Source organism: Brachionichthys hirsutus, unplaced genomic scaffold (assembly GCF_040956055.1).
Source record: "Brachionichthys hirsutus isolate HB-005 unplaced genomic scaffold, CSIRO-AGI_Bhir_v1 contig_473, whole genome shotgun sequence".
Lineage (NCBI taxonomy): Eukaryota > Metazoa > Chordata > Actinopteri > Lophiiformes > Brachionichthyidae > Brachionichthys > Brachionichthys hirsutus.
The window spans coordinates 1,038-145,216 of record NW_027180443.1 but is presented as its reverse complement, the minus strand read 5'-3'; the positions used below and the strand labels follow the sequence as shown (position 1 = coordinate 145,216).

At 42.1% G+C, this 144,179-nt stretch overlaps 4 protein-coding genes across 4 annotated transcripts; 2 read left to right on the top strand and 2 right to left on the bottom strand.

Annotated features, from left to right (window-relative positions):
- Positions 1-39,911: 39,911 nt before the first annotated feature.
- LOC137914948 (thyrotropin-releasing hormone receptor-like) lies at positions 39,912-43,886 on the bottom strand (the record flags this gene model as incomplete). The annotated part of the gene is made up of 2 exons (XM_068758434.1): positions 43,077-43,886; positions 39,912-40,330 (listed from the first exon to the last, which is right to left on the bottom strand). Coding segments are annotated over exons 1-2 (1,229 nt in total), but the record flags the coding sequence as incomplete, so codon positions are not given.
- Positions 43,887-53,911: 10,025 nt separating this feature from the next.
- LOC137914951 (transmembrane protein 74-like) lies at positions 53,912-54,763 on the top strand. Its single transcript, XM_068758438.1, has one exon. It carries the CDS (start codon positions 53,912-53,914, stop codon positions 54,761-54,763), a length of 852 nt encoding a protein of 283 aa, XP_068614539.1.
- A 39,813-nt stretch (positions 54,764-94,576) lies between these two features.
- Positions 94,577-115,830, bottom strand: LOC137914950 (ER membrane protein complex subunit 2). The gene is made up of 11 exons (XM_068758437.1): positions 115,776-115,830; positions 113,301-113,414; positions 112,437-112,501; positions 111,830-111,915; positions 110,193-110,250; positions 106,115-106,200; positions 105,579-105,638; positions 101,768-101,849; positions 101,459-101,569; positions 99,699-99,803; positions 94,577-95,073 (listed from the first exon to the last, which is right to left on the bottom strand). Exons 1-11 carry the CDS (start codon positions 115,813-115,815, stop codon positions 94,987-94,989), a joined length of 894 nt encoding a protein of 297 aa, XP_068614538.1. The 5' UTR covers positions 115,816-115,830; the 3' UTR covers positions 94,577-94,986.
- A 4,726-nt stretch (positions 115,831-120,556) lies between these two features.
- Positions 120,557-143,435, top strand: LOC137914949 (eukaryotic translation initiation factor 3 subunit E). Its single transcript, XM_068758436.1, has 13 exons — positions 120,557-120,649; positions 121,593-121,710; positions 121,914-122,031; positions 123,589-123,631; positions 124,370-124,474; positions 129,228-129,353; positions 129,672-129,796; positions 132,585-132,711; positions 133,390-133,491; positions 137,076-137,185; positions 141,743-141,845; positions 142,076-142,210; positions 143,274-143,435. Exons 1-13 carry the CDS (start codon positions 120,560-120,562, stop codon positions 143,307-143,309), a joined length of 1,338 nt encoding a protein of 445 aa, XP_068614537.1. The 5' UTR covers positions 120,557-120,559; the 3' UTR covers positions 143,310-143,435.
- The last annotated feature ends 744 nt before the right edge of the window (positions 143,436-144,179 follow it).

Below are 144,179 nucleotides of genomic sequence, written 5' to 3'. Positions count from 1 at the left end.
TAATTCTCCAGATAGTTGTAAGTTATAGGCCTCAAAATAAAATAAAACAAAGTCCAACTGTGGCTTTCACCAAGGAAGAGAAGCACGTATTTGAACAGCTGCTCTAGTTGCTTCTCGGCAGAACACTGATCATGGATATGAGATAACAGATGAGTTCTAGCATATAGAAAGTCGACACCTCCCAAAAGGGGGGATGAAAAGAAGATTGGAGCTTGATCATGTGAAATCAAGAGTGACAAAATTATTTTACAACCGATTGCTTTGGGAGAGCTCGGTTACGAGGGAATGTTCGGATACACAGATCTGTATGTTTAAATGAGAAGCGCCATTAGGGTGTCTGCTTAGAACAGTCACCTCTCCGAAAAGCTTTAATGGCCGCGGCCGGGCTTTCATGTGAATAATGCTGTTTATATTAGGCCTCAGCTCCTACATTAGTGTCGTTCAAACTTCTACACCCTTGCAGCCATTTGACATTTCGAAATACTTCACAGGGTTCTTACGTAGAGTCTATTATCAGGGGCCATGCACCAATGGAAAGTGTGTGTGTGTCTAGGTGTGTGTGAGTGTGTCTGAAATGCTGGAGTGCAGGAGTCATTTAAAGGCTTCATTTAAGAATGGAAAGTATGCAGCCATTTCTGCAGGCTGACCGCGGCAGGTCTCACCTGCACCATATATGCCCAGTTACAGTCACAGTCAGATCCTGTTGAGTAAAGCAAACACTGCCCCCTACAGGTCTGAGTCTGTCTCTGCAACTCAGTGTTCAGGACAGATGAGGTGGAAAAAAGATTATTTATTTTTCCCAACAAGGAGTTTTAACGAGAATGAAACAAGTCATGCTTAATAGAAATATCATAATTTAATCACTTGTTTAACTGTTTGACGAACAAACATGGTTGTTATTTCAGTGTTTCTGTTTCAGCCTCACAAACAGATCCTCATCACAGCTTTGTGTTGTCCCTCCAACAAATCTGTTTCCTTTTCAATCCTCGTTTGTAGTTTCCTCTAACTGTTTTCAGATGAACAACCATCTTCTTTGAGTTGAACACGCACGAGAGAGAGCGAGTCTTCCATCACGGTTTCCTTCCCAGAGTTTCTGATCACAGATACGAGTGTCCTGATTCCCAACTTTCAACCCTAAACCTAATCTGTAACAGAATCAAAAGGGGCCCTTTGTGTTGAGTTATTACAGAACAAATCATGATGCACATAAGCAGAACGTTTTCAGGGCTTCCTGGTCAGGTGTTGGACTCGCAAACTCACATTTGGAGGTAGAGGACTAGCAGCAGCAGCAGCGACAGAGGCCAGAGAAACACCTCACTGAGAACACAGATGAAGAGCTGAGGGCTGAGCAGCGGAACAACACGTGCAGGGCGTTAAAAAAAAGCCCATCACAGTCAATCAGACGTCAGCTGCTAGTCAGGGAGGAAAAGAAGGGAAACTTTACCCCAGCTCTGGCCCTCCCGAGTTGGCCTGCCGTGTGCAGCGTGGGGGAAAATCCAGTGGATGTCACATACATCTTGAGTTTTATGAATGCTTTGATAGCGCCCCTAAAGACACTCCCATGACCAGGTGGAGGGTATTTATACAAGCATGTCAAGACAAGCAAAAAAAATGAGGGGGAAAGGATATATGCTGATCCCCTTTGCTCACAGAGGAAAAATCTTGTGGTTATTCTAATTACAACTGGAAATAATTATCTGAATGTGGAGTCTGGGAAGCAGGTCACATGAATGCTCCCTGCACTGATCACCAGGTGTGAAGGGTGGATGGTTGCGAGGGAAGCACGGCTGCCCAATGGGAGAACTGTGACATATGTGTGTGTGTGTGTGTGTGTTCAAGTCTTTTTTGATTGAAAGCAAATTATAAAACATCAAATTACAAAATTACAAAAGCATTTATTCCCTTGAGAAATCACATTTTGGGCATTACCTCTATCGGCTGTGATAACATTTCTCACTCAAAAGTACAATTAAGACTACAATTCTGTCAGAGTGAGAAAATAAAAGTCAGGATTTGATGGAAATAGCTCAGACTTAACCCATTTGTAAAGACGTAACTGTTATTTGCAAATGTTGTGTAGCAAAGTGACAAAATAAAAATAGCATGTTGATAAAAAATAAATACCCCTCAAGGACAAAAAGCAAAACACGTTAGACCTGATAGAAATGTTCTTTCAAAAATCTTCAGTTGTCCTTTGTTGGAGTTTGTTCACATTGTATGAGCTCGTTTGTATTATGCCTCATCACACTTCCATTTGTGGCGATGTCATGTTCATAAGTCTCATCAGTGTTTTTATGCCTTTTCCTTATTTGTTATGATATAATCATTAGCAACTTTACACAATAGCCTAGCCTGCTGACTCTTACATCATGTAACTTATTTTTAAAGGAAGCTTGCAAATTTGGAAACCTCTGTTCTGGAAACAACAATCAACAGCAATAATACCAATTTTGAAGAATAATAGCAACGCAGTCGGTCGTAGAGTTTGAGACAACGTCTGCCGTGAACTGCAGGCTGAAGTCTGTGATTAAGTTATTCGGCGTTACTTCCTCTCACCACACAGCAGAGTGTGGATCTTGTTTTTTCTTTTTTTGCATACGTGCATGCACGTTTCAGCCAACGCTAAAGTGTACCTTGTGGTGAGACAAAAAAAAAAAAAAAACAGCTGCCAGTCCAAGAGACATTTTCAAATGTGCCTTACATCAAAATTAAAATGCACCCAACTATGCAAGCCAGTGCCCATTAGAGCGCCATTGCTGAGAGTTTATTGCTTTCAACACTGCAAACGAATTCCACGCATTGTAGTAGTCACTGAGAATTAGGATCTGTTCAACACCGTTTGGGTTTCATTCAGCTCTGCTGTATCCAGTATTACTGCACATGCAATGCCTTCAGGTCTGTAATTGTGTCTGTGCTACATAAAGAAGGCGAAAGGAGTTATGATCTGTGATGGCGCTCTCTGATGTGGCCACAGTTCAGTGAACTGAAGCCCATCAGATATATAATTCATATAGAAATTAGCACCGCTACTCAGATGATGAGAATAAGACGGAATCGTTCTGAACTTCCGTCACGTGCAAGCAAGGAACACATGTTAAAGGCCTTCCATTAATGCATAAAATGTGGAGTATTGACAGCTTCAAGTGTTATCTGAGAGGTGGGGGGGAATGGGGGCTGAACAGGGATGAAAAGATCTCATGAAATCTGAACTTTTTCTTTCTTTATCCTCTGTGAAATAACACAGACCCAATCGCTCTGTTTATAGGCTATGCTGTTTTGAGGAGCTCATCGGAGAGCAGTGAAACCAGCCTTTTAAATCCCAGCTGTGGATGCAGATTGCACATTAGCACCGCTGCTTGCGTAGCGTGTTTGTGTTTATATATATATATATATATACACATTGCACAATTTGCCCACGTGTCTGCTCATCTACAGTATTGCTGTAACATTTTGATACTCCCTGGCTTTGTAACGCGGTAATTATGCAGAGAAAGTACCGATGTGCCAGGTCTCGGTTTAATGAATCCCACCTGTAGCACATTTGCACATTCATTCCTCTCCACGGAGGAATCCTGTTGCCAAAGCAAAGCTTGAGGCAAGTGGAAGTGTGTGGCTCTGCTGAGTTACAAACCTCAATAGTGTGCCTAAGATGGCCGTCGATTTCGTAAACCCATTTAGACCCTGTTAACTTCTCAGGACGTGTGCATGAAGTCCATACTTGATGTTGCCGTCCGGAAACAGGAGGGAAGGAAGACGAGATCGAGGTCTACAGAATACCTTGATCCTGAAACCCTGTGGCATGTGAAAGGGATTTCACATGAGGACATTGAATGATTTATTTTACAGCTAATCTCTCCACAAACTGTATACATCATCAATACTCAATAATCAATGCGACTGTCTTAAATGATTAGACAGTGTTGGCTTGTATCCATCGGCTTTTTCGATGAAAAAAATATCAATGAAGTAGATGTCTCAAAATCCTGAAAGGCCAAGTGTATCAAATATGATACGTTTGGCTATAAATGGTTTAAGTCATTTATGCAGGCTGTTGAGTTCTGACGAGCGATTTCCGGTTTTTAGATCAGAGATCAAGGAAGGACAACACAAATTAAAACAGCTAGCGCACATCATTCTGTGGGCCGCTAGCCGTTAATGGTTTCATTTTATAATGGCTGTAATTCTAGAAGACCTTAATGGCTCAATATTTAGATAACTACTCAAGTACTGCTCAAAAGTACAATACATAGGTACTTGTATTCCCATTTATTGCTGTTTTGTACTTTTACTGCATGACCTTTTTGAGGTAAATGTTGAAATTTTCCGACAGCTTTGATGATGAAGTATCACATGGTAGTACTTGGCACCAGCTGTGATATTATGCAGCTTTAGTGAACATTAAAGATGACGAATACTTAATTTTTGTTCCTCTCTAGTCGTCACTTGGAGCCGAGTCGCTCACGGCTGCTGCAGGTCTGTGCTGTTGTTGCTCATTTCAGTAATGTTGCTCCCAGTTGGTGGTCTCAGCAATGAGCAGCGGGAGGGGGGGGGGGGGGCACTTTGAATGGCATGCCAGAGATCTTTAGCTGCGCTCCTCCAGGGCCTTTTTCATTGAGTCACCCTGAGCTCATAATTGTGTGACTAAAGCGATTGTTCTCGTTGTTGAAGCTATTCTCTGCGTCTATAGCCTTTATCCCCTTCCCTCGGGTGGCACTCAGGTGATCAACCCAAACTTTCAGGTGGGGATAAGGTGAGCTCAAAGAAGGTGGTGAGAAAAAAACCCTCTTTCTTTCATATTGTTATTCATGATTGTACTCTTGCTGTTATATCTACGGATATAACTGAAGATGAAACTAGAAAATTAAATAACTAGCTCAAGTGAACTGGATGTTGGTCACTATTGTTCATAAAGCAGTTCTAAAAGTTCACAGTATGCAATTCTGGATAATAAATACAAGCCTAAGATAATGAAACTGCACACAGTCGACTAATTTGGGGACACACTAATGCCACACAGCACCCCCTCCTCAAAATAAGTGTGATGTCATAAGAGCATGATGTAATGGATTTGAGTGGTTGTTCCACTGTGAGTCCTCAACAGTGTCTGCAGAGCATGCATATCAGCTTTAATTCCTCATTTTGAACATTTCACAAGCCCAAAGAGTGTTAGAGGGTGGAGGAGCTCAAGTGGAGCATATATGTAAGAACAATTGACACCCAAAGAGACCCTGAGACTTGCAAATGGAAAATAAGATCTGCTGGGGCCATGGGTTTGTTTTCACCTGAAGCAGTCATTTATCTTGGCCAGAGCCCAATGCTAAACCACTGTGTATGTTTCTATGGTCTCAGTGGGTTTGTGTGTTGCACCACAGCCACTTAAAGTTGTGTGGGGAGCTGCAGATTTCAGTTTTAATCGAGGACTTGTGAAACCGCAGCATTTCCTTGTGCTTGAAAAGTGCTTGGCGTCTCATTTCGTCAGCTCCGACGCAGCACGAAGACGAGTTTAGGACGTGTGTTCGTTTGATTTTACTGTGGAGAGAAGCTTTGTTGATGAGCATGTTTTTATCTGCAGTAGCGGCAGGCCGTGGCTCTGAGCAGAAACACGGACTTCAGCGGTGAATAGTGATCAACTCACCATCCACTTCAGTAGAACTCAGGCAGACTGTGTTTCACATTGTACACGATTATATTTGTTCTAAAGGTTGGGCTTTCATCAATATGGTTAACTCTAAGTCTGTCACAACAATTATTGGTTTGTTATACAGTGTGTGAATTTAAACACAGTCAGTGATATCGGCCGACACAACCTTAACTTTTAAAGTACCCGTTCAGAAGTATTTGTCTCACTATGTCTCTGTGCCGAGTCAATATTTATTGCTAGCAAACGTTTTGATAACATTTCCTGTGATTTAGTTGTTTTAAAAGGGTTAATTTACAATATTATTTTCTGATGATGATAGCTAGGATTCAACAAGTTTGATGTGTAGCTAAATAATTTTCACGTTATCATTACTAATGCAAATATTGCACAAGATAACATTGTATTTTTTTTAGGAGCACAGTGTGTCATTACGCTGCCCCTAAGTGGCCAAAATATAAAATAAAAATAATAAAATTAGGCTCGATAGCCGGGTTAATGGTTCTGGCCTATTTTGTTAAGAATAAGAAAAAGACAATTTCTCTTTTCTATTGTCATAAACACAGTTAAGTCTGGTAAAACAAGCACTTAATTTTAACAACCACCAAGTTGTTTGTGTGTCTGTGCTTCACACAACCTCACACAATAGACTCTACAATGTGAAGACAGATTAGCTCAAACTTCCTCACAAGATGTTCCTCGACATCAGCAAAAAACAAAGTCCTCAAAACGGGGATTTACAGCCTCCTTCCAGTCGACAGCTCCCATGGGAGCTTTCCTGAACGAATCCCAGACTGCTATCTCGCTGACCTGCCGTGCCACCAGCTACTTCAACCTGGAGCGTTACACGCACTCGCTGTACAGCCACATCCTGGCAATAAATCACCGGGCAGAGTGAATGTCCCTGGGATGCTTGTTCAGTTGCCAAATGATTGTTTGCAAGTCCAAGCAAGGTCCAAAACCTTATCAGTGTTAAACACATCATTGTGTTATCAGAGATAAAGCAGAGATAAAAGCCGTCGCTTCAGTCTCAGGACAGATTATTAGAGGCAATATTTTAAATAATGAAACACATAAAAGGTGCAGGATTGCTAAGGGCCGCTAAGGGACCGCTAAGGGGACGACTTTCCATCTTGTATCTCTGATCCCTGACCTACATCAGCTCCAGCAGCTTTACATGTGTACATTTGCTACATTAGCAGACAACATTAAAAAAATAAATGAAAATAATTGAAATAAAGGGAAACTTCTCAAGGCTCACATTTTCTCTTCTTAGCGGGGATTTGGGTTGGAAATGGTGAAAAAATATTATCGCAGCCAGTTCAACCGAGGAGCAGCTTGCTTGCTGCAATTACCACAAAAGTTTTGATCTGCCAATCTCTGTCCACACCTGACTTCATACCAACAGGGCAAATATATGGCCTCTTTGAGACCACGAGATGGGGGGGCGGGGGTTCCTCTCAGATCAAGTTCGGCTTTGTGATGCAGTCTGAATCATTCAGTGTATTTTGACATGCAAATCTGGCCCGGAGCAAGCTTTCAGCTGACTCCTTCAGAGACTTGGGTGGGCTCCAGAAAATACCTCTCTTAATTTGACATGACCTGATTTGGAGGATTTCAGTGTTATTACTGCTCTTGGCTGTGTGGACTCACATGCGAGGCGTGAGGTTGAGGGAGGTCTTCCCTGAGATGTTATGAGAGCTGATGTGAGACAACAGTGTGGACCACGCCTGCGGCAAGAGAGAGGAAGAGGAAGACCGAGAGCAGGAAAGAGAGAGCACGAGGAGGTAAATGACGCCAGTGCCAGAAAAGAGTGAAAAGGAGAAACAAAACAGGGAATGTAGTTTCCGCCCTGTGAAGGCCCAATCTGGAGGGTATGAGTTTTCCAGAAGTGTCCTTTCAGCATTAGCTAGATGTCTTCTCTCTGTCTTCCGCTGGCCCTCTAAACCCATATTACTGTTGTTGTGTTGGAACTCCCACAGTTTTGACAGCTGGGCTTGGAGTGCTGTGACGGCAGTCTGGAGGGAAGGGTGTGTATGTCTGGCCGTGTGTCTGGTGTGTAGTGTCTATAAGTATTGTTTGTGTGTGTAGTTTAAGACCTTATGATCAGTATATGTGTGTAAGCAATAAAAAATAATGCATCTGATTATTCAGTGCCGTAAATGCAGCTCTGTGTGCTCTGTCACGTTGGAGGCCGTTTGACATGTATAGTTACAACCAGTCATGGAGAGATGAGAGTCGACCTTGAGGCTCTGACAGGTTGTCTGAAGAGGTGAAGCCTGCAGCCATAACCTTCAGTGCATTGGTTGCATGAGGAAACTCCATGGGTTTTGGCCACAGCAGTGCTTTGGAACCATCAGCATGCTAACATGCATGCTCACAATGACAATAAGCTGGTTCCCCTAAATCTCTCCCTTAAGCCTGCTCCTCATGTTAGCTCAACGTGTTTGCTATTTGCTATTTAACATGCTAAACAGCAAAATGTGATGTTTACATTAGGCAAACTGTTTTTAGCATAATGTATTTTTCCACCTATATATTTACATGACACTTGGCAGAACAGGGAACAATCTAATCTGCTTTGTTTTCTGTATCAATGCAATATGCAAGGTTTTTATAATTAATTATTATTCATTTATTTTCTCCCACATCAACTACCTGACAGGTTTTGATAAACCCCTGTCGAAGCTTTGGGCATGGAGTGAGACTGAATTAGATTTTTGATTGCATTGGGGGAAAGGGGCGGATTCAGGAATTAGAAAATTGCAAGACCTTTTTGAACATTTTTGTCAATCATTCATGAACTACTATAAGGAATAATGTACCACGAAACTGGGAGGAGGGGATGGATGCGTCATGCGCACCACAGAATAATCCCTCTGACTTCAGATTAGATCAGGAATCAGGGGTGGATTCATTTATTCATTCATTTTCTTCCGCTTTTGTGGGTCACTGGAGTTGCTGGCGCCTATCCCAGCTTGCTGTGTGCGAGATGCAGGGTATCCCTCGGACGTGTCGCCACACAGAGACAGCCAACCATTCACGCACACACTCCCACACTATGGACTATTTAGATTAGCTAATTCACCTAAATTGCATGTTTTTGGCGGTGGGAGTAAACCAGAGAACCTGTATGTTTTTTGTTGTTGTTGTTTTAACCCTTATATCATTTTTATGGAATGCATATTTTATTTTATTTGAATTAGGGATTTTTTTTAAAGTTTCCATACAGGCCTGTAGTTTAATTTTAATTGTACAACCTTGTGTTATTAAATAATTAAAACATGTACAGTGCAACCTGATGATGCATCCAAAAGTTGTTCCAGTTCCTCGTGAATGTCCAAATCCTAATCAATCCTGTAGACTAAATGTATGAACAACGAATTAGAAACCCATTTAAGTTTGATGAGCATCATGACATCAAAACTTCCCAGGAAATGAAAGAATAAATTGAGATATTCTAGTCCGGTACGATGGTCTGATTGACCATCAGAACTGTCTCTATAGCTCTGTGGCAAGAAGACGTGCTTCATATCTCTGCAGTAGTTTAATAAATACACGTGATAAACGTATGTGTGTATTTGAGTATCTGGATTCACGGCTTTGTTCTCATTCATGTTTAACAAGATTTCCACAAACCTTATTTGGCCAACTTCTCAATCCGGTTCCTTACAAGAAAAACCTGTGCAACGATCCCGTGTACTTATCGTGTTACAGCTGGTATACATTTTGAACTGACTGATGTAGCGGAGGGAGCAGAGCTTGCGAATAAAGAAGGAATGTGTAGTGGGTGCTAGGCAGCTGGAATCTTAGCCCCGCTGGGTCGCAGGGAGCAAAGCTCGGCCAGCCACATGAGCCTCAGCTGATTTACACCAACCGGTGCAGACGCACACATCGCCCCAACCTGCTCGCCCGCACCACATTGTACAACCGCAGGACCAAAACAGGATGTGCCTATGTGAACAAAGATGGTCACGGTGATGATTATCAGAAAGTGCACAGCGAAACGGGGAAGGTTTTAAACAGTTTCAGTGAGCTGCACCTGCTTCAAAAGAAATGTTATATAGCTATCACAAGGGACGACGTATTTCCTTTAAAACTGTTGAACAAAATGCATTTAGCGCTCAGCTCAGAACAAACAAGGAAATGGCATTAGTTTCAACAAAGCTTAAGGTACTGACACAACGTCGATTAGCATCACACTAGCCAGCTGTATTACAGTCATTTCATGGCAAGCATTCAGATATCAGACTTATCGGTCTGCCCGTAGCACGTCTCATCATAAAACCCGTATATATTGAAGGGTCACAGAGCATTTATAGCTGGTACTTCACTCCCATTTGCTCTCCAAACAAGGACCTTATCAGCTGATGAGTGGAATGCAGGAAAACCTGAAGGAAGAATGACCTGCACCTTCACTTCCTCATCGCTTCTTAGACGGGGTTGCATAACTATCCTGCGGGTTTCAGGAGCCGTCGGCGAAGGAACGCTCACTTTGTTTTGTATACGTTCTAAGTGTGAGGGACGTCCTCAGGACCACGCTGACCTGCAGTGTCCATGTTTTTGGGTGCCTTTCCCATTTGTTTCTGGGTCAGACCAAACATGTGGTGAATTGCTCTCACGTGCTCGAATGAGGAACATTTTTTCTTTCCACCCCCCAAGCTTGTCTAAGAAGCTCATAAAAGTGCAGGGCTTCCTGTGGGCATTTAATGACACGGCACATATTGTCATCAACAGAGTGACATAAACCCTCCCTGACAGGCCAGCTAAAGTACATGCATCTTACATATCCACGTTTTATGACCACAGGTCAAGTTCAAAAATGTTTTAATGCATCAGTAAATGATCATGAAAAGAAAAACATTTGGAGAAAAATGTGGCAATTAGATTTTATGTTGCAACTGTGGAGGCGGTCTGCATCAGTATGACCATTATGACTTTGTGCTCTGTGTGCTGTAGACTCTTCTCTGTCACCCATTCTATGACGCCCTCAACTGGTATTATTTTGAAGTTCATGCTCTGCAAACCTGCAACCTCTGCCAACAATCATTCTGAGATAGCAACACAAGTAAAATAAATAATAAAATGTCTTCATTATTTAGCACTACATCAAAAAAGAAAAAACAAACAGAAACAGAAAAACAAACAACTTAACCAGAACATGAAATTCTTCTAGCATGTGAGTCACAAATCAAAAACTACCGGGTTCTTGATCAGCTGAAAGCGATTAACCCATAAAAGCATAAAGGTCAACATTCTGACATTGGTTTCTGACGTCTCCTTCTCCTTGAAGAATATTTAATACTATTTCCTGCTCATAATTAATGGAAACTATATTATTTTACTTAAAGCAATAAAATAGTCCATTAAAATGCCCTAACTGGGACAATATGAGCAGGCATACTAAAAGTGAACACTTAAAAATGAGGGGAAAAATTAGGAAAAAAATAAAGTAGATCATTAGAGAGAAGGATGTGTTCACGACACTATGTATTAGGTTATTAATGGTTGCTAAGATACCGACATCCTCTCCCCCCTGTTTCTTTGTCCGAGCCTCCTGTGATTTAGGGTACTATATAAGCCCTGCTGGCCCCGCCCCGGTCCGTTTCTGCTGGCTGTTATTGTGGTGGAGTGTAGGCCACAGTGTTTGGCTGCTCCAGCTGAGAGGAGAGCGCCCACTGGGCTTTTCCCATGATGGTGGGAGCCTCTCTGCCTCGGCCCGGTCAGCAGGCTCTCCCCTTCTCTTAGGGCCTCCAAGCTTCCACCTACCCCCCCCCCCCCCCCTTCCTCCTTGAGGTTCCCCCGAGTCATGATCTGCCCCGTAAATTAGTACTGGGAGAAAAATAGGTTCTGTAAGATGAAACTGGGTTTCTGTGTGTATCAGCACACGACTCAGGGGAGACAAGAGAGAAGAAGCAGGCAGTAAATCCATCGGAGTCCACTGATAGCGCCTGTTTGCACAGCCACTGCCGCTTCCTTTGATCAAATGACTGGGGGAGCGGGGGGTCGTGTGGCGCTGCCGAAGGTCAGCTATATATTACACTCCTAAAAGTGATTACTGAAATTCTTAAGTGAAACCATTCTGCTGCCAGGGTGTGCTCTAATCCCCTGCAGCGTTGTCTGGGCCAGGGCCGGGGCCAGGGCCGGGGCCTCTCTGTGGATCTCTGCGCCCAGCACTCCTTCCCTCTTCCCCACTTGTGTTTTCTATCATGAGAGAAGGCCTAAAAAGAGCCCCCTACATGGAAACATAACCTATCCAGTTGCAATATCAACTGCTGGGGCTTGCTGGAGAGAGAGCGAGAGAGAGAGAAGTGTGTGTGTGTGTGTGGGGGGGGGGGGGGGGGGGTCTAGTGTCAAGAAACAGAAATATGCACACACTTCAAAGGCTAGGAAAGCAAATTAAGGGTTAGGCACTGGACATGACAGTAAGTGGCCTTTACATCAGAAACAGGGTAAACAATGTCTGGATTGTGTTTCACCGCTTTCCTCTGTGTTGTTCCGAGACCCCCCCGAATCTCCATCTGCACACTGGCTGTGCTGTAGGTAGGGGCACTAAAACCGCTCAATGACACTGAGCAAATCATTTTCATCAATTCAGCTATAATGAAATGTTTCGTATCAGTGGCACCAATATGGGCACGGCTGGAAAATGCGACACAAAGCTTTGCAGAACGAATGGTTACGACTGTGCAATGTCATACAATTTGTTACAAGCACGTATAAGACAGATGCTTTGAAGCATCACACACAAACAAGCTTCAGGAAAGAACTTTGTGTGTGTGTGGAGAGAGAGAGAGAGAGAGAGAGAGAGAGAGCATAGGACGTCTCTACTGCTGCAGCATCACAGTTGAGGTTGAGCCAGCCAACATGACCTAAACAAGAATTATGTGAAGTCATGCTCTATGAACCTTTATACACATTTGCTGGTCATTACCTAAGATTGCTTTGTGTTAACTTTGGCAACGTGGCTCTTGGCTCTGGTACTGAAAAAGGGGTGATGTATTTCCTCGTATTTATTATTTGCACGATGCTACTGAGAAGTTAAGGAATGGGAAAAAGAAGAGAATGTGAGTGGCTTGCCTACGACTGGAGCCAGGACGCCAGGAATAACAGAATGAAACTTGCTCCTCAGCCTCATTAGTGTGTCGAACAGTTCCCAGGAGACACAACAGAGTGTAAATACATTTAAAACTCTTTAAACTGCAGGATCATGGAGGCCAACTTCTCTCTATTTCTGTCTTTTCCCTTTAAAATGAGAATGTGAACTGCATCAAGTGCTGCAGGCTTCAAAAGCGCTGCGACCCCATGTTGCATGTCTCATAAATTCTGGAGAGGGGATTCAAAGAAAAATTTATCGAGCATGGCATTCACACATGTTGACAGTAAAGAGGGCAAACGGCACACCGGGTCTTGGGAATTTGTAGGAGCATTTGGCCTCTTTTTATTTGCTTTGAAACACCCCTTTTTTGACCCTTTTTCTCCTTACGAAATGTCCTTGCCCTTTCCCTTTTGAAAGGGCGATAGGAAAATCTATACAAGACGCAAAAGCCCACAGCAGCGTCCGATAAATTAGAGATGTCAAATATACCAACATGTAGATTTATCTATCAGTGTAACATAACCAGGACTTCAGATGCAATATTTCAGAGACACTTTTCTTGAACCATAACCCCCCCGAAGCAGGTGCAGTTATCCCAAATATGGCGATGTGCGCTAACGTGTTCACTTCCCAGCTTTTATTTCCAGCGTGCACTTCCTTTTCTTTAGTAGTCTGTGCAACATAGGAGGCGTTTATGGTCTTTGGATATGGCCAGTCTCACTGGAGAGATGGAGGACTGCAGGGCACCTATGAGATTCAGCACAAGGCACCACACTTCTGGCTCCATTGCCTGTTGACACAGCTGCTGTCACGCTAAGAATGATGCGATTCCTGGGGTGGTGAACATATCTGCGCTCACTTAACCTGCACACACAAAAAGCATGTGGAGACACACATCAAATGTTTGCCTTTTCCTTTCAAGCGCCATTAAGAGCTGCTCAGACACAGCTTGATGTTGACTTTGGTGAAATAAGGCATTCTCTCGCTTTGTTGCTGCTCGACGTACGGCGGTTCATTCAGAGGCTTCCTCACAGGATGCTACAAAGTGTATGCTTCCTCCCCATCAGCTGCTGCTGGGATCACTGAAAACCGGCCTTTTTACGTTCATTTAAATCTCCTGCCGGCCACATCCAAAATGTTTCCTTTTTATAACTTCTGGTTATTGTGCAGCACCTCAGCAAAGCTGTGCAGGTCCCGAGTGATGGAGAAAAGCTAAGCTGTGCAGAGTGAGAAAGTAAATAAATATCTGTATGATAACAGATTGCATCACTGGTAATTCTATCCAGTGCCGGCCTGTGGTGTGGTGCAATGTACTCGACCCCTCCCTTAATGTATGGAGGCCCAGGGAGATCTGCTGATAACGTGGGGATTGATGCAGGCCATTAAACGAACATGTGTGCTGGACTTGTGGGGTGCGTTACATTTGGCCTCCACAGCAGCGCTCTATATCAGCTTGTTGTCACCTGGGCTGACGTCGCCAGCAGGTCCTTCGGCCAGGAGAACACGCTCCGTCTGCAACAGGCGACTGCCGTGAACTCCCTCACCACACACCAATGCTGACTGTGGTGAAGAATCACAAAGAGCAAAAAAAAAAACGAAGAATCAACTGGACGTGTTCAAGTTCGATTTGGCATCAAACATCTTTTGCAGGATCGGCGTATAGCAGAGAGGTCCTGGCGTATCTTTTTTTCTGCATCATCACTGTGAGAGCAGCTCAGCCCTTGTGACCTCCTCTGGAACACTTTGCACGTTTCACATGCTTCACATTGACAACCTTGCAACAATTGGGAAACCGTTTTCAGCTAAGGCGTGTTGAGAACGTTGTTATTCTGGGATTTAAAAGCTGCACCGGGCTCCTCATTATATAGGGCCGTGGTTCTTTGGACTTAAGTCCATTTAATAGAAGCACAATATTAATTCAAAACCTGAGCCCATGATTCATGCCACTACAGTTAATAACAGCTTTTTTCTTTTTTCCTATTTCAGTTGGTCCGGTTCCATCTGTGAAGGACAAGATGTAAAGCCTCCTAGTGTATTCATAGCTGGGCTAACACTCGGCACACACAGCTCACTCCTCATTTCGATGTGAAGTGCAATGGAAAAACAGTCGGACCATTTGATAAACTGCCCTGGGAACACATTATTTAGTTCATTTTATACTTAATCACTAACAGTCTACTAGTGCAGCTGGTGAGAAAATATCAAAAGGGCCCAGACTGTTGGCCAGGTTTACACCTATGCTACTGGGGATAATGCTGGTCCAATTATGGTTTCACACCACGAGGAGACTTCTTGAGGATCCATACTCCACAAACACAATGACCTTCGCTTTAACCACAGTTATGATTATTACACAGAACACTTTAGAAAGTCAGCGGCTATTAATGATGCTTCAAGTATTTACGTCAAGCCTTACATTACAGTAAGAATCAATATCCTGTTACACCCCCCCCCCCACAGACACAAAAAAGAATAACATAACAATTTAAAAATGGTTTAATTTACTCCATCATTACAGCTATTTATATTTTCAAAGATGCTATTGTTGCTATTGCGTATTGTGACAATTGTTGTCCACTCATGGGCATGAATTTAAGCACTTGATTGGAGCAGCACATCTCATACACAAAGTAAATATGCATGTTTAAGAGGAGGGCAGTGTGTTACTGAACGTTCACGATACAGAAAGGAAACGCTGTTTAAAAAGGGGTCCGATATTCACTGTCATGAAAAAATGTCTTCTGGATCTCATCCAGAATGAGATCAGGAATAAATATATATTTTTTACATTAAACATTAAACTCCATTAGTCAGGGTTGCTATGGTGACTCTTGCTGCAGGTTGATTTCTGCCCTGCACAGCTGCGGAGGCATCGTTGAACTGAACGAGACGCACCTGTTACACATCTCACCTAATCAGCTCCTGCCTCTTTGGACCTGAATCTCTGGACAGTTCTCTGGCAGAACATCCTCTCTGTTTCCTCAGGACTTTCGGGTTCTCCCGTTCTATGTTGTATTATTCCTTAGTTCTATATTTAACACCTGAGAAGACAGAACCATTTGAAATTTTCACAACAAAACTGTTTTTGTTTTTGGACACTTTCAATAATATCTTTCTTATCTTCACAAAGGAGGTTCTGTTTTTGCTGCCTTTACCAAGATACTGTGGAATTACCGGTAGTAGTGGACAAACGGATATGTTGTATCTTCAAAAGCTCCAGAAGAACCTGCCATTACGGAAAGTGTGCATTTTGTGAATAAATTCTTAACTAATAATGATATCAATGTGAATCCATTGCTAAAGGTTTGTTTTTATGGTTAAGGAATCTAAAAAAATAGATCAAATAAATGTCTGGCCATTATTTTTCTGTGAATCACAACATAGAGCAGGGTGTCAAACTCATTTTCTCCAAGGGCCACATTAGCATTATGTTTGCACTCCAAAGGCAAAATGTAAACAGACACAGTAAAAAATGTAACTTAATGTAATTGAATGTAAAATAAATGTAACTGCTCCTTAACATGCTGTCAAATAACTATTTATTATTTTATTTAACTCTTTAGTCGCCACGGTATTTGCAATAAAATATTCAGTTTTGATGTCACTTTTTTAAAAGGTTGTAACTTAAGAGATAAAGCCATACTGTAAATGAGAAAAATCATAAGAATGAACCAAAGTTTGTGATGGGAATAAAGTAACATCTAATAATGTGGAAAGGTTCCATTCAAATGCAATCATCACGCAGGAACAAAGATAATTGAAACAAAATCAAAGCAAAACCAAAAAGCCACCACCTTGTCTTGTCATGGACATGCGCAAACCAAAAAAAAAACAGCCGAAGTGGGCAAGATAAAGACCATTCCCAGTGCTGATCCTGAAATCACTATGGAGCTGTCCAGGGCTGAAATTCACCTTCAGGTTCAGCTCTCGCGGGCCACAAAAAATGACTTGGAAAGCCACATTTGGCCCTTGGGCCTTGAGTTTGACACATATGATATAGGGGGATTGAGGTGCTTGGCGGAGGTCTGCGCTCTCTGAGTGCTTTTCCAGTTATACTAATGACATCAAGTCATAAAAATAAAGATTTGCATGTGACATGTGATCTTTGTCTTCGCTAAATCAATAATGCATGGAGCCATTTAAATGTCATTCACATTGTTTATGTGTTGTGTTACATCATGTGTTAGGAACATTTATTTTTGATAGCATCCACAGAGAAGGCATGTTCAAAGGTACGAAAACAACAGGTTTCATAATAAAATATATATGAAAATGGCAACTGAATTAAAGCAACAGCAGCGGTATCTGCTCATCAAGCGAATGCAATGTGTGTTATGATATGGTGTTATATTAAAAAATAAAGAAAACGGTTTTAAAAGACTGGCACCTACTGTCCTGGGCCTGGCATGCACACTGCAGCCATATCAAGTCAGAGCAGAAAGTAAATACAGTGTAACAAACAGATTTTGCTGCAAAATATTTTCTGAGTTTCTTTTTGCACTTTCTGGAACCCACTTGATACAGTGCCAAGTTGTTAATAAAAAAAGAATACACTCTTATTCCTCCAAATATATTGTCATGTGTTCCTCTGTCCATTATTTACAGAGCCAAGGCTGTAATTGCCTCAATTCCAAATAGTCCCGTTTGCAATTCATTTTTCAAAAATGTTGCAGACTTTGTGTTTTCCCTCATCGATAAAATCAGGAGTTCTCTCGTGGATAAAAATTTAAAAGATTATCCACTAGAGCAAAAACTGTGAATTTTTTTAATGGTGCTTCAATGCTTAAATAAGCTGGTGAACTAGCCAATGTATCTGAAAACAGCTAGTTATAATGTTGGCCTCCCATTTCTTATATTTGAATTGTTTCCTGGAGCAAATGGTGGAAGCAATATAGAAGGTTTAATTTCTAATTGTTGGCAATATCAATATTTGGAATTAGATATCTGTTATCTGTAAACACGGGGAGCTGTGTGGGCAGTTGGCTTACATGATTGCCTTTAAATGTGCTTTTGCTGCTTTCATAAACTACATCTCCCACAATGCACGTCAATTATGTTGCCAATGAAGTAACGGCACCTTGCCACTAGATGGCAATGTGGCCTCATCAGTGTTTAGGTGGTGATTTTCCCAACAAATAGAATTGAAAGATGCAGTAAAACCCTGACATACGATTATAATTCGTTCCAGGACCAAGCTCGTGACTCAAATCACTCATATGTCCAATACATGTTTCCCACATAAAATAACTGAAAGCAATTGATTATTTCCGGCCATCTAAAACCCCCACAAATAAACGCTAATAACAATGGAAAAACTTTATTAATTACAATATCTAGGTTGAGATTTGCTGCAGCCCGATCATCAAATTTAATTTTGTTGTCGTACCGTACTTGTATTACGCTGGCAATGACAATAAAGTCTACCTTTTTCTCTCGGAGCTGATCAAAAATGCGACATTCGATCAAAGAAGCAAACAAAGTTTTGGTAAACTGACAAAGATGCTGAGAGTTTTTGTCATGTGCAATTAAAAACTTTGAGTCCGAACAATTTTTTCAAACTCTCAAATTTGAACAAGCATGCGTTACAATGATGAGCCAAGCTGTGACACTACCGCCACCCTGGTTCTGCTCAGTTGCTCCATTTAATTAATATGCTTTCAGACTTTTCATGAATTGCCTCTCTTTTATTTTCATAGAATGAAATGAAAGAATGAACGAGATCATAGAATAATCCTTAGTCTAAAATGATAATGTTGCTCATGTGAGCTCTGCCTGTGCCTTCAAGCCCACCATAAAAGTTTCAATTAAATTGGCTGTTTTTAAGGCTCGGCCTTCCAGCTGACAGGCCTTCCCACCCTGAGCCAGCTTGTGTCTGATGTTCTAATAACTCCGTGTATGGTACGTCACGCTGCAGATAGCACAACGGATTCTAACAAGATGCTACAGTGAAATAGATGGGTGGCAACCATCTGCTTTCACACAACAATAACCATTCCACAAATTACTGATTCCCTCTTAATGTGAAGACACATTAATGGTGAAGCGCAGAGCACTTCTAATCCGAACAATTGTCTTCCACGAGATAGTTCTAGGCAGTAATTATCTGTCCCTATGATGTGTTTTCAACAAGCGATGTCAAATAGTGCATTGAAGGAGGAAAACATCACCGCTGTGAGGACAGGAAATCACTGCTCTTTTGTCCTTCATACAATATTTGTAATTTCCTTCAAGTAATTTAGCTGATAAATTAACAACGATGCAATAATCATTATAACTCTTTCGAAACCTTGGCCCCAGAAGTATTTAAGACGTGTTAAAACTCTGAGTAGTATTTGCCATCTGCTCCTACAATTTTGCTAAAAGTAGATATGCAGCATAAGTAATTGAGTTATTGATTCATTTGAATCTCAAATGCTGGACTTCACGTTTTAGAATCCTCCTCCTCCTCCTCATGTGCGATTCACATTATAAAGACAGACTTAATTCCCCATCATTACGAAGCTGAGTTAAAAACCCAGAATTAGACTCTGAAATGAGCCACCGAACGCCAGTGAACTGTCGGCTTGAGGCCGCAGCTGCTCCTTCACCCTTCAGCAAAGTGGCGGCGAGAGTGTCCTTTACCCGAGCACGCCGGGCATCGGGGGGGGGGGGGGAGCGCGGCGTGCGATCGCTCATGCTGTCCAGTTTGTCCATGTCAGAAGTAGAGGAAAGCCTGGTGTGCTCTGAGGCTCCCTGACTTCATTAACTAGAAGGGCAGCATGGGCTTGATAAATGGCCCATTTGCTGAGAAGCGTTCATCGCTTCACTCACACAATGTAACACACACAAAGCGTGGAGTCATGAAAACACATGACTGTACACACACACACACACACACACACACGCTCACTCACCAACAGCCAACGCATGGTTTCACTCACGCTAAAATGAGGGCGGTCGGAGCAGTTTTGTCATGATGGCTGTTTCGGGGAGACGGCGGCAGCCATCATGGTGTCAGTGACGGAGGAGGAGGAGTGACTGATTGCATGTGCTACACGTTTATCATCACATTGATGAGGTTCAGCGCCAGTCATTTGTCCTGTGATGGAAAATAAGGATTGGTTAAACTGTTTTGCCACTTTGGAACGAGATGGCACTTTTGCTCCATCCAATGGACTCAGAACCCCTCGATATTAGATGCCCATCACGCCTTCCTTCTTCTCAGTACTGCATCTCTGCTTGCTGTGTTTTTTTTTTACAGACTGGGAATGTTTCCTAAGTATTCATTTACACTGGAATTTAAACACAATATTCCATGACTACATCCATAGAGATATTAGTGTATTATAACAGTTTGTGCATGCAGCCAATTACTGCTCAGCAGCAGCTAATGAGTTTGTGAGATTCTGTCAGACGGCCAGCAGACAAATATCTGACTGAATGTGCGAGAACATATTTGCGGAACAGTTTGAGGCTGGAGTCAGAAATGCTCAGACATTGATCAATGACTTTTCTGAGTGGAAATAGTGAAGAGAGTGGATATAGAATTGTTTATGGTAAATAGAATTGTTAGTTATGTGCTAAACAGCTAGGGTTAATCTCAACGCTTTCTTAAATATATATACCGGTACGTACATATTGTATGTGGCATAAATCGTTATATCCACCAAAGATAATTATTTTCCTCTCTAAACCAGGGTCCTTATTGTAGTAATCACTGTGTGTAGCATAAGCTTTAAATATATGGGTTATGTGTTCTTACATGAGCGCACAAATAGCCTTTTGGATTCAATTTGCATGTTTATCTCAGATGCAGGGAAATGTGATGGATAATTGTTTATTTCCCACAACCCGCTTCACGGATTTAGCTTCTTCACGGGAGCTGTATCCTTGCTGTTCTCGGTATATGTCAGATCGATACATGAATGGTCTCAGAACCATTTGTCCATGGAGAACTGCCTGGATGTGGTCTGTAGTGACCTCTGAGTCATCATGGGATCAGTGATATCTACGCTGAAAATGAAAAGGCTGACATCAAACAAGGGAAAGATTAAATGTGAACTCAGAGTCCAACTGTCTTGCTTTTATTTCTGGATTATTGAGTAAAAGCCTATTGACCACCTCAATATAGAATTTGGCAGTGTTAATCCCACTTAACAGTAGGTCAGAATATATTGTAGGGCTGTTTGCAAAAGCTTTTTGATTACCTTTAAAACCGTGTGGCTTCTCAGTGACTGTTGGTTAGTTGACTATTCCTGTTTCCCAGTCATGGGCCATTCTACCGACTGCCCCTGTTCCTGATATCCAGTCTGTATTGATTTTACAGCGGTCTGCCGTCATGTCTCGTGCTTTCCCGTCCCTATGTTTTGCTGTAATGTTGCAGGTCCTGTTGCGTTTCAGCCTTTGATCTCAGTGTTTTTCCAGGGTTCAGTGTCTTTACATTTGGTTATTTGAATTTTACTTATTCCCTTCACTGTTTTGTTTTTGTCTTTGTGATTTGAAGTCGGATTATCTATTGTTTGAGCCTGCCAGCCTTATGACCTTTTTTATTTGTTATTAAATCCTTGAACTGCTTGTCAAAAAAATTAACAAATTAATAGAATAATAAATTAAACAATAAGCTGTGGTGTACCTGGTGGAAATCCCACTGCACCACCTTCAACTGTAATGCTTAACAGACAGTAGTGCTTAGCACATCACCAAGATGGTGCTGCACTCCATGGATGACCTATACTCCTTATTGTGTGGAAAGAAGGCCATCAGAATTATTTAAAGCCTAATACATCTCAAGCTTGTACAAACACAATGCCAGAATATTCCTCTTTTTTTTTTGCGACTCTATCTCCAACTGACAGATTTTAAAATTATGACACTACCAATCACTCAGGTTGCCACAACAACCAAGTGGATGGAGCACCACCGGATGTCATGCAGTACATCGCATTGTGCTCCAATGAAAAAGGGGTTATTGAGTATCCATCATTATTCAGTGTCTTTAAAAAGGTTAATGCACTACCTCGCTAATAACAGCCCTCCTGCACAGCACAGGTTTTGAGCAGGTTTTTGTGTCACAAACACAAATGCTATAAATGGCTCAGCTCATTCATCGCTGCTCCCATTTTCTTATAGAATACATATTAAATATGGCTTATTGATCTTAAACTCTCATTAATTCTGTCATCATGTAGAGCAATTGATGTTCAAATTATTTTAACTCGTATTCTTAAAGGGAAGAAGAAGAAGAAAAAACAATCTGGATTATGTTTCATTTGAATCAGTAAAAGAAGAGACAAGGAAACACTGAACGATGTCATCACTGCCACACTGGGTTGTTCCTGTACCGATATGGGGTTGCTTTGAACATCTGCTCATAAACACATCATTCGAGTTCATGTTCTGTCCAATATTGTACAGAACTGTCTGTCTGCACCGCTGTCCAAGGCAAATGACCTTTTGTGGTCAATGAAGTCGATCACATCTTATAATTAAAGCAATGTGAGAAGAAAATACAAATAGAAATTAGAGCCAGTCAAGAAGACAGCATGATGATTATTACTTTCCATTTCAGAGGGGAAACCATAATCATTCAACACCGGAGCGATACCAAGTGCCTCAAGTCCTACTGCACACAGGATATTAATAAAGATTTAGCTGTTTGTAATGGATAAACTGTGTCCCGGTCTTCTAACTTAGTAAGATGAATTAGTTATTACTATAATAGCGCCTCCAGTATGCATGTCTGCAGTCATAAATCCGTATTCGAGCTGTCTTTCCTCTCCTGTCCCACTCAGAAGAGACATATTGTCCTTGCAGTATTCCCGCATGTATTGGTTGACATCCTTTCCTTTGTTCTGCCGTCTCACAGGACGACTGATAAGCAAGAGTGTGAAATTAAATTCAAGCGTACAAAAGGCACAGCAAAAATGTTACCATCAAATCCAAAAATGTGTGAATCTTCCAGCTATATAATAACATTCAACATTATCAGACACTTTTGTATTATGGATTAGTGTTGATTTTATTGAGAAAACAATTGTTGTTGTCAGGTATTGACACCTCTCGATAGAAAGATAAATTACTGATAGAACTTTTGAGAAGAGAAGCGAGTCTGCAAAATACTCAACTAAAGACAAATTACCGCTCAAAATTGCTGCTGGACTGATAGGAACATGATTCATTTTTCAAGAAATTCGCAATAAAAGGAAAGTGTTTGATGATCCAGAAATTAGGCCAAATGATGGCGGGAGATTAAAGTCTGAATGCTGATCACCAAACTTGTAAAGAGGAATTATCTGCCCTTGGATATTGAGGCCTGTCTTATTCACCAGGGTAGCCACCACTATCAGCATTTCAATGAGCTGCACCAGGTTTCAATTTACATCCAGATGATAAGAGCCAGTGCACAGTGTGAGGTACTCCTATGTAAAGCAAATACTTCAGTCTCTCCATAGTTCTATCTGCGTAACTTTGGTCCAGGTTTTGTAACAAACACACGGCATCTGACGACAGGTTGGAATATCAGTGTTAAATCTGACAGTCACTGACTCATTCATCATTCATCCTCTGGGAACAACAAATGCAAATAGTTTGCAAATCATTTAGAAATGCAAAATTAATCCAGTCAGAAGGAACGAGGCTGCTTCAATTAGACTTGTGGCGTAATCAACATGGCGGAGAACTCATCACCGCGTATTCTACGAGGCAGATTATTAACGAATCAAAGAAATGCCCTCTTGCCCTTATTTGTATCTCGTCAGCTGTAATAGATTAGATCTCCACAGCAGAAGAAAAGCACTTCCATGCTGTCAGTACCATTAAGCTCAGCAGATTGTTGATGGATTGAACTTTTAACTGATATATTGAGAGTTTGTGTGACCGTAAAGGTGGCACATCTATTGGCTGCACATCAGGAGACACCCTCATCTTTCAGGATTCATTTGATTGGGACAGCACGACTTCCATTCACTATCTCACCTTTCAGCTCTGTTTTGGTCTCCACATACTCCTCAAGGAAATATGTGGTCTCTGTTTGATGCTAAGCAGTTCAAATCATTTTATCAGAGTTGATGAACACATGAATAAAACAGAATTCAAGCTACGAGCCTTGTGCAGACACATTTTTGTATCGTTTAAATGAAAATGGTTCCTCAGTCTCCCATACCTTATTCTCTTTAAAAGGAGCTCGTTAAGATATAGGAGACGATCGTGCAAGTTTAGAAGAGATAATATCGTAACTTATTCAATAGTGCACAATTTGCTGTACATAAATCCTAACATTGAAACACTTGTGAGCCATGTTGACAATGTAATGTTGAAAAAACATATTTTGCAATAAGCTTGTTTGCAAACATTTTTAATTCAGTTACTGTTGATTTTTACTTGCTGTGGCTCAAATGCTAATCATCACTATAATGCATAATACTGAATTGACCTTTAATTTTAATATTTTATTTCATGTACCACTGGACAATTTTTTTATTTTTTTTTAACACAGCAGAGAATTGTGATTAATTATTGCAATAAATTTGGTCAATGAGTTATTAAATTACCATTAAGTGTTTGTCACTAAGGCAAGAAGAATACATAAATAATAATACATTCTCTTTGGGAGGATTTGCTAGCAGGGGCCCCCGTCCCACCCACCTAGAGACCCCCTTGAAAATTATACATTTAAAAATGACATAACAGTGAAGAACAGCAGTAAAGTAAACAAATAGAAACATACTTCAGTGTCTTTGCCTGTTATAATTTTGATTTAAGTGTCTGTTATCCATCTGAATCATCTGTTGTTGGCTTTACATCTTTCCCTTTCAGTGCTCAACGGTACCGTGTTTGGGTCAGAATTAATTAAGAATGATCGTAAAATGACTATAAAACACGTGTCTCAAAATTGAACAGCTTGTTTTCTCTGAATAATTCAGGCCGCTCTGCTGGCCTGTGTGAATTGTTTTGGATACCCTGGAGAGCGACTCTGATGTGTGTAAAAGCATTGCTTTTAGATGTCACAATTGCCCATAACACATATTAGAAAAATACATTGGTAGTGGATTAAATAGAATCAACAGCGAAGCAATGGAAGATCACCTTCTCTTCAGTTGTCAACCTAAGAAGCCGAGTTCATTGCATTCATTACTTTAATTGTATGATATTGAGAGTCATGAATCGATGATCATATTTGAGATCAAAATGTTTTGTTTTTTTATGCATACAGGGAAAGGCCGTGAACATGAATGCTGCTCGCTCAAGCTTCTGGGTAAATTCCAACACTGCACTTTGAGTATATATAAAATAGATTTGAAGCTGACTTTATATAGTGAATTCATAATAAATGTGTGGTAATGTTTGGGTATTTATATATCTGTATGCGTACATTAGCACACTGTCACACATGATTCTCTTCAGCATCTCTTTCCCAGCCGACTGACGCGTCTGCCTCCAAGTGGCCCATCTGCTCCCCGTTTACTCAGAGTTAATCGCAGCTGCTACAATGGGCTGCAAATCAGGTAAATTATTAAAGCGAGCAGACAGTTGCTGAGGCCTTGAGGCACATCTGTGTTGTGGCGAGACAAAGCTGCCTCGAAAAGTCGGGATCTGAATTATCGGCTCGAATAATGGGGTTTCCCATTAAATTGTGTTTGTGCCTCTGTCCCTTGCCTCCAATATGCCAGGAACTCCTCAAGGTCTCATTGAGCTCATCGTCTTGGGAGGATAGATATCTCAGTCTAACTGCAAGTCGGCAAGCGTGTTGACAGGGAGATTTCACTTCTGGAATCTTCGCAGCTCATCACGGTGTGTTGTCGGGTTGATTTACTGAGAACAATGCCTGAGAAGACAGAGGCACTTTTTGTTTAACCTGAGAATCATCAGCCGTTGTGAAGGTGTACTTTTAGCTCTGTGTTTACCCAGTTTTTTTTTTTTTTTTTTACCTCTACTACCCATGATCTCCTGGAGTGGAATGAGATGAAATCCAATACTAAGTTAAAGCTGCTATAGATTAGAGGCTCCAGGTTTTTCCATCTGTCCATGTCCGTGCCTTTTGTGAGGGAGGATTACAGGACATCTTTGTTAATTCGACAGGATAACATGCCTGTGCAAAGATTATCATCAACACAAGCACTGAGGTGGTGGGTGGTGCAGTTGTTAGTCCAGTACTACAGTAATCCAGCCACTTACCGTACAGCTTTACGTGTGGCTCAACATGCGAACCCCCCGCCGATGTCTCATAAACACGTCAGCCACAAATCCACTCTTAAACCAACATTTTCAAAACATGCCTGCTGGAAATTGTCTGTTGTTGCATGTGTCACGCTGACTGAGACCCATCTGGCGTGTCTACTCTGAGGAGGGTGGAGCACGTCGCAGCCACGTTGCTGTGCACCGTACGAGCAGATCCACCCACATCCTCCCTTCGTGCTGCTCGTTTCCCTCTGCTGCAGACAACAGACTCTCCTGGTCTTCCTCAGCAGCTCTTGTTTCCAGTCTTGATTTCCTGAAGAAAAGCCTCAGAAGAAGAAGAAAAGTCAGTCACCCTGCTCTTGTCATGACAATCACGACGCCATACAGGAGTGGCGTTGCAGCCTGGACTACAATCAAGGAGCATTGTGCTGACAGATGAATGCTTCTGCACATCTGCTTGTGTTTCCCAAAGCCCTTCTTCTCAGTTGCTACACTTTCAATGCTGTTAATAACCTTAAATCATGCTGTGCTATTGTTGTGTAGCTTGAGAAATCAACTTTGTGCATGTCTGGCAAACCTGAAAGCAGCAGCTGCGTGACGTCGGCAAACATAGGCCTGCTGGTAATGGAGCCGGATTAGCTGCTACACTTGTTTGTAAGATGTCATCAGTGATGGACAATTCTATTCTTATTACCTTCTGCTTACAGTGATCCCTCTGTTTACTGTACTTTTGCATTACATTACCGAAATAACTGCAGAAGTAGAACTAGCATTGTGAAATGAAAAAGAGTTGGTTCAACGCCTCTCTTTCTGGGCGCAGATCTCATCATTCCGCAGCAGTCTAATAATCACGGTAAGGAGATCAAGTGGTCTCAAACAGCAGAATATAAGTGCAGTGGGGCTGATGAGGAGATGAGCAGCAGGTGTCCAGAGCAGCACAGGTGGATGAGCTGATGACGGGTGTGGCAGGCCGTGCAGCGAGAGTCGAACAGGAGGGCGGAGCTATGTGGAGCAGGAGGCTCTGGCTGGGTTCCTGACACCTACGGGCAGTTTTAGCATGTCCAATTCACCTAAATTGCATGTTTCTGGAGGTGGAAGGAAGCCGGAGGACCCAGAAAAAACAACACATGCAGTTGGAATTGAGCCACGGACCTTCCTGCTGTGAGGCGACAGCACTACCCACTGTGCCACCATGCTGCCTGAATAGGCGATATTCATTTTATATATAATTGTAATATACATAAGGAGGGGAGAATAATACCAAATCACTGATTCAGTAATTCAGGTTATTATGCAAACAAAGAGGTGTTGCTATCAATGCCGTCCTCCTTATTTGAATAATACTAAAGAAAGCAGGGTACAGGCAGCAGGCACATTTCTGCCAACACAGTCACCCCGACCGTGACAGCTTGGACTGATGAGGGCTCATCAAGCGGCTGATGTGAGCTCCAGCCGTCTCCCCGCGCATGGCCCCATCGTCCAGTAACATTTGAATCTGTCAGACCCTATTGTGATGAGCCCACATCTTCAGGGTGAGGTGAACGATCCTGGCAGCTCCTTTACAGCAAAAAAAAAAAAGTCAAATGCCTGTTAAGTGTGTATGCTTTATTGAAAAGGACAGGACAAACAGGGGAATTACGAGCAGCTTGGTATCCACTGCTTATCTTGTCAAATGCAACTAACCAGCTTCTCGGGAAACGCTTTCCTGAAGACGCTATTTCATGCAGTAATGCCACAAGTCAGACCAAAGGTTTTCAAAGTGCCTTCACACGCTGGGCTGGGCTCTGTGTGCCCTGAACATTCTGAATTGAGAGGATCATTATTTTGATATTTTGATAAGGAATGTCTTGCTGTGAGGCGACAGTGCTACCTGCTACGCCGCCATTGTATGCTACTAACTCTGGAGGAAAACAAAACTTGTCTAGAGAACAAGGGGCGAGATCCTGAAGCGCCACAGGAGGAGAGCAGACAAACTGGCAAGGATGAGCACAGAGTTAAAAACACATGAAGTAATGAGACAATCGGGCAGGTGGAATAAATCAGAGTGAGCGGACAATCACACAGGAGGCAGGGAAGGAGCAATTAAGGACAACAAAGAAGAAGAAAACAATTTGGAACTATTAGGAAATTATCGTGGAGGGATTTTAACCCTTCAAACAGCTACAGGCAAACAAACAAAACCAGCCCCCCCCCACCACGCTTTTACTGGGTCTGAGCTGAGTCACTTTACTGCTCGCTGAATAATACAATGATACTTTTCTTGTAACATTAAAACTAATTTCGGACATTTTTTGAATGTCATTTACGTCGACAGGATGGCACAAAGGCAGAATGTTCTCCACTGTCACGTTCAAGCAACGGAATATGGGCCAGCTTAAGTTGTTTTTTACATATATATATTCTATGTTCCATCATTTTGCTAATAGACATAAAACAATATTATCATGACAGCCTATTTAACAGTTGCTGAAATATTTCAATGAGCTATGACACCGCACGTAAATTAGATTTATTACACTACATTTTCGATCAAGAGACAATAAAAAATCTCATCAAATCTAATCTTGATTCTCCCTTCCTTTTTAAATTGTTGTAAATTGAGTTCCTTCCAATATGATTGTCATTTATCATTGTCATGTTGCTATTTTTCTATGGGATAGTGATCATTTTGAGTTCTCAGTTCGACACGTTTAGCACTTTAGCCTTTTACCAAAGTGTGAATGTCAGGATGGAGAACTTTTGCAGTACCAGCGATCCTTTCTAGACAAGATTCAGCCACTGCATCGCTACTTCTCTCCCTGTCCGGCTTCCCAAGAGGAGATGCCTGTCAACTCTGAGGCGTAAATGAGGCAGTCAGCTGCGCACCAATGGCAAAATGGGAAGAAGAAAAAAAGAGCTAATGCAGTCGTTCACTACCCATCCACATTGATCTGATTAGAGTTTGCTATATGGTTTATGTTCCATCTCAGAAGGTTTCTATATAGCATCTTTATTAATATTGCAAAATAATTGCAAAGGTCCAGACCTTTAAAATCCGACGAACTGTCAGGATTGACTGATTTATTGATCGTTGTGATATGAATGGCAGTCCCTCATGTGAACAAGCGATCAATCCAATGGACATTGTGTTGAGACTATCAATTATCCAATCAGCTCCTTTTGCAGAGCTGATGCTTTCATCAAGCGTGTGCATAATATGGGACCTTTAAGCTTTCCTGAATAACTCACTTTCACAGGCACCAGTGGCTCAATGCAGTTAGGGATGTTATAAATTCAACACTTCCTGTTGCAACATAGGAAACCCAACTCTCTTGAAGCTCTAAACAGAGTTTGGTATTACAACTAACATTTCAGTCCATGTCGCATATCAATAAATGCAACAATTGTGTAGTTTTGCACTTACAATTTGTGTAGATGAAATTGCATGTTTCTTGTTGTATTTTTTTCCAAGACATCATAATGGGGAAGCTACCGCACTGTCTGATGCCGGCCACTGTCAATATAGAGACGAAATAAAGGTGCAAATCAGACAACAGCCAAAATGGGAAAAATCCTGCAAATGCTCTGTTCTGGTTTGCACTAAATCCTTCATGCACAGAGCAGGTTACACAAAACCTCACCATGCATTCCTCTCAGTAGTTTCAATGGTGCCTCAGGATAATGTGAGTTATTTTGGATTCACATGTTTCTGTTAGAAGGGTGAGACTGTCTGTGACATCTCATCCATTCCTTAGCCACCTCATGAACTGCTTTCCTCACATCATCATTTTATCTGCCCTATCACTTAGGATTAACAATGAGGAACTCCCAAGATTATGATCATACATTTCCTATTAGCAGGCAGTTTTTAGCGGCCAAGCCAGGGCTGAATCGGACCTATATGAACACCAATGCTCCATGTCAAAACCCTTGTCCTTTAAGGCTCATTAAACGCTGCTTGTGCACAGCCACCTCCAGTCAGACGAGCAGACAGGAGGGGACGGAGACAGCCATGCAGGAAGCCCCGAGTGCCGTACAGCAAGGCTCCGGACAGAGAACATTAACATAACCCTGTTCTTCATGCTGCCAAGATGCTTGATTAATGAGGACAGGCCCACTGGATGACTGAGTGAGGTACGGATAAGTGGACAAAGAGACGGAATTTAGGAGAGGCAGATTTTAGGGATGGAGGTAGAGAGAGGCGAGAGACGGCTTTGGAGATAAACCAAAAATCAATTCTCAGGCTTCGAAACAGTGATCCGACTTTCAAAGACCCTCACTTCAGAAGTTTTAATACGCTTGGCTATTCCCTTGCCCGTTTCTTCCTGTTCCCAACATCCCCATAGGTATCCTCCATCATTATTGATTCCACACAGCAACTCACATGTGAAAAGATTTCTTGATTTTAGCTAATGCAACATTCAGCTGGTCTAATTACAATGCTAATATGCAAACCTAATGCCGTTATTTGTTAATACATGTGTGTAAATGATAGCATTTAAAGAGAACATGCTAAAGGAGAGTGAGATTGGAACTGGGGAGGATATGGGACTTTCTCAAAAGCATTGACGGTTAAGTGAGTTTTAAGTACCTGTCATTTAGTTGAGACAGATTAGGAAGTTCATAGGGAATTTAAATAGCCTACTTCTTTACATTAATAGAAGCCATCGATGTGTGAAATCCATCAAGCAAAAAACTGCAGCTACAATGATAAGTCTCAAGGGTACATTGAAACAGTACAATAGCTTTACCTGCATGTCAAAAGGTCCAAGGCAAGGACCAAGGTCAGCGAGGTTCCTCGCTTCCATCAGCAGCACGACAGGACTGGGAGCTGGGAATGAAACAAGTTGTGCTTTGCACCACACAAATTGAACGCCTAACAATTATACTGCCCTTCAGGTCAGCAGAAAATGTACTCTTCTGTTAGAGCTGACTGATGACCCAACAATGCATCGGCATCTGTATAAAAGTATCATTTATAAAAGTGCATTGTTGCTGACCAATTCCGATTCACACCTTTTAGACTAGAGGATTCACATTTCCAATCACTGAACAGCCTTCTAATAGACGACGTCGTCCACAATCACAAGCATGGCCCCCACCCCCACCCCACACACACACACATTATTATTCTCATGAGGAATGCGACTGAACATTACGAACTAAGAGCGCCTTTGCAGATCGGAGCTAAATAGTCTGCAGCTTCATCCACATCAATATGACACTTTTCACATGTGAAGAACAAAATCTGGAGCAAAAGTTGAGGACACACAAGCCCTGACAAAGAACCTGCTAGAGAACGATCAGGACTGTCACTATAGAAGTGATAGATTAAAGCTGGAGAATTTACACTGACTGTGAATGAAATCACTCAGACCAGAGGAGTGTCCACTTTTCTCGATGTTATTAAATTTTATCCAGATACATTTACTAGATTTGAATGACTGGACTGTCTTACTCAGTTAGAAAGAGTATTCCCTTTCAAAATGCCACTATAATGATCATTATTACCCATAATACCACCCTAATTCGGAGCGTAATCCTGTGTTTAAAATAAAATGTATGTGTTTTGCGATTTTTCTCTTTGTTATACGAAAAGAAATTTGAACAAAATTTTGAAATCATGTAAGTACATTTTTCACTATTTCACTACAGCACTGTTGCTGCAATCCAGTGATTGACAGGAGAAGGTGGAAGCTGGAAATCCACTAGTGCATCTTGGCTGTGGTTTGTCCTTGTAGATGAGGTGTTCAGGCACTCCACCACCCCAGCTAACTTAAATTATCACCATCCATGAGTGCACGCCAGGACCATGTGCAGTAGCGGGTTACCGGGAGGAAGTGGAGGAGGATTGCGAGATAGTGTGGAAAGACAGCTATAGCTGAGACACAGGAAAAGGATAAGGACATTCTTCATATAGGATACAAAACGAGGCAGAGGAGAGGATGAATAGCCTCTTCTCTCAACTGGACTGAAAATTGTCCATGAGTGTGTGCTTGTTTTTCTTTCGTGTGGTAGCACCTTGAGCTGGCGTCTCATCCGGGGTGTACCCCACCTCTCGTCGTTGGCCAGCGGGGATAGGCTTAAGTGGCCGGGGACTAGACGATTGGGATCATCTCATCGACAAGAAAATGGATTGATGAATGGATGGATGTTTTCTGTGTCCTCATTTTCAGGGTGCTTTATTTATTTATATATATAGCTTCAATTAATCTGGCACAAATTGCTATCAGCCTCCTTGCCCCATTCCTATCGACCACTAACAGATTCCAAAAAAGGTTCCACTAATCTGAGACATCCCAGCAAGATGAAGAAATAAGATGTGATTACATGGTGCTTTTAATTCCAATGCCTTTTCAGCTTCTGTTCCTATCGCATAACTTTATTTTCATCTCTTTAGTCAGACTTTTTTCGTGTCTCACTCTACTTTATTCTCCATTGGAGTTTACAGCTATTTCCTAAGAGATTTTGCAGAAACCCTTTTTATTGATTACTCTGCCGTTTTACCACATCTGCAGGAATATAAACGTTACTTCACAGATAGACACATAAGACTTGAATTGCAAATTTGTCTTTATTGCTACATTATGTTTTAAACTAAAAGTATCTGTGCATGTAAAATAACGGCTTTTTAGATCCATTAAAGAGAAAACACAGACATGTTTAAAGCAAGTGCACTTTGAAATAAAGTAGTCATGAAGCTCTTCATCAATCATCTATAAAGGTGCACTCATTCAGTTGCAAAACAGAAATTTATTCCACTATGGTTTGTAAAGTTTGCCCTGCGATGAACTGGCGGCTTGTCCAGGGTGTCCCCTGCCTCTCGCCCATTGACTGCTGGGATTGGCTCCAGCTTGGCCCGCAACCCGATAGCGGAATAAGCGGTTAGAAAAATGGAATGGTTTGTAAAGTGTGACAATTTCAAGGGGGTTTGAAAATACTTTTGCCTTTAAAACAAACTTTGAAACAAGCACATGTTTTAAATGTTGGAGAGGAAGTAAGCAATGACTTTTATACTGTAGCGCGCTGAGTGACTAGTGGAGTACTCAGAGCAAATGTGTGTGTCAAATATTAGATTCAGCAGAATCTCACACAACAAGAGCTTCGGGATGATGAGCTGTTGATCACAGGTGACAGTGACACCGTGGAGAAGCACACCTGCAGCTGCTGTGCCCATCTGTCATAACCTTTAGCTGTAATAACGTCAGAAGAAGAACCTGACCTTTACCTCTCCTCAGCAAACAGTGCACTATATCAGGGACTATCGCTGATATGTGGCTCCTTCAAGCTAGCAAATAGCCACAAAACAATTACTCCTTGGTCATATTCACCCATTAGTCAAGAAAACATGATCTTAAAAAAAAAAGATCCACATACTACAGAAGGTAAGACATTTTGCATTATGAACCCTGACTCACATTGACATTGAGATGGCTGCAAAACAAGTTTGGGATGTTGTGTGAAACATAAATAAAACAGAATTGATTAAAATATTTTTTGGACCTATATTTAATTGAGTACAAATCCAACTCTCTTTAATATTTGCACAGATGAACTGTTGCTTTATACATAATAATAAATGATTTCCCCATCTAAGAGCTATAATATTAAATCATTCAGAGATATCCCAGCACAGACTGGAGAAAGGCAGAACCATTGCTGAATGACCGTGACCTCCTCAGGCAACACCAAAATACATACAAAAATACCATGATTGTGTTATGGATGTCTCTGCAGTACATTGGATTACCAGCATTTATGTTGCTGCACAAGTCATCACTGACTTGTGTTAAGTTCAACATTCAGCATGGCTTGTCCAGAACACAGACACCAGACGGACCTGCCCTTTAGAATGAGATCCAATACACAACAAGCATCTGAAAATACACAGGCAAATGAAAATCATAAAATACTTATGGCAAGACGAGATGTGAACTACTGCAAAATGTCATCATGCAAGCCAAGCCCATGGAAATTTGTAAATAGAGGGTTTATGGGTTTATACATTGTGGGAGACCTGAAGCCTTTGAGCAAGGCTGAAAAGCCATTAACTTAGTCACAGGCAACAAAGCCTTCAAGGTAAATATTTGTGAACTTAACTAGGCCAACATCGTATGAACAACTTCAAATATTTATATTTAAAGTTGTACATATATACTATATTTTTGCATAGCTGTGTCCCTGCTTGACAAACATAAATCACAAAGATAGAAAATTAGAACATTAAGAGAATGATTTACTTCTCCTTGATTCAGTATCTTGCGGGGCGGCGGTGGCTCAGTGGGTTGAGACTTGGGTTGGGAACTGGAGGGCCCGCTCTACCTCCAAGTGCTCAATGACAAATGAAAGTGCCTTTGAGCAAGGCAGTTACTCCCCCCCCCCCCCCCCCCCCCCCCCCCCCCCCCCCCCAAGGCAATTGGTGGTGGAGCATCCTAGCTTTGGAGTATTATCACCTAACCGTAGTGGTTAGACTTCAATGTTAGAGCACAAAATTAAATCTCTTTAGACACTTTAAATTAATTTGATGCGGAAACAAGCTCTTACAAAGTACATTTATCCTGCTTCATCTGTTGTTTAGAACAAATTGGAAGAATTTAGTAATTTATTTTCATAGTAAATTAAAAAAAAGACATCTAAGATCGAACTGCATCCCTGCAAGCAGGCCACAAATGTACTCAAGCGTGAAATGGTGAATATCGATGCAAGTGATGAATACAGAGGAAAAGCTCTCAGGGAAGGGAGAATGCCAGTTACTCAAAAAACCACTGTCCTCAAAAGAAACATCTCCCAAAAGCCACTAAAATAGCCTTGAAAAACTATACTGAATTAGAAGAGTGCACTGTGTCATTAGAGAAAAGGCAATGGCCATGCATTTATCTAGCAGCAGCAACCAGACGGTTTATATCAGAGCAGCAGGCTGCATCCGGAGTCACGAGTCATGCCAAATGAGACTGAAGCAGCCTGATTAAGGAGCGCGCAAATAATAATGGAAATAACGACCTTGAATTATCACACTCACGCCAACTAACTGATGTTTTCTCATTTATTTATTTATTTATTGATGAGAAGGACCAAGTGATTCATGGATTATTTGCAGTTTCTCCTGAAGATTGATGCATTTACATTTTTCTCAAGTGTGACGGCCAAAAAACTCAAAAATTGTCACGGGACAAATCGTTTTAATTGGGACAAGGACAAACTGGGGTTGTCTTTCGGTGCGTCAATTTTAATCATTGAGAAGATGACTGAGCAGGTGGTCAATAAATACAGAGTTTTGGGTGAGCTGACAGTTCTGCACCCGGAGCATGTCTGTTTACTGGACTGGAAGAATTACATTTTAGGATAGGAGTGTCCGAGACGGACAGGAATTTCCTGCTGAGGGCATATTGATCTTGGTTCTGCATCTCTTTAAGTACTGCAAATGTAGAGAAGAGTGCAGCTTGACTAAGTACGGATGGGTGCGTGTCATTGAATAACTCCGCCCTGCCTCTGCGGCTAAAGACATTGGAGCAAGATTAAATAAAGTTTTGTAATGAGGCAAGCTTCTCCATTTGCGATGCTGGTGGTGGGAGACAGAGTGGTTAAGTTACTGCAAGAAACTGCTTTTGAAATTCTAGCAAGTATAATGAGGATTTCAGGCTCTAAATTGGACCAATTTAAGTGACTGTTTGATCGAGAAATGTAGAGCAATGCTTTATTTGGGAAAAACCTTGTGACATTGATGGAAAATGTTCCTCCTGTATCTGTAATAATATTATTGTTCAGAATCCATTGGGATTGGCTCCTAGGCATCCTCCATTGTTTCCAGCAACATAATTAATAGCTTCTATCGGTAGTCGCACAAACCTTAGGTGCTTGGTTAATAAGCAGACAGGTATCGCTAGAAATCGGGGACAAGGCCGAGCTACACCAGACAGCTGCAGGTAATTTTAGCCAAGCATCCACCTGTGAGAAAAGTCAGCAGAAGGAGCGTGGATCCTCGATGATGATGACACAGATGTCGAGAATTCAGGCTTCACTGAGTACCAATTTACCAAGTTCACGTCTGATGAGATAAAATGATGAGATGCTACACCCTTCCTGAATGCATGTACTTGGTCATTTCTGCAACTATACATTTTAAATGAAAGCTTAAATAAAAGCATGAATAGTAGATGCAATTTGGCCCATTGGGTCTCAGTTTCTTTTTTCTTTTTTAAAGTTTGGGCACCATTGAGTTTGACCATCGAGAGGGGGCTCACGACGTTATGATGGGATTTCAGTCATGTATAAATCAATATGTAGTATGACCACATTACGAGAGAGTTAAAGGTCAACTAGCTCCGGAGTTCAACTACACAGCAAAATACATTCACATGGTAGGCCAATAATGTTGTTGCTTTTTTTATTTCACATTTTTATTTGATTTCTTCATTATACTATATGTAAATGTAAAATTCAGTGGATCTGATGTTATTTTCCAACAAGGATGTTCAAGGCATGCTATTACCAGGTGAAGTCAAAGCATGCATGTGTGCATATGTGATCACATGTCAATGTCAATACATGATGCATCACATAAAACCACAACATTTTGTTACTGCAGAAATCTTAAGGTCATTGCATATACAACGTCAACACTTGGGCCATACGGTGCACACTGAAAAGCCAAAGCGGCAAAACCAAATTAATCTGCAATACTAAAAAAGATGGTTTTACAACGCATTCCTAGATATTTGCATACCTAATATTGTAACCTGCTACTGTACAACTGAAAGAAGTACTTCTGCGTCTTTTCAACAACACGTATTGGTTACTATTGGGAAAGATATGTGGGAGGTAGAGAATTCCTCGCATGGAAACAAAGACGTTACAATTTTCCACTGGACTGCACACAGTGGATGAAAAGTCACAGCAATCAATATTTATTGCCTTTCATTATCTCCCAGCACCTTTTTACAGTTTCATAACAATGCATGGGTAAGTACTGGGACATACACTTATGTCATCTCAGGATATGATGACTCGGATATTTACCAACATAAATTGTGCAGGGCTGTCATTGAATTTGGCCTTGATGGCCTCAGAGATGAAACTGCGCCAGAGAATGTCACCATTGATGACTCACTATATAACACGGAGCCATCAATCCCCTGATTGATGCAGCTGGTGTTGTCGTATCTCATGCAGAAGGTTTTGCTTTCTGATTCATGGCGGGCTTGGGTGATTTCTACAGTAGCTGCTAGTAGAACAGCGTAGTTGAAGATCCAGGATGTAAAGGGAAAAAGGGAACGAATGCAACATCCACAGGGCACTGTGTTTATTGTCTTTGTTTATTATAGACAAAGAACATTAGATATCACAAAACAATCCATCAAACCATGAGCAAAGAAAAAAAAAGCTACCTTAAGAGAGAATTGTGCTCAAATCATGACCTCAGATGTTGTCAGATTTTATTATATTTGTCTTCACAACTCAAAAGCTTGTGTTTGTGCTGCAAACCGTGTTAGAGTGCGCAACATAAGCACGGCGATATATATCTCAATCACACCAGCACCTCAATTGTGTCTGAGATATGAACAAGCAGCTCATTCAATTAAAGTCCACAAATGCTTTACACCTTTTTATGTCTCGCCTATTCTACCTCAGACCTCGTGAGTCACCACGAATTGGTTTGAAGTGACAAAGCAAAATGTACTGCTGGAACAATGGGCTGCAACAAGCCGCTATACTTTATCAAATGCACACTGGCACACATTTGAAAACACAATGTGGAATTAGTTTCAGAAAGCACTGCACAGATCAAGCGACTTTACAGACCCCCCCCCCCCTGCCCCCACACTACTTTGTACTTTAAAACACAGGCTGCATCCTTTTACTCAGGAATCATTTCCTCTGAGTGCTCATCAATTTATACATTTAGAAGTAGCTGAAGCAAACAGTGGAGAGTTCTTTGACGAGCAAGGTGAGCTATATACATCCTGTGAATTTCACCAATTCAAGCATGGCACTTTGCTGCAGACTATAGACCGGTATACTGCCGTGGGCTGTTGGGCAGATAAATCACAGAGAAGTGCCGTACTCTGCAGTCACAGCCAAGAACGGTGAATTACTGCAGCAACGGCTATCTGGCCGAGACTGCGAGACTGAATTCCCTGCAGAAAGTACGCTTACAGTTTTAAATTGACACCACAGTTTTAAGCGAGTGTCTGTAATGCATCATCTTTATCAAAAAAAGGCCATGTTGCTTCATGTCTGTGCTTTCTCCCTGGTGGCAAGATTAAGATGTCACTGTGTTGTGTATTTGGATTCATTTGAATCTTGCCTCACAGCAAGAAGTTCCTTGGTTCAAAAACAGCAAAAACAGGAACAGCAGCAGAAATATCAGCCGTAAACACCGGTACAATTCATCATTCATTCAATCGGCTACTTTACACTTGGCTTGCAAGTGTAGTGAGTCACGAAACTAAATGACCACTGTACTCGAGTCGCTGCTGGCTACTGCACCACCCGGGCCCCGACCTCTCTGTGTGAGGGTCAATCAGAATATGAACATTGTGTGTCTCGACACGGACCTATCCAACGCAAAGAAAAAATAATTCTCCATCATAATGAAACAAATTAGATAATATAAACTGTAGGGTTTTACCAAACCCTCTTCCGGTTCTTGTTCTCCATAGTGGGTGCGTAATCAATGAGGAGAATGTGGGTTAAGATTAAGACATTTATATAATTAACAGATCAGTACAATTAGTTCAGATATCAGCGCTGAGATTCCAACACAGCTCTCGTGCCCGCGCTTCATTGGAATGAAGACGCTTCCTGCTTCGTCCTCACGTCATTCTGTCCCCTGAAGGCGGGACTTTGCCCCAGCCAATCTAAGCCCATGTTTATCTGTGTTGTGTGATGTCACTGTTGTGATGCGTTCATTTGAAATCAGTCATTACAATAACAAACTAAACGTGGTGCGCCTCTGTTGTTCTGTCGGCATGTAAACACGTTGTGGAATCCCATCTACTATGGAAATTCCCTACAAAACTTCTGTTGTCAGAAGAATAGATTATACTATGTATATTTTACCAAGGGTGACACTAATTACAATTTATTAATTAACAAAGTATATTTACATTGACAACCCTTTTTTTTTTACTACGGTCCAGTGGTGGCATTTTTAAAACCGTCAGTCGCCATAACCACTGGTGCATCTTCTAAATTTAACATGTGTAGATCAAAAGGTTTACTCGCCATCGGAAACCACTTTAGCTCTGCTGACTGCATGATGCCTTGCGAGCTGGCTAATGAAACCTTTGAATTCCGGAAAGGGTCTTTCTCCAGCACCCAGACCAAGCGACGCTGTCAGTTATTCTTCCGTATTGTATGATATAAATGAATTTTTGTGTCTGCCTTCCCCTTTCAAACCGTTGAGCAAACATCCCTTGTTTAGCCTGTGCTCCCTTACTGTATAGTTTCCACTTCCATGTGACTTATTTGGTTTAAGACGGTCCGGTTCTGTTTAGAGGGAGAAGGGAGGATGTGGATGGAAGTCAATTTGCTTCAGCCAAACAATTTGCTTAACTGTAGGATAAATACGATGACATTTACTGCTCTCCTACACCCTCTTTTCTATAATTGTTCAAGTGTATTCAAAGGTGTCTCTGCAATACCTCAGAAGGATGAGGTGCATCATGTCCTACATTAATGACTAACGCTTGCGTCTTTTCAGATAAATTAGAGCACAGGGTACGAATATCAGCCTCAAATAAATCTGATAAATCATGCAAATATGTTTGCTATGATTTATTAAATCTCCCTTCAACAATTTTAATGAAATGCCTTCGTGTCATCTCATCACAGCATCCCGTTTGGCTATAGGCAGAGAATTCTGTGAAATCAAAGAAGAAACAGAGCAAAAAATAAACTGGAAGCATGTGGGTCTGCTTTAAATGAACACGGAAACTCTGAACTATTCCACACTTGACTGAATTCATACTGCAGCTGTCAGATTTCTTTTAAGTTGGAAAGTTTGCCTTTATTTTGCCCCCCCCCCCCCCCCCCCCAGACAGAGAAGGCTCTTTGGATGCCATTTGCTTGGCACCTGGCAAGATGCTGGATGGTAAATACTGATTGGTCGGCAAGTTTAGCTCGTCGTCCATTACTGTGGTGAAGTGATCGGGGCTTTCGCCATTGGATGTGTCTTTGATGACACTGTAGGTTAGCGCCACGCTGTAAGAAGCCGGTTTCTCTTTACGCTGTGGGCTGCACTGACACAGCTTCTTGAAAGCAGTGCGGAACTTCTGGGACATGGCATTGTAGATGACCGGGTTGATGGCGCTGTTGAGGTAGACGCAGAGACGGCAGAAGAGCAGGAACCAGGCGTCCAGGTAGGCCTCGTCCAGGAAGGAGTTGACCACCACTAAGGTCCGGTAGGGCATCCAAAGGAGGGCGAAGAGGATCACCACCACAGCCAGCATCTTTGTCACCTGATGAAATTCATCATGCATCAAAAAACATGCTATAATATTAAAACAATTAAAACAATATTAAAGCATTAAACTTCACTCGGAGAGCGCAGACCTCCGCCAAGCAGCTCATTCCCCTCCTAATTGGATCTACACCATCCACATGGTGATCTGGATCATCATCAAAAGGTTCTAAATTGTTCTTGGTATCTTTATATACCAAGCATGTAAAGTTAAAGTGAATCAGAGTTGCACTAAATATCCTTTCTGTAGACTGGAAAAACTCACTGAGCATTTCCTTGCTTCATGTTAAAGCCATAAAAATGGTGAAACTGGAAACTGGGCTTTCCACACAACTGCATTCTCTCCCTGAGGTTAGAGAGCTGTTGACAAAAAATGCCTCCACACATCCTAATTGTGTAATTTGTTTTCAGCAGAAGATCAGTTTCTTGTTTGGCTGTGCTGCAAATGAAGGCAACACCTGCACTGGTGGAAAAAAACAAGAATGACATGACCTGTTCAGTTAATCCGAACTCATTAAATCAGTAAAGATCACCAGATGAAGGCTTAAAGATTAGAACTTGTGATCTGTGATTTGTGAGCAGACGTGCTCGTCATTAATTCTGTCCACTGGGTAGGGGAGTCATGTCGTTCCGTATCCAGGTGACATTCTGTGTTTTGCCATGATGACATTTCGTAGATGAAACATGGTAACGCTCAGGCTCAACTATTAATGGTGCAGCTGAGCTCAATAGCAGACTACCAAATCAAAGAGGCGTGCTAAACTCTGATTTTACGTCTTCACTGAAGCTATTTGACATATGTCTGAAACCGTCCCAGTGATTAGCATTATTGTGTCGAATTATTATGACTGGTATTCGTAACACAGACATGTAAATTCGGAGTACGGTCAGTGTTTCTCAGTGAAAAATCATATCCTGTTCAGTTACAGACTTTCGCTGCCGGCGTCATCAGTGGGCAACATGCCAAATCCGAGATCATTACCCTCGCCGAAGAGGAGGCGAGGGTATTGCAATTGGGTGCGTTTGTTTGTCTGTCTGTCTGTTTGCTTGTTTGTCTGTCCGAGCGCATAACTCAAAAACTAGTAACCCAATCGACTTGAGATTTTTACACAAGCAAGGTTCTGTCCGTGGCTCGGTCCTCCCCGAGAATGGCGTTGATCCGGATCTGGATCCAGATTCTAGACTTATTTTTACATCTGGAATTGTGCCTCTGCTGTAAACTGCCACTTTAAGAGGGAGGGACACGAATGGCATGATGGGAAAAAGAGTCCACAATGTGTCTTGTAGAGAAGCATGCTAGAGTAGGTTTGGCCCCTCTGATCCGGAAGCCCTGTTTACTGTCTCACAAGATCGAATAGTCTTTTGGAGGCGAGGGTCTGCAATTTCTGATTGTCGTTTTCTAGTTGTTCATTTGTGACCTTTAGGTGATTCACCATTGTTCTTTGTGTGCACCAATGCTAACCACCAGGTACACACTTGATTGAATGATTGTGGGTGTGTGTTCACCAAGAGACAACGACAAGTCATACTGATGGAGAAACAGCCTCTTTGAGCTGGGGCTGATTAGACTATCCAATAGGGCACGGCGCTCCCTCAGGGTACAGCACCCAGTCATATAGGAAGACTTCTCCCACTGATCTGATCTGCTTCCGAGCTGTGTGGCTGTGCCTTGAGAGGATTCTGTTTTCCACGTTGCAGGGTGTTGGAAGCGTTTGATAAGAGAATGACAACGTCAACCTGAGCAGGGTCATTCAAAGGATGGCTGGGCCTCAGGCTCTTCTGAATTAAAACAACTTTCGATATGAATCAAATTGGATCTTGACAAAAAAAAATCAATTTGTTTGCTGGATGGTTGGTTTCTGAATGTGTTTCCGTAAAACTTAATGGGAGGATGGTTTGTTTGGTGATGCGTGAATCAAATGTATTCCATGGGGGGATTATCTGTGAGCATATGCAGTTTGGGGAAGACTCAAATAAAAATAGATCCACAATATAATATTTGTTTGACTCAAATCCAGTAACTTGAATTACTTTGATTTTGGATTTGTTTGAATTAAAGGGAACTGTTGTGCCTTGGTAGAAATATACCCTAAAGATAACCCCCCCCCCCCTCCCCCAACTCATTTTAAAATGAGCTGCAAGAGTGTTTGTTGGTTTTAAAGGGATGGGGTCAGCTCAATTTCAGTGATAGAAGTGGAAAACTTTGCTGTGTTTGCACTGTTTTAGATGCAATGTGAGAATGTGTGTGGGCAGCACTTTATAGGTAACACTCAGGGTCAGCTGCAACAAAAGAGCCCGGTGCTCACGTGTAACAAGACTCCTGGAGATTTCTAATATCTCAGAAAACACCCTGAATGTTGTTTTACACTTCATTTCTCAAAGAATCTCATGAACTGATGACTTGTTTTACAATTCTAGAACAGTTCTGAACACAGTAATTCAGTTATGTATGCTCACGCTGAATCTAATGAACCCCCCAAATTTAAAATAAATGTAGAAGCCTCCTGTTTTAAAAGTCTTTTTAATCTAAGCATTTTCTCTTCATGCATTTTTTAAAAAAGCATTTTAAATAACTGCAGTGAACAAAACAAATATGTTTTCTTGAGATATAAAACTTGAACTATTAACTGAACGACTTGCACCACGACACGAGGAAAATGATTCCGTTTTTAATCAGCTCCACTACAAGCGAGACAAAACGTCTCAGGTAAAGCGCACCAACATTGGCCCCCACCTCACCTCACCTGTCTGCGGGAGGCAGCCGTGCTGCTGCTGGAGGAGCTGGCGCTGATCGTCCTCCTGCCTCCCTGACTCGTCTCCTTCCTCCACTTCTTGCTGCTGTCCTTCGGATCCGAGGGCAGAGGGTTGAGGAAAAGTATCCGCGCGATCAGCCCGTACAGGACCGTGGCCAGCAGGAGGGGCAGCGCGTAAAACACGGCGAAATCTGTGAAGTAGATGGGCAGGTAGTGGCTTCTGGACACCTTGTAGGCGCAGCTGAGACGCGCCGCGTTGTCGTAGGCCAACGTCTCGGTGTCTGACAGAAAGAGCCACATTACGCAGTACGCACAGGTGAGCGCCCACACCAGCGTGATGATTCTCTTCGCCCTGGACAAAGTGCACAGGAATTGCGCTTTGATGGGGTGGCAGATGGCGATGTAGCGCTCCACGGTGAACGCGGTGATGGAGCAGGAGGACGCGTTGATCCCCAGGTACTGGAAGTAAGTGATGCCCAAGCAGCCCGCGTAGCCGAACACCCACTGGCCGCACAGCGCGTCGGTGATGTTTGGCAGCCCGGCGGCCGTCAGGACCATCAGGTCGGCGGCGGCCAGACTCACCAGGTAACAGTTAGTGGGAGTGCGCATGTGTTTGGTGGTCAGCACCACCAGTATGACCATCGCGTTCCCCACGACCCCCACCCCGCATATGAGGCACACCAGAAACACGCTGGCCACTTTGTATTCGACTGTGTAGTCGGTCCAAACACCCAGAGTTCCATTGCCCTGCGTCGACGTGTCGTTTCCCATCGCCGTGTTATCCATGGTGAGGTTCTCCATGGCAGGAGGAGGCTTTGGCTCTGTGCGCCTTTTGCCAATCAAACGAATTCACCAAAAAAAGTCAACAATAATCCAAAGAAAAAAAGATTTCCGAAAACTTCATCTCACCCGCGTGCAGGTCCAATCCATCCAAGATGCGTCTTCTTATCGGATAAATTCATTTTCTGATACTGCAAGGCTATTAAACAAAGCTCGAATAGGTCCCGGTTTGCCAAACAAATGGAATGAAACGTCCAAGGAGCGAGAGGAGGTGTTGCATGCAGCTCCTCTCGCTGCGCCCGTCGCACAGCCCGCACACTGTCATGACTGAGAGCGTCCTGCAGAGCCGCGCCGCTCCTGGGAGCCTCACGCACTGATCTGGTGAGCTCACAGGCTCATATATGCATCAAAGCCATGTGGTGCAGAAGAGGATGTTTGAGCTGTCATCCTGCTCGTACAAAGTTAACTCTTATTAACTGGACATTTATGCGCTTCTAAACATTTAATGTTTTGCGCATGCAGGGAGAGTCAATTGTTTAGTTGCATGCATTAAATATAAGTTTGCCAACAATCAGAGCTCATTTATAACATGTAGTATATGTAGTTTGAACATTGCAGAGTTGGGGGAAGCATTACCTATATTTGATTGTCAGAAAAATACAGCAATACCTTGAGTATACGAGTATTTGAGTATAATTCGTATATGTCAAATAAAAGAAATTCCCATATAAAATAACTGGAAAAAAATGAATCAGTCCCAGTCGTCTATAAACCCTCAAATCAATGCTAATGACAATGAAAACTACATTTTTAATTGTTAGATACACACACACAAAAATGCAATAAATGATAAATAGTATTACTATAATATAAGATGTGGTTCTATTCTGAGTTTCACCTTCAAGACAGATGGTAACGCCAACAGAGGTGAGCTGTGCGCAGGAGGAGGGAGGGAGGGAGAGTTGGGCGGTACAGACACTTTATTCTGTAATTGTACTCTTACATAAATGTAGACATAATAGTTGTGCCTTTGGAAAGCTTTGTTTTCCTGATAGCATCCTTCTGTTTGAAGATTCATATCATTCTCTCACTGCGGTCTAATTAGATTTAGTTCCAAGAATTTTACTGTTAGATGTTTCATTAAAGATATAGTCATCATTACTATCACTATTGCTGTGCGTTAAACCCATTAGTGATGCATTCTGCAATAATGTTACATGTGGATGGAAATAAAGTGAAAATAAAGTCCCTGGAACCCTTTCAAACTGATTTTAAAAACCTACATAAGATTCAAACTGAGTAAAAAATGTAAAACCCAAGACTTTTTATTGTCCACGGCTGTGCCATTCTATCATCTGGCGATAATGGAGCTGTCACCATCATTTTATACACAGTCAGACTCATATATTTGTTATATGTGGAAAGTTGAATCACATTTAAACCACAAAGTACTGTAATAACATCAGCAGCATCACATTGACAGAAAGGGAGAAGATGTATGATTTATACACATTTGGGATTGATATACAAATAGAAAGAAAAAGCATTTTTAGGGTAAAGAATAATATTGAGTTATTTTTATCAATTGGCTTGAGAGTATGACCATAGTACTTATCCTTGTAATGGAGTATTTGTATGGCACTTTTCCCATTACATAAAGTCTGAATTCATTCAACCATACTCAGAGTACATTTAGCACATTGCACACACCTAGATGAAAGGTATCGTTCCATTGAGGCGAAAGACGAGAGACATTGTGTGTCAGGGATCGTGTCTATCAGTCACCACATAGCACAGGAAATTAAGGCCATAGGAGGAGATAGAATATACGCCGTGAAGCACAATAAGGTCAGCCGAGACCTCTGTTAGGGTCCTACAGGTACACCGGGATCCAGAATTCTAAAGTGATGGGAGGAGATGACAGGCATCATAAAGAAAACATTTCTTTTTAGTGCAATATTGTGATGATGTGTCATTTCATGCGGCAGCTCCAAAATGCTCACAGCATGACTTGGAGTCACAGGTGATACGGCGGCAGCCGATCTTCACTGCTTTTGCCAGAGGTTTTCGACACTGTGATTATTGAAATTGTCTGACTATCATCTGAATCGCGTGCTAAATGAACCTTGGATATTGGGTTATATACCGGTATACAGTATATATAATATCCTTCATGGACATGGAAAGGATATTAAGGTGCACAGCGTCACATTGCAGCATCACTATCTGGAGACAGAGGGGTCAGCCCCTGGGAGGTATCACAACACCCACGGGTGGCATTGGAGCAATCGTCTTCTCTCAGGGTGAACACCTGCTACATCGCTTAGGGCAGCAGATTCACCAAAACGGAGACACGTACGCTCACGATTGATCTGTAGTTTAGTCATTACCGCCGCCGTTTTTCCTGGCGATTATCTGTCCGTCTATTTGTCTGTCTGTTAGCAACATAACTCAAATATTTACAGATGAAGTTTCCAGGAAATGTTGATTATATTTTGGTGATGATCCAGACGGCATCCTGGATTCTGCAGTAAATTTGATCCTTAATATCTCGGTTGATTATTAACCGGTGTTTATGAAATTTGGCACAGTCATGTCGGGTGGGGTCCTCTATCTCACCACCAAATTGCATCCGGATTGGATCTGTATTGCGGCTATTATCAGGATTTTATTTTTAAAAGGCATACACTTGTGTTTCAGCCGACTGTGCATGTAATATTAGGGATAGAGATTTCTGACTCGCGTCGTCTTATAGCTGAGTCATAGTTAAGGAATCTGAAAATATGGATCTAAAAATTATAGGGCCATTATGTTTGGTGTAAATCACAATATAGAGAGACTGACGTCCTCGGAGGAGGTCTGAGTGCTTTTCTAGTTTACTTTCTGCCCCCCCCCCCCCCCCCCCTAGGTCAGTAAGGTCCCGCAGCCAAGAGCATAAACAATCCGGCTGAAGTTTCAGGCGGTTGTTCAACACGACTCCAGATCAGTGTGATCGTTATTCCCGGTGAAGCTGCATTCATGGGCTTGAGTGAAAAATCAAAGTCATTGGATGGAAATTGCTCTGCTCCGAGCGCGGTAGCCTCCGCGGCTGTTTGCTTTATTGTACAACCTTCCCAGGAGGCTCGGCAATAAAAGCTCAGCTTGCAGCAGGATAACTGCCTACAAGGAAGTGCTGTTGGTTCTTCAGGCTGCTTTCTGAACCATGAGCATCTTTATTGACAAACGGTAAACAGTGTCGTTTTCTTTTCTTTGGAAAGGCAGCGATGGATCGTCACAGTTTTGAGTTTCTCGCTCGGTTTGTTTAACCTCACATGTGCCCAAAGATTTAACGTCAGTGTGTTTATTCACAGTCGCCGATACATCGATTCCCTGTGTGCCTCTGATGCCTTCAGAGGAGCGCTAGATTTTAGTGTTCGGTTCAGGTGGGACACCATAACAGATCATCACTCCTGGCATCTGAGACGGGGTGAGGAGGTGAAATTCACAGGCGTGTGAGGAATTTTCTAATTGCTGTCTGGAGATGTCATGCGAGAACAGCAAGGCTACCAGGTAGAGTTGTGATTATATTAATGTGAATTACTTTGCTTGCTTTAATTCATTACTGACGTAATATCATTTCATGGCTGGTCATGAGTCTGCTGGTTACGTATCTGAAATATAAACCAGGTGGACTGAGTGCTGCTCTCATAGATCTCAATACTCCCAATAATGGGATAAGTATTCAACTTTTTGGGTTGAATAGTTACCGCCCATTCAGGCATCAAGATCAGTGAGGAAGATCGATGCTCTAATCAAGTATAATTGATTGCCTAATAACAATATAAATACACAGCAAAATGTCACTCACAAGCTCTTAAAAGTGGATTAACATTGACCTGACTAGTTAGTGACTTGTCACAGGGAATATGCTAATGACCTCCGTCGAGTAATTGTTTGTCCATCCGTTAGCAAGATAACTCAAAATGTTCTGCATAGATCTTCATGGACTTTTCATGAAATGTTTGGAATGTTACCACGAACAGTTGATTGAATTTCAGTGATGATCCAGAAGAGATCCTGGATTATGGATCACTTTGAAATATTCGGTAACATTGCAGTCAATGGAGCTTCAGAATTTGTTCCTCAATATCTCAGTGGATTATTGACCGATGTTTATGGAATCTGACACAGTCATGTAGGATGGATACCTCTATCTCACCACCGAATTTCATCCAGATCGGATCCAGAATGGTTTTTATAAAAATATTTATTCCATTTATGGATTTAACAATCTGTTAAAAACTCAGAGCAACTCTGATTCATTTTACTTTTCATGGTTGGTGTTATAAAGATACCAAGAACAGTTTGGTGATGAGCCAGATCATCATGTGAACGGTGTAAATTATTGCGAGGAGAATGAGCTGCTCTGTGCTCAGAGTGCTTTTCTAGTTTATGACATAGATGTTCTTTTTTTCTTCAGGAGTGAAAAACTGGTAAATATTATTATTACATTATATTCTGGGCAGAAACGCAGCTCCAAATAAAGACAACTAAACTAAACTTTGTGTTCACTTTTTGTTTCTGCTCATAGCCAATCAGATCATAGTCATGCATGTATGAGCTTGTTTTAATGGCTGTCTGTCATTCACTCTCATCCACTCTCTTCCCCTGCTTCTGACACCAATAGTGACGGTGCATCTCTACCGCCATCTCGTGGTTAAAAGGTGCTACTGACGCCTTAAAAACAGGAGCAGATATGAGTTCCTTTACATATACAGTTGTACTGTGCCCCGTTTCATAAAGGTTTGATTTATCTTTATGATGAGGTAGAGTATATTATATATATTTGAAACTTTGAGTGGTAATCACTCCTAATCGTTGTTTTAATGTTTGTGCTTGAATTAAGAACGGACCTTCTCTGTGAGGAGACTGGGATGGACCTGAAGAAATGCATTGGACTGTAAAATGAGTTGTTTCTCGGGTTTAGTAACTTTGTAATTCTCTGCTAAGCCCTTTCACATTTTGGGTTTGTGATAAAACAAACTTCCTTTTTCCAGAAAACACATTTATATTTATGTGATGGATCCATTCAGGTAATTGGGTAGACTTTGTTGCTGGCGAGTTTTTCTTCTTTAATGGAATGGAATGGAATGCTTTTATTGTAATTGCCATCACAGTACAAGTACAGTGCAACAACAAAACAAGAAAAAAATCATCTCTTGTAAGATTCAATTCACTCACCAAATATCACAGTCATAAAGGGGTCCGATATGAATTATCATGAAAAATCTAACCTGGATCTGATGCAGAATGAGGTCAGGAATAAATCTTATATTTTAACATTAAACTCCATTTGTGAGGGTTGCTATGGCGACTCTTGCTGCAGGTTGATTTCTGCTCCTGCACAGCTGCAGAGGCATCGTTGAACTGAACGAGACACACCTGTTCCACATCTCACCCAATCAGCTCCTGCCTCTTTGGACCCGCCTCTCTGCACAGTTCTCTGGCAGAACATCCTCTCTGTTTCCTCAGTGTTTTCAGGTTCTCCTATTCTATATGTGTCGTCCTGTATTCCCTAGTGCTGCCTTTAATACCTGAGGAAACAGAAATAGGTAAAATCAGGATACATTTTCACAACAAAGCGATTTAGTTTTTGGACATTTTCAATAATATCTCTCTCATTACCTCCGCATAGGATGAACTGTTTCTGCTGCCTTCAACAAGACACTGTGGAATCAGTCGTGGACAATCAGATTTGTTGTATCTTCAAGAGCTCTGGATCTAGATCCAGAAGAACCCGCCATTACTGAAAGTCTGCTTTTTGTAATAACAATTACTAAAGGCTTGTTTTCATGGTTAAGGAATCTAAAAATATAGATTACATAAATGTAGGGCCATCATTTTTGCTGTAAATCGCAATACAGGGAGACTGAGATGCTTGGCGGAGATCTGCGCTCTCCGAGTGCTTTTCTAGTTATTATTTTGACCGTTGTGTTGTAAAATTGTTCCATTTACGCTGATTGAATGTTGTCTTTCTGTCTTCTGCAGAGGGAAGATGTTCACAGTCTGTGAAGAACGATGGCTTGTTTGATAGACTTCGTGGTTTGAAATCCTCTTTAATAGCTTGACAAAGGGCAAGGGTAAAATGTTCAGACAATTCAATTCAAGGTTAACATCCCAAGAGAAATCTAGAATCAAGTTTGACCCATTGATGGCAGTGCCAGCAGACTTCTCAGAGCTTGGCTTGTTGCATCAACTGAGCATTTACGACTTTGGCTTCAACCCAAGATTTTCTCATTTACTAATAATGAATGAAACTTGTCCCATCTAAAATGTCTGCCTTGTCCATAGTGAACATCTGCACTGAATTTAAAATAGACTGTTAAAAAAAAAAAGGGAATAGCTGTGAAAAATTAAATGTTTGTTATAAATAGGAATAACTGCAATAGATAATCCGCGTCCCTGATAGAGACGATGCGGCAGGAGGCAGCTCAGAGGATCAGCAAATAGCATCTCATTAATTATGATTGAGAGATCATGAAGAGGAGAAGAGGAGATGGAAAGGTGGACTTAGTGATCTGAGTTGGTGTGATTATTTATTGTTTTTTTCTTTGCCACTTTTTATGTTTGCATGAACACATTATTTTGCACACACACACACATCTGTGGTTGTTCTTCCATTTCCTGACAGCATATGACTCGAGACCAGCCACATCACTTCGTTCAGGAAAATTACTGTAAATAAGCTGAAACATCAAAGTGGTAAATGTTTCAGAAGAGTCTGAAGCTACCATCACACACACAAACACACACACACACACACACACACACACACACTCTCAAGACGGCTTCCTGCTGACCCCGAGTCGACCGCTCTCTTCTCTTATTCATGTCACTTTTAAGAGTTACTTAACAGTTGCGTGCCGCCGTTTCCAAACCATCCCTGGGGATTGTGTTCACCTGCTACTGTGGCCCACTACCCCGTGGGAGACCTCAGGCTGCCGCTGGTGAACACAGAGTACTGCATGGGTACTTTGATTTACAACACGTGCATCTATTTCAGCAGCTAGAGCAGTCCGATCGGATTTTTACACAAGCTCAGTTTACGTTTCGATGAGGAAGACTATCCCACGTTTTCTGCCGACTTGATCTTTTTGGGATTTTTTTTTCAGGGTTGTTGGTCCTCACTTCCACCTTATTCAACCCAATTCAAGATACTGAGGAACACATTTTGTAGCTCCATTGACTGCAATGTTAACGAGAATTTCAAACTGATCAAGAATCCAGAATCTCTTCTGGATCATCGCTAAAATCGAATGAACTGTTCCTGGGAAAATATGCTTTACTTGCTTTTTGCCAAACAAGGAAGAAAAAGCAAGCATGCAGATCCAGTGACTATGCTATAACCATTAGCATAGGCATTTTTTAAGGACAGATGATGCTAATTCAAATGAGCAATTATGATGGTTCCAATAGGACATGCAACATTAATATATTAAAACTGGATTTAATTCAGTGTAAATATTTAATAACAGAATACATTTCAAATTAATTAAATTCAAACTTTTACATTTCACAGGACCTTTTTTTTTTTAAACACCCATACAGTTAATCACAATAACATGTTTTACTAGTCTGCTGCTGCGTGGCACGAACCAGCTCCCGCAGCAGCTTGAGTTTCAAAGATCTCCCCCATCACCCCCTCAGTCATTGATTCACTCGCCCCTACACATGCACTGCCCTACTCCTCCTTCCTGCCTGCAGCAGGGACCTCTCCTTCCCCTCCACCACCTTCTGAAATCTGCCACTGGCTCGGATAAAAGCAAGGCCAAATCTGTGACTCGTATTTTTCATTCTCAGTGTTGGATCATCGGAGTGCTAAGAGACAATTGTGGGATTTATAGCCTCCCAGATCAACGACTCCCCGGCGCCCCTCCTCTTCTATGCATGGTGTCCTTGCCAGCAGGTGCACTGTTGCAGACAGATAGCATCTGATAGCTGGCTGTTATTAGTCCAATGCCATGCAGATTCCCCTCTCTGCATGAGAAGACTGACATTGTCCATAATCTGACCGAACACTGCATCAAGAATTATGATTCTCCCTCTGTCAGTTAAACTATATGGAATAAAATGTTGGAGTACATCTTTGTCTGCTCCTGCCTCTTCCGCTGCTCTCCCTGTTACTCTGCCATTCTCTTAACTCATTTGTTAAATGGATTTCTCGTTGGGAAATCAGCCAAAGCTGTTCAACCCGCCACCAGGACTCCAGGAAAGAAGTGGCGACTATAAATAAAGCTGCTGCCTGGTTGTGCTAAATAAGGAGGAACAGTCAGCAAATGAATAATCTTTTGAATGTGGGATTAAGTTATTGATGGTGGCCTGCAGCGTGTGACGTCTGGTTTGAGAAGTGTCTCATTCAAGGTCATCTTAATTATTCCTCACTTATCTTCAGAGATGCTGCCGCCAAGCATTTCCCATCGGGTCAGAGATGAGATGACCTATAAAATCTCCAGATTAAACATGGATTAGGATGGCTTTGACATAGTGACCACCAGTAATCTTCTGAGAGAGCACAGTGGAACAGATGGTGCATGATACGTGCACTTTAACAATGTTGATTGTGTACCACCATTAGATACTCTCTTCTGATATGATGAACAACATGCACTATTTATTTTTTTAGAACCATTATGGCAATGTAAAAGGTAATTTTCTACCCTTTAGTTGTAGATCCATTAAATTGACTTTATGAATTTCTATCTCCTGCAGGAACTTTTTTTTTAAAAATATAATTTACCAATCTGTTCAATCCAATTTAGTTATAAAAGTATATATATTTCTGTCATCAAATCCTCCCAAAATATTACATACAGGAATGCACCCCCACAGGAATGCAAATGGTACGAACGGGCGGCTGTGGCTTGGAGAGTGGGTCGCGCAAAAAACCTCAAGGTGGTGGGTTCGAGTCCCGCTCCATCCCAGTCATTCATACACACACACACACTAGTAGTGTGTGAATGTTTGGTGGTCGGAGAGGACGTTGGCGTAAATTGGCAGCCGCGCGTCTGCTCCAGGGCAGCTGCGCGTACAGATGTGGGGTTTAATGAGCGACGGTTTCAGCTCTGAGTGCCTGTAAATTGTTTCACTTGGACCTCCGAAAATCCTCATTCAGTGTGTGTGTGTTGACTGACTGGTTCAGATCCCCAGTCAGCTGACGGATAGCGGCGCGCCTTTCAGCGTGGGCAGCTGAGGCTCTGCGTGTGGGCGGGACTAACCCCCCCCCCCGTGCAGCCTGCTGCCGCGGCACCGAACAGGCAGACAATATATTCAAAGCACATTCACCGATAAGGATGCTTTTATTATGATCTACGCCAGTGTGTGCGTCCTCGTCCGCCATGTGAAGTGCAGAGCGCGGAGCGGATGCTGAAATAGCGCGGTGAGTGTTTATTAGTATTTTTGCAGACTGAGCAGGATTTCTTCTTCTTTTTTCCAAGGCTGAGAAAGAGATGAAAACGGGTTGCGTGTGACTGGTCCACCCTTATTATGCAGAGAGGCATCCCGCGTCTCCTACTGGATCCAAATCAAGTGTGCGGGAGATTCGGATCCACAGTTCACACGTCGGCTGTGTTCTCCACTAGATCTCTTTGCATTGTGGGCTACAACAAGGTAGTAGCATTTATGTGGGCTGTGTCCGTTTGAAAGCAAAATGTGAATAGCTGAAGAGTCATTTTCGTTTATATATGCGGATTGTTTTCCGAATGGGATAGAGAGGCTTTTGAATAATCACTCAGCGTAAGCTCCTTTCATGAAAGGCCCACGGATTGTTCTTGAACCTGTTTAACTTCTAAGTGGTGCCTGTGTTGGTACTACTTAAACATATTTTGTGCATTGTTGCAAATTAAGCGCTCCGGTATTTGTGCATTGTGCCTATAAGGTTTCGTCATTACAAGGAGGATTGTGTCATTATTGCACCATTTAACTTGGAGTCTCCTCTTATTAGGGATGCCCTGGAGAGACAGCATCGTGGGACGGAGGCTCAGAGTCAACCGACGGGTGAGGAAACACAAATGGCTTCTCCAGCGCTGCATCCCGCAGATGAGGGAGGCCAACAGTCCGATCCTCGTGATGTCCTTGGCCGGGTTCCCAACACACTGCATATCCGCAAGTCTGGAGGATCAACAGGAGGAGGAGTGCTCCCGGAGGAGCATTTCTGTAACCCGGCACGGCGCTTCCATGAACGGTGTCATTCAGCACCAAGGACAACGCCACGGCGCAAGGGCGGTGCGGATGTTACGCTCGTTCATCTCGGTGAGGAGAAAGTCAGGGTTTGCTGCGATGAGGAATTAGAGACTTCCTTTACATATATTGATGAGAATGTTAACCTAAGGTTGGCCAGCCCGGAGACGACTTGTAAAAGCATCCACAGACCCGTGCGCAACGGCGAGCCCTGCACCGAGTCTTTGCCGGAGCTTTCTTTTATGTCGGAGGAGGACCTCTCCTTTGGGGAGGGCTCTGGGACCTCGATAGACTACGGGTTTATTAGTGCGGTCACGTTCTTAGTGACTGGAATCTCCTTGGTGATCATCTCATACGCCGTGCCTCGGGGTGTGCAGGTGGACCGTGACAGCGTATCGGCGAGGGAGATGGAGAGGTTGGAGACGGAGAGCGCGCGGATTGGTGCCCACCTGGACCGGTGCGTGATAGCAGGGCTGTGCCTGCTCACGCTGGGCGGCGTGGTGCTCTCAACGCTGCTGATGGTCTCCATGTGGAAGGGGGAGATGTACAGGAGAAAGGTCATCGCTTATTCCAAGCGGTCAGCCAAACAGTACGGCTCGATCACCCTGAAAACTCGATCCAGCCCGAGTCACTCCTCTGCGCACTTGACCCTCGAGGAGGACGTAGAGGAAACGTTGACTTAAACGGCTTCTTTTTAACTGTCTATGTCTAACTAATGAATTAATGTCAGTCTTATTCTATAACACACTGTACCTTGAAACTGCATTTCAAAGTGAAAGTCGGCAATATTTTTGTCTTGCACTCTAAAAAATAGCCAAATAATGTATCCTGTATCATGTATCCATATGGCAAGCAGGAAGGACAAAAAAAAATCTTTAAATGCAATGCAAGCAAAGGCCTGAAACACATTATGTGGTATCAGTTTGGTCCCAACTGACCTAAAGTGGCACCAGACCATGCAAGCAACTGGCAGGAATGCTGAGAGCTTTGTGTCACAAACACTGGATCGCAAGTTTGGATGCAGGATGCAATCTCTGAGAGCTTCCATTTGTTACTAAGGCTATCCATATTTAATGTGAAGGTTTCTAACAGTGAAATTCTGCACAGACACATTATGGGAAGCAAAGGATTTGTGTGTCCCCAGGGCAGGAGAGTCCGTCCACTGATGTGGGAGGATAGGCTCAGTGGTCCGCACAGTAATATCCAGTGACAGTGCCTCTCTGTTGCAGTGCTGAGGTAAGCCAGTAACCCCAGCTTCATGCAATCTGAGCCAAAGCTTCGCATCGGTTTGATTGCACCGAGCGATTTGAATGCGGCCGACGGTGCTGATGCAGTATTTCCTCCTTGGATGTTCACCTCCTCCTTCCATCACCTTGTAGATCTTCCAGCCACAAGACGCATTCTATCCTGCTATGCTTTTCACAGTATTCTCCTCAGCATTTCAAATTCACATGCAGTGAGTGAGTGACCAGAGTGCCTGTGCCTGTGATATCATGAGGCTGATGAGCTTTTCCCTTACCTTTATCCGTTTCTCTTTCTCTTTCTCTCTGAGGTTGGACTTAAGAAAACCTAATCACACATGAAAGAGATGCCCTACTTTTTAAACCTTAGGCCTCTCCTACTTCACATAATTAATTACCATTCAAGTGAGCTTGTGTTCATGTAAAGGGTTAAGTCCGACGTTAGCTTGGTGATCTTCAGACTGAAATGTGCATAAAAAGGTTTATCATGTGCATAATTGTTAATACATAAATGCCCCCTACCCGTGCATGTCTGGGGCAAGTACCTTTCTTCAGTTTCTGCCTCAGGTAAATCCATGTGAAAGTAGCTTTCTTTTTCTGCAGAAAAGAGTAAAAAAAAAGAGAAGAAATCCACACCATTCTCATGAAAAACATTTTCCGTTTATGAAACACTCATAAATCATGCATTAGCCACTCTAATTTATTCATATTTGCATATATTAATATACACAGCCAGACACCGAATTCCACAATACGAGTGCTACTAATTCTCTAACGCAGTGTCACTGTCACCTTTGGTACCTTTTATGTTCTTGCTCGTATGACCATGAGTTGCTTCTCTGTTACTCACAACATATACTTGCGTTCTAAATAGGAGTATGTGCTATGGATGGATTAAAAATTGTCTTTCAAGTAAAATGCCTGCATCAAATGAGTCTGATGAGGCCTTTCAGCAGGTTGTATCATTGAAAAGTCACTTGTTGCAGCAATAAACTCATACATTTTAGTGTAACTAAAGCTTTACTCTGTGGTCGGCCTCCCGGAAAAACAGGCATTACTTTCTGTCGCAGCAGTAAAATGCACAAATGAAGAGATTTCCAGGAAAGGTAATAAAATGAATGACCCATATGAGACAATGTTGTCCTGTTCTCTTGGCAGAAGCTGTAAATACGCACAAAATATTACAGCTGTCGAAGCAATATTTCATTTTGCGAGCCTCCCTGGTGTTGCTGGCAATGGTAATAAGGTGCAACGCCCAAGTGCAGTCTTTCTCACTGCTTCCTTCTTATTTCCTCCCAAACCAAAAATATTCCTGTGAAATTAAACTCATTCAACACTTAGTGGATTTCCTACGATGCTTCAAATGCCAAATATTAAGCAATTATTTCAACTCCAGCAATTTAATGGCTACATTACACATGCAAGTGTATCAGTGCCTTCCATTCAGTCGTATTCATAGGTGGCATCGTCTGAGAATATCACCGCTGTAACCCACAGCGGATCACAAATCCCGGAGGGAAGCCATTAACATTGCAGATTCCAAAAAGACTCAGCTGCAGCATGTGATGCCCTATCAAGGTTTTCAGACATATACTATACCCCCCCCCCCTCCTCATCCATGGTTGGCACCGCACTTCACTGGCAACACCAGGCCTCCCCTCATACAGCCAACTAAATGTGTTTGGAGGATTTAATCAGGGATTTTCTTGAAGCGACAGCATTTTACACGCCAAGCTGAAGTGTATTTCCAGAGGTTTCAGCATAAGCCCTTCATCCTTCAGCTGCACAGTTAAATCGCCCTTATTGATATTTGGTTGGCTCCTGTGTAAGTTGATCTCTTCAGGTAAGGCCCAGGAGATGCTCAGCCGCTGCATCAGCTAATTTCCTGAAGCTGTAATTACACCCCTACATCTTGTCGATGCTAATACTCTGTGTGTGCAAGTTCGTGTGTATTTCTGACTTTGCATCGGTGCTGCACGTCACCTTAGATTTAAGAGTTGCTGACCTTAACATTTCATTTCGAACTGTTTCTGCGCAGGCGTTTAGGGTCCAGAGGTGGGTTCAGTTGGCTTTTCCTCCTGGGAGGAGGAAAACTTTCTCGATGATGCAGACAGGCAGAGAGAGAAGAACCCAAATCACAGACCTCATGTGGAGCAAGGGATCATTCTAATTTACATGATATTCACATTTGTGGTGAAAGCTTGCCGAGAATAGAAGCCATGGGAGGAGCTGATTTTGTTTTTCTAATAGATAATGTCATATGACTCTGACAGCTTTTATGATTTCGATCAGTCTGGTTTAGAAATATTGTAATCTGCCTGATGGAATATCTGATGTTGTTTTTGTGGCACTTTAAAAGTTCATAGACTATAATCAAAGGTCCATTTCAAGAAAAATATCATCTTCCAAAAAATGAAAAAGATTAACGTACTGTGAAATGCAATATTAATGTAGAGCCATCATCCATTTCAAAAAAAGATAAATAAATAAAATAAACTTTTTAAGTTATTAAAACTAGTGGGCATATCAGAATCCTTGCCTAATGTGTGCCCAGACACTTGTTAGAGTGTTTTTTTTTTATGTTTCTTTCTGATGACCAGATAAGATGCTTTGGTTATTCTTCTTACTTCTCCCATCTCTCACAGTGAACTATTTAACGAACAAGAAAGTATAGCGACCAAAGACAGATCTCCAAGTTAGTGCATCTATGGATTTTTGAGTATGTTTTGTTGGATGTTATATACAAGCATATTAAATAACTGCATGTTATATGGAGCAACACCATTTTTTCTTAAAAAATACTCTCAAAGATTAATTCTATTTTTCTAATGGCCTATTATATTACCGGTATCCAACTGGATTTGTCAACCTAAGACTTGGGTGAATTAAAAAAAATGGAATTCAGACGTACAGAAAGCAGTTTAAAGGAGGCTGGTGACTGTAAGGTTGTGGTAGGAGAGAGTGTAGCCAGCCAACATAGGCTGGTGGTGTCTAAGATGACTCTCGTGGGGTGACGACGTGATGAAGACGACTAAGGCAGAGCAGAGGACAAAGTGGTGGAGGCTGAAGAGTGAGACCTGCTTTGAGTGTTGTGTGGTTTTCAGGGAAGAGGTGAGACCTGCTTTGGGTGGGCAAGAGAGTCTCCTCGAAGACTGGAATACAACAGCTAAGGTGATCAGGGAGACCGGTAGGAGAGGACTGGGTGTGTCTGCCGGGAGGAAAGGCGATCAGGAGACCTGGTCGTGGAACCAGGAAGTGCAGAAGTGTATACAGGAAAAGAGGATAGCTAAGAAGTGGGACTTTGAGAGGACAGAAGAGAGTAAACAGCAGTGCAGGGAGATGAGATGCAAGGCAAAGGTAGAGGTGGCAAAGGCCAAACAGCAGACATATGAAGACCTGCATGCCAGGTTAGATAGTAAAGAGGGAGAGAAGGATCTGTACAGGCTGGCCAGACAGAGATGGGAAGGATGTTCAGCATGTTTGAGTGATTAAGGATAGAGATGGCAAGGTGCTGACAGAGGCCAGTAGTGTGTAGGGAGATGGAAGAAGTAGTTTGAGGAATTAATGAATGAGGAAATTGAGAGAGAACAAAGGGAAATAGAGGCACCTGATGTGGACAAGGAAGTGACAAAGATTAGCACGAGTGAAGTTAGAAAGGCAATGAAGAGGATGAAGAATGGGAAGGCAGACGACATACCTATGGATGTGTGGAAGTGTCTAGGAAAGGTAGCTGTAGAGTTTTTAACGGGGAAGAAGATGCCAGAGGAATGGAGAAGAAGTGTTCTGGTGCCCATTTTCAAGAAGAAGGGAGACATATACAGAGTTTATAGGGGAAACTATAGGGGAATAAAGCTAATGAGTCATACGATGAAGTTATGGAAAAAAGAAGTTGAGGATAGACTAGACTAAGTACAGAAGTAAGTATTTGTGAGCAGCAGTATGGCTTTATGCCGAGGAAGAGTACGACAGATGCAGGGGGAGTTTAGCTGAGGTTCTCCTTGGGAGTGACCAGGTTGGACAGGATTAGTAATGAGACAATAAGAGGTACAGTGAAGGTTAGACGTTATGGAGATAAGGTCAGAGAGACCAGACTTTGATGGTTTGGACATGTCCAGAGGAGAGACAGGGACTATATCGGTAGAAGGATACTGAGGATGGAACTACCAGGGAACAGGACTAGAGGACGACCCAGGAGAAGATACATGGACGTAGTGAGGGAGGACATGAGAGTGGCTGGTGTTGAGGAGGACGATGCAAAGGACAGGGTGAAGTGGAGAATGTTACTTTGCTGTGGCGACCCCTTACGGGACAAGCCGAAAGAAAAAAGAAGAAGAAGCTGTCCAAGAAAAGCCCCTCAGATCCCAGAGGGTTAAGTTAAATTGAGGATGTTGGCTGAAGGCAATAAATCAACTGTGAGCATAGAATGTAATGAAAAATTGAACTTTTAATTTAGCATCTTTGTTAATTTCTTTTACATCCATGCAACAATCTAAATTGTAATAACAACCTGACTCACTGCACCCTGCAAATAATTAGTTGCATGTGCATGACCCTCGTGAAACCACAACTTTTAAAATGCCAAACGATGTCATAGTGAAGAGGTAAAGATGTGGTGAATGCATTCAGGCTGTGAGTTCAAATGAGAGAGAACTGCCTCTCTTCTGTCATACATATTAGACATATTTATATGTGGTGAGGTTGTTTTCCATTTATTAGTGCATTCTTGCAACAAAAAAATAAAAAATCCCGATGAAAAGTTTTTAGAGGGAGAAACGAAAGCCAACCTCCTCAGGGATATGACTTCATTCTTGGTTGCACCTCAATCAGACATAACATTTTTAGTCACTGCATGATTTCTAAAGGTCTCATTGTATTCAATTAAACTCCACACAGCTTGATGATATTGGTTTCACTTCACATTTAGCGTTCAAGAACATTTGTGTTCATCTCAATAAGAGTCTTCTGCTCTCGTTGTTTTTTTTATTATTATTGTTTTGCTTGTGGAGTTTTATTCTTTTCAGTTTATTATTAGATTCTCCACATCAATGCTATTTTGTCTTTTCCTTTCACTTGTGCCATATTATTCCACAAATCCTCACGGGTCACCGCTTTCCTTTACTGCCAACTGGGATTGAACAAAACTCCATTCTTAGGAGAAACAACCACAGCAGACTCGGCATCAGATCCAGTTACGTCTTTGGTCAGCTGAGTTCTGCTCGGCGGACGATAAAACACTCCTCTGAATCGCTTTGTCACACACTCACCGGTCAACCGCACTAATACCATCAATCAGGCCTGCCATAGCCAGACGCTGAATGTCTGCAGACCCATTTTGGTCTGTTGTGTTTGGCACGGTCAGGCCACTTTCTCGGACGGGTAATCTATCAGCCCCTCGAGCTGCTATGGTGGATGGGTAAGGAAATGAGGTGATCGGCTGGATCAGGCTCGCGGCAAAGCCCACTCAACCGCTGCGAAGGCAACGCAGGTTACATCTCTGCGTCTGAGCCTGTAATCATCCATTGCAGTGATTTTTTTTAAATGAGCTGTTTTACATGGCAGAGGGGCCTTTGCTATAGTGAAGTGGTTGCACACCGGCCGCACGAACAAAAACATCACCATTGTGTCCTCGCTGCGCCGCATTCATGCCTCCTTAACAGGTCTGAGTAATGTACACATATTGCACAAACAAATCACGAGCTGGGTTCACCTCTTGGTCGCCTCACGGCCTGTAAATCACACAGGCTTGCTCGGGCCAATTAATTTAATTTTGTATCAAATTGCTAATGTGTATGCTTGTTTCCCCCCATTACGCCTAAGCATCTATCTCCAATTACAGTAAATAATGATCGCTTTCTGCTTTGTTGCAGCAAATGCTATGAGGGGTACAATGTAAGGCTTTAATTGAGCCAAGAAAACAGATTATCTCCCACTTCAACATCAGTGCACAACGGCCAGGCATGCTGAGTATAAGATGACATTCATAATTTCTTGAAGAACTTAATGTCTGTTTGTGTTGTCTTACATGTCAAAGACAGCAGGGTTGTGTTAACGGAGAATCTCGAGCGAGTTATCTCAAACAGAGAGTTGACAGCCAAGCTGCCGTCTCTGGTGTCAGTGCACAGCGTTAGACATCTAGCAGCACTGCTGACACGGACTTCCAGCCCATCATTTCCTTGGAAGCTTTTACTCACTGTTATCAGCTTATCAAGATCAATAAAAATATAACCACTCAGGATGTATTTACTTGTAAATAATAAATAATGACTACTGGGCTGGGTGGATGGATTAGGCTTTGGCCTAGGAAACAAGATATTGACCTTTTCTACCATTATATTTTTTTGTTTCATATTTACTGCCAGAATGTCTACTAGCTATAAATGACACCCATAGACATTTTAGGATAAGGAAGAATATTAAAGCATTGTAAGCATTTTCATCTGGTCAGGAGGCCTAATAAAATTGCAATTTTAGACCAAGTCATGGCACTGATTTTTATTTTTTTTAAAGATGTGCAACACCTAGTCGAGTACATGTGTATCATGCTTATCATGTCACACCCTTTGGCTATCGTTAATATATTAAAAGTATTTCAACATCCCTCCATTTGTTGTTGATATATGTTTTTGAGGCCAAAGTGAAGGGCAGACTGACTGTAAAATCATTGTCATCCTTAGACACGGTAAGAAGAGTAATGGCTGCCCTTATATATTTGGATTGTCTCTATTTGCCCAGCTAGTAGTGGCCTTCAAACAATGATGAACGACATCAAGGATGTAGGTAAATGTCACTGCTATTATAATTTAATACATCTCGACCCGAGTCATTCGCTATTCTAGTTTGCCATTTATCCAGCATGTACTGAGACAACAACGCTGGCTGGTTGGCCCCAATGTCTGGAATTAAACGGGACCAATGAGATTATTTGTAGGTTAAAAATACACAGTATTCTGAATTAAATGTCCAAACTACTTTGCACAAAGGTTAACATGATTCTTTTTGAGGCTTCCAATACCCCCGGTTTGCCCTCAACTTCGAGAGGAGAACACTGTGCAGTGTGAGATCCAGGCTGGAGACGGGGATTAGGCTCTGGACAGACTCTGTTGGGGCTGAAGTCTAAACCGAAAGCAAAATGCAGCAGAGCTCTTTGTGCGCGCAGCGTTTCATTTGCCTCCAGTGTTGTGTTACCAGCGAACATTGGCCGCCTGAGAGACGATACTGGCCGGAGGAGAGCAGGATGTGGAGAGGGAGGGCGCCAACAGGGTAAACACACACATGGGAATACACACATACACACTATCACGCAGGCACGAATGCACTCAGACATGCATGTTTTCAGCTTTGACACATTACCTTTCAGCAGCCTGCTCTACTCAAGGTAAGATTCATTGATCGCTGCGGGTGAAGTGAGTCACTGCAAAAGCTACGTAAACAGAAATGCCCCGGAAAAAGGAAGAATGTGGCAGTTGTGGATGTATTTGAATCCTTCTTTAAAGCACTGCTGAATTGTGAAAATACATACATTGTGTCGCACACTCAAAGCTTTACTTACAGAAGGTGAGTGCACAGATGCACTGTTAGACTGCAAATGTCATCATTTAGCAAGGTGGCTCAACGCCGTTGCCCCACAGCCCCTGTCTGGGGCATGGCCCTTTGATGAGTGTGTTGCCTCTGTGATTGTGGGCATTTCCTTTGGGGGGGGGGGCAGTTTGCCCATCAACACTTATTGGATCACTTCTCCTGTCGGTGCCCTTAAACTGAGAAACTGGCTGTGCTTCTACTCACAGTAGATTAAATGCAGAGATCATATTACTGTGTGTGATGGAGTATGTCCCAATATGCCTGTTTATTAGGTTTGTTAAAAATAATCATGCAGACATCCAGTAAAATAATAATAATAATAAAAGTTTTATATTCACAATCACATGTATGAGATTATTTTCCATCCTACCTGCTGATTTTTACAGGGGGGGTAGTCATAACAATCGGTCTGTACTGTGTTGACTATACTGTACATGAAAAGTGATGGTTAAAATAACTAACTAAAGCAATTATAATTATTAAAAGCAAAATTAAAAGCAACAATAACTGAAAAGATGCACAAAAAAATTCAACTGATTTTTATTTGGAGGCAGAGACCTTCACAATTTACATCCAAAAAAAATCACAGAAAGCAGCTTTGTGTCTGTCAGGAAACACGGTCTAAAAATACATTTCCTATTCATGAACAGTTACTAAATGACAACCCTTAAATTAATTACAAGTGATCCCAGCATCATAAATAATTAACTCTCACAAGCACATGATGGGAGAATTCCGAAACACTTTAATTAAAAAATCCCCAGCAAGCCTCTGTGCAGAAAATAATATCAGTTACATGAAAGACTGGCACACAATAGCTGAGGAGCACCAGAAGATGGCAGCATCACACCTTAAAATGCAACCTGAAGCCTGAACACAAGAGTGTTGCACTGGTCGCATCCATCTGAGCGGAGAGACTGATAATCTGAACAGAGTCTGTGTGAAAGCCAGACATTACAGCCCTGGTCAGTAAATCACAGAGGTTCTCTAGAATGCGTAGAAAACAAAGTTACGTTTCTCTCATCAGTGTCTTCACTTTCCTGCAGCCTATCGGTATTACCATGAGTCCATTTATAAATGCCAGCACAAAATGTTCTCTGGAGGGTTCCCTTCAGAACTCACCCCCCACCCGCCCCAGTGCTATATTGTGCAACATCTGGTTCCGGCCGTGTATTGATCTTGGTCGAGATGGGTTGGGGGTTGTCGTGTAAGTTAAGTGCGCAGGTCTTCTTTCTTTTTAAGGGCCTCTTGTTTGTCCCAGTGAGCATTTACCGTCAAGTGGTGCTCTAACGTTTGAGGAGAATGAGCATCAGTCCCGGAGGAGACCAACCAGCCAGAAACTGAATTATTCATCTGGGCCTGTTCCTCCTCAAGGCATCATGAGTCTGGCAGGCTGAGGAGAGGTTTTTAAAACACTCTTCCACCTCCAAAGATCCGGTCCTCGACTTTCTCCTCCCTTAGCCTCGGTTTTCTTGGTGTTACTTTCAAATTACATAGGCCTTTTTTCCTCTCCATACTTCCTCTGCTTCATCCATTTTTTTTCCATCCTCCGCTACCCTTGTGTCATTTTTCTAGTTCACGATTTCTTTTTTTTCCTACCTCTGTGCCTTGGCACCAAAAGTGTTATGCAGTTGATATAAAGATGACGATGCTCTGGATCTGATGTCTTAACATAATAATACCCCACCCTTCTCACCTCCCTCGGTGCTGTCCACCGAAGGGGGCTCTTTGCGGGAAACTCGAGCTCCCAATCATATCTGCTCACATCTCATGTTTCCCAGTGGCACAGCAAGGCACTGCATTCTCATTGTCCGAATCTTCAAATTTGCTTCTCGGCTCCTCATCTTCCTCCATTTTCTGGAACTCTTCTCTCCCTTTGTCTCATGTTTCCCTTCTCCTATATTTACCTAAGTCATGCTCCACCTTGCAATGACGCGGAAGGAGCAAGGTGACAGCGCAATCGAAACGATGCAATTCAGGCATTTACTCTACATAAAAGTCATGCGTGGAGCCAATAAATCTGTTAAGCGGGGATATATAATTATCAGGCTGTCTCTATGCCGCCAGACGGCTTTGGAATCTTTGCTGAAAAAGATTTCCTCCTCTTCTAATTGATACAATATTAACTCCTTCCGCTTGACAAAGAAAGCCATTTGGGTTTCAGCACGAGCAGATGTTAGTCATCTTACACAGAGGAGGAAGAAACTGTAACTTAAAAAGCTAGAGTTCATTTTGGATGCATGAAAAATGGGCAGTAATGATAATCGGTTCTACTCACATCACAGGCTTGTTGGTCAAAGAAAGGTTTTTTTCTGATTTACATAATGGGTTGACTCATTTTGCCATCACATGTCTAATAAAGTTTAAATATTCACTGTTTACTGAAAAAAACCATAAGAATGACTCAATGTTACGAACCGTTCAATCAGGAGAGACAACGGAAAAAAACAAAGAGGCACTGAATGAAATAAGATAAAATTATTTATTGGGAAACAGAGCATAGTCTTTGGTACTTAGACCGACAGGAAGTACACCACTAAGGGAAGGAGGTGGTAAGGAGTGGAGCTCGATGATGGGATGACTTCAGGAAGGAGGCCTCCATAGGATTTGGCTGGAGGTGCCCAGTGTCCCAAGTTGGGGTGGCGACGGGGTGGAGGTGGTTGCAGATCTTCCCGTATGGCAATGACAGCTGGATGGTGGCAGAGAGAGCACATTTAAATGTTGACAGCTTGCAAGTGATTGGCTATCAGGAGAACGTGACAGGTTGTCATTGCATAAATAGACAACAAGATGCTTAATCCTAACATAGTGGGAAAGTGCCTCAGGTTTCACAAGTGCACTTCAGCGAAAGCTCAAAGACGTCTTTGCATGTCTCGGACTTGCTACTGAATGAAACTGATCCCGACCAAAAACTCTGTCGACAGCAAAACAAGCCGACTCCTGAAACCGCCGCAGACACAGCGTTGTGACTTCATTGTAACGCGATAAGCCTTTACACGACTTGTTACTGAAAACAACGTGACATTATTGAGATGCTTTAAAGCTGCCTTTCCAGTCCTGACAAAATGTGGGAGGAGTTTGGCTATTTCTTGAGCATTCAACGAACGCTTCCTTGCAGAAGGTTTACTGGGGACTCTGATTCAATTTGAATTCCAGCCTTCCATTCTGCGCTGCTGTCACTCCATCGGCGGACGAGGCGAGGCATTCCTTTCTTTTATGGCAGGCACACACTGTCCTACAGAAGGACTGGAGATAATGTAATGAAGTATTTGGAGTCAACAATGCACCGAGGGCCACTATGGATTAAAAGTCGGTGGCTCAACATAACGCTGATGCATTGCGTCATCCCTTGTCTGCTGTTATTCGTTTCTTGCAGCGCAATTGAAGCAGCCGCAGATGATGTCATCTAAACACAGGACTTCCATTCAGAAGTTGTTTTGTTGCACCGGCAGACCAGCACCATCGGAATTACTCTGACAAATGGACTGGATCTGGCTTGCTGAGAATGTACATGTCTTTCACTGTGGTGAAGGACAGGTGTTTTACTGAGGGTTACCCCCTCCCCCCTCCTTCGGGATCCATCGCTCTGTCCCCCCAAAAAAGACATATCTGAGTCGAATAGACTATGAAACTTGGAAACCATTAGGAACAACGGATGAGTCATCTAGGACAGTAACTAAGGTCACGACCTCTCACCCATCCGCTCCTGAGATTAATGACCTATCAGTCTGTTTATCGACACAAATAAAATGACTCCTCTTTAGTTATGCCAAGGGTCTCTCTCTCTCTCTCTCGTACTCTTCATTGCTGTGCAATGTCTCCCACTCTATCCTCTTGTCTGTCTCTGTCTCTCTCTCTGTTGTGGTGGCCAAGGTTAGCGAGGTGCTATGAGAAAGGGCAGGGAGGAAATGAGAGGGATGGGTGACTCTATACAAATCTCTGTCCCGCCAGGACGTCCTCCTGCCTCGGTTCGTCTCAGGCTGGAGGGTATGAAGGAAGGCGGGGCCATCGGGAAGGGTGGTGTGGAGCTGGGGGTGTTGGGAGTGACGTGATCCCCTTTATTCCGGCCAATAAAACAGAGTGGCCGGTGAGATCTGGATCTGTACGTGCCGTCAAATTCAATAAGGTACTGCTTTAATGTTTTCTTTTAATCAACCAAATTGCCTCCTCTGTTAGGCCCAATGGAAAAGAGTAAAGGGGACAGGAGAACCTGGATCGCTTGCTGCAGAGGGTGCTGGGAGCACCAAAGGGGGCATTCCCTGGCTTAGAGCCACGTTGGAAAGATTCTTATGATGCGTGCACATTGGAAATTTTAGAATGTACTGACACTAAATTGTTTTCCTCTCACAGTTCACCTTCACTGACAGGAAGCAGAAGTCGGAGTGAATTCATGGTCAGACTGGGGACAGACACAGTGTACAGCCAGATCGCGTCATTGTGGTAATTAATGCCAGCTCAACTTTTAGATCATCGGCCGCTTTAAAGGCAGAGCACTCTCCCTCATGGACGACGGTGTCTCTTATCGTGAGCGCTGCCCTCGGCGATGCCTTACTCCCCTCCTCCTTCCCCTTGTTTCCGTCCAACCAGCAACTTCCTCCTCATCATTCTCTCCTCTTCCTCCTTGCTGACCTCACTCCTCCTCCCCACCCTCCCTTGCATGACTCACCCTTTAGTGAAGGTACATCAGGAATGCTCTTCTGAACACTTCATCATCAAAAATCCCCCTTTTTTCTACTTCTCTAAAGCTGGTAAGGGGAGGGGGGGGGGGGGTGCAACAGCCCATTGGATGGAGATGGATCATGTGTCTGCATCATGTACCATTGTAATCAGCAGCCCTCGGATCAGCTCACTGACCCAGTCTGCTAAAGTTACTTGGATTGTAATTCTGATTCAGGGTTAACGGTTCGATGTTTCATCCCAGCTTGGATCAGGCGCTGCTGCTAGAGCCTGAGGGATTACAGCCCACCGTTGGCCGTTCATCCGTGGACAAAAGAAACTTCACAGAGAGCCATAATCCACAGAAGAAGGGTGGCTTTAGTGCTCAGCTGCCACAGCCACACTATAGGCAGCTGACATTGAACATAATGATCAATCAGAGTGGCCGAACATTATACACACAGAAAAAGTTTCCCAGGTGCAATTAGATCACAGTTCTTGCGTGGGCTAAAAATGAATCACAATGCCATAGAGTAATCCTCCATCCAGCTAATGGTAAACTGTGAGTGGAGTAAATGGAAGAGGAGCCTCACTTTCAGCTGGGTGGCGGTTTGCCCACATGGCTTAAAGAGATGACCAGTGGACTGTGCTGTGGCGTTGAGGATGAAGCTTGCACTTTGCCGTTATTATCCATCCCAGTATGAGTCATTTATGGAAGGCTATTAGATAGGGGTTACTCATATTTTCCAATGCTAAAACAACACAGTGATTTGAAATAACAGGACTTCTTACTCCGCCTTATCAACATTATAATCAAGTAAATAAGAATTTTTGACTAAGCTCCACTCCTCAGTTAAACAACAATATAAATGTATATAAGCCTCAATCAGCCCCAATATTGTTTATTTCCATTATCATGTTTGCCTCTTGGTCATTCATTGGCTCGGATGCCTGCTCAATGTGACCAATGGCTGAGCTCCGATGACCACGCAGTGCTGGTCAAGGAGGAATGAGACCAATTTGAGGAAGAAGTTTGTTTGTGACTGTCCTGTTGAGGATACATTTACATAAAATGAATGTTAATTGTGTATGTCACAAAAATAAACAATATAATCACATTTTCTATCTAAAAAAAAAAAAAGAAAAACTTTCCTATCCCTGTAATAGATAAAGAGAATTTACTTGTACTTTTCAGGGAGATTACACAAACCTAAAACAAATCAGCATCAAGCAATACCTTTGAGAGTTGACCTCCAACATGTAGGTACATTCCACGCCCGACTCCACTTCTCGATGCCTGCTGGATTTTCAGCTGCTGTCTTCATAGGACTGTGTTTGAAGACTATGTTACGACACTTTACAGCTATCACTGAGTCACTGCGATGTCCCTGTACACACATGAACTGCACATGGTATCTGCGCCATAATGTGGCCATAATGAGCGCATTTTCGAACGCAATCCTTCAGACTTGTTGAGCTTCATCGCTTTCATGTGTGCACTCAAGTTTTGTTTTCTCTAAACTTCTGGAAGTGTAACTAACTGTTTAACACATTGGAGTGTCTCCTCAGTCATTGCGTTTTCTAAAATATGCACATGCTGGTGATGACAATAATTTGCACTTAAGAAAAATTTGAGCATTGAATTTCCAAGAGTATTTACATTATTATTATGCCAATTCACCGATAATAGCTTCGATAATATAATGCAGTATAATAAACAATATAAATTCTTAAAAATGTCTCCATAATAATTTTAGAATAAGTCCTCATAAACTACAATATAAGCACTGACATTCACCATGGCAGAGCCACATATCAGGAAGCAACCAGACGCTGAAAAAAGAACAACAAAAACAACAACATTCTGCATGCTTCGTGTTGAACCCCCCCCCCCCCCCCCCCTCCCTCCCTGATGGGTGGATGACTTCAGCTGCAAAGTCACTTTGACTCAGTGAATCAGGAATCAGGTAACGGGATCAGGTTTCATTAGGTGACTCCAGCCGAGCTGGCGGACGCACAAATGGACATTGATTTTTCAATAAGGGCCCTGAAGCTGTCAGCCAACCAGGCTATGGTGATATCTTTTCTCGCGGGGATGGCCTTCTCCCGATCATGGCCTGACTGGCACCGGACCACAGGCCATGCCGGGCATGCGCTTCACCTCCAGCGCCACACATGCCCTACCCAAGAACCCTCTTCACTGGTGTGACTAAAGGTCTGACGCTAAGAACGGACAGCGGCGTCGATATAGGACTGGCTGCTTTGAAACATACTTGCATCACACTGAAGAAACATTTTCTTCACAAATTGCGTGAAGGGTCTCAGTGGGAAAACAGTACGTGCTGCTGACCCTCTATCTGACCTAGGCCTGAATGGGCCCAAAACCCCATAATGATCTCTGTCCATCCGGCCTCCCCTGGCCTACCAAGAAACTGCACCAAAGGCTGTAGTCATCACAGAATGCCCTCATCCTGAACCCCACTGGATTCAACCAACTGTATGATCAAAAAAACGCTAGCGTTAGATGTAAGGCAGCCTTGATCCAAGGAGGACAACTGGAATGAGAAGGAAAGCGGGAAGAAAAGGAGAAAGTTATAGTCAGCAATAAAGATAGTGAGAAGAACGTACTATGAACTGACCATAACTCTTGTTTGGGAGAATTGCCTTAAAACTTAAAGATTGCACACAATGATGTGAGACAGTTGCTTCACCAGGACAGAAAAAGAGTCATCAAAACAAAAGGCTTCTCGCTGTGCAAAGTGAAACACAGAGCAACACGACACAATGTGATTCAACCTGCTGAAGTGTCTTTGCTACAAAACAAAGCAATTGTGTCATATTTATGCATTTAGGCCGGTGTGTGTGTATAAATCTTGCTGTTGTGAAGTACTTCGGTTCAAGGACTTTTTTATGATCAAATGTATGAATTAAACTTGAACCTTTGTGAGCAAAAAGGCATCGAAAAGTAAATGTTTCAGTTTGTTGGACTCTTTGAATTGGAATTTATATGTTTAAAGAATAAACACTGCTAATTAAATGGGACAGTTTATACACTGACAGTCTAAATCAAGATAAATCCCCCACTCTGACATACCAAGTCATGTGAACAGCACTTGATTTAGGAAATAAATGTCCTATCAACAATCAGCCTTTAATTGAACTTGATATCAGGGCTGTAAAAAAAAATCACCTGCTGACTTATGGAACTATAACCCGCACACCTCAAGTCACTTTACTGTTTGCACCGGCCAGAACAAAATGTTTCTTTGAGCTTTATTGGACTTTGATTTGCCAAGATAAAGTTGAAGTGATTCCTCTTCCTCTTCACCACGTTTGTCCCTTCCAATAGACCCAATGAAGTTGGCACCAGCACGTCTTGTCATTGCGAATGAGTGCGGCGGCGTTTGGTGACACAATTTTTTTCTGCTTCGTTCAAATATTTGCCACCGAGCGCTGAGCAAAAACAGCTACTGCAGGCGTTTGAAGAGGAGACGAAAGCCGCAGCAGTAATCGCTTTCACAGTTCTCCACATAGCCCAAAGCAACAGGGGTTGAAACAGCTGTCTGCATGCATTCTGTCAAAATTACAGATTTCATGGCTACTGTTTGAATAATTCCTCCAGGAATCAGATGCTGAAATAGAATCTTAAAACGTCCCGAGAACCGCCAATGATTGAAAACACCGGGCAGCACAGAGAGACCTTCATCGAGCCCATATAGAAAAATAACGAAATTATGCTTCTAACTTAGCATTAGCATTACTGTCTCCTCTCCTTTCTTGAATTGCTTCCCTTTCCACCCTGGACGTTCTAGACTCCTTCCACATTTGTCAACATCAATTACCCATGGCTTTCCCTTGACTCTACACAACCGCCACCATCTCTGTGGCTGCGACAAACACCCCGCCACACACTTTAATAGCAGCTCTGAATTCTCCAGCCGTTATCCCAGTGTGGCCCGGGCCCAGCGGAGAGCGTCTGCCACACAAGTCTCGAGTGGAAATGCAGCAAATTCAAGGCCGCTGGATCACACTGCCACTTTTTTTTTTTTGTCTTGCCTCTGTCTTATCCGCACATTTCTCAAGCAAATTTCCCAAACTGTCCGGATTCTTGCAGCAATTAAAAGCATTTCTCTCATTCTCTCTTCCTTTCTTCTCTTCCTTTCTGGCAAGAAGCATGACCATGTTGGTGAGGTCGTCGCGGTGTTCTTAAGCCAAAACTGACACAGCCAATTGAAGGAGGCAGCCATGATGTCATGAAAAAAAAAGGGAACGGGGGATTATGGCAAGAAGGATGTCTGGGGTTCAAGGAGTAGTGAGAATCGCACAGGGCGTGCCATTGTTCCTTAACCGCCAATCATTTTTGGCAGTTGTTTGGTCTTTTCTTTCCTCAAACACAAAGAGCCATCCTGCTCTGGCAAAACCATCGTACAAAAATGGAAAAAAATCAGAGGCATTTGTGTGGTTGTTGGCGTATTTCATTGAACTGGAATACAAACCCATTTCTGGGGTGAAAGGGTGACGCTGAGGAGAGGGAAGCTCTGACGTGTGCTCGGGATGCTCTTTGAATATGATGAGTCACTCATGCTCGCAGCAAATACACTTGATAAAAGAGAGAATCAGAATCAGAAGTGGTTTATTGCCATTGTCAGTGAGGGTTCACAGACTAGGAACGTTTCTCGGTGAAGTCGTGCTACATCTAACATTAATGACAAAATACAAAAACCATACAAGTACAGACACATCAGCAGCAGCCGGAGTGGTTACACAGATGTGTACTAGCAGCAGTAAACTAGCGTCATCACGCAGTGCAAACGAGAGCACCAGGGCGACCGTAGGAGGCGCCATCCGGAGCATGTAACTTTATGCAAAGATGATAGGTTGGTTGGTCGCAGTTTCAACACAGCAATGCTGGGATCTTTTGCGCGGACCCCAATGCACTTGTTTCTGTTCCATTTGTATTTAAAACAAAAAAAAAAGGGCCAGAATTGACGTTTAGACCCTGAAACTAAAAGACGGCACATTTTCCACTGCCCCTACTATTTGTCTTTGTGTCTCTGTGTGTGTGCATTCACTGGTCAGTGGAATTATTACACTTTATTTATTCACGTCATCTTCTCATGACCAAACGTTTTCTTTCTACACTTTACTTCCTGCTGACAAACCTGTCAGCTCCTATCTGACGTGAACCTCAACACGGAACTGTGATGGCAAGGTTCTCTTATTTCTGCACAGTTACCAAAAATACTTTGACATAAAATGCTCAATGAAACTTTAAGGACAGGCCACTCCCACAAATCTCAACTGAATGCAGAAACGTGCACAGAAGGAAATTGAAGCCGCCTGTTTTGGGGCACTTTAAACGTTTATTCCTTGAGTCACCTCCTTTGAATAAAGTAAATACGGTTTTGACTGAATTGCAGCATATCTATTAGCATGGCTACATTTAGTGGACAAAACTCCAAAACTGGGAGTAAACCTATTCTTAAATTTAAAGGAATTCGGCCTCCACAGTGATGCTTTTAATGTAAGGACGGATCAGTAGTCCCTGGACGCTGACATGTGACTGTGCCCTGCATGAACCTTCTTGCACAAATCCCTGGTTGAATCGGTTTCTTTATTTGCTTAGCGTAAAGACAACTAGCAGTAACACAGGCAGAATATTCCCTGTTTGGGTCCAGACAAAGGTTGCTGCAACCTGGTGATTCTGAAGCACAGAACTATTTGATTTGGTACTTTTTGAATGATTGATAAAAATCATAAAAACAAACAAATCTGTTTCAATTTTAAGGAAAATTACAATTATAATGTATTTAATAAGCAACATGTTTGTACATACATATGATGTTAAAACATACTCAAACTATGGTTCGACCTTACACTGGGACGAAAGCCAATCACATTTAAGGACAATGGGGTTGCTATTAAGGCTGCAGGGGTAGCATTGCCAACCTGGACCCACCTTTTCTGACATGACCCTCATCATAATGTGGACACAGTTGTGTTGGCAGAGCCAGGTGTTTCTCCATGTCCAGTCTTTGCACTAGTCTAACAAAGCATGAGCATATATCATTGAAAGCAGAAATAACTTGGAAATAAAGTGGAGCAACTACAAATTCACCTCTAATTGTATGTTTGTTGTTGTACACAGTACGGCAGTAGTACACAGTGGTGTAGAGGTAGTATGTAGTATGGTGCAAACACACATGCTTAAAATGATCTCTGCACTGGTGGCATCACCTACAGACCAGACATGACTATTGGGAATTATTTTTACATTCTATGTAGAGAGACATGACATTTTTAATTTAATTTATTTTAATTTTTATTACTGGAAAAATATATTTTTACATGTAGACAAGACCTGAATCACATCTTTCTGACAGAAGCCCGTGAACCATATTTAAAGGCTTGGATATTATATGTCACAGATTAATACAAATGATGGAACATGGATGAGACGGTTCCTCTTTATGGCCTGTCTACAGTGAAAGCACTGGTTTAATGGGGGAACAACCCACTTTATCATTGAGAAAAGAAGGGACAGGACAGAAGGAGATATGGGTACAGGGTAATGGGGACAGCCAATGTTGGGCTTCTTTTAATATCATTAACTGCATGTCCATTTTCATTTGTTCCCAAGATGAGACAGCACAATGTGAACGTGTGTGCATGCACTAAGTGCAAAAGGAAAGGGGTAGAGAAAGGAGACCGAGGACAAACAGACATTAATCTGACAGAGGACAATGTCATAGCCATTCACATAGAAGTGCATACTTTGGATTAGATGTGCGCATTATTTATTACTTCACTGTTGCTTTTCATGATCATAAAAAAACCCAGTCTCAGTTTGTCTTTTTATTTTTTTAATCAGGTGCATTGAGTGCAATGCAGGATGAATGTGAAATATTCTGGCAATCAAAGGCTGAGGTTTTGATGAAGGCAGAAATATTTCCACATCTACTCTAGTCTATGAAGTTAATCAGAAGAGACTATTTTTCAGTGTTGGGTTTCCTTTTTTTTTATTTCTTGTGGCAAAAGGTTCATGGTCAAAAAAATAAAACACATGCTGCTTTTGCTTGATCCTGAATGTAAATTGTCTAAATGATGTTGTTGAGGGAGCTTAGCAATAGAACTTTAGAGGATGCTGAAACACACTTATGCGACCTCTGCGGAGGGCACAGCGCTGACGTCTATCTGTAACGTGAGTTCTGAGGGATCGGTGCTAATTGAAGCAGAGAGAGTGAAACCTTATTGTTATTAGATCGAGATGAAAATTAATGTGATTCCCACAGCAGCACAACACGCTGTGTTAATGTAATAGAGTACTCATCGACTCCATGCCACACAGTCCATATGAAAACCATCTGTTTCCAAATCCCCACTTTGCATAGCAATGTGTATTAATGGATTGAGGCATTGCGACCTTGACGGAGTTTGCTATTATTCGGCCTCAGTGACTGCATTAACGCCAGCGCCTCTTTTGGCTATGTGACAGTTTTAAGACTGCCAACCATGACTGTTTTTAGAGTCAAGAGAGTCTGATAACTTTCATGGACTGATTGGGGAAGGACATTTGCCTCCTGGCTGGTGCTTTGAGTGGAATCAGTATCATCATGTCACAGACTTTTTATTTATTTATTTTAAACTCATTCAATGCAATTGACATCTGAAGACATTTTTTGTAACCCAAATATTCACTGCCAACCCTGACCTGCCTCTCTGGACAGTTCTCTGCCAGAACATCCTCTCTGTTTCCTCAGGACTTTCAGAAGAATCCATTATTACTGAAAGAGTGCTTTTCTTGAATAACTTCTAAACCAATCATGATATCAATGTGAATCCAATTACTAAAGGATTGTTTTCATGGTTCCGGAATCTGAAAATATAGATAAAATAAATGTAGGGCAATTATTTTTGGTGTAAGTCACAATATAATAGAATCAGTATACTATTAATCCCAGATGTAAATTCCATCGGCAACATTGCTCCTCGCAAAAAAACGTGTAAATAAGAATTGGACAGTATGCACATAGTGTATTAATATAAACGTATAGTAGTAAAAAAATATAGAAAGCAATAGAATGTTACAATGATGCTTCGTATATTTTAATTTCCCTTCTATGGCGTTCAGCTTTTGTAGGAGGCACTGAGGTCTGCGCTGTGCTTTTTCTAGTTTATAATATTTTCACATGATTCTCCAGTTGTTGGGCTCAGGCAAAGCTCGCAAATATGTCCATCACTCACAAACACTCCTGTCATTAGTTTGTCTTGTTTTGTGTTTTTTAATAACTGCATCCATGTGTAGTAAGGTGCAGAGGGTTTGTGGAGTGGAGTAGAGGGTCTTTCCTTGCAGTCATAGGCTTCTACATAGGTTATGAAAAGTAGCTGGCTTTGCGCTGCATCACAGCCCTGCACCAGACTTAGTTCCAATGTCAGTCTTTTCAAAAAAGTAGTCCTACAGGAATACGAGGGCCCCATTACTGCATCCAGACCATGAGCTTGGAGCAGCGGGGGCAGTAAAACTCTCATCTATGACCAGCAGTAAAACAATCAGTGAAAAAAAAAATCAAAAAAGACACTGACAACATAGCATTTAGAGCAATAATAATAACACCCTTTTCTGCTTTTATTGCACATAAACCTGATTGATTCATTGCCTGGAGGAGGAAGCACATGGAAATGTACTTTGTCACACTGTGTGCGACCGTGGCGTTCCAGTTTCCAGTTTCATGCAGTGCCAAATGTGTCCCAAATTGAGGTGGATGGAAGGTAATATCTGTAATATCAGTGATGGAAGTACTATATGACTTTCCTAATATGTGCCATTAAATCACAACCTATTTCAAAGCTTATAGTGACTGAGCAAGTGGGTAATCTGTCTCTCAGGGGGACGCTCTTGCGTGTAGACACGGCTGTTTGACAGTTTACGGTCACGTATGGTCGCCGCTGTGGATAAATCTCAAAGCTTTCCAATTATAGCGGGATACGTCCCAGCCAGGCACAATGCCACGCGTCTTTCATCCGATTTGTCATCGTTCACCACATTATTCTGTTTAATAACTGACATTATTAATAGTGAAGACCCACGGGTGCCGTGATGCCGTATAAATGTTCCTTTTCCCTTTCACCAGTTTTAGCAAAGGACTAATGTGTGGCGTGGCCAAGTCAATAAAGAAAAGTATTTTGTAATGACATGAGCCATTTTGAGTGGCTTAACTCATCATCATCATCATCGTGTTCTGGTGTTCTACAAAGATTTGGATCCCACAATGAAGAAGTAAAGAAAAACCACAAAGCATACTAGAAGTGGTAAAATCTGACACTTTATATAGATCCGGCACAAAACTGAGTCGGTTTGGAACATCAAACAAAAGCCTGCATAGCTCCATGCAGCCTTTATCTCGATACAGACGCATCCACAAGAGGACAGTGGCAAGTCAAAGTTTGAGACAAGTTGGTTTGTTTATCTGTTTGTCTGTGTGTTCGCAAGATAACTCAAAAGGTTCTGGAGGTGTTTTCAAATCAAAAAATCATATCTTGCAAAATACGAATTTAATTCACTCACCAAAAATCATAAAGGGGTCCAATCTGCACTATCATGCAGAATGTCTTCTGGATCTGATCCAGAATGAGATCAGGAATAAATAAATATTTTTTTAACATTAAACATTAAACTCCATTAGTCAGGGTTGCTATGGTGACTCTTGCTGCAGGTTGATTTCTGCTCCTGCACAGCTGCGGAGGCATCGTTGAACTGAACGAGACGCACCTGTTCCACATCTCACCTAATCAGCTCCTGCCTCTTTGGACCCGCCTCTCTGGACAGTTCTCTGCCAGAACATCCTCTCTGTTTCCTCAGTGTTTTCAGGTTCTCCCATTCTATGTGTCATCCCGTATACCCCAGTTCTGTCTTTAATATCTGAGGGAACAGAACCAGGTGAAATATTCACAACAAAACAATTTAGTTTTTGGACCCTTTCAATAATATCTCTCTCATTACCTCAACAAAGGAGGTTCTGTTTCTACTGCCTTCACCAAGACACTGTGGAATTAGTAGTAGACGAACAGATTTGTTGTATCTCCAGAAGCTATGGATCTAGATCCAGAAAAACCCGCCATTATTAAAAGTTTTTTTTTTTATCTATAAACACAATATCATTGCAGGTCTATTAAGAAAAGCTACACTTAGTGACACTTGGTGAGTTTTAGATCTGAAATATAAACCATAATGGCAATCAGGATTGGTTTTCTATAAAACCCCTCAGTGCAGGATTCAAACCACCAACCTTGAGGTTATTGGATGACCCATTCCACCATCTAAGCCACAGCCATCCCAGTTTGCCATGCATGGTGTCATGTCAGATACCAAGAACAATTTAGAACCGTTTGATGATGATCCAGATCAACATGTGGATGGTGTAAATCTAATTATGAGGGAAATGAGCTGCTTGGTGGAGGTCAGCACTTTCTGGGTGCTTTTCCAGCTTATAAGTAAACCACCGTTTGTCTGACATCCTGAGTTCCCAAAGTCGGCTACATAATAAACAGCCACAAACAAATATTTCCACATGGCATGTATAGTCAAATTCAAGTTTCCAAACTTGCAATGTGCACATTTTGAAGCCGAAATCTTCGCTTCAGCCTGCTCAAAGCACAACCCTACCCCTGAGAGGTACAGCTCTACCAGATGAGACCTCATAAGAGAACGCATAATCTCTGCTGTATTTACCTGCTGCCTGGAAGTTGTTTCTCCCACCTCACACAGGCTGTGCACAATTTAACTTTTGAGGGACGTATCTCCTAATCCAGTTAGGATATTTGGGTCTCCGGAGATTTTAAGCGCTCCAAATATATATTTTTCCCAAAGAGCTAAGAATCCATTAAAAAATGGTTTCCCATTTTTATAGGGGTTTAACAAAAATAGTGATTTTTCTCTCTTATCTCAGAAGAAAGTAAATCACAATTAACACCACTTACAAATAGACGACCTCTTACTACGATCTGAGAACTGAACCAAGGTCGTCGCAGTCAAAGGCAAAAAGTGTAGAACCATCCGCCATCCCGACCACAACAGCCTCACTTTCCACTGTACTATTTCTATGTCAAACCGCTGCCTGTTTCCAGCCTTGCCTCCTTCGTGTAATCATTTTATGGTGGGAAAATGTATTTCTCACTTGTACAGTTTAAGATCTTGCACTCCGCCTGCCAAATGTTCGGACTCAACACTCACAGGCTTGTCGTAGAATTTTATCACTCACTTGGAAATGATAACAGCACATTTGCTGCTGATGTAGGAGAAATGGACGAAAATAGAATGGGATCCGCCCCCGATAAAAACAAATTAAAATGAAGCTAAATTTATTGTATAACATTTATCCACAGAGGTAGGTATGAAGGGAGTTTTTGGAGGAACGCTGCCAAGTTTGCCTCTTTAAATAAAACATGGAATTGTATTGAAATGCAGGCTCTTCCTGGTATTTGGTCTCTATTCAAGTCGTTCTCAATCACAAGATGCAAACATACGATTCAATGTGGTTTCGAGGTTAGCATCGGTCGGCAGCATTACGACTCAGCGAAAGGAGAAAAAAAGGGGGAAAAAATCAATCGCTGAAACTCACGCAGGACTTCAAATTGACAAGTTAAATCTATCATTTGTATTCTCATCTGATAGAACATTGCATTTAAATTAAATAATGATAGCCGGCACACAACCTTGTTGAAATATAATATTCTGAGAGCTAAGTGGCGTTCAATCCTCTGTTCAATGTTAAAATCATAACAGTCAGCCAGTTGGCTAAGCTTGCCTGTCGATATACATATTCAACTCGGTCTGAATAAACATTCATCGCCGTAAATCGAACTAAGATTTTATCATAGACAAACACACATGATAAAGAACATGTGGAAAGCTTTAAAATATCTAACCTTGCATGACCTTGAGCTCACATGGAATTCTCCCAGAAACCTAAAAGATTGATGCTGTGATTAAGGCTGGAGTCCAAATGGTCTGACCGAATAACGGACTGGACAAGTGGAAGTGCTTGGTTCGCCTTGCTCTCTCCATCCAAGCAAAGGTTTGGGCTGGAGGTCTGTTTCCTGGGTCTTGACTGGATGCCATAGGAGCAGGATACAGGAGAAAAGCAGGTCAATGCTGACTGTTAACGCCACGATTTAATGATTGTGGTCTGAAGACTGAAGAAAATAAAATTTTGCTAAGGTTCACAAACTTCTCTTTGGATGCTCGAATGCATCCTCCATAAATCCTTAAGTGTTGAAAGTGGGACATTAAAGTAAAATGTGACATTCGGTGGTGAGCTGGAGATCCCCACCCTACATGACTGTGTTATATAATAACAATAATAATCAACCGAGATATTGAGGAACAAATTTTGACGCTCCATTGACTGTAATTACACACAAGAAAATGTGTGTATGATTGTTCACGTGTTTGTCATCGTGTCTATTTGAACAGCAGAGACAAAAAAAACAAGGCTTTCTTGCACCGTGAAAGTATCTGCATTTCGGCTTCCACACTGACGTCAGCATAAATGTGAGGTTTTCATTGATGCCATTGAATGGTGACTCATCCAATGAGCTGCAGCCTCATCTCCCGGGGATGCTATAGCATGCCCAAGCACATTTGTGTCGGCCCATTACATCAAGTAAGTGGTGCATTATCTTATTTGATGTGATTTAAGCAAGTGCCTCCACTTGAGAAGACAGAAATTATAATAATGTCTTGTCCACAACCGATGGTAGTTGAACAAAAGCCAGCTCAAAGTGGCTGTTCTGAGGTCAGATTGAAATAAAGTATACCCAAAGGGATGTGGTTAAATTACGTGCACTGGAGGACTTGGCTTGATATGGAAAGCCCAAAGTACACATAATAACAACAAGAAGCATCATCGGGGTTATTTAAGTCCACATTTTACAATGACTCCATGCAAGATCACCCCTACAGATGTACGCACACCTCACAGTCTGTCCTGGCTGCCTCACATATCTAGCTCTCTCTCTCTCTGAGAAATCATCTTCATTTTTAGGAGGAAGATAACACCTGCCGGTCTCGCACTAATCGACCAGCTGCTTTAAGTCAAAGTAGCACATTGACTTGTGGGATTTGTCCCTTGTGGCGGCTGGATAGATGATCCTCGGAGAAGTATGTTGAACTCCAGGACGCAAGCCCTGCTGTGACCAATATATAACCCGCCATGAGTCATCGAGCCCCCACATGCATGAGGATCCTCTCCATTATACTATAGGTGCCTCAGTCAGGCCCCTGGAGGACAAGGTTCTGAGTGTACCCTCTCATGATTATCCTCAGATGTTTCTCCTCTTCCTCAGGGACAGCAGAAGGATAGAGGAGAATGGTAAAGTAAAAAAAAAAAAGAAAAAAAGAAAGAGACCAGGAGAGTCAGTCGTCTCTTGAAGGCCCCGGGTGTTCCATTTGAAGCGCTGCTTCCTGAACCAAGGCCACTGATTTGATTTGTCTGAGGTGGAGGTACATTTCAGGGGTGCTTTATTCACTCAGGGGATGTTTGTCTGTGTGTAAGCGCACATGTGGAAGTGAAATATCGGGGTTTGATCACGAGATCATAATGATCAATCAAAAAGACTGATAAAAATCAATCAGGATTTGATGCATGGTCCCATCTCGCTGCCCCCCACAGCGATTATTGCTATTTCAGAGCGCCGGGAATTCTTCGGAACCGCAGCTCGGGTTCTTTCCCACCATCTAGTCCAGTGTGGCTGAAGTGAACCGCAGGGGGTGATGAGGACAGTCTGGCTGACCCTTACCGTGTAGGAAGGTCCCTTCAGGTGCCAGACACTCCTCTCGAAGTAGAGATCAGAGGAAAGGGAACTGAGCTGTTGAAAGTAAACACATTAACAAGGAACTTTTTTCTGTTGCCCTTGGGTTTGTTGGATTTGATTAGAGTTGAAAGTACATGCAACCACAGATTAAAAAAACAAAAAAAACCCTGCTGGATGCAGAAAGATGTGGTCTGTGTTTGAGACGTCGGACCTGTCCAAAACAAGTAGAGAGTCCGGCCAGAACCAGAGCTCAGACATGCACAGGACACGAGGAGGGCTAGAACTATTCAGTCATGTCAAATACCTTCTTCTGTGTAAACTATATTGATTTCAAACTTCTTATCTTTGGAGTTCAGACTCATTTGCACTTGTGCTTTTATGTGTTTTTCATTAATTCATTGTGCTAATTATTTTATTTAGAGGCACATTTCTGCGTCCGTACATTTTGATATATATATAATATATTATTGCATATATAGTGTTGATTATTAATTAGTTAATCGTGTGAATTATATATCAATAGTTCCTAATCTGTTTAGTTTTTGTTTGTTACATTTGCAGCATTTATTCAATATTTGTTAAGGTAAAACAAGATGGTAAAAGACTTATATAGCGCTATTCCTCCTTTGCGGTGCTTGAAACTTTTCAATTTGGGCTCACATTCACTCGTTCACTCTCCAGTGGGCGACTGCTGCCACGCAAGGCGCTTCCAGGCCCGCTGGGGGCAATTTGGGGTTCAGTGTCTTTCCTAAGGACACTTCTCAAGGACAGTCACAGCTGGGATTTGAACCACTGACATACTGATTATTGGACAACCCTCTTCACCAACCCACAAATGACAACTCTACTGCCCCATAAAAAATATAATCGCTTCACAACAAGAAATTGAGATGAGGTGAGATGAGATGAGAAAATAAATTATTTTGCCATGGATTACTCCTAAATTGCAGTAACAATACAAACAACACAGCATTAAATATTAGTGAACTATAAAAACAAATCTAATCAAAAAGGAGTCAAAACAAGTTGCTGATTGCTCATTGTGCATGATTATCAATGTAAACAAAATATAAACAAAACTAAATTAGTTCACTTTAAAGTAAAACAAATACTGATAGAACTACATTCCACTTTTGTAACGTTGTTTTATAGCCACAATAGTGCAGCGGTTAGCATGTCGCTCCCACTCGTCAGCACTCCTGGGCTGACTCTAGAAGTCTTCTGGATGGCGGAGGCAGGGATTGAATGCACTGTGTGCTCTGAGGGGCTACATCAGGTGTGCCAAATGATTGTTTTGCCAGCTGAAACCCGATTGGCTCAGCCAGGACAGATCTTTCAACCATATCTTGTATGGTAGTAATGTATTTCCACCGTGTGGCTATAATGGGGCACATTTCTATGTCTGTACATTTTAATAATATATTTTTAAAGGTACACTCAAGTTCACAATTGGAAACAGCGTCAATGTTGCAAATTCACTTTTGTGTATTTGCATCATGAATTAGCCCCTTAGTGGGCTATGATTAGAAAAACAGATCCGCCACTGCATCCAGCCGATGACGTCATTACCAAGAACCAGCAAATAGCTCCTCATAATAAACCTCAACTCACACATGAGCTACTATTTGGTTATTATTGAACACTGGACCTAAAACGAACATCATAACTGTCATGTATCTGGCCTCATCCAGCTTGGATACTTTTATCATTATTAAGGAGTGGACTGATTTGCCATTAGGACCACCGGGATCATGCTGCATTCCGCTCAGTGTGGCATAACAGCCAAGCCTCAGCGAGGGAAAAATACCTCCTGATGAAAGCGCATTGATCCAAGAGTGTGACTTTATTACTGATTTATGCTTCCATCATTCAATTAGGGCACTGTAAAAACAAAGAAAAAGAGCTACAGAAGGAACATGTTGTGTTCTGAAACTGACATTGTTTTCCTTGAGTCTGTAATATCTGTTTCAATGGTATCCTGAACATAAAAGTTCTCGGGTTAGACTTGTGTTGACCCAAATTCCAGTCGAGGACATACCGGCAGAGCAGCAGTAAAACGGCGTTAACTTCAACATGAAGCCTTCCTGCTCTGAGACCTGAGATTCAATGAAGGGCTGTGACAGCTGGATTTATTTCTGTATGGTCAGGAAGTAAAGCTTCTCAAGCCCAAAACCTGCCCGTGCTGTTAAGTATGAAACCGTCTTATCGTCGTTGCAGGATTCAAAAACATTTTATTCATTATTTTATTTTTATTTCTTTATTTCAATCCTGTTTGAAAGGTTTGCTTTGCATTCTTGCCTTGAAAAAGATAATCGCAGCGTAATTCGGTCGTGTTGAAAGAATGAACTGTTGCATCGAAGAAACCGCAAAACCTTTGTGTGTTTTGTCGCGGCGGTGGTATTGACATCGTTTAAATGCGAGATAAATTACGCCCGTTATAATGAGTCCAACCGTCCACAATCTGCAATATATACTTTTTTCATTCAAATACCAAAATAATGAACATGTTATGTGCGTTGTAGAAATGAATGAATGTAAAAGTCTCAAATGCCATGTATTTTTGTTATCAATTAATTCTCTACATATCCAATGCAGCCACTGTGGATTTATTAATCAGGTTGATGAATCCAGTTATTCACTGCTTTCTGCCGGTCTCTGTCAGGTCTGCCATTCCCAACATGATGGTGTAGTTACACAAGCTTTGTGTGGAATCTGTGGCAGGGCTGCTGGGCCTACGCTCGATTTCACGAGTGTGTTGCAACACATGTATGTGTGTGTGTTTTAAATGGACATTATTTTGTTCTATTGCTACACCATAACGAATGTTGCTTGCATTGAGATTTACAAAAACAAGCAAAATGACAGTAGAGGAAGCATCATATATTATTCAGAGTTTCAGACAACATTGCAACTGCTACCACCACAGTGCACGTTACGCTGCTCCTAAAAATACCCCCACCAGCAGCAGCTGAGGAGTTTGTTGGCTTGTCATCACACTAACTCTCTTAACTTCGGCATCCGTATGAAGCTCTGGCTTCTCACTCGACTGGCTGATGATGAGTGACAGCATTCCTGATTTCCAGTATCTGGGGCCGGCCCAACAAGAGGAGGGGCTGAGATGGATCAGGGCATCAGGGCATCTGGTGTGAGACAGGCTGGACCCAACGGCTACGAACAAATCACTGCTCTTCGGCTCTTCTCTTGATTCAGTGGATAGATGGATGGATGGATCGATCTGATCTAAAGTTAGTAAAGGGACAACCTTTGGTCTGTCAGTTTGAATAATGGTGGTCTCCTTGTGTCGAGGATGCAGCCAGGCTCATAAATCTTCAGGGGCTGGCCCCGGCCCAGTGGCCCCTGCTTGGCTCTCTTTGCCTCTCTGAATACAAAGGTAAGGAAGCTTAGGTCAACTCTGCAGCAACAGATTTCAAACTATCCTCTGGCAGAAGAGTTCCAAAGTTTATACAACCCACTGATCTAGCTGTAATTCAGAGGGAGCACACGGCTTGATAACACTCCAGCAATGTATCAAAAAAAAAAAAAAGAACTGTAACCGTGTTGACGCACGAGGGCAAAGTAGTAATGCTCTGTCAAGGAGCTTAATAGTTTTGGTTTTTAAATCCCACTTGCTGAGACATCTTGGAGGAAAATCAGCCCAATTTGGACTGCAGGGAAACTGGACCAGTCTTAATCTTGGACTGAATCATAGCCTCCACAACAAAACAAATTTACATCAATGGTTTATTTTCCAAAGAGAGAGAGAAAAGAAGAAACTTTCCAGTGGAAATTATTGACAAACAGTCACCAGGAAGGTAACCTTACCCTTGTGATGAAGAGGCATCGTCCAGCATATGTATGTGTATTATTTATCCAGATCTTTACATGTGTTGAAATGCTTTATATAGTGGTCTTAATGCAAGCAGGCAGTGCCAATTGAGATTATTGAGCTGGACTAAAGTGTCTCAGTTGCCAAAGAGAAGTTAAACTTCATTGGACCTTGCAGAATTTGATAGCGTCAGGAAGAACCCAAGCTTCTCTTTCTCTGGCTGTGGTGCTGATGCTCCTCTGGAACTGCTGATACGTAGCTACAATGTCCAAACCGGTGTCAGTAATGTAATTCTACCAAAATCCTCTGTGATGCTATTATTTGGAAAGAAAGGCAGTGAATCGTTTTACTATGTGTTCTTCAGATGTGGAAATTGTATTCATTAATTGAAATCCATTACTGGAAAAGAAAATATCATCTTAAAATAAGGCACAGATACTCAATTATAAGTGGCATCAATAAAAACATGATTAGTCAAGGGGTACCAAACTATCAAATGTAAAAGTGCTCTTAATTCACAAAAATATATTTTATGTCTTACAGCCTTTGGTTTTTGCACGTTACAGTAATGCTTATGCAGCATTCTACTATTTTAGCTGGTCGAGATGGTTCTACTCCACGATAGAATACTCGTTTTCACAAATCTTTGCTTCTTTCTTCTCTTCTATGGACTTCAAACTGCTATTTAAATGCAATTCTAACCTCCTTTCACCATTATTTAGCAGAAATATGTGCCACACCACACAACAGAGTTTCCCCCTTATTTCAAGAATGGCTGTTTAATGGGGGAATGACGCATCTTGCAAAGTTGCCATTATGCCCATAATGCATTTGATTTGTTTGTTTGTTTGTTTGTTCTAAAGGGTTACAAGCAGATAATGTTGGGAAGAGCTAGTTTCATCTTCATCTATGTCTTTATATGAAGTTCAAACTGTTTTTTTAAATTTATTTAATGTTTTAATTTGTATCTATGTAGCTAATGCTATTGCAAGTTTCCGTACAATAATTCATTATAACTGATCAGATGACCAACTGCCTGACTATTTAGTCATAATAGGGAATGCTGTGTAAGTTGGTATGAAATGGCTAAATATTGTTTAGCATTTAGAAAATCCTTTCTATGGTTAAGTCGCAATAACATGAACAGGCTAAGCATTTCTAGCAGGCTGTATGAAAACAGCTAAGTAGCTAGTAGGTATTCGTATGCTTCAGGTATGTTGTCGTGTATACACATATATATATATATATATATACAGTATATATATATATGAATCTTTGTCTTTGGAAAAGTCGGAGCATCATTTCAGCGTGTTCCCACACTCAACCTGCAAAAAGATGTTAGTCACTTAAAATTCACAGTCAATAAAGTAAAAGTAACTTCCAGTAGGACAGTACTTGAGTAAATGTACTTAGAAAGTGTGGGTATTTCAAACACAGTTATATGTGAAATTATGAGATCAGCTGTCTGAAAATGAGCACCTAAAGGAAATCAGGAAGAACAAGAGAAACCTGAAGGGAACCCATGCAGATTGGGGGGAGAACACGCAAACCCCACAGAGGGTTTTTGGCTGTACACATTTGCCTGTGGGGACAGTGACCCCAGAACCTGTACAGCCGCAGCCAGAAAGAAATGCAATCAGCTGCAACTAAATCTGTGTATAGCTGCAGGTGCATCGCTACCTTTTACATTGCCACATTATATTTCACCTTGTCATTTCATACTCCTATGCAATTATTGATTATAGACCTTTAAGGGGCACAGTGACGTGTGGAAGCATTCTTATTCTTGCTTTGTTGTCTTGTCTCGATGTATAGAATTATTTTGTCGGCTGTGTGTGATGCATAACTGATGAATAATTAAGTATGGGCAAAGTGGATGACTGCCAGTACAGACTGTGATGCATTTTGTTTTTGTACACTTCAATTGAATATGAAATATTGAATGTGTTGCAATCAGATACCCTGAGCCTGCCTGGAAAAAACGTCCCATGCAGCAAACAAAGCTAAATAACAAGCTTTATCTCACCTTGACATAAGAAGAATACGTGCTTAAATTAGGCTCTATGGTCTGGCTCTCTTATAGACAGAGGGAAATCTCGCAAAATCATATCCAACACTAATACTGAGCTGACAAAAGTAATTGTTCTACTGATTAGTTCATGATTTGGCCTGATAGATATAAAGATTTATATGTTATAATTATAACCTACGATATGATAGACTGAAGTTGAAACCATAATTATGGGGATGTTTTAATGTTCCAGAAATAAAGAAATGCAAAATTAAGAGTTCTGCTGCCCACAGTCCAGATGAACAAAGTGTCCATTATAATTCTGACATCCGTACCCTAAAGGTTCCATATGCAGAATGTATTTAACTATTGAGGACCCAAACGCATACAATTATATGTTTCTGCTCTTCTATCAGTCTTTTCGCTCCACCTCGAAGTTCCGACTTTCTCTCCACATGTTTTTTGAGCCTTCAAGAATAAAGAATTATTTAGATGGAGAATTGTCTCCCAATTAACATTTATTTAAAAAATAAAATAAAAAATCTAGACCTGGAAGTATTGACAGAAACTGGCTCCACGTTTTACACTGGTAGGAACTGTATGAATAAGAGATTCTGTTTGGTTTTACTCGGAACTACGTAAATGTCTGAGAAATGCTGCCGTCGCTGCCAGCAAACTGGAGAAGCACTCTGTCGTTGTGCCGTAGCCCATGTTGTACGAGCTCCAAGCACTGTGGAATGAGGAGTCGACTGCTGTCTGGAAGATAGAGACTGAGTGGAACCCATCACTATTACCTTGGCTGTTTGTGGTTGTGCGCTTACCATATCCCTCTCCCCACGAGCAGATGGTAGCATCACTAGTCTGCCAAGTTTACGCTGAATGTGTGTGTGTGTGTGTGTGTGTGTGTGTGTGTGTGTGTGCACATTGAATCCCACGTGGCAAGAGCATGGTGCAGTTCATTGCCATCACACGAAAGGCTACTTGAACCTTGAGCCTTATGGCCCAGAACAGAAGGTGTGTTTTTGTGTTTATTACAGATCACGTTGCAGAGAAAATTCTGTGCATGCATGTGAGAAAGTATGGAATATGGTCGCCTCACTATGGTGCAATAGGAGACAGCAAGTGAACAGAGGGGAAAGAAATACAGTCAAATATGTCCACAGACCACTTCAAATGTCAGATCACATCTCTTGCTGATGCAGTGATTAGCACATATCATATAACAACCTATTGGAGGCAGTGACGACTCCTGAGTTTTTAAACCCTTTTGTGTTTGCCGGTTATCATAGCTATAGAAAAAGTAACACCCCCAGAAACAGCAGGAGGTAGCAGATGGGTTGTAGAACCACCAACCCTCTAATAAAGAATCTATGCATGTCTGGAGCATTTAAGAGCACATATGGAGGGTATTGCAATCAATATTCATTGTGAAAAAGGAAAACCTACTGCTGGAGTGGGAATGGTTTGTAGTTAAGCTGAGGATCTTGGCCGACACTGAGGAATCTGCACTGTTTGTGTGGTTTTGACCGAAGCACACCCACGTAGCCTACCGCTGTAATAACAAAGGGGGTTCGGGTTGTCTCGTTGTGTTTAATTTCACATACATGACAGACTGAAATGTTGATATAAAAAATAAAAAGTCATTTCAACTGTGATTAATTCATCTCTCTAACAATCTACACTGGAATCACTGCTACAAGTCAAATTATTCAAACTCATTGTATATTAGGGTGGTTTGTAAAATGTGCTCTTCATCAGCTGCAATATCAATCAACTAACCAGATTTTAATGAATCAAATTATTCAATATGTTTCCATACAACCAGCAATGCAAGTTTTTTTTTCCTATCTGTAACACAAAATGTTACTTTTACTAACAACAGCAGTCTCTAAATGACTCCGACCCCTCGTATGATGGGCATTCGCTACACTTTGTCCTGGGATAATGTGCTGCAACCACCTTCTTCAGATCTGGTTCGGAGCTACCGGAGCCAACTTTAAAACAGTTTAAAAGAAGAACCTTTGTATAAATGTGGGGCTTAACAGAAGCATTTGGAGACTCTACTGCTACAGTAGGTCTATGAATGTTGGTACCGCGTAAATCTGATTTATAGAGCACTTATGGAGGATGCTATTCAAGGGGATAATTAATTTTGAGGCTGCAGAAAATGTATTACAATTTTAATTAGCATTGTGTTGCAAGGATTTAGTTGAACTGTTCTTGTGTCCCAAACATTTCTAATAGATAGTAAATAGTATAATTAGCCAGAAAAGCGCTATATAAATAAAATGTATTATTATTATTAGTAGTAACCCGAGATACCTGCCTTTGACCAAAATGGAGGAATCCCTTCTTCTGCATATCTCCAGTGTTTGGTGGGTGCCGGGCTCAGGAGATGATGACATGTACGTCCTCGGGACCGAGAGGACAGGTTAACAAGGCAGATGCATTTTGATCAGGAATGCAAAGAAGAGCCCTCCTCATCCCCCCCCCTTCAAATAACCTACGAGTCGTGCGATCGGTGTTCTGGCATATGGCGACTGTACACCTCTGACTCCAGCGTCGTAGTAAACTTCTGTTTACCATGCCTGGATGCTATCATTCCAGAACACACAGAGGAATGTCTTACAGAGCCTAAAAAAGAACATTTGATAGCGTGTTTGTATTCGTAAATCCATGTAAAGCTTGGCCTGTGCAACCCCAAACCTCCTGTACTTCCACACACTCCCAGTCGCTTCCCTCTCAGGATATAAAATATCCCTCTGTGGTTTCCATCAGCATTCACCCAGGAAGCTCAATCAGTAGTCAATTCTAGTTTTCCCTCCTTTTTGCAATTAGGCCTGAGTCCTTGTGTGGGGTAAACTAGTGCATTCTGGCTGAGAGGACAGTCTGAGAGGGGATTTGCGGTTTGGGAAGCCTGTACTGGAAAGAACAACTGGTGTACCAGAGCCAGCAACTTGCCCATTTCTGATTTGACACATGTCCTGCACTGGGACAAAGTTTGCAGACGGGGATGCAGCCGAGGCTCCTGCCAGGGAGCCTGCAGCTGAGGAGTCAGCGCAACAAGCAGGCGGGAGGTCACAGAATGTCCTGCTGGAAGAAGATGGCAGAAGTCTGGAGCCGGGCTGGACAGGAGTTGTCGGAGAGCAAACATTGGCTGAAGCCAATATTTTTAATTCCACAGGCAAAAGATCTTTATATTGTTAAAATGACCACATTCTGCAGTCTCACACGCACACTCTAAATTAAGCTGACACAAAGGCAAGCCTGCACATTGTCTGCACAATCATAATCACACTTTCATAACCGCAAATTTCCTTGCTCTCTCTCTCACACACACTCACACACACACATTTTTTAAGGGATGTTCTCTTGCCTTTAGGAAATTGTTTCCGACCATGGAAGCTCAGAGAGAGAAAAAAAAGTTTGCGCCCATGCTGGTGCAATTGTGTAGAGGGAAAAGTAAGACTATATCAACAAAGAGATATTGTGCAGCGACCAAAGAAATATCACTTTGCCAGATGACCTTACTGCTTCATGTAAAATGCTTGCATTTTTCTTTCCACATAAATATCCCACCTCCATCAGTATGTAGTGAAGCAGTTTAGATGCTGTGACTGGGCTGTGTAGGCTTGATGAATGCGATGTGGTCAGCTCTCAGAACTGCATCCAAGTCACAAAAAAAACAAAGAAAAGGAAAAAAACTTTGATGAATGCATGCTTGCCAAACATTATTTTCACATTATTTCTTATTTTCTAATTTTATCAGAGAAGCAGAGCTAATTTAACATGACAAGCCAAGAAAATCTATGCAAATACAGCAAAATGAATGGCTGTGTGTGTGTGTGTGTGTGCGCGTGTGTGTTGAATTGAAATGGATCAAAGTCTTGGAAAGCTCTCAGGAGTCACAGATTGATTCATTAATGATGAAGTGCTGCATTGACCTATCATGTCTCCTTTTTGTCAGATTTTATTTGACTGATCGTCTCCGGTCCAACATCTTCCCCTTGTCCATTCCTAGGAAAGAGGAGGAGGTCAGGCCATCCCTGTTCGTAGCCAAAAGACTATTTCATCACCAGACCTGGTTGTGTGACTCGCTGGGGCAGGATTTAGCTCTGCATGCCTCATCCATCTTTAGCCCCCCCCTGCTGAAGCGGACAGAGATGGATGAGTTAGCTCGAGCTCTCCCTTTTCCAGTCACTCCCTCACCTCGGGAAACTTGCTTACCCCTGCTGTGGTCCTGAGTATCATCAAGCAGCCTGCTCCTCTTTCATGCACTCCTCCTCCCTCGGCTGCAGCCTATTCCTCCAGCTTCACCGCGTGTCCATGTAACAAAACATGGACGCGCTCTTTGTGACATCATAGGCCAAAAGCCACTGGTTTCTGAAAAGCTCCAGCCATCAGCTTTTTTGGCATTACCTGACTACATATCATTAACTAATCAAAAAAACATGAAGAAGGTTTAAGTATTTAAACATGCTTTTGGCTATGATAATGCATCTCATTGTGAGTCCCCATTAAAGTGCTGCGCTAGATATCATAACCCCTCTGTTTACAGGCACGTGATGCATAGTTGTGGTGCCGAGCAGGGTTGTGATTGAATGGGCCAAATGGAGGAAGACAGGCCATCAACAAAGTAGTGCAGACTGGAAGTTCTGGTTCTACTGAAGGTCTGGGAAGCATCGGAAGAAGTTAATCCATCCATCTTCTTGAAGACAAGATGATCACAATCCTCTCATCTTCATCCTTTTATCCATCTTGCAGGTAATGGGTGCTGCCCCTTCTGAAGACGTTTAGTAAAAGCTATGCCCGGGAGACGATGGACAGGTGACCCTGTTAGCGCTGCCATTTACAGATTGGACTGATTACGACCCACACTTAAGTGGACCTACGTTCAGCACTGAGCGACTAAAATACTGAGCAACGTCCTCACAATGGCAAATTCATGTGATTTATTCACAAGGATAAACAAACAACACTAAATGAATAATGCAACAGTAAATATCCCGATCTGAGAGGGACATTTACAAATCTGTTGCCCGTGCACAGATCTGATTGGACATGGACTGATTTGTAATAATGGCCCACCATGCATACAATAGCTAAAATGCCATGCTCTAGTCTGGACCTGAGCAGTGGACAGACTGACCATAATCCAGTCTAGACTAATGTGGTGAACTGAGGGCCTTGCTTCACAGAAACCAAGTCAATAGCTTCTTGCCTCTTTCCCCAGCACTAACCAGTTTGAGCTGCCCACTGCAGATATATGCAGAAAATCTCATGTCATATTGATTTGAAGGAAAACATTTTGCAGGGACAAACCTGGACAGTTATTGCAGTAAGGTACTGTAAAAAATATTTAAGCCTGATAGTCTCCACGACCTGCCTGAAAATATACGGCTTGCAGATTCTGTAACTTCTTTTAAAACACTTCTGAAAACTTATTTATATAGACTAGCTTTTAATTGATGGAGTCCTGTTTTAATTACTTTTCATTTGTTTTATTTTATTTTATTATTTTTTTCACATTGTTTTATTTTATGGTTCTTGCCGGGTACCTTGTCTCATCAATTGTGCCTTGACACCACTGTTGCTTTTAAACATCTGTTTTGCATTGATTAATTTTTGTTTATGTATTTTTCGTTTGTATGATTCATGTTTATTTTTTAGTCTGTAAAAGCACTTTGTGAATTTTATTTCTAAAAAAGTGCTATATAAATAAAGCCTATTATTATTATTATTATTATTATCATGTGCTTTGATGTGTAAGCTGAAGCCAAGACTCTGTACCATACACTGGTGTAAGCTTACTTACAGCCCATCCTGTTCAGCGAGCCTGGCCACCGTTGGGAAACCAAGGACAAGCTAACTCTTTCCAGGGATAATCGCTCAGAGAATCCAGGACATCACTGAATCGTGAATCGACACTCAGAGCTGAGTCAGCGGGTATAGATGTTTCTCTCGTTGTCTTCCTCCGTCTTTGGGTCGAGCTCTGACATCGAGGTATACACTTGGGACAAAGGTCGAATCGACTATCAGGAGATGGAGGTCTGTGTAAACGTTGAGGTTTATTCAGTCAATAAGACAGTGGGGACCGGGGGGGGGGGGGGGGGGGCAGCCTGTACTTCACTTGGCAAAGGACGTATGGATAGCACAGCTGAACTCGAGGGAAATGTTTATCTGAATGAATGACTGATACACGGCAGATGTGACCGTCGGCCTCAGCACAAGGTGCCTGCAGACCTGCAAGAAATTCATTACATGAAGGTAAAGTCTAAATGGTGTTCAATGCACAGGGGAGTTAGCCCACGTCCAGGTGCGTTGTGCCGCCGCTGGTTAGGGTCCATGGTTTTACTTCTTCTCCCAGACTACAGATGGCAGTATCGCCTCAGTCTACTTGGCAGTGGATACCAAGATCTCATATTGATGGCCCATCAAACTGGTTGTTAAGCTTTATTACCATTTCATAAACCCTTGCAAGTAGAGGCGTATTTAAATGGGAGCGCCAAGATCAGCTTTCACCCCATTTAATCCTCCAAAAGAGCCTCATTTAGACTCGGCATTTATCCAGTAAAAGTGAGTTTACGCTCAGCTTCCAACTTTGATGACTTCCAACAGATTGATGAGGCAAAAACAAATGCAGACACATTCATCTAACGACCAAGGAAAGATTTTTTAAAAAAAGCATGAGAGAACGGCCTGAGAACACACTCTGGGCTTCGAGCTGGTGACCTCTCTCAATTTAAGAGGTGACCGATAAAGCCATAAACTCAAAATGGTTTTTCATCGGTGAAGAGAGGCATTATGAGACGCTTGCCATGACTTAATGAACAAAAGCAATGGAAGTAGGCGCTGACCCCGCATGAACGACTGGCAAGGCAGCCATACGGATGAATTCATATTAAATAGTACCAAAGGAACGAGAGGGTTCCGCTACAAAAGAAACCTCTCAGTGCCGAGATGTCCTTCTTCCTGGTCCGTCATCAGATTTACAACATTCAGGAATAGACCTTTCACTTGCCAACTTGTGGCATGTTCATTACTAACAGTGATCTTTAAGATCCTCAAATCTGAAATGACAGAGGTGTTCTCCAGCGTGCTGAAGTTGGTCCAGCTGGAATCTTTGGGACTTGGTACCCCATTTTAGTGCCATTTGTTGGTACGACCGTTGTCTTTGCAATGGCAAACATCTCTCGCTCTAACTGTGGCAGGCTCAAATGTGCCAATAACTGTCTATGCCGGGGACAGAATGATTACGATAGCTGGAAAGCCAAGAAACAACCCACGACTTGGCTTCTATGTTGCTGCAGAACATTAAGAAAATGTATTTTCAACTTGGCTATCAGCCCTACATTAAACTTGGACATTTTTGAAAGATTAAACAAAAGAAAAACAGAAAGTTTTATTAGATATTATGTTTCATTTCCAGATGGAAACATTTCAGGACCTCAGTGCAGATAAGTGGGATCTTTATAATAAGCATTTGCTGTACAGATTGTAATCTGTCATGGTCACAGAGCTGTAGCCTTGATGTGGATGTACTAATCAGTGATATTTGCTCCGGTCTGCAGGAAATCACAGCAGGGTTAACACAACATATATCTTGTTTAAATAAATTCTAGTGCTCCGAATTTGCCGCTGTCATTTCCAGATGGGATTAAATAATGGATAAAGGGCGATTAAAAAAACAAACTGTTTAACATCCGGTTTTAGTCACATTTCTAGTCTGTTCAAGCTGCCACGTCACTCCAAGTGGAAGGGGGACAGCACAGGTGAGGTCATCTAGGACATGGTAATCTGCATGGACTCCAGCATCTCCTCCACCGTCTTCATGGAGCCCTTGCTCTCCTTAGTACCGCGACCAGCCAGCTGTATGTCACAGAGGGGACAAGAAGAGAGAACATTAGAGAGCATTAATTCACTCTAAACACTTCAAAAAACACGAGTTTGCAAGCTGGAAGGGGAAAACGATCAGAAAAGCAACAGTCGTCGTTAAAATGATTTGGTTTCAAAAAGAAAAGAAGAAAAAACGAATGTTTGAATGCTGCAGCATAAGTACAATTTTACTTCTGTGCGTGTGTGTGTGTGTGTGTGTGTGTGTGTGTGTGTGTAAGGCCTCCAAGACTGACCCACATGATTAACTGGCCTCTACAGCCTCCGGTATGTCGTGCTAACTTCTGCACTGTGTCCAAAGGGCCGCAAATTATAATCCAATCAAAGTATAATCCAGGGCTACTCACGCATGCACACAGAGACATATTTAGCTAACAAATTAAACTTCGTCACAGATAAGGCACCCCCTCATAAATTACCACGGAGACAGCTTCCTTCACCTTGGGCATGGGAGCAGGGACATAATAAAGGGTCAGACTAATTAACCTCACTGCACCTGCAGTTATACATAGACATAAATCTCTATACATTTATTTGGGAATTATTCAAAAGGACACTTTACACCCCAAACATCACATATGTGAGTTTAATCAAATTCAGGATTTTGGTACTACAGTGGAACCTCGGTAGTCAAACAAGTCAGTATTCGAGAAAACAAAAATGGAGTTTAAAGAGCCCCGCCCATGCTGCTCCTGTTTTATATCCATCTTGTATATTGAATTGTGTATTCATATTTATATTTTTGGGGATTTTAGTATCACTGGGCTTTGGGATCAAATTGTATTTATTTATCATCAGTATATGATAGTCTCCACAACTCTGTACGTCTCCCTTCTTGAAAATGGGCACCAGAAAACTTCTCTTCCATTCCTCTGGCATCTTCTCCTCCTCTAGGACTGTATTAAACAACCCCACAACCACCTCTCCTAGACACTTCCATACCTCCATAGGTATGTCATCCGGGCCAACTGCCTTCCCATTCTTCATCCTCTTCAATGCCTTTCTAACTTTCTTTCCCGACAATGCAACTAAAAGATATTTTTCGATAACGGCCTTGCAATTGAAAAGATACCAGTAACGAGGTCTGCCTATACATAAAGCAGTCCAATTCACCTGTGAGTAGAACACACATTGAAAAGGTAGCCAAAATTAAACTCGTCTTGTTCAGACAAACGCACACACAACCATTGGAAACACAACTTCTATTCGAAACATGCTTGTCTGAAGAAATGTTATGAGCCTTAGGTCCTCAATAAGAGCATCTTGGCCTTATTCCAAAACCACATTCAGCCCCTCCCACACATTCTGTTTGCCGAATAACTCATAAACACTTAACCCTGTGTTCAGAATACAGCAAAGCATTTTACGCCATATGGCATTTATTCTTTCAACCTTTGGCTCTGCTCAGACATCTTCAAGCAGGAAATGCAGCCTAAACTGAGCCTTTAAGGTAATTCCATGGCAAAACTTGAATTCCTTTCCCCTTTTGCCAAACACTGAGCTAGAGAGGGTAACGTGCTCAGGTGTGTAATTGGCTATGCAATTTCCAAGTGTGACTCATTCTTCAAGATTTAGCCTGTGTCCATGTGTGTCCTGCCTTGTAGCTAAAATGATCACTGCATTTCAGTGACTTGCTGCCGAATGCGTCATTACCCTGGGTCCAGTAGTCAATTATCTCCTCAGCCTGAGGTGAGACCACCACATTAACTCCTGCCCTGTTCTACAATAGTTGAAGCAGACCAGACAGCTTCATATCTATTTAGAGCATCCAATAATAGTCATGACACAATGGGGGCTCGTGGCCCATGACAGAAGAGCGAATCAGAGAATCTGTTCAGAAGGGCAGGAAGGCAGGCCATGTTGTGCTGCTTTGAAGCACCCAGAACCCAACTGATGCATCTCCAGGTCAAGTCAAAAAACTTCACCTGTGTAATCATTTTTTTTTTGTTTCGATCCCCCCCCCCAAATGAACCCCAGTCAGTCATGACTTCTTGCTGACATTTGCTGCCACTTGTGCTCACCTCTCACAGAAGTATGACAATCACCAGGTACTGAGGCCTAATAAAAGTGGACGACTGACACGAGCAACGCTTTAAAGGGGACATCAATCAGCAAGCACAAGCACACAGCAGCCTGCGGCACTTTAACAGGGGCCCGCACCGCTGCTCCCCATTAAAAGGTCTCATTTAAGTGGAGGTGAGGAGTGAAAAAATAAAGGAGGCAACCTTACACCTTGTCATTCAACTTGTCTCCTACAGCAACCACAAACACATCTACAAGTGCACATGTGCACTTGTAGATGTGTTTGAAGGCCTCGTGCCAGGCCGCCATACACATCCTGCACATCCACAGCCCAACTGTAACTTTATGTACCCTTACGTTACGTGAACTCAGACATAATAGTTCTGCCTTTGGAAGGCCTTGTGTTCTTGATAGCATCCTTCTGTTTGAGGATCGTATGTATCGATGATGTGCTCCCCTCGTACTGCCGTGCCAAATCCCTGACGCGGACACCTCGGTCACGTTGATTTCATGCTTAATCTCCATCGTCATCGTGCGTCTTTTCTTCTCACTCCCATCCTGATCACTCGCTTTCTTTGGACCCATCACTTATAAGGAATACTCAGTTACAGCCAATATCACAGAAAAAATTGAATCCACCTACAAGCCAGACATCGCACATCTGAGCCACAATAAACAAGGACAGAGATCCCACCAAACTGCTGCTGCTTCTTCGTGCCTGCAAGTTTTGTGTGTCCTACACAACACTGATTTATAGATGTGCATACATCCGTTACATAAGGCCCTTTATGGTTAAGTGAACATGTTTAAACACTGCAAAAACAGATTTTATTAAAGTAGTCAGTGCTGGCACTTTGGGCTTGAATATATTGTAAAGTGGCACGAGTCATGAAAAAGGTTACCGACCCCTGCCCGAGACCCTTTACTTACTTTCTTCACATTTTGACACTGTACCCCCCAAATATTTCTTTTTCACACTTCGGCTCTTTCCCTTTTGATGGCCTTTGATTTATGATTCTAAGTTAACAGTTTGAGATATTCATCTTGTCCCATGGTGGGATCAAAGACTCTGATACCGCGCAGCAAGGTCAGTGAGTACACTGATCAAAGTGCAGTTAGGGTGGACGTGACATAAATCGAGACATCTGATTGACTAATTTGGTTGACCAAACCACCCCTACATTTTTATTTTTATCAAGGAGATTTATATCTTCTGACACATTAAGTGTTAACTTAAACAAAACCGGCTGAACCTCTTCAGACATGACAGTCCATCCCACACTAACTCAAAGCTAGAGGAACAAGTAAAGGCTTAAAGGGTGTCAATGGCAGTTCTACAAAAGCGGCAAAAGAGTACAGCCATTCGCCGTGACTCACAAACGCACTTTTATTTCCAACAGAGGCCCCGGACGTGTCTCGAGATGTGAAATGTGTCTTTGAGTGCGGTGAGACAAAGTCTGTAGAGGCTCAGCAGGAAGCCTCTCTCTCAAAAGGACCCACACACACGCTGAGCAAAGAACCACATATTACATGTTTAACTATTGATGCCTAAATAAGCAACACATTTGGCCCACATTGGGAATAAGATGTCTTTTGAAAATGTTTTTATGTGTGGGTTACCATGACAGCGCATAAATAATTTTAGTGATACCATGTGAACAGCTCCTCACTTTTTCCCCTCTGCACACATGTACACACTTATACCACTACTCTTTACCTCTCCGTATGGTAATAACTCAGTCACAACGTTTACACCATCTCCTCTTAGGTTCCTCAAAGTTGTCCCTGTTAATCACATTTCAGTTCAGGGAAGTCTATTGGGGAAGATATTTGAATTCTTTAAATACGTAATACGTAAGTTTATAATTAAGCTGATGAATTTAGTGGATAAATTCACTTAAAAGGCCAACGATTGTTAACTCCAGAGAATCAGCTTCCACCTCTGTGTGAAGTTCATCTGTGAAACCAGGGTGTGGAATAAAGTCTGAGCTGAGGCTGCAGCCTTAAATCAACACAACAACATTAAACATACCGAGACCGACCAAATGACACCACGGCTGTGAAAACACTGCATCCTTTATGGCTCCTGTCCAATTGAGGGTCGCTTGGCGGTGGTGAATTCTTTCACAAATTATTCAAATAAGGGGATTTCTGGATGTCAGGATATTGTGTGCAAATATCTAAAACATATCTGTGCTAGAAAATAACAGAGGACATTTAAGATAACATGACTGGCGGTTTTCATCGTCTGGTGGAATGAAGGGGGATGAGGGGGAAAAAGTAAACAATATTTTGCAGTAGAAGAAACAGGGCAAGAACTAATAGGATTCATGTGAAGGGGACATGCCCCCTGACATACTGCTAAGATTATGACTGGAGAGAAAACCACAAACTAAGCCTCACCTTAAAATCATCTTCACACAGCAAAATCTAAATGTTAAAAGGCACAGATATCTAATTATGGTTGGTGAATAATAGGGATGTAAAGTTTATTATAGCTAGAAGTTTAGTTTGCATACCAATAAACATACTGAAGCGTAATTAATTATCAAGCATGACCAAACCCATATACGACTAACCTTATAGGCTCTATTTATCTGAGTGGCAGCCCAGGCAGCGTACTTCATATTGTCCTTCTTCACCTTGGCACTAACTTTTGGACTGGCAGCAATGTGACTTGCAGACTAGAAGAAAGAAGAAAAAAGAAAAAAAAAGGGACGTTGTCATATCAAAACAGCAATAAAAGGGTCATTGAGATGAATGTGCAACCACTCTTACCATTCACCCGCCTACTAATCATTGTGGCAGAATGAAGAGTAAAAACAGACTTCGGCCCCATGGCACAGGCGTAATCATTTATGGGGGGGGTCACTGTTTTAACGCTACATATGTAAATTGTAACTTAAAAGGGGCATAATATCTCAAACGCCATCGATTCAAAATGATGAAAGGATGCTGTATGTCTTCCAAAATAAATAAGAAATAAGAAAACAGTGAACAGCGAGGAACTCTGTATGAATCACGATCTCTGCCTGCCCCTACATCTTCCCATGAACCGCAAATCCCATGTCTTTCCCATGTTCCTGCCATCATCTCCACACAGCAAACCCCAAAGATCTTACCCTGCATGTGCTTCAAAGCCGTTCCAACCAGTCCACTGAAACCTTAACTGCACACCAATCAACCTAGTCATGTTTTCTTTTTAGATCAAATGGCTTGGCTTCGGTATATTCTCGTGTATGCATTTTCCTTTTTTGTTTAATCTCAAGAGAAACATAAATTTAAATTATGCCAACCTCGAGAGAAGAACAGTGTGCAACATTATTGCGGGGAATCCCCACACAAGTGTGATGAGGAACAAGCCCACAACCTGACTGTGGGTCGTGCTACCAGGTCCCTCTGTCGGAGTGACTCACACACCAGGAGACAGTGAAAGTTTCTTGCCCTTTCACTGAACTTCTCGCACCTGTCAAGACCTAGACCACTGAGATTATCTAACAATCTCCGAAACAGACTCCTACGACAGACCTGTGACTGATAGAAACTCCCATCTGAAGTATCCATTAGAGAACCAAGTGTTGGTGGAGGACTTGTCAGGAAACCGCAGAGGGCCTGTTCAGTGTCCAGACCAACGTGAGAGTTAGCAGATGTGATTGCTTGCTTTGACACTGCCCTGCTCCTCCTGTACGCTACACCTCAGAGCGCTTCCAGAGGGTATGGGGCTGCTGTGAGGTGTTCGGAGTGCCTGAGGTCTCCCGGTGCAGCAAGCAGGAAAACACCAGGACTCTCTGACCGTGCTTCCCCTCGCCTTATTTTACTGCCTTGCAGCACTTTGTTTGTGTTTTTATGTCGAGTCTCACTTGCACATGATGCATTGGCACTAGCAGACAACATCCTGTTTAAACAAATATGCAGCTGAAAGGGTTGTTGGGCCAAGACTACGATCACATTTTCACCTGGTTGGATAATTTGACAGCGACAAAATCTTGTTGTGCTGCTCTCTCTCTCTCTCTCTCGCTCTCCCCGTCTTATTTTTTTACTCAATGACTACTTTATTTATGAAAATAAAGCGCTCCAGAGGGGCAGACTTTTCAGAAGCTGGAGTTCACCGTCTGAGTCAGCAGTGAGCTGACCTGTCTAAGAGCCCCTTCTTTGCAACCCCCCCCCCCAAAAAAAAAGAAAAAACACACAAGTATAGTCATGCTTGACATATTCAGTGGCCAGCTTCAACCTTGACAAACCACCAAGTTATAAAAAAGATTCAACTGTTTTTCTCTCTCTCTCTCTCTCTCTATCTATCTAGCAATCCATCCATCCCTCCGTGCAAAGCAGTACTCACCATGTACAGGCCAAACAATGCCCTCATGTTTCTGTTGTTCAGCCTCAGCGCCTGAGCAAAATATTTTCTGGACAGCTCCAGGTTCTCCAGGCCTCCCTGCGTGTACTTCACCTACGTGACGAGGAATCAAAAATGGCCAGTGAGCTCTCTGCGAAAGGGCAGCTCAGGTAATGAACGCATGGCATCTGAAAAAGCAATGCATGACTACTCCATGTAAACATTTCATCTCCTGCTCCAGTGTGTCTGTGACTTATGGAGTCCAAACATTTAATGCATAGTTGCTGACAGAAATCCAGGCAGGTTACCCACCTCAGCGTACTGCTCACAGTACAAATGATTGTGAGGATTGGTCATCATCAGCTCCTCGAGGCAAAACGCTGCTTTTCCGTAGCTGTGGAAATGACAGGACGGCAGTGAGCCGATCGATACAGCTGTGGATGTGTCAGACTTGCTTGCACAACATCTATGCCTAATAAAGTTACACTATGGGTATAAATCTGCTTTTAAAATTTCATGGAGCATGGATCAGACTGTATGTAATGTACTATGTTGACTAGAGCTCTGAAACCCACTCAATGACATGCAGTTTATTTACAGAGCAAAAGTAAAGTTACTCCGTCCAGACAGCTGTCAAAGGTAAATAAGCCTATCTGGTGTGGTTATTCTCCTGACTTTGGGGACACTGAGGATCACTCTTGTCAGTCTGTATGTTTTTTCAGCCTTAAATGTGTAGTTAACTACCTTCTTGAGGTCGGCACTACAGTAAAAGCTGGCACACTGTGCCTATACTCAGATGAGATCACTTCTCAGCAGTAGACTGCTGAGCTGTTGACCTCATACTAATCTGCTGCCATTCCATTTCCAATACAGTTTTCCCTTCATTGGCCCGGGCCAGGACGAGCTAAGACACAGTGCATCATTGAACGTAAAGCCACAAAACGCCAGGAGAGGGAGAAGCACGCCTGCTGACAGACAATGGCGCTTCATCGGCTGCAATCCGCACATCCAAACAAAAACCTATTGTCCTTTTTAAGGGGAACGGTCACTTTCTGAGCAGGTCATTTTCCCTTGTAAGACTCTGTATTATCGGAATTATTTGTAGCAAGTATGAAAAAAGTCTTCACCTGTAACAAGGGAAACAAAATAAAGCACTCAACACTAACTAGCCTAAAGAATTAACAGCATAGAAGGAAGAGGAAGGTGGGGACAAAGAGAGAAAGGGGGGGAAGGGGCTGAGCAGAGTGTAGATCAGAGGGCTTTGGAACACTGGGGGCTGCTTACAATTACTACTTCCTCTCCCTAAAGACTTTCAGATGTGTGCACGCCGTGGTCGTGGCGTGCTCTATCAGCTATCATCCAGAACCTTTCCAAACCCTTACCTCTTCTTCTCTTCCTCTAAGGTACCTAACTCCACCATCACACATGCAGCTTCTCTCCGAGATCGCTCTATCGCAGCGCTTTAGTGCTGTTGTGGCGAGAAACTGAACAAATCTATTTATTTTGGAGCTTGACAAAACAATCAGCAGTGGCTTTCCTCAATTTCATTACCACATTCGCACTGCATAAAATACCAGAATGGATTCAGACTGTTGCAAAGTATTTTTGAAAAAAATACCGACTATTTATCCTGTAATTCTGGACGACCAGTCCAATTTTGCTAAACAGTCTCATAAAACGGGTCGGAATATGAGCCAACAGCAGATTCCAGCAGAGGCTCTGTGCAATGCTCGCAAACAGACATACACAAATCTTCTTTTAAAACACCGTCGGTGTCAACCGAGAGGTTATTAATTACATTTTAATGTGTTAACAGTGATGCCTACTGGGACATCAAACATGGCCGTGCAGATGTACATTGCTTTGTTTATTTTTAGCTCCCAGGGTGTTCCGCGGCAAGAGGATGTGAGTTTATTTCTCTTCCCTGCTTCTCCATCACCCTGTTTTCTCTGGCTGGGGGGGAGAAAGAAAAGTGCCACCACCTCCTCCTGGGAATTCCACAGCAAGAGAGATCCACACACGCCCCCCGCCCCCCCTCGGCCTCCCTGCTCTGTCCGTCTGGAAACGAATTGCGATAATGCCAGGCTATCCGGAAGAGGAGGAGGAAGGGAAACTGAGTTTGTAACCCAAAATAAAGGAAACAAAGAAAAGAAATTGACACGCCTGTAGATAAGGGGCTGTGGGAGAAACTGGTGTGATATTAGAAGTGTTGGGATAAAATGGAAGATAATCCGCCCACCCCTGGATTTCCTCTGGCTACTAGAGCAATAAAGCCTGCCAGACAAAAGCATGAAATATCCAATAAGGACTCCTCTCACCACTGCACATTCCTGCTGCTGGTGCCCTCGCCCCAGAGCAACCTGAGAGTCATCATGTGCATGCGCACGCACACACACACACACACACATACAGGGGGTCGTCGACCTATGCGGCTGACGACAGTTCGACCGCACTGCTCCGTTTTGTTTATCTGTTTACGTGTTTACGTGTTTGTACGACATACCGGAACGCGACCGAGCGACTCGAGTGTACGACAGTTTCTGTAGTCTCACCCACGATGTCTACCGGGAGGAAATTGTCTCTTTCTACTCTTCATTGACAGAATCATGACACATCATAATATACCTTCCGTATTTTAACACAGGCCGACTTTCTACCAAATCGTCTTACAAAAAAAACCCTTGCAACTAATTGTGGTCATAAATCGACGACTCCTTGTGCATATATATATATATATATGTGTGTGTGTGTGTGTGTGCACGTATTATATTCTTAGGAAAAAATCAGGAGGCTGAGCTTGAAGCGGCGGAGATGGGAGACGGCTGCTGAGGATGGAACTGCCAGGGAACAGGGTTAGAGGTCGACCCAGGAGAAGATACATGGACGTAGTGAGGGAGGACATGAAAGTGGCTGGTGTTGGGGAGGACGATGCAAAGGACAGGGTGAAGTGGAGAACATTGATTACAAAAGTACAGTAGTGTATATATATATATATACACACACACAGTTTGCTGCTTCACTCACGTCTGCACCCCAGACAATTAAGGAGTGTTAAAAAGTGACACAAGTAAAAGGATTTTCCCCAAAACTGCTCTTGCCTGTCTTGCAATTCTCCTTGACAACTGAGATATCAGTGGGAAGCCATGGAGCTTGTCTGCACTGGTATGTAAAACAGGGGGCTTAGGACCAAAATCCTATTAAACAACTCTTCTGTGACAAACAGACAGGGCTCCATTCAGACCCCTGACTGAGCTCGGCATCTCAACGCCTTCCATTGTAGCCTTCCAACAGCCCTGGAGAGATCAAGCCATCAGTCTGATGGGACGACCAATGTGAAAGGCATGCTTTCAGTACATGGCTGCCTTCATAGAAGCAGATTCCAGAGTCTCAGGAGGACTCTCAAGACAAAGCTCTATCAGTTAAGGCAAACAACTTCTCACTTAGCAGACGCACCATAAACATTCACTTCACAAGGAATAATTTACTCTGAAGCACATTTGGAACAATCTCCAGCTGAGGTTTGCTCTTTTTTTTTTTTTTTACTAAATATATATTAATATAAATTTGTTGCCCCAACATAAAAAAAACACACGTTATGAATGATCTGAGGAAAAATATTATTTTTGGATTCAATCATTTCTAACAAAAAGAGTGTCTACCTAATGTTTGTTTAATGTTTACACAATCAGCTGAATATATTCCTCCCCCATTGCTGAAATATTAACAATTGCTGTCTTATTTTCACAGTTTTTCCAAACTTACTGCTTTGAAATGAATGCCCCTGGATGCTTACTAATTAGTTGTGAGACAGGATGAATTATTTTATTCCTTTTTAAAAATCACACTTCAACCCATGGCAGGGTTAGTTTGCTTATAAGTATTGTAATACTTCTATTTGAAAACACAGTACAACCATAAAGTGTGCAGTATTCCTGGGTGGATGCTTGAATGCAGAAAGGCAAATACTTTGTTATACCGGTACTCACACTTGATAGTGAAGGCAAATCATTTGCAAGTTTTATCCCAAGTGATAATAATTCAAAATATGTCATGTTACATGACATATACAGAAAACTGCAACTCCTAAACTCAAACTACTACTTGAATGATCAAAATGCATTACTCATGTTCGTTGATGTAGAGCTCTGACAACTCGTGCCAAGCTTCTTGGTCGCCAACAAACCTGTAAACACAAAGTAAGTTTTATCAATTCATTACAACAATTGTAAAATAGTCAATGCAGTAATCGGTTTTGGTTTTAAATGGCGCTTTCCTGGACACTCAAAGATGCTTTACGTGGCATTATTCATCCGCTCCTTACATGGTGGTGGTAAACTACTATTTTGGCTGCCCTCCTGACCGCTCACTACATTCACACAGGCAATGTGGGAGAAGTGCCTTGCCCGAGGACACAATGGCAGTGTGCAACAACAGTGGGATTCGACCGGCCGACCTATCGATCATAGGACGACCCGCTCACCACCTGCGCCACCGTCGCCCCAGTATTACAACAAGAATGACAGAAAAGCCGCTTTGAAGGTAGGAAGAGGAGTTTGCTGGCATTTGGCACACAAGCTGTGGCCGCCCAACTGAAAGCACATTGTGTTTTTAATCAAAAAGAAATCCAGGGGAGGCGGGGGGTCTTGAAGGAATACGTACTGCTCCAGATACTCATTCAGCTCCCGGATGGCTTCAGTGCTCTTCCCCTGGGCCTTCAATATGGAGATCTTGCGTTTCCTCGCTGCCTGCAGAGAAGAGCGTAAACAGGATTAGCAAATCTTTCAGTGCTTGTCCGGGGGGGGGGGGGGAATGAGAAAACATAAGGGGTGTGAATTCCAATGTGCACATTCATTATCATTTTCAGGGAATCAAATCATTTCTAAAAAATTCAAACCGCTGACATTTTTTACACTTCGGTTAACTTTCATTCATTTCCTTGACGGCGACACAATCAGTACTTGTTTTGTCTTCAGCGGCTTTTCCAGATCCAGGTCATGGATTTATGCTGGATCCGATCCCAGCTGATGACTCGCAAGTTTATCGCAGGGCAGGGTTAACGTATTTGTTTCAGCATATTTTAATAAACGCAGCCCTCCAGAGACATAACTGCAGAAAGTTAGTAGCCGTGTCCAACAGGAGGACATGCACAAGTCACTGTTAAGGTGTTAGAATGACCCCAGTGGTTGTGATAAAGTAATGAGTCATCACCTACATAACTGGGGGAAATGGCACGCTCCCCAAAGCGCTAACTGCTGTCTCTCTGTTGAAGTGGCCATACGTTAAGTGCTGCACCATCCTGACTTACATCAGCTGAGAATAGCTTCCTGTTTCGTTTGATGTTTAAGCGACCCTAAAGTGGATTAGATTCTCATCAATCTGATTTAGCAAATATTACTGCATCTGCTGAGTTTCCAAATGTTTTACTCCCGCTAACCCCTCTCCTTTTCATAGCAAGTGAAAACCTTAACAGGAGGCTGTTGCTCCATTAGAAGTGGACTGGCCTGCCACTGCATATTTAATTTATGGGCAGGCCCTTGACTGAGCAGGGCTTCCTTTCCTGCACTTATAGCCAAAGCCATTGAGGTCTGTGCATGAGTCATGACTAGGGGGCTGTAAATTTGGGCTTTTTCTGACACCACCATCACAAGAAATCCACTTATCAATCAACAGAGAATTTTTTTGCAGGGGGGATTTTTTTTTTTTTTTAAATGAACACAACAGGAATCTGGATGGATTTTTGTACTTGTGCATTCCTACCCCACCAACCTCTTTTCTTCATGCTTTTCTTTAATTCCGCAGATAAAGAACCACTTAAGGCTCAAAGAAGCACATGGAAGATGGTAGCCCAGAGTCACACAGCACTTTATTAAACGAGAAGCAATTCCAAACACTTCTCTCTCATCCTTTCTCTAACTAATGATCCAGAAAAGCTGGCAGTGGGACCGGTCCCTCTGTTATCATGATTCCTTTTTAATTAGCGCACTGAGGAGACATTAGGAGGGAGAACTAGATAATTTACATCACTCTTGGCTCTTTGCTGCAACCTTCCTTCATTATAATAATAAACACTGCAACGAGGGTGGCACACCAAGCACACGCTACAAATGTGGGGGGGGGAGTGAAAGATAAATTCAGAAAAAGATGAGCTTCATAACGCTCGTAAAGGTTTGTTTAGGTCTGTACATAGCAACAAAGAAGGCTGTTTTCAATTTTACTCAGACAAGACGAAATATTTTCTTAATTTTATGAAAATACTTTCATTTTTGCTGTCAGGAATTCTTAACCGGGGTTTTAAGTTTCAAATGATTTCACCCACAGAAATAGAATCTTGTCGTGACTCAACCTCAGGAGGCATCTATGAGACCTCAGTGGCTTATTTAAGAAATACTATCGTTCTATGTTAAACAATTAGGGTGAAAAGAAAGCACAGTAATTCAGTATTAACGCACTGACTAAGACAACTTGACATCTAAAAAAAAAAGGAATGGATCAGCACAATTTTGCATGTAAATATTGTGGACACTGCATAATCTAAAATACTCAGAAGAAGAAATTAAAAGGTGGAAAGAAATGCATTTGTGCACGCAGACAATAATTTTGCCAGATCATTGCTGTAGGTATTGGAACATAGCAAGCAATTGAAGAGCAAAGAGTTTGAAACACTTTTTGGACACTACCATGGCAAAAAGAAAAAATATTGAGCAATTTTTGTTGATTCAACAATTTTGGTTAATGGGTACCACATCTATTCCGCAGCCTGTTATTACAACAGCTCAGTTTCCAATCTCTGCTTCGCATGCTGGGATGCCTCACAAGTCTTCCTTGTGGTCGACAATTTTCCGCCATCTTCAGGCCCATCCCGTGTCTGATTCTCCAGAGCATGTGTGCAAATATGTAAAGCGGAGATGGCACTCACTCAAAGGCAGGTGACCCGAACAATGTCAGTATATTACCACCCCTCCCTCCAACACTAAAACCGTGACATTCCAGACAAGGATTGTGGGAAAAAGGCTTAAGGTTAAAATCCCAGGCACAGAAGACCTATTTTTCTATTTTCTTCCATTCCCAGCCCTGAGTTTGACTGACAGCCTCCTCGCTTTGGTGGCAGTATCCAGCACGCAGCGGCCAGGAAACAGACCAGGCCCTTTCCGAGGTTGTCCCTGGAATCCCCAGAAGATCTGTGCCATGTGACATGTCAGGGGAAGTTCCTGGGATTCAATGAAATTGCAACTCCCATTGTCAAAACAGTGGATAATGCGAATAAATTTGTCGCAGATTAAACAAATTACTTAAACATACATTTTGCCGGAGCAAAACCCATTTTGTATATGAAAATGACAGTCTTACAAGAAATAACTTGACTTGTGGCTTTTACTTCAATCTTATTTTGGACAACATGCATGGAACAAATTCTTTTCAAAGTTGAATGCAACCATCCCAGTGTCTTTTCTGTCAGCCATGGTATGAATAAAGATATTTCATAATTATATCACAGATGATACCAGAGGTTTGTTTAGGCAGCATAAGCATTTCTGAGAGCATCCGCATTTAGTGGACTCTATTTTCTTTATTCAGCTCGCACTTCTATACGCAGCTGCTCAGTCAAACTTATAAAACTTTTTGTTGTGACATTTCACCTCCCTCTTGCCTTATAAAGACGCATATCTTGTTACTCAACCGCTCTTAAATTGAAACATTATGGACTCTGGAGGGGAGCTGCCCATGAAAACAGTCCAGTCCCTTGTTTTAAAGGCCAACGTGTCCATTTTACATACAAACTCCCAGCAGTATCAGAAGCATAAAATACACAGGCATGGTTTTGACAAAGTGAAGTTGGGAGGGACACGTGCGAGGCAGCAACTGTGTTCAGATAAAGATGTGATTCCTCTCTGCCACCGTGAGAGTCGGTTAGGATGGGGCGAATCACAAAGCACAGAATTGACAATAAGACATGCAAGGCATCCAGAGTACAAATGTCTTTGCGCTGTCTGAGAAAAGGTTTAATGTAAAGCGATAGAGATTCATATTTAAGCATGACAATGTTTTTTGAACGTCTTTTGGGGTGAAGAATGAGAGTTAAATAATTAAAGACATGGTTTCTTTTGAAGCCCTTTCATAAGATTTATTTTCTTGTATGGCCACATGTCCTCATGGAAGCAATTACCTGCAGGTACATTATATTTTGTGCTGGTGGTCTTGAATCGACAGAACACTGGCTAGACATTTTGGCTAATCACTTGACAGATAAATAGTAAATTGAAAAGAGAATATAGGAAAGAGAGAGCATTTCAGAAGGGCTATTTTGAACTCGTCTGTATTAACAGCACAGCACAATGGAAGCCTTTGCACCTGAAGCAGTAGACAACAATGTTGAAGGTCACACAGGAGCTCTGGTTAGAGTGGGGGTCTGCAGGGTCCAGTAAATCACCATCTTCAAAGGCCAGACCTTTATTTACAATTTACATCCACCAAACATGCCTGCCACTGACTAAGGCCATGAATCACCCCACACCCACCCAGCCTTAAACACTTTTCAGTTGTATCGGTGATGGGATGATCAGTACTGTGGTTGAGGTCAGAGGCCAAGAGGAGTTTAATTTAGCAAGCTCACCCTGCTAACACCAAAGTGCTTCAGCAGATTTAAAGCCCTCCAAAAGAAGTTGAGACCACAAAGTGAAGAAAAGCAGAGCGCTAAGTGGAGGGATTTCCCCTTTCTTTCCTTGCTTCTCAGTCTTACCGTGTTGGTAGGGTCCTCCTGAAGAATGGCTTCATAGTCCTTGTTGGCCTCATCATACCTTCAGGCACAGAAAAAAAGACATTGGCTTTTAAACTGATTCCAGTCCCCCCGTCGTGCAAAATTAGGTAGCGGGGATATCAAGCAGAGCTCAAAGTAATCAAGTTTCTGTATACAGTGTCATCGGCTCCTATGATTACAGCACAGAAATCAGCCGTGATCTAAAGGGAGAAATAAACACTCACTTAAGTTTAAGTTGCCGGACACACAGCCAACATTGTGATATCACTTCACAAAGAGTCATGAAATCAATACAAACAAAGCACACTGTTTTGAAGAACATGTTTTCATTTGATTGTATCCAGCTTGATTCAGATTTAAACAAAATCAAATTACTCCTTTCAAACGTGCCCAAATCCGTAGCTAACTTATTGTTTCAGTTGACTGTGCCCTCGTCAATGCATATTACGGCAATATGTACATATGTATGAAAATGATAGGCAAGAACATCCTACACATCACCTCTAAAACTGTGAGAAAGGGCCCCCATGATTATGTTTAAAGGCGACGTTTTATGAGCTGTAAATATCAAGTCATACGGTAAAGAAATCTGGGCATGGAAGGAAGTGCATTTCACGCGTCTCGTCAAATCAGGCACAAAAGCATCATTTTTTATATATACATCCTTGAGAGGCCAAACACGAGTATCAGACATTGTCCTGCCCACAGCCTGCAACAGACAGAAGCGACTCTGGTTTCTATTAACGCTGAGAAACCCCACTTCCAGCACTGCCGCTTCCCTCACATACACTTTATTATTCAGCCACACTTAAGGAGATTTCAGGTGGCACCAGGGAAGCGCTTGAAAGAAACTTTGATTTGCTTTATTTATTTAAAAATCAAGTGTGTGTGGGTGCGGGCCTTGCTCATGGGTAACCCCGTCCGCTGCCAATTAGATCCCATCGTACCATTTATGTAATCCGGCAGCAGTGGAGCAATCACTCAACTGTCATATAATGAATGGCATAACCAGCAATGGTAATCCAGGTGAGGAGCGCGAGTCAAAGAGGAAACCGGATTCCCCTTGCTTAAATTTGATAGAAAAAAATATTTTTTTAAATACATTTATCTTTCCTCTCTCATTCTGTAGATTCAAAGTCAAAACAAATGTTGAGATTGTGGTGACATATCATATTTATAGAGCGAGGAAATGCCTTGTTTAGTATTTCTGTACCAAAACAGGATGGGAATAATGACAGCTTGAAATAGAGAGGACAAAGAGGGAGAAAAAAGAGATGCGGAGCAAAAAAAGAAAATAAAAATGAGATTACAACAAAGAAATAGAAACCGGGGAAGCTTGAGGGACCCCCAAAATAACAGTGGGACGTGACCACTTCCTTCCCAGGAATCCCGAGCTCAGACTAAAGGACCACAGAACTACCCAGTTCAACCCATCCTCGCTTATGCCGATCAAACATAAACACATCCTATTCAACAACACATACACTGCACACAAAGACCGTTGTACCACTTGGGATCTGCTTGCAGCTTCACCCCCCCCCCCCCCCCAAGCTACCCAAACTGCTGTGCGTAGCAGTGAGGTTGTGCTTTTTCTGGTGATGTTGGTATCCCATGCTTACCTTTCCAAAGCTTCCAGCCTCATGCCTGATAATCGCTTCACTCTGTGGCTATCTGAAAACTGCTTCTCCATTTGCCGTAGACAGATCTGCAAAGATGTGGGCAGGACAGAGAGACCGGTTAAATGTGAATCCAGGATGTTAAACTTGTGCTCCCACAGAAGATACCGCAAAAGACACAAACCACCTGGTTTGAAAATATCCATTTTTGCCAAATTTAAATGCACTCCATAAACTGATATGAAAACAGTTTCAAATGTAAAAATCCTCTGTTAACTGAATTTGTAGCTCCAAACATACTGAACATTTTCAACTTAAAGTCAGAAATCTGGCATGAAAGCTAAATAAATTCTATGATGATTAAAAGTACTTGAACTGCATAAAAGATGGGCAAGTTCTGCTAACACTTGAAGCGTGCTTCTCCATTCATTTGCTACACCCTGTGACTCCAGCTCTGAGCAAATTGTTTTTCCAAAGTACAGTACCACTTGGCCAAATAATCAGATTTCCAAATCTGGCAGAGGGGAAGCTGGAAAGCAAGGACGGCAGCAAGAGAGGGTTTCTCTCCCACTGCCGTACGGGTGTGTGACGAAGAGCAGTAAAAACATACCAGCGCCAAGTCATCGCGACTGCAGTCCAGAGCTGCTATCATCACCTGCTCATAAATAATCCATACTGGGGGGGGGCAGACAGAAAAGAATGTGTTAACACCCTTTCCATTCCACTGTCGGCTGCAACATTAAATTATGGTATATATATGAAGCGTACACTTGACTTTAGAGTGTCCCAAAGAGAAACAAGTTTCCATGATGTGAATTGATAACTCAGGACTTAAGTCAAAGAAATTCTCATTCATTTCACTATTTCATTACATTTACTCTTCTCATTATGGAATCCACTGAGGAGTTGCTTTTTTTTTTTTTTTTTTTAAACAAGTGTGAAGTTTTACAATTAAACGATAAAATACTGATAAAATATCTGACAGTTATTTTTAGTGAAAAACAAAAATCATTGCTAATTTTACAAGAACAAGGCAACATCTTGAAGAATTGATGAGATTGATTTTATGCAACTAAAAAAAAATAGTTTGATAAAACCCTGAGATGTCCATAATCCAATTTCCTATCGATTGCTGGAGCCTATCCCAGCTGGCTACGGGCAAGAGGCACACTCCAGACGCGTCGACATCGCTGGGCCACACACAAACAGACATTCACTCATGTGCAAACTCACACCATCAATTCACCAAAGCTGTTTTTGAAGGTGGGAGGAAGCCGGGGAACCCAGATTAAAATCCCTCGATTTGAGACAAAGTTATCCATTATAAGTTTGGATCAGGAAATTAAAAGACTGGTGCGTAACTTGTTCTTCATTCCCATTCTTACTAATGCTGTATCTGGTATCTATGTTGACCTCGGTGTGTATTACTGCTTGGGTCACTGGAATTATGTCAGGTTTTTCCAGAAACACTTACTGTCATCACCGAGTTTAGACGCATGTTCGCTGATGAGCTCTTCACCAACGTCCACAATTTGTTCACTGTTTCTGCAATTCTCTTCTCTCCATTTGCGCAACTTGTCTCTCATCTCTGTGGACAAATTCGTTAAATCATGAGTTGCAATCTGTATCATCGGTGCCTATTTTTTATAAAATGAAGATGCAACACACTGTTTCAAGAAATGATATCGTGTCAACATGAGAAACACTTGTATTCTACCTTGCCAGCGAACGGAGAAGAGCAGGGTCAGTAAATACTTGAACAATAATACTGCTACTGTACTTCCAGCTTGTCAACTAGCTGAAAGTACACAGACACACGCAGTAAGGACTGCTTGTACCGAAACATCGGAATAAGTGTCTTCATACGCCCTGATCTGATCATCAATCGGTATAAACCACCCCTCTCGATCAGAATAGAATCTTGATATCTTGATCGGATTGAGCTTGATTGGGTCAGACTAACCCGATTTGGGTGTGTACATGAAGCGTTTTTATTCCGATCAGGTTTTTAATCTGATCAAATGTGTCCAGGTAAACGTAGCCGCTGTCTCTAAGCCGTCCATCATGGCTGTCCTCACCACTGTCTCTAAGCCGTCCATCATGGCTGTCCTCACCACTGTCTTGTAGACCTTTCCCATCATCCTCACTGACACTCTATCGCAGAGCACGCCTGATACTTTCCTCCACCCGTTCCAGCCAAAACCATGACAAGTCAATGAAATACTGTTGGAAAACATGTTTCTGTACAACTTTTGGAAATGTTATACATGATATAAATATTCAGTGACTTCCATCTTCTTCAGCTTGTCCCGTTAGGGGTCGCCACAGCAAATCAACCTTCCGGTTGATTGCATGCTTAATTCTGGCAACGTTTTACGCCGGATGCCATTCCTGCCACAACCTTCTGCATTTATCCGGGCTTGGGACCGGCTCAAGGGAGACGCTACCTGTGCTATCTCTGACGCTGGATTCAGTGACTTCTATCTTATACTGTCAAATACAAACATTACAAACATCACAAGTATAAAATGTATTACAATATTGCAACTTGGCAGGTACGTCGGTGGATGGTAATTTTTTTGTGGTAAAAATATTAATTCCGCTGTCAGCCTGTTTCACCAAATTAATTTCACACATTATTGACCCAACATGTATTATAATACAATATGTGCATGTATAAAAGTTTGATGAATTTTTATCATATATATATGCGCTACGGTTCAAAGGTTTGGGGTCACCCAGACAAAGGAAGGTCAGTTTCATAGCGTCTCTAATCAGCTAAACTGTTTTCAGCTGTGCTAACATGATTGCAGGGTTTTCTAATCGTCAATTAGTTTTCTGACGCAGTTGAGCGAACACATCGTACTGTTAGAACACTGGAGCGATATTCGCTGGAAATAGGCCTCCATACACCAAAAACCAGGCCTTTCCAAAATAAGGACATTTCTAAGTGACTCTAAACTTTTGAACGGTAGTGTATGTTGATTTTCTTTCAGTACCAGCGACACTGGTAATGTCCCAACTAAGCCAGATCTACATAAGTAAGGTAAGGATATATGTTAAATCAAAGTGTGTGTGGAATTTCCTTTCAGCCCTGAAATACTTTTGTAAATTTCTCATATCTGCGTTGATAACTTGATATTTCTCTTTGGACGAAACTTAATGATCGAGGTCTTTGCCTCTGCTTTCTTAAATGGAGGCTTTTCTATCAAATTGAAGTATCTTACTGCACTATTACCTGCCATTACTATAACAATGGTAGTTTACTTCTGAAGGAAATGAAGTCTGCCAAAGTGAGTTCCAAACGGGTTGCATTCGTCATTTCATTAATAATTTTAAAAAAAAAACAGAATTTGCACAGCAAGGCTCATTTTATGTATTAATGTCTATCAACGTTCGACATAATTTATCTGGTCCTCTTACTCGGTGCGTGTCCAAATCTCGAATGGAGATTTAAATCAATAGCAAGACGTACAAAACTCCATTGAATAGTCGTTTTATTTACTGTCACTGGCGTGTATAATGTTTTACTATGCTATGTGTAGTTTGCAGTGAAATATTGTTGTGCAGCTAATACTGACGTTCGTCGAAGCAATGATGGAATGGCGTTAGCAATGGCAGGCTAACATGCTCTCGGCTTTGAGTTGCGTCTGAAATCAGGCAGCCATCGCTCACTGCGCGATGAAACTGGACTTTACTAACACCGGTAATCGTGAGCTAATGTAAATAGCAGCTGCTTATGTCCTTTGAGGATGAACGGAAGACGTTAGCTCATAGCATTAACACAGCTAACTCATTCACACGATGCATTATTAGCTACCTCGTATTGCAGACTGTTAGAGCGACAAGACAACGCCATGCTGCTGCAGCAACAAAACAAAATCACTAAATGACGTAAAAGTTAAACAAGGTGACACTTGAGCAGAGCCTATATTTGTATGTTTCTTACCTTCCCAGCTGACATCGTACATTTCCGAAACAGACGCCATCTTTTTTTTTTTTTTTTTTTTTTTACAAAACTTTATCCCTTCGCCGTGACAACGTCATGGGCTTGCCAACTGTGTGCGTGCCGGACGTACAAAACAAAACAATAAAATAAATAGATAAAATAACGTAAAGTAAAATAATATAAAAATAAAATGACCTGGTACCGATACTTTTACTTTCATGGTGTTTTGTTTTCTAACGTTATGACATATGTCCAATATCCATCCATCATCCCTTTTCTCGTAGACGAGAGGAACTGCTATTTTTTTGTGACATTGATATTCTAAGACATCTTAGTATCAGGAAGTGCAGAAAGAATTAAATGTCATAATATCTGTCAGGAATGCAAATAACACTGGGCAAGATTTTAGCTAGATGGTGAGCTTTGTTGCACTGGTAATATCCAGGAATGTGCATGGCAGTGTGTTAATATTCGTCTTGGTTATTGTTGGAACATGTAATACTAGCAAAACATTAAAACAATCATACACTGTCCACTGAGTTGAAGGGCTTTCCCCATCTGCCAAGAAGCCACTGAAGGCAGGCGCCCCAACAGTCACCACCAATAAACACCATGCTGTGGTGTGACATTAGGACACGATGGCAAAAGCACTCCGTGAACAAGCTGTCTGTAACGCTGAGATGCAGCTGGATTTGGTGATGGTGAAAAAAAGCCTCTTGACATTAGGGCCCTGTTTAACTTGGAGCAGCTCTCTTGTGCAGAAATGTCACTATTTGGGAGATCAACTGCAGCCATCTGAAAACACAAGTTGTGCTACTTGACTTGCTTGCGTAGGTTTCCAATGCTCTGGAAGCCCCCTCATATGGCACATTGCGTAAACACACTTTTATTTTTTTCTTCTCCAGACTCCATGTATGAAAAAAATGACCATTCCAGTAGAAACACTTCAGAGGCATTGTATTTTGTTTTCTGACAGAACCATTCAGAGTTCACAATCTCTGAAGTGAATAGTTGGACTCTAAAAATTGAGGTAAGTTTAAGGTGCTCACTGCGGTTTTGGATTATAGTTCCTGTTCCATCTAGATTCTTTTTTTATTGGTGTTGTACAGCAAGTTGTGAAAAATAAAGACGGATGCAATTTGCAAAGATGTCTTCTGGAGCCGGCGGCACCATGTTAAATCTGATTAGGTCTCCTGTCGGACCAAGTTGCTTTAACTTCACCGTGAATAACACTGTACAGAATTACTTCAGCACACTTTGCCCCTGATGGATTCACTTTAATGCAGATTTGACCTCACCTGTATCCTGAGTGGGAGGCCCTGAGCAGGAAATTACGGCACATGACAATTACACGTACTCCCTCTCCTGCTCTTCTCTCTCTTACCTTTGGTGCCAAGAATAATATTCATCTGCATGTCAGGGCGGCACCGTGCTGGTAATTGATGTTACTCGCGCAGTATGAAGCTGAGGTTGTATTGCTCCCCTGATGCCTTGTTTAGTAGTATGATTGCTTATTGTGGATTGGAGTACATTATGGGATGCTAGATGACGTTAATAGTCTAGCATCCCTGACCGTTAAATTCACACAAGAAAATAACGTTGTGACGCAATTCACAACGAGAGGAGTGAGCATGGGAGCTGTTTGCCAGGATTAGCAGCTCTCAAATACTCAGATGTGTACCTGCCGTATGTGATAATGCTGATGTGCCGACTGTACCTTCTGTGAGCATGTGTTGTGGAGATGTTATGCCATGCCTCATGCCATTGTGCTAGACGTTCGCCTGGTTGTTTACCCTGGACATCTGGTTAGTAACCTTTATACCATTGCTGTCAAGTGGGACTGTTCCTGAAGTCAGCACTGGGCTCTAAATCATGAGTGATGGTGGTGGCTGATTTATATAACCTGAGACACACTCGGAGCAACATGATGCATATATAAAAGGTTTACCGAAGAGTCATTGAAATTCATATTAGATGCTGCAACTTGCCTTTGCAACATCCATCCTCAGGCCATTTGTCTGTAGGTCTTATTGATTTCTAGTCTGAAAGATATTAAAATTAATCCTGGGTGTCTTTGGCAGTGTCATCTGCTCTCCCCGTCTTTGATTCATCTGTTGACCAAGAGAGTTTTCACAGAACGAAAGAGCTGAGGTTTGTCATGGGATATTAGGCCCATCACTCCAGTGTCAGTTTATACTGTAGGAGACAAGGAATATTTTATGCAAGACAAAGTATGTCAAATGATGGTTTTGGCTTGCTGAAATGTGTTAGTGTTCCTGACAGCGTCCTTGTAATAAACTTGGGGATCAGGTGTGGCCAAAGCCTTCTTTGCCTGTAACAAGTAGCACATACTTTGTTTTAAATGGACAGAAATGCTGGATGAATCTTTATATTTACACTATTATCATTTAAATCAAATCTCTTATTCCCCAGCCTGGCTGTACAATATAATAAAAACCAAGAACAAATCTCTTTTCTTCAAATGTAATTTTTATGGCCTGATGTCACACAACTATTATTATGCTGATAAGGGGCTTAACTTTCAAAACTGAAAGCTAGATTGGACTCTTTGAATACTCATTGTGCAAAGACTTCGCCTCCACGCAATATGCTATTTAGTTGTTTTTGTCTAATATTTCTGTTGAAGTTAACATTCCTTAAGTTGTCGGCGTGCGTTTTTTTTATGTTTTGAAACCCAAACCACTGAACCATATTAGTCTGAACTGCTCTACTAATGTTCCTTAAAATTGCCATTTCCTGTTTGTTCATCCATCGTGAAACCACATACACTACACTACAGTGTCAGGATAATGTGCAAGGGATGGCTGAGAAACAAAAAAAGTAACCTTGCCTGAGCCATGAAGTAATTGTCTCGACACTCATTTTTGGAAAATAAAGTCTTAATGGAACCTCTGACACATTTGCCAAAAAGATTCTAACTTCTAACCTTTTTCAAAAATATGGCAGTTGACTATTTGAAAGAAGAGAAACTGAAACACTTTGGGCCGTCATAGTAATCTTATTATATTAAATGATTATTTCTGACCTCCAGCCCAAAGGAATAAAACTGCTCTTTTGTAACCCTGCCCTAAATGTTTGGAATATGTTCATGCATGGCGACAAATTCAGCACAATTAGAAAAATCAAGATAATGCATTAAAACAAAAGGATATTGCTTTTGTAATACTTTACTAGGCGTCCAAAATAATCAAATAATCGTCCTCTCTTTCAAATTTTATTTGGCCAACTTTTCTGCACATAGTTTGGTTCCAGGTGACAACAAGGAAGTTTAAGGTTGCACAATTATGCATCACCCAGAATTAGAGTTTCTAACAATGTATTTTTCTAGCAAAGCTGGAAGTTTGCATACTAGTTGCTGTAAAACCTGTATAACGACACTGTTCAGAGAAACGTCTTTGTGACATCATAAATCCAAGTTATAGCGTGTAAACTGGCTGGTATAATTAATTATTTAAACAAATCATGAATAAACATTGAGACAAATTCAGAAATATACAGGTTAAACCGACCCTCCTGAAAGGAGGCTGACAATAAAACGAAGTCTTCAACAGAGATGAAGCACTTTTTTCTTTTTTAATTTGAGCGGCCTGCCACTGAGCCAGAACTGACTGTCAGAAGCACCCAGTAAAACAGCAAATGGCCATGGTTAGTGGTGTCTGTTTATGACTCATTTCTACCTGCTGTCAAGGTGCTGGGAGAAGTGGGAGTAAATGAAAGAGCCCAGTGTTACCAAGAGAAGAATTGTGCAAGAACACAAGACATTTTCATGTGGTTGTCAAGAAAACAAGCTATTAGTGAAATGTATTAGAGATGGGCCATTTAGTACCTGATATTGTCAATATGGCCACCATATGGGCTGCTTTTACGAGGCAGCTGTTGAAGGACGAGCAAGGATGATGATGCACAGACACAGCAAAGTCATTCTAACCTTGTGGAAAAGTCAAATGATTGGAAATGATGCAGTTGTTTTCATTCAAATTTAACAGGGCCATTAGTAGGGCTCATCAGCACAATATTTGCCCTCAAATGGTGCTGTTAAAAAGTCATGCGCGGTCAAACGCACTCACACACACAGGGGTTTTGGGAGAAATAGTGGTGGTGTCTGGGGGAAAGCCTATGTTTTCAAATTCAGCAAATCTTGGATCTCTCTTTATAAATGAAATGTTTCACTGTATCAACACCACAAGAAAATTATGGGAAATTTGAGGAAAGTCAGACATTATCTGAGAAGTGAAGAAGCAAAAGTTTACACATTTCCATAAATGAGCTTGAATTAAAGGGTAAAATGTTTGTGGATCTTAAGCCTATACGAAAAACAGGCAGCTGAGTATTGTAGAACTCTGCAATGGCAGATGCTCAATTACCAGTACAATCAAGCCTCGTCCGCAATCAAATTCAGTTCTGTGACCATAATAAAGTTACTGGATTTAGTTAAACATTTATATATCTGCTTTAATTTTTATTTGGATCAAAAAAATTACTCTCACTCAACCACCTAAAGATCATTTACATTTTTTATATTTTTCATTTTATATTTTTCTGAGAAATAAAATAAAATGCATCTATCTAAAAAAACATATGAATTTGCCCAGATAATAGAATTTGTTGAAAGTGTAAATTTAGAATACTTCCGCCGCGCATAACTGTAAAAAGTGCGTCACGCCGTCCATTCCTCCGACGTCGAGGACGCTGAGTGTCGCTGATTGGTCGGACCCTCCGCACAGAGCAACCACGTGCTTCCTCTTCCTTTCTCCGGAGCAAAGATGGCGGATTACGATCTCACCACCAAGATTGCCCACTTTTTAGATCGCCATCTAGTTTTTCCTCTGCTGGAGTTCCTCGCTGTCAAAGAGGTATGAAATATTTGAACACGTGAACACTGTGATACACCTTTTCGTTATTTTATTACACTATGTACGGCGTCTGAACTGTTGTAAATGTCTTGTACGCCTCGGAGCAGGCCGCATTTCTTTTTGCTCCAGCGTTAAGCAGCAATGTTTCACCGGATGTAAATAGTTACCTGCTTTCAAAATAAAAGTATCAAAACATGTAAATGTTAATAGTTCTGAATAAATGTATCAAATGTATGTTTTAAATCTGCCATTCGATTAAGGTGTCGATATGAATAATTACGTAACCCATTCAGATAAAGAAATATTGTAATTGTCGTTGAAATTTGAAATCGAAAATCGGAAGTTGTTTGTGTTTATGGCGAACTTTATGAGCTACACGGAATTTCTTCCGAACAATGTGCGTTTTCATATTTGTAGTGTTATACAGTTTTTTGTATTTTCGTATTCACGTTGGCACTGCAAGTCAACGATTTTGCAGCCCAGCTGGGATATACTAGCGCCGTGATGCTAAGCAAAATAAGATAACCAAAGACCTTTATTAGCAATAATTAAAAGAAAAGGTTAAAATATGTGGGATTTATTGGATTAGCAGATGATAATCTGTTAGAAAATGTCCCTAAAACGTAACAACATTTTTGGGAGGAGACGGTAGAGTTCTCCAAAAGTATTGATAACGTAGCATCAAGCTAACCTGCAACGTACCATTACATTGGTAGGAAAAGGTTATTCCGTCTCGCTGTTTTGAATGCTGTCTTGAAAGCACCATTAGATTTTAAATTTGAGCGAGTAATTGTCAGCGTTTCATTTTGTTTTGGCCACTTTGTATGCGATGAACACGGAGACACTAATTATCGAGTTGGAAACAAACAGCGTAGCCTGTGGAACTGTGGAACTTTGTCGCAGCCTTGTGTACTGTACTGTCTTCTCTTATCGTCTTTGTTAGATCTACAATGAGCAGGAGCTGCTTAATGGAAAATTGGATCTTCTCAGCGACACAAACATGGTGGACTTCGCTATGGATGTGCATAGGAGCCTTTTTCCTGAAAAGGAGATTCCCTTTAGTAAGTGTTGCTTCGCAGATGCACATCCCTTATCCATTTAACAGGCACGCACGAGAAGCTGTTGACATTTCTGTCTCTCAAAGTTCATGTAGGAATATTGAGAACTTTCACTCTTTGTTTTAAAGCATTGTCGGAGGAGATCACGTCTGTTGGCGTGTGGCGTTAACTGTAACTAATAACGTTCTTCATCCTTCCGGTGTCAGCTCTAAGGGAGAAGAGGACCGAGGTTGTGGCCCAGCTCAAGCAGCTGCAGTCAGAGACGGAACCCATTGTGAAAATGTTTGAGGACCAAGAGACTACAAGGCAGATGCAGTCAACCAGGTGAAGTCTTTAAAAAGAAACAAAAAACCCACCATCAGTTAGTTGCAAAATTCATTGCTCGTCTCATTTGCTCTGATTCTAGAATTTTGTAAAACCTGTATTTCATTCAATAATGACAAGATTGTTTCGGGAGTCCATGGAAGTTCATTTTAAGTGAAAAATGTATTTAGCTTTTCTGAGGCCTAAACCAGTGATATCAGAGGTAAAGGAGGCAGATGGCATAGAGTGGGTCGTCCAGTGATCGGTAAGTCAGTGGTTTGAATCCCAGCTCTGGGGATGGGAGCGCTTTGGGCACTGCGAAATGTGGAAAAGCGCTATATATATATATATATATGTGTGTGTGTGTGTGCGCAGTTCATTTATGAAGGTGGTTGTGTCGATGCATTCACTCTTGTGCTCGTCTCATACTTCTTGACGAGTGTCTGTCCAGTTAATGAAAAGCACGTTCACAGTTCATCTATTTTTTATTTGGGACACAGATTTGTAGAAACCTTTTAAGAGGTTTGAAGCCTGAGTTATGTTGCCCTTTTTAGCATACTATTCAGATGCTGTCAATACAGAGTCAGGAGGAAAATTCTGTTTTGATACTGAATCAGGTGTACATCTTGAGTTTGAGTATTTTTTTCTTTCATTCCATTGATTTGTTATACAATAGAAAAATAATCTGGAGTCAAGTTATTAATTTAATGATAGAAGTGCAGCTATTGTAGCAATTCATTTTAATCCCATACTTGGAGATATAATCTGTCATTGCTAGACACACTATGTGTGCGACGACCATTGGTGTGATGTGTAATTTACATGCCGATTTGAAGTGCACATGTAAATCTCCAAACGAGTGCAAATTACAAGATTCTGCATCGCAAGATGTTTGTGGATAGCCCCCCCCCACCACCCATTTTGTGTTGGTGGGAAAGATCTGCATAATTGTGTTGGAAATATCTTTTAAAGACTTAAAAAAAAAAAAAAAGGTATTTTTACTGAGCTGGACATTACGGCCACTGATGTAGGTAAACGATGCAGATCTGTGCATGGCTGTGTTGTACAGTAGAGTGACGAACAAGCCCCAGAGATAACTCTGCACAGACCATCAGACCACCATGTAAGCTAAGGCATGAATAATGTTGCCTTGGCCCAAATCGGATTCACACAACGCGTATGTGCCACTAAATGCACACCAATTCTTTCCAATTCTAGAATAAACGCATAGTTTCAGTTGGGTGTCCACATAAACACCAAGATTTTAGGTTAGTCAGCGTTATAAAAATGCTGTTGGGATATCATAGTTCAGAAGTGCCAGTGCCTTCTTCTCTTTTGACTAAACCATAGATACTCACAGGCACTTTCCTCACCAGACATGGTTAGCATAAATTTGTAGTTGCCAGCCAAATTTAATAAGCAACTTATCACATTTCAAAAGTCGAGTAGTTTTCACGTATGTGCAGCTTTTAGTTTGGAACAGAATTGGAAAAATGTGCCTGATGTCAGACAAACGGCAACTCAAGTTTTACGATCTCTCACGACTGAAACTCAATTCTTGTGTTTTGTTTTTTGCAGGGATGGGCGAGTGCTCTTTGAGTATTTGGCAGAGAAACACAATGTAAGTTTTCCTGATCTGCTGACATCTCACTTCTTCACTGCATTTCCCATGCCTCTTGTGTGAACCCATGGTTGTTTTAGGGCTGAAGTGGGAGGGGCTGGCTGAGCCAGGAAATGCAGAATTACTTCCCAAAACCCTTAAGTCATTTTCGGGGTTTGAATGGCTTGCACAAATTCTGTGGACATTTGCTTTCTGTGGTGAATTGTTATGAATAAACCGAGGAGCTCGGAACTCGTGGATTGAGCCGCAAGCATGCCGGAGGTTCTATATTTACCATGATGTTTGAGTTCTCCCTCCCTGCATTATCCTGCTGACCTGCATGCTGTCCCAACTGCACCCCCACACAGCCAAGGCGCAGGGCCCCTCAGCATGTTGAGGGAAAGGCTCGGCAGCCCGCATCACTCGCTGCCTGTTGCAGTTCGATGTGCCTGAGTGAATGGTGTGACATCAGTGCCCATTGATGTGAAGTGTTGGATGATAAGAATGACTTTAAAATACAGATAATGAGGTTGTTAAAAAATAAAATTTCCTTTTGTCATTCATGGCAGAATGCCTTTAATGTAATATAGCACTGTTTGCCTTGACTTCGTCTACAGGGCTGACCCACCACAGTTTGAAAATTAAAGTTAAATTTCCAGGTAGACGTGACACTAAGATGTCCAATAAAAAGGCAAGGCTTTGACGTTAGCTTGTATATCGTCTGTTATCCAAAGTGATGCTCTGATTTTTGTCTTGCAGTTTCGCCAGGAGTACTTGGACACCCTGTACAAATATGCTAAGTTCCAGTACGAGTGCGGAAACTACTCTGGTGCTGCTGAGTATCTCTACTTCTTTCGTGTCTTGGTAAGTTTTCAGCTCTTGAAAGTGATACTCGCCAGCTAACATTTATAGCTGTTTGTAGATGAGTGCATGTCTTTCCTTGTCTTAAACAGTGTCCGTAGTAGTTCAATGTACCACCTCAAATATGTATTTTCTTCTGACATGCTAAAGTTGAACATCATGTTATGTATGCATGAATGCTGTAGGTCCTTACAAGGCCGATGCATGCATGGGCGAGGAACAGAACACTTAAAAGTAATTGAATGCGAACAGCTTACGTCATTCCTCTTCAATTCCATGCACGTCTTTTGTGTTAGGAGGAGACTGCTGCTCTCAGGCTTGAGTGGGATCTTTTACTGGGCCAAGTGATCAGTGGCAGACTGCATAATCTGTCTGTAGTCTTCTCGGGAGGCCGGCCTCAGTAGACAGCTTATTGATTTGAGTGCTGTGGCAAGAGAGTCCCTTGTCACGACTTCTGAGGTTATGGTGTGTTTAAGTTATGCAAGGCTTCTCAAAGTTGGCATCAAGAGGTTACACATTTTGCAAGGTGAGTCGGGGAGTCTGGGATGCATGACGAGGCGATGCACTCATTGTGTACTCATAATGGCCGCCTGCCGTCACTATGCAGCATTGTTTAGTTGAATGAAGAGCAGGAGGAAAAATGTATACACTAAAAACGATTTAAATAAAGATAAATGTTTTTTAAGGAATAATGCCCAATGGGTGCTTTGCAGAGAGTGACTAACATCTCGTAATACTGGCGGTATTGTTAGCACACACCCCATTTCCTCTATAAACAAAGTAACTTGCTGCCTGGGTTCTAGCGTTTGTGGTTTCTCTATATTTGCCGTTATAAATGAGTAAAAGATGAACTGGCAGCGAATGGGCTCTGTGCAGCTGGACTGCAAAGACTGGCCTCAGGAGGTGTGAGAATCTGTCAGCAGCATTGGTATTAAACTATGTGTCAAGTTAATGCATATCAGCCACGTGGAAGATGCCACTTCATCATCGTAGAGATGTTGTTTCGGATTCATTATAAATGTCCCCTTTAAAGGCCTTTGCTCAATGGGGACAGTGTGAAAATATTATGTTCAGATCAATAGAAAAGAACCAGAAAACTCGTTTGCAATCCTGGATTTAATATTCAGTGAACACTGGCGTTTATAAACTGGGCTGGGTGGGCTGGCAAGCTGCACCCCCAGCGTCTCTAAATGCACAGCAAGGCGCATATTCGCAGCATTGCGCACATCACAACGTGGTTCTGATAGGTAGTTTAAAATTCTATCATTTGCCATCGCATTAAGCAATTATGGATCACTTGTCATGGAAAAAATATTTGATTGGGTTAGTAGTCAGGTTAAAGAGTTTTATACTGCAGGATGTCAAGTGTTGTGAGATGCAGCAAATGAATCCGTTGTAGTTCCTATACATTTATATCATTGGATGTACGAGCAGTGACGCCTGGGCGAGGTCGGCTGTCTCCCGGGGCTGCCTTCAGGCCACGTGCGGGACTTCCTCAGGCTTGTAGTCGCCTCCGTTTACTTGGGTTATTACTTTATTTGAAATGAAACACAAGTTATCACTTGTGATTGTTTGGGGTTGTCTTGCATTCCCGTGTAGGAATTTTAGCTTAACCAAATGCACTCTAATCACAAATGGAACCAGACTCTATAGTCGATTGCTTCCAAGCTTCATTCATTTTTTTTTTCTCTTGCTTTTGTTTGCCTGGTTCAGTGTTTAACTTGGTGGTAAAGCTAGAACTCAGGCCAAAGCCGGCCCTGAAAAGAACGGGCAAGAAAAGCAGCATTTTGTCTGTTCGTCAGTGTAAAAACATCTTGGTCTAATTGGCACCTGATACTCCGCCGCGTTGCCTTTCGTATTTGGGGTGCCCGTGTTTCTGTCTCGTCGTGGGGCATTCACGGTGCTGAAGTGTCCCCTTCTCAGGAACTTGGCAGTGACTGCGTGATGATGAACCCACTCCTCTACAAACAACCCTCTTAACGCAAAGCAGTTGGGAACTTGGATTTTATTTTTCTTCTTTTCACTGATCTACTCAAATCTGTAGTCTAGAGAGTTGCAACTGAGACAAGATGACTGGTAATTGACCAAAGCTTTCCATCTTCACTCCACACCAAGAAACAAATGATAGAAATGCATGAAGAAAAGTCTTCAGAAGCTTGCAATGCTCGCTCCACTGTTCCAACAACAGCTGCTTATGGCGTTGCAACTCAGTCTAAATAAACCAAAATTGCTTTAATTGAGGTATGTCTTTCAAAGTCCAGAAGTTCTTTCTTTCACTCCTCAAATTGTTATTCTGCTCATTTTGCATTAAAGCCCGATCAGGCTCTGGGACTCGATGTTTTTTGCTTTCGATGATGCAAGGAGCTTTTTTGATGGGGAAAAGGTAGAAAACGATTCCATTATTGGGAGTGTTTTATACCTTTCTCCTCCTCCCTAGTTTTGTGGACCTCCCATCCTCACATGCCCTTCTCCTCTCTCCTCTCCCCTTCCCCCATATGGGAGAGGTTAGGCTCCATAAAGCCATTTAACGTGGGAAACCCAGTCAATTAAACGAAGTAAGCCAGCCTTGCAAAATCCATGCCTCAGGTCTGGTTACATTGTGGCCCAGCCCGAAAAGAGCAACTTATTCATATCATCACTTAATGCAGGGATTGGATGTTCAGAATAAAGATTGAGTATCCCGACAGATCCCCGGCACAGTAAATATATTGTTGCTGGGCAGTCAGCTAAAATGTGCCCATTTCACAAACCCATGGAAACTTAAGGTAACTGCTGGAAGAACCCAGGTATCGAAACTTTTCTAGCGTGGCCACTAGTGAAAGGCAAACTGTGTGTGTGTGTGTGTGTGTGTGTGTGTAAAGCTGCCATACTAACCTGGGGGTCAGCCAAATGCAGCAGGCAGGGACTTCAAAGAGAGAAAATAAACAAAATGAAAAACTTCCGAGGACATGCTGACCTTTTTATACTGGCAATGGAGCAAATATCTTTTTCTCTTTATTACAAAACTGATCTATCTTGTGACTTTGTTACTTGTAAACCATTCATGCCAGATTCCTGGCCGTTGTCTCATGATCTAGTACGGTAGCTTTCTTCATCAGTGTAATTGATCTTTGGAAAGGGCGGGCGGCAACATTTCTGAATATTTTTACTGATTTGTGGGGTTCCAGCGGAAACCTGTTCTTTTTTTAGTGTGTCCACCACTCATCTGTCGTGTCTCACAGTCCGCTTCAGCGGCTGTCCAGCGCCGTACGGGGGTGTGTGGTTAGGATCTAGGTTTCTCTGGCCGTTCGGCAGACACCCACTCTCACTTCCTGCTTGACTCATGTCACTGCATCTGGTGTTATCGTGAACTGCTGTGGTGCAGAGTTTCCCATGAGCCCTAGGGTGTTGCCCAGTGTCCACTGCAAAGTGATTGCCTTGCTGAGGTTCAGAGGAATTCTGAACCTGTGTTTCATTGCACGTTTCTTTTTGTTTGTTTGAGTCTGTTCTGAAAAACAGATTCTTTTTTTTGTGAGTGATTATCCTCAAAGATCTGTCAGTTTGCATTTCATCCCAATCACCTTGTGTGACTGCAGAGTTGTCCAGTTACTGAAGGCTTTTAATGCAATTAACTCCGAAGGGGGGCTAAACTTTGCCAAAAATACGAAAGAAATAAAAATTGTCAACATTATACTTACAATAATTATTTGGCATGTTAGCCTGGATAATTTAATTTATTTGTGATTACCATCCCAAAGTATTTCTTCAATCTCATGACTACAGCTGCAGCTGGTAATATTGTCAAGCCATCTGTACATTGAGCCTTGGTTGACCAACTGCCCAAGAAGACTAAAGGGGGGTTAACCGTGTCTATTACTTCTTCCTATTTCTCACAATGTAATGAGATAAGGGCTTTTCACATCTCTTCTAAACCTGCTGGAGAGAATTCAATGAAATGCCACCCAACCTTTTTGGAGATTTTATAGGTTTTTATAGTTTGGTTTTTTTTAAAAACCTTTTACATATCAGGACACCAGGTGAACGTACTTTCCAGTTTGTACTCTTCAATTACAAGATAAAGACTTACTCAGCTATTTTCAGATTAAACATGGGGGCCCATGATAGCTGCACATGTTCTCCACGAATGATGTCAGAATCCCAGAATTTGTTCGTGATTGCCATGTAACAACATGGCGATCTATAATAAGACCCAATATAAAAAATAAATTGGAATCAGACTGATCTGTAATTTGATTATCTCGAGTGACATTTTCTTCTTGTGATGTCCCAGACAGTAAAATTTCAACCAAGCACAGCCAAATATGGTTTGAAATATTCAATGTGTTATATCCCACATAGTACACATGCATACACATCAATAACTGCAACCTCTCCTAAACACCAGATATGTAAAACCTGTACGAGCGATTCACTTCACAGGCTTTGGACCTGCTCATAAATTTGAAAGATTATGGAAATATCTGGTTGGGATCATTTTGATTGTGGTGAATTTTCGGGTGAAATTTTTGTTTCACCTGACCTGTATATATTGAGACGAATCAGGGCTCAGTATGAATTACAATGCTCCATACATGGACATAATTTAATTGCTCTGTAGCAGAAGCCGAGCAAGCAGTGGCAAACTGAGCCTCAGTTACGGATGCAGATGTTACCGAATTATACGAAAACCTGGGCTGTCAAGTTATTTGGAAGAACTTGCTTTGTGTGCTGTATTGTCTGCGTCAGGTTGTAATAGTGAATCTTATCTTTTCATCAGGTCCCAGTTACTGACAAGAATGCCTTGAACTCGCTGTGGGGGAAGCTGGCTTCTGAGATCCTGATGCAGAACTGGGAAGCAGCCATGGAGGACCTCACCCGCCTTAGAGAGACGATTGATAACAATGTAAGTGCCTCACCTCGGAATTCAATCTGGATAATCGTGCATGGACTCTGGTATTGACATTTCGCCATCAGCGCTGCTGTGCTGTGGTATTTAATTCTGTACGCTGTAGAGTTCAGATTTAAGCGTGAGGTGGTTTTCTGTTTTTGCTTGTTGACAGGGTAAGTCAACACTTGAATCGTTTGCTCGTCTGCCTGACTAGAATAGAACCGATTTTATGTGACTGTGGAAAATTGTATTTATAATTTCTTTTTTTGGTTTGTCCCAGAGGAGACAGACTTTTCTTAACTTTCCGTCCTTTCTTCTGTTTGTCTTGTCCAGTCTGTCACCTCCCCTCTCCAGGCTCTGCAGCAGAGGACATGGCTCATTCATTGGTCTCTTTTTGTCTTCTTTAACCACCCTAAGGGTAGAGACAATATCATTGAGCTCTTTCTCTATCAGCCACAGTAAGTAAAATTTTCAATTTTATTTCAATTACTTCCTTGTTTTAGCTCCGAGTAATCGCCAATTTTTTTTTTCCTTTTTAATGAGATTACCAGGATGTAGATGTAAAGATGAGCTCCGGTGCAACAAAACAAGGGCAATAGGAAAGGCAGGGTTCAGAGTCGGGTTACTTCTGCATTCCATTGACCCGTTCAGGTTATTTCCAACACACAGCCCATAATCAAATGTTATCTTGAATTCAACCAAATATTAAACTTAGTGTTTTGTGAAATTGTAATAATTAGTTTTCGCTTGTGCTGTGTGACATCACACCATGTATAGTTAAAGGATATTGTCCTCAGACTATATTAGCGGTATAAGTATATTGATTTGAAGGTTGTATTGTAGCCACAGTTATCCTTGTTTTACTTGGAGGAAAGCTAATTTTACAAGATTTACTTGCTTTGCTTTCATAGTTCTGGGTTGTATGCGTTTTCATTAACCCTACTGATATTTTTTTAAATGTTTGCAGAATTGTTTTACGCTTCACGTCAGAAAACAGGCCACGTTTATCACAGAACGGAAACTTCATACTCCGTGTTAAAAATGGCATGCCACCGATTTGAGTGTGTTTGTGCCGTTCCCCTGTCCAGATTGCAGGCTCGTGTAGTTGCAGATGACTGGCCTGCCGATAGTATCACAGCATAGCATTTATATATGTATGGTTCCGTAAATGTTTCGGTTTTTTGATTTTATTGTGGATGATTAAGGAAGCCTCACGGTAATTACTCATGAAAGGTTTTCCAAACATCTGTATGGACAAACCTTTTTGTGTGCTTTGCACTTTCTCAGTCTAAAAACCTGGTGTTTTTCCTCCTGAGGCTTGGCTCTTGTTTCCCCATCTTTTGACCAGTACTTCCTCTGGCTCAAGTTGGTGACCAGCGGCTGTTCTTCAGGTCCACATATGACCTCCCTTACCCCTGCAGTCAGCATGTGTTGGTCTGAAGTTTATACTATTGACAGACAGCACTGCCTTTTTATGGGATATTTCCTTCAGTATCTAAAGATGATACAGGCACAAACTACAGTATCCTATCCTGAGTTGCTCCATTCTCTATAATTATAAATGCAGTCATTATTCTTTTTTTTTTTCTATTCCAAACGTGAAATAAATTGGACCTTTTTACCCTGCTCTTTTTGTGTTCTCCCAAAGCCCCTTGGAATAGATGAAATCAGAACTTTCATTACATTTCTTGGCTACATTCCTGAGAAGCATCTTCAGCAAACCAGAAATCCTTGTTTTCTCAAACAAAAAAAGTTACTGTCCCAATATGCTATTTGAGCCCCCCTGGAGAGTGGGCAAGTGTAAGTTAATCAGCAACACAGCACAGAGCGTTGTGGTCTTCCACAGAAGCCAAACACGGAGAAAGGGAGGGCACAAGCTTTCCTAAAACCAGGCTGATGGTGGTTGAACGCCTTCTCCAAATTCACAAAACGCATGTGAGCTGGTTGGGCGAACTCCCATGAACCATTGAGCACATGATGGAGGGTGTAGAGCCGGTCCATTGTTCTGGGACCGTGACAAAAACGGCATTGTTCCCCCTGAATCCGAGGTTCGACTATCAGTCGAACCTTCCTCTCCACTACCCTGAAATAGATTTTCCCTGGGAGGCTGTAGTCAGAGCACACCCTCCTGTACCAAAGGATTTCATCTCTGCTTTTTATGTACGATGTTGTCCTGTTGGCATCATCAAGCCTGGGCCTCCAGCGCGTACGGGGGAGTTGTGCAGCGAAGTGAGTCGGACGAGGATCAGCATGTTCTCAACCGGAAAAAGGTGGTCTGCCATCTCCGAGTCGGTGGGGAGTCTTTGCCTCAAGTGGAGGAGTTCAAGTACCTTGAGATTTTGTTGACTAGTGAGGGAAGGATGGAGCGTGAGATTGACAGACAGATTGGTGCAGTGGCTGCAGTGATGCAATCGTTGTATCGGTCTCCATTTACTGGTCAATCTAGCTAGGACACCGGGGAAACCTAGCTAGGACGTGGTGGGTAGACTCTCGGCTCACTTGGGAACGCCTCAGCATTCCCCCTGGATGAGCTGGAGGAGGTGTCTGGGGAGAGGGGAGTCTGGAAAACTCCCCTGCTGAGATTGTTGCCTCCATGAACTGTCCCCGGATAAGCCGAAGGAGATGGATGGATCGCCACAGCCACGGGGCCCCGTCCTTTTAATTGGTGCTCTTATTAAAATGTTGTCATTGCACCCTTTTTGAACACCATCTGTTTTTAATGCCCGAAGCTGTAGGAGGCATGAAGGGGCCCACTCGGCTCCCCTTTTTCACATTTAGTTTGGTTAATAGGAGCCCCGGTGGAGTGGGAGTTTAAAAGGTGATACAGACCATGTCCATTATTGTTTGCCAGCTTTGTGAATGTTCCTCCTTTTTTTTAATTGAACATGAGAGTCGGTGTGGGATTAGAATCCCTCTTGAACATCCTGTCTCTCTTGTTCAGCGTTTAGTCAGTTGACCTGTGGTTGAAACATCAATCCCTGATGGGTTAGATTTCAGCTACTGGGCAGGTCCCCCCTCAATGATCGGGATCTCCTTGCCAAGGTTTCCTTTGCCTCCTCCCTCTCATTGGACACTAATGAAAGCGATGGCTTGAAGCAGGGACCTGTGTCAAGAATTGAGGGTCTTGTTAGGACACCCATCTGTTCTAAATGTCAGCATCCCAGTCGGATGCCAAAATATTGTCTTTTGTAAAGCGATCCTTTGATTGGTGTGATAAATGATTAACTTAATCCTGCCTAATTGCAGGTACCTCAATGCTATCCAGACCATGTGCCCACACATCTTGCGTTATCTGACCACTGCGGTCATTACGAACAAGGATGTCCGAAAGCGCCGTCAGGTTCTGAAAGATTTGGTGAAGGTCATCCAGCAGGTACCAGGTCTATTCATTTGATCACAAAGTGCACACACACTCAACAGATCATTGCTCATAGACAATGTAGTGTTTGAAGGATAAGAAATGTTGACCATGTAGGTAATGTAATAGGATTGCGTCACACTTTTCTACACAGTGATTCAGGTCTAAGCTGGAAAGCCTTGAACCCAGACATTCTGAGAATGGTAGTAAATTGACAGACTGTGTTAGACTGATGGCTTCTCAACTAATGTCACTAACTGCTGCAGAGCTCTAAGAACCATCTTGGTGGGTTGTTGGTAATCGCTAAAAGATGTGCTCCATGCTATTCATGACCTGAAGTCATGTGTGCAAGCGTGGCTTGAAACTCTGCAGAATGTGCATTCATTGTCCTTCTGAATTGTGGTTTATTTAGCTGTTGTGCTTGGCAAGTGATTTTGTTCATGGCTATTGTTGTCAATAACCTGTAGGAAACAAAGGGTAATGATTTTTCAAATACATTTCTGTATGCTGATATTTGCAATTTCTTAAAAAAAACACACGTGTACAAATATTTCATGATTCATTCAGATGTTATGTTTTATTGTATTTATCTTACCATGGCTGAACGGCAACTTTAATTGAGCTTGAGCAGAACTGATACAAATATATTTTGGCATGATGGTGATATTCTGTATTTCTTCTTTTTTTTTTCAGGAATCTTACACCTACAAAGATCCAATTACAGAGTTTGTGGAATGTCTGTATGTAAACTTTGACTTTGATGGCGCTCAAAAGAAACTGAGGGAGTGTGAGTCGGTGAGTAACCTCTGTTATAACCTCTCCAGCGTTCGTTTCAACGTTTTATTGCCAGACTAAGAAGAAGCAGCTGCTTCTTATTGTGCCGCTCTGTGACAGTGCTGAGGTCTTCTGAGGACCTTAGATTTGCAGGTCGGACTCATGAACTTTCACATGTCGTGTTGCAGTAAGCATCATTGGTGACTACGGGATCTGTCTGACCTGTCTGGTGATCCATTGTCTCATATTTCTTTTCTGGACTTCTGGTGGAATTCAGTGCTGACGCATCAGCGATACTCTGTGCCTTGTATTATGCCGTCATATGTAGAGGTCCTCTTGGACACTGTATGACTCAGGCTTCTGTCAGATCTTGATGTGGCCTGGAGTCGACCTATCGAGCTCGTAGTTAACAATAAAGCATTATGAGCAAAGGTCTCCATGTGAGCGTGCACGCGCTTTAAAGGGGAGATCTGTGATGGTGTCATTTAAGGGTACTTGATATCAACTGGGTTGTCTGAATCTAACTATTACCGTATATGAGAATACTATAAAAGTCATTGTACATTGACTACAAAGCCGAATACATGAACATTATTGTGATCTCATCTGTTAAACATTCAAACTTAAATTAAATAAATCAGAAATTTAATTGTACATGATGGGACTACTGTATTGGACTACATTATTTGTAGCATGCATAACAAAACAGTCTGTTGTATGGATTAGAAAAACCTTTAATGAGCAGTGAATATCTGTGATAAAAGAGCAGCTCACTTTCATTAAAACATTTGGCCTATCCAATCACAAACTTCAAAGATCATTTTGAATTGGCAAACTTTATTGATTTCTTTTTTTCCCCTTTGTCGTGCCAATACAGGACATTTTTTTCAGTTTTTGTGCTTATGTTTATTTTGTGTAATGAAGTATCAGAAGGCTTGTTGTTTTGGACCTGCGAAGGAATAAGGGGGAAAATGGGATTATTTTCGCCACGTTTTCATCGTTTGCCTCTAGCCGATAAACTCAGAAAATTAAAAACATCTGGCGTGATCAAATGGCACTCTGTGAGTAAATGTTTATAGATCATGTCAGCGGTTTGCTGACTGTTCCATTTGATGCTAACCTAAATATTAAGCAAACGCATGTTACTAAATCACCGTTTAACAAATGAGGAAGTTGGAACCAAACCCATGTGGGCATATTTGTTACATCCTTAACAAATTCCAAAGCATGTTCCATGAGAAAACTAGAAAATACCTCCACCAAGCAGCTCATTCCCCTAACAATCAGATTTACACTATCCACATGGTAATCTGGATCATCATCAAAAGGTTAAGTTATCTTTTATACACCAACCATGAAAAGTAAAGCTGAATTGTTTTGTATTTTTAACTGATTTTTTAATCCATAAATGGGGTTTTCAATGTTACAATTTTATATTTTTTCCTAACAATATTCTGGATCAGATGGAAGAGACATTTTGCATATCAGGCAGCTTTGACTGTGATTTTTGGTGAGTAAATGGTAAATGCATATTTAACAAGATTTTGAAAAACCGATATATTGAGGAACAAATTTTGAAGCTCCACTGACTGAAATGTTATGTTTCAAAGTGATCCAGAATCCAGGATCTCTACTGGATCACCAAAATTTAATCAACTGTTCCTGGTAAAATGTCATCGAGAGCCGTCCGTAACCTTTGAGTTATCTTGTTAACAAATGCACAGATAAACAAACAAACCAACACCGGTGAAACCTTAAGCTCCTCTGTGGCTGTAATTGGATTTTTCCTGTACAAAAGCCTCTAGGAGCCGTCTCCAAATGATGATCTGTACTATCAACATATGAGAGCTGAGTCCTATTTCAGCCTATTTCGCTGACCTTATTAAACGCATGTTAACTCTTCAGGAAATTCCTAGGTTGGTCCTGGCCTTGCCTTTTTGGGTGCTTCATTCCTGCCTCTCAGTTCATAGCCCAGGTTATACCAACCAGGTGCTTTTAAGAAGAGACTAATCTATCGATCTTATCAGAGCATGTCCAGTACGTTCCAAGGGCCCCCCCTGACCCAAACCTCATTCACTTCACGACAATCGACTTTTAGCGAGGCGGGTGGTTTCGGAATTGTTTAATGGCTCCGTCGATGCATCACCTGTGATGGTCTGCAAACATTTTCTCTAAATGGCGTTGTTTGAACTCGATAATGCAGTTTCTTTCTCAGCAGAAATGCACATGCAAACCATTAAAGAACGCATTGACTTCAGAGGTAAAGCAATGTCTTACAGACTGCGGACTGATTTGAGGTAAACGGATACTCCACTGGGATGCGCTCTTGTCTTAAAGAACACTTGTAATGCATCAATTTTAAACCATTGAGAAGTAGCACACGTCCATTTAATGATTGTTGTAATGGCGGAATGAGTTTTGTTTTCAGGTCTACTGTCTCCAGTTCACTGGACCCCGTGTAATAGTTTGAACCAATTGTTTTCAAATGGAAGGTTGCGCTAGGTTTCATTTAACCGATTCAGTCTGTTTAGGGCTTTTCATTCCCCCCAACTCCACCCAAATCTGGAATCACTGTCAGATGTTGGGTGCTTGCATGTCAAAGAATGAAAAGTATAGGCCTACCTATAGTCAGGCTCTCAGACTGTGCATGCATGAAAGAACTCTTCCAGCCAATTTCAGAATTTGTTTAAGCTTTGTGGTCTGAATCCCAGATGACAGTAATTAGGGCACTTGGCTGTTCAAAGTTTATCATCCTTAGATAAGCGTTGTCATAGCTGAAATGTGTGTGCCCTGATAGCGCCATGTAATTGGGATTTATTCAAGCAAAACTCTGGGCAGATAGCAGCTTTCTCAACTTGCGCAAACAGCTGGTAATTCTTGGAGGACTTTTGAAGATGATGGTCTGTGACGTGAAATTGCGCACTGAGAAAAGGGAGCATTTCACACAATGGTACCGCTGGGTCACGAGCATTAAAAGTACCGGTAGATAAATCGGCTACATGCAGGTGAGTTGTTTCAAACAGGAGATGTATCTCTTCGTTTAGCAAGACACAGGTCATACGGTTCATGGACTCCTGGAAAGACTTGCTCTCATCTGGGAGTTTGAGGACAGTTCTTGCACGACTAACTTTTTTGGCTATTCTGCATGCTGGAGTAGAGACGGAAGCAGCAGACCAGATGAGTCAATGCGGTAATCTCTTTGGTTGGTGCTGTTCTTGCGGTGTTGTCTCATGTGGTGTTTGCCGTATTTAAGGATTTGTGGCTTATTTAAAGCACCTTGCGGTGCTGGGATTACTTATACAGGACATTTTGATCTTCTGAAAACTTTGGTCCAAACTGAATTTTGGTTCATTATCCAATATGATCCTCTTTTCTCAATATCAAACTGGATTGGAATTTTGTTTGGTCAAACGCATTTGTTTTTCTTGAATTGAATAAGGCATGAATTCCTCAAAGCAGATTAAAATTGAATCAAAACTTGTCATGACTCCATTTCTGTGAAATCTGAAGGCCCCAGTCTAAGAAAAGCATTTATTTTTGTGCATATTTCAAAATTTGGATCAGAAATTATGTATTCATACAATTCTAATTGCTTTGCCACTTAGGTTCTTGTGAACGACTTCTTCTTGGTTGCTTGCTTGGAGGACTTCATTGAAAATGCCCGCCTCTTCATCTTTGAAACCTTCTGCAGAATTCATCAATGCATCAGCATCAGGTTAGTAATGTTGTTATGACCCAAAGTAAGTGAAAGCGCCTTTTACAGAGTTGGGTTTCTCATTACCAATGCTGCATCAGCACACCATAGTTTCTTTAAATTACTGACACTAAGACAGGGTTCAGATGGGAATCCCCTAATAACAGGAATTCCTGTTTAATGACTTAATTGGAAATAAACAGGAAAAAAACAAACGTTTGCATCGTCATTAGCCATTTATTGGCCCTTCTGCAATCTCATGCTGACCTCTGACATCTTGTGGGTAAACATGTGCGGTTAACTGCTTCCAAGTCTCCACAGGTTGCCTTATTCGCTGAACTTTTAAGACCACCTGTTTAAGGTCAACTTGGGAACAGTATTTATTTTTTGGAGAGAGATCAGGACTTTGAGTTACTTTCCGTTGCTGTGACAGACGGGGACCTTTTAATTCTTTCTCTGGGAGAATGGAGGTTCTTTTGTTGGTCTCTTGACTCCAAGTTTATTTATTTTTTATAAAATCTACTTTACTTTCCCAAGCCGAGAAGTTTAGGCGGTGCTTATTAGTGCGGGTTTTTGCAGAGGAAATAAAACTAATTGCCTGCAGTTATGTATATATGATTTGGCTGCCTCTGACATCACATTTGGGGAGTGGCTTCGATAGGGCGTTTGCTCTCCTGGCTTTAATTGTCATCTTTTGATGGATTTGTGCTTGTTGCTGTATATAATTCTTGATATTAGGTAATATATCAGTTATCCCTTTTCCTTTTGGCTTCCTTATTCCTCATTAATGAGTAGCACAAATTGACAATTGCTTTCAGTCCAACCATATAAATGAATGAAATCCAGTAAATATAGAGAATGTCTTTTGGTGACATGAAAATGATTGCATTAACTGTTACGTAGAGCCACGGAGGTCTGTAGTCAAGGTTGAAATGTGGAACATGATCACCCCCTGTGGAAATCTCCAGTTGCAGATTTTCTGGAATTGATTAGGGGTTCTGGTTCTTTTTGGCAGCCTAACTGCAATTGGATCCATTTAGTTGTTAAAAACCACAAAGGCTAGCGGTAACACTCAAAGAGGAAGTTGAACAGTGATTTCTCTACTTTTCACCTTTTTTTCATCAGCTCAGATATTACGATTGTTGAGGTTTCTAAAAACAGGAATGAATGACTAATGCATGAAAACAGGGATTTCCGTGTTTATTTTTGGTTCATCATGACGATGGATGTGTCTTTCTGAAATGCACTCAAATTCCCAACTCATTAGTCCCCTTCTCAGAGGCTCGGTGCATGCTGGCATGGACTCAAATTAATTTGATGGGTTGTTTTTAATGAGGACCATTTTACAGCTGTTGGCCATGATGCGTTTGCACATATTTAGCTCGCGTTTTGCCCACAGCTTAGGACACAAGAACAGAACTGGAATTGACGCAGTTATTTTTTGCAATAAATCCTTATATAAAATATTTTGCCGGCACTGGGCATGTAATTCTTTTCGCACTAATTGCATGCACACACATCCTTTTGTCTAGACTTCTCTATCTCGAGTGTGGTTCTAGTTTGGCTTTGCTTCCCTTGTTTGATTTACGGGGTTTATTTTCTTAGTCCTTCCCTGACACATTTCTGCTTTGACCTCAAGAGGACACTTGGCATTTTTAGTGAATGCTTTCGGCGGTTCTTTTACCCTCATCTTTAGATTGTATTTTTACACACAACACTTTACTGAAGATTGGATGTAGTATTTTGTATATTGGAATTTAACACTGCAGATCATCTATACCTCATACCTGGCCCAGTTTGAAGATGGCACACTGGCCTCACCAGTTCCAGATGACTTGCGAACACTATCATATGTTTTACCAGTGCATTAATTTTAGGCCAAACAAGGTTAAGATGACGACTACTTGTTAGAAGGATCTCCCCATCCCCCATTCTCTCTCGCTGTTAGAGTCCAATGCTTGACCCTTCTCTTTAAGTGTGAGGGTTGGTCTAAAGACCCAAAGGAGTACCCTAGCCCGGGGTCGAAAGCTCAGGAGCCGAGCGAGTGAGGGGTCGAAATGAAAGTGATCTCCTCTCCCCAAGGAACAAGATCATGATTGTGTAAAATAAAACCAGCCATGCAGGCTCGTCTGCTTGGCTTCAGGGCTGATGTCAATAGAATAGGTTGTCTAAGTCTGTCCCATCACCAGCTTTGAATTAAAAGCAGTTTTTTTTTAATTACTTTTCTTGCCTTCCTCGTTTTCACTTTTTACCCCCTTATATCGTTATATTTTTGCTCTGATGTTACATAGTGGTAGCGGCTGTACACCTATGAAAGACAATGTGATGAAGTTGGCGTCTCTGACACAAATGTCTTCATTGGGGGGGGAAAAACATTGGAAGATTTTCTTTTGAAATTTAGATTAGCGTGCGTTGGCTGGTCCGTGCTAAGGCCTGGGGCATTCTGGGGCATTCAGAGGGGTTGGGGTTTAGCTTAAATCCCATGTGGGGAAACCAGACCATGTTTGTTTTGATCATCTTGTCTGACCTGGACCTGATGACATGGACCCCAACTTTTCTGAATTGCCTATCAAAACTCCAAGAATGTGTTTAGGAATCACTTCATCACACGGGCAAAATCTGAACCAATTACACATTTCATTTTTTTGTTTTTGATTACTTAATAGGATAAATAATGAATGGACTTTCTGAGTCTTGGAGTGTGTGATTGAATTTCCTGTTTGTAGTTTATACTCTTATAGACCAACACGCTGGGGTGGACATAAGACACGCTGATGCACCAATGTAGCCTTGGTGTCTTGCAAACATTGAAGCTTACAAAAGAAATAAACGCTGGCTCCTATCAGACAGGTGTTAGTTCCACTTTGTAGAAATACAAATCTGAATTGCTCAACACTCGCACCACGCACGAGTGATGGGTTTGATCCGTGACCTCTGATTCCCCCCTCGCTCTCCTCTGGGCTGCTGAGGTGGTTATGAATCAGCACACAACTGGCTCTTCTCTATCTCGTTATCCGCCTCGTGTATCACTTGGCTGCGGTGAAAGTGTTGAGTGATATGCGCCGTCACTTGGAGACCGAACCCCATTCAGCTCATTATGCTGATGTAATGTCTTTTTGTGTTGTTTATGCTTTCACGGCCCGATCCAGAAGCTGACATCATGGCACTTCCCAATTTCGTGTGGTTTTGCTACCATTTGACCAACATTCATGGGTTAGGATGTGCAAGTCTTATTTCTTATCCGTGTGTTTCTCTTTTAGTCTTGACATGAGGCAGATATTATCCCAAATCCCAAATAAGTCTACTTTTCTTAAAAAGAATATCTTAAATTTGTCCAACTTTCAACATGGTGGCAGTGGGATTAGAGTTTGCAGAGCCGTGGCGTGACGACTGGTGTGGGCTGGGCAGACTGGAGCTTACTCACTGAACCGGTCTCGCAGAATGAGATTAATGGACCAGGAAGTGACAATTAACAAAATAAATGGTTCTTGTATGTATTCCCTTTTAACCCCGATTGTTGTGTACAACAAACGGGCTGTACACAAACTTGTACCTACATTATTTCATAAGGTATGTGTGTTATTCGGGGGTGGGGTGGTTCCAGGGGTTGGGGGTGGCTTGGTGACCTACTCTGAGATGAGAGGGAGGGTGGGTGTAGTAATTACGGGCAGTGCACAGACGGGGTGAGAATATTTATTGAGGCCCTTATATGAAATGTGGTCTGTGTGGAGGGGGGGCTCAAACAGAAGGAATGGGGCAGGAAGTATGGGGGAGAAAGGGGGTCTAGATGAGGGTATCAAGGGGGGTCTAGTTATTTTGAAAGCCACAAGGGAAGCCAGCTGCGATGGGGAAAGCTTTGGATCAAAGAATGCCAGTCACCCTCATCCCTCCCCCCCCTCCACGGCGACACATCCCTGTCTAGCTGCGTATCAAAGAGCGAGCCAGAGTCCAACCTGGCTCTCATTTTGAGACACAGCTAGCCTTTGGACCGGAGTGTCATGGCAAGTTTAGCAACCAGCTCGGGAGAGAGTGTGTGTGGAAGACGAGAGAAAAAGTAAAGCAACCACAGAAGCTCGCGACACGGGGTCGGCCCAGCAGCGCTAATCGAGTTACTGGTACAAGTCTGTAAATCTAGCTGCTGTTGGTACTGGGAGGGGGGGCATTAGAATGGTTTCTGAGGTGTGTTTCTTGTTGCACACCTTTTCCCCCACAAGTCAAGGTTCTTATTATTAACTCTACCAGGTAAACTGTGTTTTGGGGCCTAATATCAATCGTGACCAAATGTAATGATGCATTGGCTGAGACTTAATGCAAACTAGCATTTATGGTACACTTCAATATTCTAAAACCAGACAGCAGTTGATAATGATGCTAATAAGTACATTGATAAGAATGGTGATAAAACGGTAGTAATGTCATGTGGATTCATTCTCATGGATTATTAATGCCTCATCAGTGCAAAGACTTGAGTTTTTACCCCTGGGTCTTCGTTCGTAGCCGTTTTAAGACTGGTTCCACCTTTTTGTGTTGCTTTTGTGCTCCGCTTCGAACCCCCATGTCTCTTTGTTTCACCTACAGCATGCTGGCAGACAAATTAAACATGTCACCTGAGGAAGCGGAGAGATGGATTGTCAACTTAATCCGCAACGCGAGGCTGGATGCAAAGATTGACTCCAAACTGGTGAGACCTTCTGACCTCTTCCTCAGTCAGTCGAACAAATTGTTAGCCAAAGCTGTTCAAAGCAGGGGGCTGTTGTGGCTTTGGGAAGGATCAGTGGTAACTTGTCTCCTTCATGGTGCCCCATCTAGCAGTCCCTACAGTACATATGAATGGGCCTTGAGCATCCGGTTATTGGGCTTTGTTGAACAGCAGATGTGATTGGTTGGTGTTGTGAATCTTTATTCTTCCAGGGCCATGTGGTCATGGGGAACAACGCCATATCGCCTTACCAGCAGGTGATTGAAAAGACAAAGAGCCTCTCGTTCCGCAGCCAAATGTTGGCCATGAACATTGAGAAGAAGCAGGCCCAGAGCACCAAGCTTGAGGTGAGGAACACATTTGTTGAATCTAGAAAATAGGCAAAGGTCAGCACCTCCTTTCAGGCTGGAGGCAGCCATCCCTGCCCATAACCAGCCGGATTGCTAGAAGCCCAATGTGAGCTCAGGGCGGTTCAAAGCATCTCGTAAGATCAGCCCAGAACAGCGAGGAAAAGAATGTTGATGAATGACCATCAGCAAAAGCTCTTTTACACAAAATAAACCAGTAAGAGCAAGTTTAACAGAGCCAACGCTTTCATCCCTCCATTGCTCTTCAAAGGCCTAATTACAAGGTAGACTCCAGACAATCACAGAACGATGCCTGAGCGCCGTGACTCAGCCCAGCAACCTAAATAAGGTGGATCCTCACGCTGACTTTGGTGAACATTACTCAAAACCTGGAGTTTGCTCCACTTGGGACCTGCTGCAGATGTCTAGCTCAGGGTCCAGTCATCCCGTCCAACTGCGTATTGATGTTGACCTCGCGTGTTTGCGTGGTAATCCAGACTGTTCAAGTAATGCTACTACACAGAATGTCATTATCAATGTCATTATCACACCCCCCTCCTCCAGGACATGCACGTGTGTCAAGCAGAGTGATGGCATGGTTCCCCTCTGACGGCAACAATGTTGTGTAAATGTTCACTTTTGAACTGTGCTGCTCTTGAGGGGCTATCTTTTGATGTGCTCCATTAGCCTTCTCCCTATTGTTTGAATATCTGCAGAAAGAGTGCAGCCATAAACCCGTCCGGTGTAAAAATAAATAAATAAAACGCAAGCCCTCATTTAGGGAATTTTGTAATTGACAGAGGCTGTAAACGACTCAGAGCACCATAACATCCTGCTCCTCTCAAGCACTTTGCATACTGCTTGCTCGGGGTCCCTGTCGACCCTCAGACCCCCCCCTCCCCCCCCGGCCTTTACCAACGGAACATACACGCACCACAAACATGTTAACTGCTTGCATGCCTGTGTATGTTTCCAGATTTTCCACGATCAGCCGTCAACACTTGTTTGTCCTGAGTTGATCTACATGCAGTGGTCTAATCCATTTCCTTCTTCTTTCTTCCAGACACCAAACTGGGCAGGCCAGGAAGCCGGATTTTAGTGTCCCCCCTTGTTTTCTGATGCCCTTTTGTTTTTTTCTTCTCCACACTTGTCTCTCAGAAAGCAAAGTACAGATTTGCACTGGTTCAAGTCATTGCCAATTCAATAAAAGAGACCAAGAAACCCATTTTCACTCATGATTGCCTTATTTCTGGACATAGCAAATGGTGGTTGAGGTTTGAGTGGTCAGACTTCGTTGTATCGGTAATACTCGATGACGTTTTTATATACGCGTTGAGTCACTGAGTGGGACGGTTGAGACTGCTTGGTGACATGGCTCTTGTGTGCAGTGGTGATAAATGGCTGTTTAGTCTGTTGGTTTTATGGTGTTTTAGTGGTTTGCCTCACCGTGGCAGGCGGTCTTGCTGAGTGGGACGCCAGCTGAAGGGGGCAAGCAGAGGTGATGTACAGTTACCAGTGGTCACGCACGCACACACACACACACACACTGCCAGTCATCCTGCCCATCTGAGAACATGAGGGAGCCATAAAGAACCATTAGCCAGACGGACACAATCTTTTTAATGTTCCACCCCCCACCCCCCGCTTTCCTCTGAGTTATGAGAAGGTCAAAGGCAGCCGCCTGCCTCCCTCTTTAACACAATTGCTCACAAACTGGCTTTCATTGACGTGCCTTTAAAATTTCTCTTGCAGGTAATTTATCTACTGATAGATTCTGCACGAAAAAATATGCACCTGCTTTTTTTTTAGCCGTGCCACCACCTGTACCGGTGATGTATGAGCTGGCTGCTGTTAGAGAGCCGTGTCTGTGGGGCCGTTAACGTAGAAAGCATTCTCACGTGTGGAGAGTTGTCCAACCGTCTCACTCAACAGGTCATCATTTTTGAATGCGTAAAAGAACGTCTAACGA

Bases quoted from the DNA above. Each gene is read 5' to 3' on its own strand.
- LOC137914951 (XM_068758438.1), top strand. From the start codon at position 53,912: ATGGCTTCTCCAGCGCTGCATCCCGCAGATGAGGGAGGCCAACAGTCC.
- LOC137914950 (XM_068758437.1), bottom strand. From the start codon at position 115,815: ATGGCGTCTGTTTCGGAAATGTACGATGTCAGCTGGGAAG. The intron at 101,570-101,767 runs GTGGGTAACCTG...CTCGTCACGTAG, and splicing joins ACTGTGAGCAGTACGCTGAG to GTGAAGTACACGCAGGGAGG. The intron at 95,074-99,698 runs GTTAGTCGTATA...TGTGACATACAG, and splicing joins AGATAAATAGAGCCTATAAG to CTGGCTGGTCGCGGTACTAA.
- LOC137914949 (XM_068758436.1), top strand. From the start codon at position 120,560: ATGGCGGATTACGATCTCACCACCAAGATTGCCCACTTTTTAGATCGC. The intron at 122,032-123,588 runs GTGAAGTCTTTA...TGTTTTTTGCAG, and splicing joins AGGCAGATGCAGTCAACCAG to GGATGGGCGAGTGCTCTTTG. The intron at 124,475-129,227 runs GTAAGTTTTCAG...TCTTTTCATCAG, and splicing joins TCTACTTCTTTCGTGTCTTG to GTCCCAGTTACTGACAAGAA.